This window comes from Rattus norvegicus, chromosome 7 (genome assembly GCF_036323735.1).
Source record: "Rattus norvegicus strain BN/NHsdMcwi chromosome 7, GRCr8, whole genome shotgun sequence".
Classification (NCBI taxonomy): domain Eukaryota; kingdom Metazoa; phylum Chordata; class Mammalia; order Rodentia; family Muridae; genus Rattus; species Rattus norvegicus.
In genome coordinates, this window is record NC_086025.1 from 117,372,854 (window position 1) to 117,516,077 (window position 143,224).

At 51.9% G+C, this 143,224-nt stretch overlaps 1 protein-coding gene across 5 annotated transcripts; it reads right to left on the minus strand.

Annotated features, from left to right (window-relative positions):
- Positions 1–15,356: 15,356 nt before the first annotated feature.
- Positions 15,357–118,686, minus strand: Shisal1 (shisa like 1). Of its 5 annotated transcripts, XM_039080315.2 has the most exons (6): positions 82,172–82,996; positions 57,127–57,222; positions 54,025–54,238; positions 42,915–43,232; positions 31,773–31,822; positions 15,357–19,882 (listed from the first exon to the last, which is right to left on the minus strand). In XM_039080315.2, coding segments are annotated over exons 2-5 (600 nt in total). In that variant the 5' UTR covers positions 57,194–57,222; positions 82,172–82,996; the 3' UTR covers positions 15,357–19,882; positions 31,773–31,821. The 5 variants fall into 5 exon arrangements, with proteins under 5 accessions (XP_038936243.1, XP_038936242.1, XP_038936241.1 ...); XM_039080314.2 differs by lacking the exons at positions 31,773–31,822; positions 82,172–82,996 and adding an exon at positions 118,587–118,686; XM_039080313.2 differs by lacking the exon at positions 31,773–31,822.
- Positions 118,687–143,224: the final 24,538 nt, after the last annotated feature.

Sequence of the window (143,224 nt, forward strand, 5' to 3'; positions counted from 1 at the left end):
ACTGCTCAAAGGGGACAGCTCTGGGTCAGGGCTGCATTAAGTAGGTCCTGCTCCTTCATTAGAGCCTGTGCCTTGAATCAGGCAGGCAGGACAACCCTGGTGACAGCCCAGGACAAGCAGCACTGCTGGTCTGTCTCGGGATAACGATGGCAGTATTTCTACACTGCATAGCTCACTTCTGTGGACCATGGGCAACTGCTTGAAGCATCAGATGGGGCCGTACACCTGTATACGCAAAGATTTCCATTCAGGGCTGCTTCCTTTCTGTGCATTATTCAGAACAGGTTGTATGCTATTATTACAGAGTTCTTTCTTTATTAACCTCCGTGTGCTTGGAAAGCTTTCCCTAAGCCGGAGCTCTGCATCACTCCTCAGCCCACACCAGCCTTCAGGAGCATTCGTTCCCATCACTAAGTCCCTTCCCTTCCTGCCTTGGAGACCTACTGGCCCCCTGACCTTGAATGTGTTGGTGTTCTCTTGAAGCCCGCCCTTGGCCAGGATGCACCTCCCAACCTTCCTGCTTTTCAGAGCTTAAGAGGCCCAGGCTAGCCCACGAGGTTCCCACTCAAGCCCCAGGCTGTCAGAAAAGCCCACACCTGTCTTCCAAAGGCATCAGAACCCGTTTGCCTCTCTCCACCACCACTCCACTGGCCCTTCCGCACCACTCCAAATCCTTATAAATCCCTCGTCTCCAAACCTTCCTGAGCCATCCTGCCTTATAGAAGAGTATAGCTGAAGTTCTTTACAAGGTCCTCAGAGCCCACTGCAGGGTCTCCCTGTGTCTCCTCTCACGTGACCTCCTGGACTCTCCTCCCTGCTTCATGGACCAATAGCACCCACCTTGAGATTCCCTTGACAATGTGCAAGGCACCCCCACCTCAGGACCTTTGCTCTTGACATTCCTCTTCTTGGTGGTTGTGGTGGTTTGAATATGCTTGGCCTAGGGAGAGGCACTTTTAGGAGATGTGGCTTTGCTGGAGGAGGTGTGTCTTTGTTGGAGGTCGTGTGTCACTGTCAGGGTGGGCTCCTCCTATCCACCTAAGAACAGTCTGCTCCTGGCTTCTTTTGGATGAAGATTGTACTGGCTGGTTTTGTGTGTCCACTTGACACAAGCTGGAGTTATCACAGAGAAAGGAGCCTCCCTTGAGGAAATGCCGCCATGAGAGATCCAGCTGTAAGGCATTTTCTCAATTAGTGATCAAGGATGCGAGGGCTCATTGTGGGTGGTGCCATCCCTGGGCACTCTGTGTTCTATAAGAAAGCAAGCTGAGCAAGCCAGGGGAGCAAGCCAGTAAGAAACATCCCTCCATGGCCTCTGCATCAGCTCCTGCTTCCTGACCTGCTTCAGTTCCTGTCCTGACTTCCTTTGGTGATGAACAGCAATGTGGAAGTGTGAGCTGAATCAACCCTTTCCTCCCCAACTTGCTTCTTGGTCATGACATTTGTGCAGGACTAGAAACCCTGACTGAGACAAAGATGTAGAACTCTCAACTCCTCCAGTGCCATGCTTTTCTAGACTTTGCTGTGCTTCCTGCCATGATGATAATGGACTGAAACTCTGAACCTGTAAGCCAGCCCCAAGTCAAAGTTGCCTTGGTCACGGTGTCTGTTCACCAAAGTAAAACCCAAACTAAGAGTTGCCATGCTCCAAGATACCCACTGGGCTCACACCTTCACCTGCTTTCATTTGGGCGTGGCCCTTCCCCACACTGTACTCTCTTGTCTTACTCTACTCCCAGAGTGCCCACTACCTTCCATCGCACGATATTTAATTAGTTATTGTTGCTTCCCCATCTTCTACTTTTGGAGTGGCCACTCCTTCAAGGGCATACAGTGGGCGGTCACTATATGTGTGTGAGATCTTAAGTAAACAGATGGGAGTGTATAAAAAGGTGTGTGCACAGCTGACCCCAGCTAGCATTTTATTTTATTTTTTATTTTATTTTTTTTTAAGGAGTTGTTTTTTTTTTTTTTTTTTTTTTTTTTTGGAGCTGGGGACCGAACCCAGGGCCTTGCGCTTCCTAGGTAAGCGCTCTACCACTGAGCTAAATCCCCAGCCCAGCTAGCATTTTATGACACTAGTTGTCATAGGTGTCATTGCTAATCTTCCTGACCCTCAGCATTGCCATCCACAGAAGGAGATGACAGTGTGACCAACTTCTGAGGTTAGTTATGAAGAAGCAAGGCAACGGACTATCACAGTGCCCAGTGCCGTGCTGGAAGAAAAGCCTGCATTTCCCTGTGAGAGCCACATCACCAGGATGCTGGATTCTGACGGTTATGGCTTTTAATGGTGTCAATGAAGCTAGGCAAACATGAACATGCTAACTCGTGTGGTGCTTGCTCAGGACCTTGGGAGCATCTGTCTTTCCTGGGGTGGCTCCCTCCTCACCTGTCCATCAATGAGAACATGGGTGAATCTCTCTGTTCAGCTGTGATGTAATGCTACTCACAAGCCACCCAGCCAGACTTCTAAGACTGTCACTGAAGGTTAGGGGCTGGAGACTTACCCCCAGGGAACCGAGGACTGAGGAACAAGGGCTGAAGGAAACACAGGAGACAGACATCACAGCTTTGCCAGTACCTTGATATCCAGCCTGCTGCCCGGGATGTGGGTGGGTGTGTGGATGGGTACAAATGGACGTGTGTACAGTGTATTGGCTACCTTACACATTGGGTGTTAACATACCTGACAAGAACAACTTAAGACAAGAGGAGTTCCTTTTGGCTCACAGCTCAAGGACACAGTCCACCGTGGAGGGAAGGGCATAGGGCAGAAAGATGAGGCAGCTGGTCACAGTGTGTCTGCAGTCGGGATGCAAAGAGAAATGAACACAGGTGCTCAGATCTCTTTATTACACTTGATCTTAGTCAAAGACTGTGGAGTGATCAACTTCTCCTTTTTGTTCAGTCCAGGACCCCCCAGCATAAGAGGTGGTCCCATCTACATTTAGGAAGCCTTCCCTCCTGAGTTAAATCTTCATGGAAATGTTTTATATGCACATGGCTAAGTGTGTTTCCATGTTGATTCTAAATCCAATCAGGTTGACAATGAAGATTAATCATCACAGACAAATAAATGGATAAGCAGATGGATAGATGGATGGACAGATGTGTGTAGGTGTGTAAATATCTATGTCCTTAAGTATGGATAGATAGATAGATAGATAGATAGATAGATAGATAGATAGATATGTAGGTAGGTAGTATAGTTTGAGTAAGAATGTCCCATGGGCTGGAGAGATAGCTCAGTGGTTAAGAGCACTGTCTGCTCTTTCAGAGGACCAGGGTTAAGTCCCCAGCACCCACATTGCAGCTCACAACTGTGTATAACTTCAGTTCCATGGGATCGGACATGGATACACACATAGGTAAAACACCAATGCACATAAAAATAAAAGTAAAGGAATAAAAAAAAAAAACCCTGGGAATATATTTGAATGTTCAGTCACCAGAGAGTGGCACTATTTGAGAAGGATTAGGAGGTGTGATCTTGTAGAGGAAGTGTGACCCTTGGGGTGGACTTTGAGGTTTCAAAAGCCCATACCACCAGATCCAGTCTCTCTCTCTCTCTCTCTCTCTCTCTCTCTCTCTCTCTCTCTCTCTCTCTCTCTCTGCCTATGGATCAGGATGTAGTTCTCAATTACTTTAGCACCATGTCTCCTGCATGCCACCATGCTCCCTGACATAATAATATCGAACTAACCTCTGAAACTGTAAGCAAGCCTCAAATTAAATACTTTCTCTTATAAGAGTTATAACAGGTCATAGTGCCTGTTTTAGGGTTTCATTGCTGTGAAGAGATATCATAACCAAGGCAACTCTTACAAAGGAAATATTTAATTGGGGCTGGCTTACAGGTTCAGAAGTTCAGTCCATTATCATTAGGGCGGGAAGCATGGCAGCATCCAGGCAGACATGGTGCTGGAGGGGCTGAGAGTTCCACCTCTTGATCCCAAGGCAGCCAGGAAGGGGCTCTCTCTTCCACACTGGGTGGAGCTTGAGCACTAGGAGTCCTCAAAGCTCACCTCCACAGTGATACATTTCCTCCAACAAGGCTCCACCTATTTTAACAAGGACAAAACCTCCTAATAGTGTTACTCCCTGTGGGTCAAGCAATCAAACACATGAGTCTATGGGGCCAAACCTATTCAAACCTCTGCAGTGTCTCTCACATCACTAAAACAGTGACTAAGACATAAATATATATGGTTGGATAGATGGTGAGTGGGTGAGTGAATGGATGGATGTGGATAGATGGATAGGTAGGTAGGTGGGTAGAGGGAGAGAAGGATGGATGGATGGATGGATGGTGGATGGATGGATGATCGATGAGTGTTGGATGGATGATTGGATGGGGAATGGATGATAGATGGATGATAGATGGATGGTAGATCGATGGTGGATGATGATCAGTGGGTGGTGGATGGATGGTGGATGGATGGATGGTGGATGGATGGATGGTGGATGGATGGATGGATGGATGGTGGATGGATGGATGGATGGTGGATGGATGGATGGTGGATGGATGGATGGTGGATGGATGGATGGTGGATGGATGGATGATCGATGAGTGATGGATGGATGATTGGATGGGGAATGGATGATAGATGGGTGGTAGATGGATGGCGGATGATGATCAATGGGTGGTGGTTGGCTGGTTGGATGGAGGATGGCTGAATGTAAATATGTGCAGTCTAGGGAAGGGCAAGAAAACTAGTAATTCCATCAAGAATTACTAGAAAAAAAATGACAAAGGTTTTGTCTGTAGGCTTAGCTGTGTCTACTCTCTGTCTCTGTGTGGTGGTGGACACATTTTGCCTTTCCCTCTTGAGACTATTTTTTCCCCATTACCAAAGGAGGTATTTGCACTGGATTCTCACTAATGTTCCCTCCATATCCCAGTCTCAATGAGCCCACGATTCTGTATGTGCTGAGGGCCACGGTCCTGGAGGACTGTGGTGATTTCCAGACTGCCTACCCTGGGCAGTCTTACTACTTCCTCACCCAAACATAAGTTCCGTTCTCTTCCCCATGAATCTGAACTGGTCCTGAGGCTGATGGGACCTTGTAGAAATGGTGCATCACCCCCTGTCAGGATCCAGCCATCACCATGTGAGGGAGCTCAACATAAAAAGAGACCCATGGAAGAGAGCTATAGTTCTCCATCCCATAGCTGCCGGCACTACCCACCAGCCATGGAAGGTCCTGTAGAGACTCACACCATCATACCCCCATGCCCCAGACATATCCACCACTACCAAGAGCAACAGAAGTGCAAGCATGGCTCACAGCTTTGCCACAGGCGACTGCCTGGTCTATGTCATGCTGGCTCAACAGAATTCTCCACAGCCAATACTTTAGAACCAACAGAAATTTTTGTGCTTGTAGTTCTGGCTGTTGGGAAGTCCAAGATGGAGTCTAGCATCTTTCTGCCCCCTCAAATTGAGGAAGATAAAGGGCAGGGCGTGTGGTGGCATCAGTCCAGTCCTGAAGGTACAGCTACTGTGATTTAAGCATGTTCTGGAAGCCCTCCCTTCATAGCATAGTCACACTGGGGACCAAGTTTCCCACTGAGCAATGCTGGGGGCCTTTCAAAGCAAAGTCCCAGTTTTAACTGGAATGACTAAGTGCACAGGGAGCGATTGTAAACCACTGTCCAGAGGAGGCTTTGGCTGAAAAGTGGATTTTTAAGCAACATAAATAAGCTGAATGCATCCATAGATTTTACGCAAATGCCAAATGGGTTAACATATGCATGGTTTGCTTTCTTGGCAGCCTCTTTGGTTCGGTTTTTCTGTTTTCTTTGGCTCCCACTTCTCTTTCCCACCCAGCCCATCCTTGGGCCAACCGAGCTCTGATTTATTCTTCTGAGGTTTATGGTGCCATGCACCAGTGTTCACAGATGTGTTTAGAGAGGTACCAGGGGTCACGGTGCTATAAAAACATGACCGACCGTGTGTTTTTTTGTCGTCTTAGGTCTGCTCTGCTTCGTTAATTGACGGTTCCCTGTGACGGTCCTTTCAAGTCCACTGCACGACATCCTTCCGTGCATCCCCCCTAAGTGGTTGCAAGGAATTTCAGGCCCCTCCATCCATCAGCGGTGGCCTGAGCCAGCCTGTGACGCCTGTGATGGTGGACCGTGCACGCCCCAGGGAGTTTACGAGTCGGCTATTAGAGTCAGCAAAGGTTCATAATGGAACTTCCCGTTAAACACGTGATGCTGCCATTGCCGCCCCTCCCCCGCTCCCGCAGCTCAGGGACCATCCTGAAAGAGGGGGATGGGAAGACTATTAGAGCTGGAGGTCAGAGAGAATTGAAATGAAGTAGTGCCTTCCGGTCACGACGGAACCGTTCTCTGCACGCATGAATGCACAGCAGCTGTGTTCTCCACACGCGAACCGATCAGTTAACTTTCCAACATGGAGAGAGGGAGCTCAGAGCCCCACCCTCAGCGGAGGAGTTATGGACACTCACTTGGTAGCCTCTGGGGAGGGAGAGTTGGTTTTCTTTCCGGGTGTCGCTGGACCCTGGTAGGCCAACCGTGCTCCTGTGGATCGCCGCATGCGAGAGAGAGTATATGCAGCTCAGTGGATCTTTCCTTTCTTTTAAAGAAGAGAGAGGGCATGAGGTTGAGAACATCTGAGGAGGAGGTGACGGTGGATCAGCGAGGATTTGGAGGAGGAGCAGAGAGAAAATACATAATCAACACACCCTGAACAAAATGCTCCAGGAATGAGTAACATTTTCAAAAACACATTATATCGAGAACAAGCGTAATAAGTGCTCAGGAGATCGATCGTGCCTTCTTGCCGTTGTAGGTGCTCTGGAAGTTGTTGACTGTTACCATGGAACACGACCCAGTGGTGCACGGCACATCTCTCCCAAGATGGCACTCGGGGATGACAATGTTGGCATTTCGAGCTGGCTATGAGCCGTGTGTGCCCCCATGGAGCCTGGCACGCACCGCACCTCAGGGCCAGATGGGCTGTTTGGTTGACTGTCTAGACTTGAGCGAGTCACAGAGGGAACGTTAGCAACCCAGTCAACTTCAAGGTGCGTCATGTCTGTGGTAAACTGCGTTGTGAACGGCAGGATGAAGCTGGAAAAATGTTCTGAGATCTGGAAAGTCTTACTCGACCCGGAAGGAGGTCTCTCAAGCCAAGGAGTGACTGAGGCACCTACTCACACCATCGCTTCCACTTCCACCTCACTGCAGAGTGAAAATCACACCGAGCGTTCTGGATGGAAAACCCTATTAGTTACTGACACATCCTTTACGCCTGTCCCCTGTTGATAGGACACACCACACACACACACACACACACACACACACACACACACACACACACACACACAGATTTGTTCCCATCCAACACAGAATTCCATTCTGTTCGTGCTGGACCACAGGGCATATCCTTTTTGAATATATTTTCATATTGTTTCCAGAGTCTCACTGTTGAGAGGAAAGGGCTCTATCACCCAGCTTTCCCTCCAGCAACCCCACCACCTCTTTTCATGTAGACCAGGCTAGTTTCCAACTCTAGATTGACTCTTCTTCCTCTGCCTCTCAAGCAATGAGCTACCACCCTGTGTACCTTGTTGTCCCTCTTAATAAAAGCTTAACCTAAACACAGAATACTTAGTTGATGTGACAGGGAACTCCAGTTTATGCTATAAACATGGTCTGACTTTTTATGGAACAGTCAGCTCTGAATCTCTTCTCTAGCGTACAGAACAGTCGCCCCGCTCATGGGCTTGCCTACGGAGGACTTGTAAAACTGTTCCTGGCAGTCCGGTGGGGTCCCAGCACAGCCTCATCATTGATCCCCTATCTGCTGACAGCTCCTCATGGTTGGTGCTCCCCACACCCCTCACACTTTCCTGCAGAGTCCCTTGTTCCCTTCTGTCAGTGTGTCTCTGTTCTCTGTATGTTACAAACAAGCGTTGCCCGTGGGTTTTGTGTTCCAAGACTCTGCTTGTCTTGATGTTGACTCTGTCATCTTCCATCAGGTAAAATGTGTGTGTGTGTGTGTGTGTGTGTGTGTGTGTGTGTGTATCTGTTTTTACGGTGTATGTGTGTGTGTATCTGTTTGTATGGTGTGTATGTGGTATGTGTGTGTCTGTGTGTATGTATGTTCATGTATGTGTGGTGTTTATGTGGTGTGTGTGTCTGTGTATGTATGTTCATGTGTGTGTGTATGTGTGTGAGTGTGTGTGTGTGTGTGTGTGAGACCTAGTGTTTTTTTATGACCTAGCGTTCATCATGTCTCCTGTAGCTTCAGGGCATCTAGTCATATTTCCCCACGTTCAGGAATTTTATGTCTCTGTAAGACTTCTTGTCTCACTTTCAGCCTGTCTTATCACTTTTCTGTTGCTATGATTGACCAAAGCAACTTCTAAAAGAAAGTGTTTAACTGAGCTTATGGTTCAAGAGGGTTAGAGTCTGTAAACAGTTGAGTGTTACTTCTTGTTCCACAAGTAGGAGGCAGAGGAGAGAGAGAGGGGGGGGGGGAGAGAGAGAGAGAGAGAGAGAGAGAGAGAGAGAGAGAGAGAGATCCAAGCTCCATCTAATGCTTGGCTGCCCACAAGAAGAGCAACAGAGTCAACTAACCTGGACCCTTGAGGGATCCCAGAGACTGAACCACCAACCATGTTCTAGGTACCCCGCACATATATAGCAGATGAGCAGCTTGGACTTCATATGGGTCCCCCAACAACCGGGGTTGGGGCTGTCCGCGACTCTGATGCCTGTCTGTGGAATCTGGTCCTCTAACTGGGCTGGCTTGTCTGGCCTCAGTGGGCAAGGGTGTGCCTAGTCCTGCAGTGACTTTATGTGCTGGGGTGGGTTGGTACTCAGGGGAACCTCCCCCTTCTCAGAGGGGAAAGGGGAGGGGCTGCGTGAGGAGGGGACTGGGAGGAGAGGTGCGGCCGTGGTTGGGACGTAAAGTGAATAAATAAATAAACGGGAAAAATGTATGGAGTTGACACATTGGCTACCACACTAAAGGGTCAACTGCATAACTGGATTTGAAGTCTAAGATCAAGGTGCTTGCGGGCGAGGTGCTGGGTGGGGGCTGCCCTTGGACTCTGAGGTGCCCTTGTTGCTGGCTCTTTGGGATAGCATGCCTCATGCTTATACAGTGAAAGGGACAGAGGCCAAAGGGACACGTGAGAATAGAGCCAGATGCTTCACTGAAGTCATTCATAAGGTTCCTATTTATTAGGTCTGCGCATCACAACCTCATTCCTGACAGGTCCTGCCTCTCAGTGCTGTTGAGTTGGGCCCCGTGTCCATCTGTGTGGGTCCCGGGAACTCAGGCCCACCCAGCACAGTGGTTTCGCATCAGTTGGCGGCTGTCTCACCTGCAATGGCATCTTTTTAAACGCCTATGCCGCTCTTACTTTCACCCCGAAGCGTCTTGCTGGGGGACGATGGGGTATTAGCTTCTCTCGAAAGCTCTCGCCACCCTCCGCGTCATTTAGCTCCTTCCCCCTTGGCTGTTTATCATCGTTGCTCTTTTTCTTTATTTTGTGTTTCTTTTACCAATCTATTTTTAGTCTGTGGGAGGTGTGGCTTGCGCATTAGCTTTCAACCAGCTAAACTCCAGCATCAACTTGGACACAGTCGCTGGCTCATAAGCTGTCTGTTTCTTAGTCATTCAGACGCCTCCCCACCCCCCCCACTTCTCTCCTCTCCTCTCCTCTCCTCTTTTTTTCACCTTCCCGCCCTTTGTCTTCCACTCCCCTCTCCTTTTCCTGTCCCCGATCTCATCAATACAGGCTCTGGTTGGTCTGCTGGCCAGGGTTAGTGAGTGTGGTATTTTCATTTCCGGCCTGTAGACTCATACCATGTATATCTTTTATAAATCCATGGTTTTTAAACAATATTCTCATTTATTTATTTTCTATGCATGCACACACATGTAGACATGTGCACACATGTGCATGCCATAGTATATGTGTGGAGACGTTATGGTTCAGTTACGAGTGTTTAATATGATCACTGTAGGTCTCGGGCTTAAATATTTTAATTATGTGCTCTTGTATTCTCTGTTGTTTGTTTTGAAACAGGTCGGTAACTATGTCAACTAGTCTAGCCTTGAACTCTCAGACATCCTCCCACCTCTATCTCTTGAGTGCTGGGACTAAGGGCATGTGTCATTTTGCCTTACCTACTCCTTCTGTCCTCTCTCATAGCCACTCCCTCTTCCTTCCTGTCCCCCCCATCTCCTTGATCCCAGGCAATCATTAATATGTTAACCATATGTTTGATAAACTTTAAGCATGTCATAGAAATGGAACCATATAGTATATAACTTATATATAATATACAGTATATTACAGCATATAGCCATTTGCCTCCAAACACTAATTCTCAAATCTCTCTGTATGTAAGTGGTTCATTTTTACTGCTATCTAATATCCCACAGGTAGATGTACCACAGTTTGTCTAGTCACTGGCCTGGAGAAGAAGCTCTGTTTCTAGTCCGATGCTCTTACCAGTGCAGCTGCTGTGAACAGTACAGGTTTTTGTGTGGATTTTAATTTTGAATTATTTGGAACAAATGCCTGGGGTGTGACCTCTGGCCTATGTACCAGTATTGTGTTCATTTTTCTAAAAAAAATTATTTATTAATTTTATGTACATGAGTACACTGCAGCTGTCTTCAGACACACCATTAGTGGGCATCAGATCCCATTACAGATGGTTGTGAGCCACCATATGGTTGTGGGAATTGAACTCAGGACCTCTGGAAGAGCAGTCAATGCTCTTGAGCCATCTCTCTAACCCTGATTTTTTTATTTTTAATTCTCTCTCTCTCTCTCTCTCTCTCTCTCTCTCTCTCTCTCTCTCTCTCTGTGTGTGTGTGTGTGTGTGTGTGTGTGTGTGTGTGTGTGTGTACTAGCATGTAGTACCTATGGAGGCCAGAAGAGGGCATCATATGCCTTAGGACTGGATTCATAGGTCCTGGTGAGCTGCTTAATATGGTGACCGGGAACTTGGGTCTTCTGGAAGAACAGCCAGTGGTTTTAACTACAGAGGCAGCTCCTCCCCCATCCCTGCCCTGTGTTCCTTAAAAAGAAACTGACAAAGCATTTCCAGCCTGGCTGTTTTACACCCCACTGTAGTATGAATACCACCCTCTCCTCTGCATCCCCATCAGCGTTTGCTATAATTCTTGACTTTGCTGCTCTGTTGGGTGTTCTGTGATGTTACGCTGTGGTTTCGGTTTGGATTTCTGTTTTGAGGTCTTAGGCTTCCTTGCTTCTGTGTTTAACAGAGGTGTGTGGTATTTTCATTTGGTCACTGTGATAAACACCATGACCAAAAGCAATGGTGGTTTTCAGCTTACAATTCTAGGTCACAGTCCCTCACTGAGGGAAGTCAGGACAAGAACTCTAGGGAGGAACCTGGAGCAAAAACCAGGGGGTAACTCTGCTCACTGGCTTCCTCTCTGGCTCACGGTCAGCTACAACCCAGGACCACCTGACTAGGGATGATATAACCCACAGTGGGCGGGTCCTCCTACCTTAAACACCAATCAAAGCAATTCCCCATAGACACACCCACATAGACATTCCCATTGGGAATTCTTCTACAGAGAGTCCCTCTACCCAGGTGTCTTAACTTGACAGCCAAGATTAGCATCACAAAAGTTAAGACTTAGGCTCTGAGAGTGGAAAAAAAGCAGGATTCAAACAAATGGGAAGACATCCCATGTTCATGGAGTGGAAGATGTGGGGGTGCTCCGATGGCTATGTTCTCCAGGATGATCTGTAGACATGACAGAGTTCCTCTTGGCACCCCAGATGGCTTCCCTGCATAGACCATGCGTGAGGCAGATCCTTGAGTTTCCTGGTCCCACAAGGAACTAAAACGGCTCGGATGAGACTGAATAGAACGGAGAAGGCTCAGATGTCTATGAAGCCCTACACGTCAGGACAGTGTGTTCTTGGCATTGGGGCATGTATTAGTCACTGGGATGGAATTTAGAGTTTGGATATAAACCTCACATTTATAAATAGTTCCTTTCCGACACAGGATGGTTTCTCATGGTACTGAGATAGCCACATGCAAAAGAATAAAGTTGGAACTAAGCATCACCATATGCAAAATTAGCTTAGGATGGACCAAAGGCATGTATGAAGGGGCCAGATTGTCAGACAGGGCTTGATTAAGAAGTAGTGTTTTAGACTCATGGCTAAAAGCACATCCAACAAAACTAAGATAGGTAAATGTCCTCCATCAGAATCTTTTGCCTTCTGTGCCCTTGTCTAGTTTGATTTTTCTGACCGTTTTCCTCATTTCCTTCTCTTCTCCTCTCCCTTCTCCCGCACTTCTCCTTTGAGACAGAATCTGACATATGTCAGGCTCACCTCAGACTTGCTGTGTCACTGAGGATGGTTTTGAATTTTCCATCCTCCCACCTTTGTCTCCCAAATGCTGAGATTGCAAACGATGCTTCATCGTGCCCAAGTTATGTAGTTCTGTGGCTTGAAAATGGGGATCTGTGCCTGCTAGGCATTCTACAGTCTGAGCCACATCCCCAGCCCCTAATTTGGAGGCTACAGCATCCGGATGTTTGGTTCTGAAGCGACTTTATGTGTTTGGCTACTAGGTTTTGGTCGCGTATGTGTTTGCACATGTTTTTCTCTTATCTATGACTGGTCATTTTTATTTTTCTTAACAGGAACTTTCACAGAGCAGATCTTTTTGGCATTTTTATCATGTTGGGTCTTTTGATATACAATCAAGGTATGTCTCTCTTCGGTTTAGATTGTCTTTGATTTCTTTCACTAGGTTTTTGTTTGGTTTGGCTTTGGGTGCTTAAGTCCTTCACGTTATCTTTACCTCTGCATCTAAGTATCTAATTTTGGGAGGACCTGTGACTGTTACAGCATTTTAAACTTTCCTCCTCTTATATCTGATATTTGTATGAAGAAGTCAATTGGTTTACGGCTTCACATCCAGTGTTCTGAGGCCTTTTGAACTCGTAGCTCTTGGTCTCTGTCAATTCCTCAGAATTTTCTGTCATAGGCAGGCAGGTGAATAGGTCTATTCACCCTGACTCCAGCATCCAGAACCATCCTGAGCAAAAAAGATGGAGGCAGACCTTTGGCCTTATTTCTGGAGTAATTTGGTTTTTTTTTTTTTGAGCAAATATTTTTAAGGGTAGTTTCAAGTTTGTGACACCTCCAGGCCCCACATGCATCGTGTCCCCAAATCCAACATTCCACTAGAGTCATGTCCATGGCACAGTCAGTGACCCACGTTGACAAATCATCGCTACCAGGCTTCTGGATTTTCCTGAGGGTCTGTGCACTCCTGCATGTGTATCCTGCTGGTTTGGACACAGGTGTAGAGGGCTAGGGACCCAACCCTATAGCACCACGCAGAGCAGCTTTACTGCCCTGAGGATCCCCGAGCTCCTCCTGTTTGCCCTTTCCAGAATGGCACAGAATTGGGAATCATGAACACGCATCATCTTCAGATGAGCCGCCTGCACTCAACGATATGCACTTTCAAATTGCCCTTCCCCCAGTCTTTCCTAGCTTGATAGCCTGGTATGATATTCCATTGTCTATTGACTCATTCTTCTGCTGAAGTATGCTTGTCTGCTTCCAAGTTCTGGCAATTTGGGATTGTGGTGGTCTGAATATGCTTGGCCCAGGGAATGGCACTATTAGGAGGTGTGGCCTTGTTGGAAGAAGTGTGTCACTGTGAGAGTGGGCAAGGAGACCTTCCTCCTAATGCTGTGGGAGCCAGTCTTCTCCTAGCAGCCTTCAGATGAAGAGGTAGAACTGTCAGTTTTTCCCACACCATGCCTGCCTGGACTTTGCTATGTTCCCACCTTCATGATAATGGACTGAACCTCTGAACCTGTAAGCCACCCCTAATTACATGTTGTCCTTATAAAGAGTTGCCTTGGTCATGGCGTCTGTTCACAGCAGTGAACTCTAAGACAGGGACAAAGTTGCTACATCACCTCCAAGGCTGTGTGTGGCCAGGCTGTCAGTGTCTTTGAGTAAACAGTGAGAAGCAAGACCGTGGAGAAAATATATTTGTTTAATCCCATTTATTGAAATCTGTTGCTGTTGTCACCCAGAAGCAATTGACTCAGGTTTGGGAAACTGGGGCTGGTCTGTGAGGGCTTGGGCATGTTAATTCCTGGGGAACAGCCTTTGGGGTCCATAACTATCCTGTTCCCTAGTTGGATGCCTGGCAGCCTGGGCCCATCCTGTGTTGTCTCCTCCATCATCTCCTGTACTTGGAACCCTGAGGACCAAATGTTCTCTGGGGTAGAGGGTGTGCCTGAGTGACCCAGGCAGTGCTGGCTGGTGTGTTCCTGTCTCCTTGATGAACACTAATAATCATGGTCCAATAGAGAAGATGAAGAAATCTTCCAACAGAGGGAGGAGAGGAAATAGAGGGGCAAGGTACCCCGATAGCCAGGACCTGATGGTGTGATCCAGGTGGCTGACGCCTATGTGGATTAGGAAGGATGGTCCTAACAGTCTCTTGGTCTGGTCTCTGCCTGTGGGTACCTCTCTTGAGGACCTGGTCTGCCATCCTCCTCCTCAGAAAAGCATCCAGCCTGTCCTAGAACTCAAGAACCATGAGGAAAGCCAGCATGTCTCTAGTATCCACGGTTACCATTCGGCTACCAGGAGACCAGTCCTGGCCGTCTTTCCAAGTTCAAGACCCACTAGATGCCCCAGAGAATAAACCTGTGAAGTCTCTCCTACCCTCAGCCTGCACCCAGCCTACTGTCCATTCCCCATGTCACTCAGCTGCTTTTCTGGGGCCTGAGGCTTCCAAGGCCAAGAGTGTCTGGTGTCTTCTATGTGAGGGACCAAAGGAAAGGACAATGGCTTTTCAGGAAACCAGTGCTTACTAATGAAGGCTACTCTGTCTTCTCATCTAACACACAAGGAACATATTGTGTTCACCTGAGGGAGAGCTGGTGTAGGTGGATGAGGATGTGTTCCTGTGTGAGGCCCGTGCCCTGGCCCTGGGGACTGTGGCAGAGAAGACCCATTGTCTTCTCCTGAGCTCAACTGTTCCCAGAAGGACTTCAGGACAGCCACACCCAGGCTCCCAAGCCATATCCGGCTGTCACTCCCCTGTGCACACAACTTAGCCTTCACCCACTCAGGACAGTGTCTGTCTGGCCTTGTTTTCTGCCCTTGACCTTGAAAAAACCTTGAGTTCTTCACGATGGACCACCACCCCGTGGCTGAGCCCCCAGCCCCTGGTCCTCTCCCTCCTCGACCCACGGCAACAAGTTACACTGCCTGGGTTCCCAGCGTCTGTGTTGAACATCCAATCCAGCTTCAACAGGGGGAAACAGTTGATTTGATTTCTCCTTTATTAAAACTAAGGAAGTCGTTATAAAAACCACTATATAGAAAGACAAACGCAGCAAGACAGCGCCAGTGTAACACACGCCATTATTACATCGGACTAGGAAGGGGGAGAATAGTGATACCAGTTTTTATTTTCTTTTTGGTTTTCCTGGTCATGGGCTCTGAGAGAGATGCCCGTGCCTGCTCTTCACGAGCCTGGCATTTCTAGCTTAGAGATACCTTCCCGCTCCGTCCTGTCTGCTTCCTTTGGTCCACTGACCCAGGGCGGAGAGAGCAAGTCACTTGCAGGAAGGCCTCTTGCTCTCGAGGGTGGCCGGGCTCTGGCCCTCCAGCTTTGCTGGTATTGCACTTCGCCCATATGCTCACCTGTGGATATTAAAAGGGGCATTTCCCGGTAGCTTGAGCACAGACGGCGGGGGTAATGGGAAGAGACTGGATGTGAGAAACTGAGACGCAGGCCTAAAAGCTCACACTAGTCAGATACTAGCCGTAACCAGATGGGAGGCCATGGTGGCCCTGTGTCTCTAGCTGCTGGCCCCATGCTTACTTTACAGTTGACACTAACTGCAAGGGGACTCTGTATGTTTTAGAGGGCGGTTCTAATGTGTCAAGGGTAAACAGGTTAGGGCTTTGACGTAAAGATAGGAGTGTTAACCACCGAGTGACTGACGTGTGGTTAAATCCATTCACTCATCAAACATTTCTAGCACCGACTACCTGGCTGGAGTCTGGACTGGGAACAGGGTGGAGTGGGGCAGGCAACACCACCTCCAAGGTCACTTTTGTGGGAGGAACAGAGAAATGTTCTGTCTTTATTTTGGGGAGTGGAAGTTTTCTGTTAGGCACAGAGTCAGGTCAGCAATGGTAGACCACCGGCCTGTTAGGGGACCACTGCCTGTTTTCTGATGCAGCACCTGTGTCTGCACAGGAGCGGTTTCAGGGGGGCGCCAATGACACAGCAGGGGTGTCCGGGGCTGCTCAGCAAGTGTCTGCTGAACAGAAGAGGATTTGAGCAGCATGGGGATGGTATGTGGCCCTGTGCTGATGGCCTCAGCTGTCAGTCATTCCAACCACAGCCATAAAGTGCAGGCACATTGTGCGGCTGTGGAAAGGGCAGGAAGCCATGGTGGTACCTGACACATGGTAGGCACGAAGCCTCACCCTCTAGAGGGTACAGAACACCTTTGCCCCAGGACATCACCTCTTCTCCGTCCTCTGACCAGGCAGACATAGACATACACGTGCGCGCACACACAGTGAGCTGTGTGACAGCCTCGGGGCACTGCCCCAGCAGACGGTAAACGGTGTGCTGGCTCCATGCCCTTCACACACACAGGAAATGCTCAGGAGGCCACTCGGGTTGTCACCTGTGCCCAAATGCCTGGGGACTCTCATGCTTACCTCTCAAGCAATTCCTGTTAGTGGGGACAAGCAGCCAGATTGGAAAGTTAAAACAAGCCACTAAGAAAGTGTCTGGAAGCCCAAGGATCTTCTTACAGCCTCTTGTGGAGCATGTATGTGTGAGTTCATGTGTGTGTGCATGTAAGTGTGTGTGTGTGTATATACATGTTTGAACACGTGCATGTGGTATCCATGGGTGTGTATGCATACATGGGTGACTATTTCTGTTGTCATGTATACATGTGTATGTTCAAAGGTGTTCATTACTGAACACATGTAAGTGACACTCATAGGTGTGTGTATAGACGTGCACACACGAATATGTGCATATGTATATACTGTGTGTGTGTGCATCTGCATGTGTGGACACATGAACAAGTATGTTCACATGTGTGGGTGTATGTATATGTGTGTGTGCACACATGTGTGTGTTCCTAGATATGCATGTTTGTGTGTGTGTGTGTGTGTGCACACATGTGTGTGTTCCTGGATATGCATGTTTGTGTGTGTATGTGTGTGTGCTCCTGTTTGGATTAAGGCCTGTTGCATACTGGTTACAGTCACCATCAGATGCTTGGCCACTCCCACACGGGATGAGTAAGCCATTTCCTTGGTGGGTGCAGCCAACCAGGGAGGGAGGAGTTCTGAATGGAGGTTCTAGAGCACACAGATGACAGGTGTAACACTGATCACTAGGGACATCGGGTACCCACTGGGACAAAGCCAGACAGACACAAAGACATTCCGTGACCCTCTGTGGGCACCCCGTGTCTGCAGCTTCTCTGCTTCCTGTGGCTACTTGTGGCTGCAGGCATGTACTGTCGCCTGAGGCTCATGGAAAGAGGACAGTTGCAGCTGGAGGAGACAGCAGTGGGAAGCTCGGCAGAGACAGCGCAACAACTGTTCAGGACTTTGTCTCTACTCTGTGTCCTTTTAGGACATGCTACTAATTGGCACATCTGTCACCCACAGAAACCACGGGCAGGGGACAGATTTTCATGATGGCCACCTGGGGTCCTCCAGCCCACCCGAGTGCTCACACCCACATGGACACAGCTCTTGCTTCTAGTAGCTCTGGAGTCAGCACTGGGAAAGACCCTGACCTCTAACCCCTGTTTGCCAAGGGAAGAGAGGAGGCTCAGAGAGGTTGGGTGGTGGGTGAGCCAGGGTCAACCAGCTGGGAGGGAGCAGGGTGCTCAGGGCCTGCTAAGTCAAAGGTTATGTTGTCCTCTGGGGACGGGCGTTCTCCTGTGTCCCGGACAGTGTTTAGATTCTTAGCCTCAGACACATACATGAGAGGTGCATCCCAGCAGATCCCAATCAGAAGCCTCATGGGGCCCTTCAGCTATTCCCTTAGAGGCTTCTGATGGGGACCTCCACCCCCACATAGTACCCTGCTATCTGCATAGCCATGGCCCTTCCTGTGTCTGAGGGAGGAGGCTTCACAGAGGAAGTAGCTCCAAGCCCTTTGCAAGCAGCTGTGAGAGTGTCACCCAGAGCCACCCAAAACCAGAAGTTGCCTCGACATCTGGTATGACTCCTTCCTCTCAGCACTGGGGAAACTGAGGCAGGAGGGCCTGTGATCACTTTGCTCGTGTGCTAACACAGTCTTCATCTTACGAGCCCCAGGATCCTTTCCCCTGCAGACGTTCTGCCTGGGGACAGCGCTGGCCAAGGGAGGGATGCAGCTTCAGGAAGAATGGATCACAGGGCTGAGGGCAGGAACAGTTTGGCCTCTTTCGTAGGGGGAGATGGCCATGTCTACATTGGCAATGTGACCTCTGGAGATTTACAGGGTCACTTCTGGGGGAGGGGATGTCCTTCCTTTTGTATGCCCCAGGGCAGAGACGCAGAGCTCTTTGGGCTCCCAGGCTTACTCAGAAAGCCCCATTGTAAGCGGACAGCTTCACAGAATCCTCTGCTCTGGGTTCCCATTGGACCCATCACTCTAGCCACATGGTTTCTTCCCTTCCAGATGTGGCACCCCAGGGCAAAGCCCAGCCTCCACTCACCTCTGGACCTCTCTGCCTGGCCCGGTGCACAGCAGGCATGTGGCTAGTGCGAGCTCGGGGGTGAGGCGGGGGAGGAGCTGGGCTGGAGGTGCTGTGAAAATGTTGGACACGTGCTCTAGTGACCACCCTGGGGCACCCGGGTTATGGAGCCTAATACACCCTGGGAACCCAAGGACGTAGTCTCAGGTTCCTGTCATCCTGGGGCCAAGTTATGGAGCTGACCACTTCCTGCCATATAAGTGTGGCACCCCTTCCCCCAAGCTGCACTGTTTTCAATGACATTAGCACCCTCACCTCCCAGGGGCTGTGATGTACACACCACACATCCCACCTAGGCTGCCCAAAGCCGGTTAAGATGCTTTCTCGTTACTGCTGCTATGGGAATAGATCCCGCCAGAACCGACCGTCACTGGTATGCTCCAGTCCCCACTGCCTGTGACACAGGAAGGCTGGGCCCTTTGCCGCCCGGACTCCACCAGCTCGCAGTTGCTGGCCCAAGCAAGAGGCCTGAGCCACAGACAAGGACATGGGCAAGACTCCTGAGCCACACGGCAACTTGCACTCATCGGAGAGCCTGCAGTGGCCATGGGGCTCAATTAAAAGCTAACTGACTGAACATATAGAAACACCCTGATCACACACATGTGCTCGCACACACTCAAGTTCGATATCCCGACACGGATAGGCCTAAGGGGGCCGCTATTGGAGGGAGTGGAGGTGGGGAAACGTCAGTGTTTGGACCATGGTACAGCTCACAGCCCCAAATCCCTCTGGCTGGAATCAGTCAGGGCAATTTACTGTTGGTCACCTCAGTCCACACTGAGTCTCTTCTCAGAAGCCACCAGCCCCAAAGAGAACTATTGCTTGCAGACAGGCGGCTCAGAGCCCCTTTCCTACACCCTGTCCCCGGACCCTGAGTTTGCTCCTAATCTCAGAAGTTCACGGAAGGGGGTTCTGGGCACAGGTGGTATTTCCTCTTTTGTTACCACGCCACTGCCCCGGCTCTCCCTGGTGTCTTGGTTGAAGCTGCTCTTGGAGGCTGCACCAGGTGCTCTGGTTCTAGCCTCCTCCATCCTGAGGCACAGCAAAAGGGTTTTCTGGAGAGAGTGGAAGAAAGAAGTACCAAGCGTTAGTTAGAGTGAGGAAAAAGCCAAGAACGTATGACATTTGTATGTCGGACACAAGAAAGTGTGTGCCGCTGCCTTTGCATAGGATACTAGAACTTCTGGCCCATGCAATAAGATAAGAAAAACATACGGAGGGCCAGGACTTATATAGAAAAACCCAAATCACAGTTAACTGTATACAATGTATCTGGAAGATCCAACAGAGCCAGCAGGCTGTGTATTAAAGCAGGGATTGCGGTTGTAAATATAATTCTTACTCTTTAAGCCACCAGATCAACTTATAAGGCCAATGACGTTCATCTGCCACAGCCTGCCTATATATCTTGTCTTGAAACTGTTCCAGTAGGCACCTGGTGTTGCATATAATTTTCTTCTAAAACTTACTCCTCAGCCTTCCGAAGTACTCTGACTTGGGTGAAAATATATCCCTGTGAAATGAGCTAAGGATTGTTCAAAACAAATACGGATGCCATTCTTAGCAATTAAAAATAATCCCGTTATGCCTCTTGGACTCACACCTTTGGATGGGTCTCTGTGGGGCAGATAAAGTCATGGAAAGGAACCCAAGACTTGCCAGAAGATGAGTGTGTAAGAGCGAGGAGGTAAGACAGGCCTGAAGACTGAGGGCCGAGGGCTGGGACTGCTGAACCAGGCTGCAAGCAGGACAACAAGGAGCATGGACAAACTCGTCTATGCCTGTGCCACACATCACCATGCGAAGGACAACTATTCAAGGCCAGTGAGCTGGCTCAATGGTGCTTGTTCCCAAGCCTGGTAACACACAGTGAAAGGGAAAATCAACTCTCAAAAGTGACCCTCACACATGACTTCAGTGTATATATACACTCACACACACACACACACACACACACACTCCCCCCCACACGCATACACACACACATGCACACACTCCCACACACACACAGACACACACACACAGACACCACACACATGCACACACTCACACACACACACACTCCCCCCACACGCATACACACACACATGCACACACTCCCACACACACACAGACACACACACACAGACACCACACACATACACACACATGCACACACTCCCACACACACAGACACACACACACAGACACCACACACATACACACACACATGCACACACTCACACAACACACTCCCCCCCACACGCATACACACACACATGCACACACTCCCACACACACGCATACACACACATGCACACACACACACACACACGAGTGTGCTCAACAATGAAATGAATGTAATTAAAAAAAAAAACCACCACCACCACCAACAACAAAAAAAAACAGCCACGCAGTTGCAGATCCCTGTCCTCCCAGAGACCTTTGCAGATGAGGGTAACCACATGGTGGGGGTGACTAGCACAGGGAAGTCGAAGTCTACCCGGTTACAAGAGGGCCAAGGTGATTAGAGTTCCCTTATCCTGCACTTCCAGGGCCTAGAATGGCAAGCAGGATGTGGTAGGACCCAATAAATATTAGTTAAATGCATGAATGGACCAAGCAATTTAGAGCCTCGGCAGGGGAATCATCTTTCAAGCATGAGGTCAGCAGAAAGATTTGCTTGATATAGTTTTTGAATTACTGTCCCCATGAACCCTTCTTAAATAAATCACCAGCAGACAGGCTTGGGCATGTGAGGGGGCACAGAGGAGGCCCTCGTTCTAGGAGTATGTTTGAAAAAGCCCAAGGGTTCTAACAAGAACACAAGAGAACGGGAATGAAAACAGGGAAGTGGTATAAATAACAGATCGTAGGAGGCACGAGGTGAGGAGGAGGAGGTTTAGATAAACGAGGTCTGACTCATTTAGAGTTGGGGGTCTGAAGAATTCTTCATATCAGAAGTCTGAGGACAAAGGAAAACAGTGATGGAGAGACACCAGGAGAGGAAGGCGACGTCAGCGAGTGCTGACATTGTTCATCGTGGGAAGAAAAGAAAACACCGTGTCATGAAATAAATGATTAAGCCCATCACATCCCATTATAATTATGGAGGTAACCATGGCATCCAAACACAGCTTTCCGAGTGATCAGAAGACATTTACACGGAAAATAAAACATAGAAAACCCAGGACATTTGGGGGAAATTGACAGCCCCCACCAAAGCTATAAACACAAAAAATGTATCATAAACCAGGAGGACAGAAATGGGACTGAGTGTGTTTCCTGCGGCAGTAGACATTAATGAGCCGTACTCGCTAGCTAAAAAAGACAAAGACGCTTAGTGGGGACTGCAGAGACATCTCACTTCAGACCAAGTGACTCAGAAAGGCCCACACTTCAAGCCACTGGAACCCACGCTTCAGAATGGTCAGATGGCAGGTTCTGCTCCGCTTACTCTAGCCCATTTCAGAAGAAATCATGCATGGTGATACACGGTTGCAAACAGGGAGGAACTGAGGGTCCTGGTCCGAACAGCAGACCAGGCCAAGTTGGGTTAACTGGGCAGAGCCCTGTTGAATGCTTTCCTGATGCATTGTCCCAGGGTCCATCCTCAGCACTGAATGAACTGGGCGTGGTGGGAAATTTAGGCTACATGAAACAAAATAGGGCTGTGGGGGGAGGGGGAAGCAGAGAGAATAAGAGAAGCAAGGGTAGCTGTGAAGATGGAAGTTACCATCAAAGTCCAGCACCAGTGAATCCCCGTGCACTACGTAGCACAGCCTTGGTATTTGCTCCACAGGAGCCGCTGAGAAAGAGGCAGAAAGGCCATCACTGGTACCCCCAGTTCTCCTCTCTCCATGATACATGGAGTGGCCAAAATGTACCTAAGGGAGTCCTTCCTCTCTGTCTCTCTGTCTCTGTGTCTCTCACACACATACACAAAACCCTCACACAAGTGTGTATTAAATGGAATCTACCCTTTACTCAAGTGTTGTTGAAAAAAGTGTCTGAATTTCAAAAAGCAGAATTAAAACATTATGTGGTCATAATACAACAGAATTTGAAAAAAAAAAAAACCAACAACAACACAAGTCAGGTGTAAGAGGTGTTAAGTGGCACACACTTATAATCTCAGCTTGAGGCCAGCCTTGGCTACATAGCAAGACTCAAACAAACAAACAACCAAACAGACAGACAGACAGCTGGGGCTTAGCTGGGACAATACTTGCCATACAAGCCTAAGAACCTGAGTTCAGAGCTCCAGCACCCATCTGAGAAACTAGGTGCCATGGCACGCTTTTGTAATCCCAGAACTGAGGAGACAGGCCATCCAGTCTAGCCAAAGGGGTGAGCTACAGGTTCAGTGAGATGTGCTATCTCAAAGAGTAAGGCGAAAAGCGATTAGGGAAGACGCATGGTGTTATCCCATAGCCTCTACACGCATGTGCACAAACATGTACATATATATACACGCGAACACACATGCCAGAGAAAAACGATGAAACAAAATACAGTCTACTGCCGAAAACTTTATAAACTCTTTAAAAATAACTCCTGAGTCAAAAAGTGTGAGGGGGTTGGAGAGGTGGCTCAGTGGTTAAGAGCACTGGCTGCTCTTCTAGAGATCCTGAGTTCAATTCCCAGCAACCATGTGGTGGCTCACAACCATCTGTAATGGGATGCAATGCCCTTTTCCAGTGTCTGAAGAGAGCAAGAGTGTACTCACATACATTAAATAAATAAATAATCTTTTTTTTTAAAAAGTGAGAGAGTGAAGAATAGAAATTGCAAACATCAGTCAAAAAAAAACGGGAGTTTCAAAAATGGTCAAAAGTGAAAATAGCATCTCTAAATCTGAGTGGTGTAGTCAAAGCTGCACTGAGAAGTGGTTTCATAGCCTTAGATAAGCCCTTCAGGAACAAGAAAACATAAGGAGATTGATCACCAGACTCAAACAGACAGGACAGAAAACAAACAAAACAAAAGAAATAACACTGAGGAAGTCACAGGAAGCAAAAAAGAGATTAAAACAGAAACATCAGCCCAAAGATGAAGCTCATAAGCAAACCTAGCTGTTGGTTCTTTGGAGAGCAATGAACCATGTGACCACCTGGAGATTCCAACACAGCAGAAGTGAGGAGAGACAAAGGGGACGATGATAGCTGGGAAAGGAGGGCCCTGTGTTACCTGTCCAACCCCAATCTCCAACTAGACCAACTCTCCAGAGATCTGCACACTGCTAAATCTGCTGCCCAGGTCCCTGACGGTCGACCCTCCCAGACATCTTCATCTCAGACTGTATCTCCAGTCACCTTCAGCCTCAGTGTTTTCCTAGGACTTCAAACACCACCTACATGGCACTGTTCTGGTTTCTTTTTTGATGCTGTAGTAAACACCATGACCAAGACCAACTTGGAGAAGACAAAGTTTATTCTAGCTTACAGGTTACAGTTCCTCATGGAGTGAAGCCAAGGCAGAGCTCTAGGCTTGAGGCAGAAACCAATGAAGGGATGCTATTTAGTGGCTGCTCTGGGCTCATCCCCAGCTACCTTTCTTACTTAGCCCATGGATCCCTGCCTAGGAAGGATATCACTTACAGTGGGCTGGACCCTCCTAGACCAAGATTAGAGTTAAAAATTGCTAACCACCAAGCTTGCCTAATGACTGAAAGATGCGACTAAGCCATGTACCCCATAGGCTTTGAAATAGCCAGGATGTAGGATGTACAGATAAAGCCATGAGCCAACTTTGTGGGTGACTGATGGTGATGTGCGCCAGTGTACCCTGATTATTCAGCCAGTGAGGAGGGGGAAGGGCTTGGTTTCGGGGCTGTAGAAACAGTCCTTTGCTGCCCGGATTTATGAAGTCAAAATAAACTAACCCTCTTTGCTACTCAGTCACTCGTGCTTGTTTTGAGTGGGGTCCCTTGTTCCCCACGGTGACCGCATTCCTGAAAAGAAATAACTTAGAACATGGCAGATTTATCTGGGTCCATCATGGCGGAGAAGGGCTTTGCAGATGGACCAGCTCTGGGCTGCAGTCCACAGAAGCAGGAAGCTTCTGGCTCAGATCTGGGAGGATTCAGAGGCAGACAGCCGACAGGAAGTGGAGGCCAACCCCAGTTACCCACTTCCACTGAGGCTCTGTCTGTCAAAGGAGACTCTGATGAGGTTAGCGTTTGAATGGGAGATGAGTGAAGGGGGAGGGGACTTGTCACTGAGGCCACCCGTGTCCCTTCCACAGAGACTTGGGGAGTGGACATCACCTCTACGGAACTTCTATGGTCTGGGACATTGGTCTCTTGCCTTCAGACCCAGCTGGGGCTGACACTCATCCCTTTGGTGCGTGTGATGGTTAACACTCACTGTAAACTTCATAGGCTCTTGAATGACCTAGAAGACAAAGCAATGGGCCTGTCTGTGTGGAACCTTCTGAATGAGCTTTGTTGAGATGGAAAGATCTGCCCTGAATGTGAATGGCACAATTCTATGGGTGGGGTCCTAGGTGATTTAAAAAGCAAAGGGGAGATGAACAAGAGCTATCCTCTCCCTCTTTTTTCTTACTTGCCTTTCTCGCTATGATGGAATAAACCCTTCTGCTCTCAAGTGGCGTTTGTCAGCTGTCTTGTTACAGCATTGAGCAAACAGTGCCCCTGATGGTCACGCCCTCATCTGGGACCCTGACTTGCCCTGTAGTGGTCCCTGACTTGCCGACGCCTGTCTCAGGGCCTCCTGGTCTTCATGTCATGTGATCTGTCATCATCAGTTAATGTCGTCACAGGATACACATGCCATCTCCCAGCATGCTCTGCTTATTCTCCACCAACAGTACCTGTTGGCTGCCAAGGTTAAACTATAACTCCTCCTTCCCTTGCTCAGCTCAGACTGCTGTCTGTGGCAGTTGCTGCCCTGCTACCAGCCCAGGCATTTACACCTTGGCTCTCCCTAAGCTTGGTTTGGTCACACTGAGACCCCCAGGGCCATGATGTTAGACAGCACATATAGACCACAGATTAAAGTGAGAACCAACCAATCAAGCCAGACCCAAGAGACAGTGTTCTACTTGTCCCAGCTTTATTGGAAAGCCTCCATGATATAACCTCCTCTCTGGGAAAGGAGAAATATTCAAAGAGCTTGTCAAAGGCAAAGGCATCTACAGTAGGCGATGGGTGGATCAGAATCCAGGCTGCCGGGAGAGGCCTATTTCTTTTTTTTTTTTTTTTTTTTTTTTGTTCTTTTTTTTCAGAGCTGGGGACCGAACCGAGGGCCTTGTGCTTCCTAGGTAAGCGCTCTACCACTGAGCTAAATCCCCAGCCCCGAGAGGCCTATTTCTTCACGGTTCCTCACTCACTGCACAGACCAAGTTCAGAGAGGGCACAAAGGAACACACAGCAGGGATGCTCAATTTCCGTGGCAGGTGGAAGGGTCTACACCCATGGAGCAGATGCCTGTGCCCTAATCAAGTGACGTCATTCAGCCCCTCCAGTCACCCACAGGGTGAGAAGACACCTCACAAGATCATCTGTGTAGCAACCGGAATCACAGCTGAAGGCTGTGCCAGCTCAGAGGCACTGACACCAGAGTGGCCGGGATGCTGAGGTTGCCCCAGGTCCAGGTCTGACTGTGAACTTCTTGGTCTCCATCCCAGGGGGTTAACACTGACCTGCATGGTATTGATACAGGCTGGGTGTCTCAGCACAGAGGTCTCAGCCTCCTTTTGGGTCTCCCCCCCATGGTTTCCAGGCATCTTGCTTTTATCGTGTCCTGTATCAAACACGTACATATCCCTCTAAAGTTAGACTGCTGCTTCTTCCCTCTGTTCTGGCCTCTCTAATCCCTGCAGCTCTCCACCCTCGCTCCCTTTCTGCAGGCGCCAGGCCCACCAAGTTCACTCTCAAAACATTTCAAACACACCAGGGCCATCTTCTTCAGTGTCTGGGTACCTCTGCCTCAGGGGCTCTGGGCTCTCCACTTGGACTACTGGCCTAGCCATTGATGCAGGACTCGATTTTCAACAGCCTCAGGCCCAGTATAGACCTCTCTCTCTCTTGGTCTCTCTCTCTCTCACTCTCTCATTCTCTGCTCTCTTTCTCGCTCTCTCAACCTTATTTTTTTTTTGTCTGGTTCACAGTCTATATGTATTTCTTTCTTTTAAATTCATGCTTCTCTCATATATTACATTGCAGCCTCAGTTTCCCCTCCTATCTCTCCTCCCAGCCTCTCCCTGCCCCCACCTCCACTCTCCCCCAAATCTACCCCTCCTCTGTTTTCCTTAGGAAAAGGGCAGGCTTCCCAGGGATATCAAATGAACAGAGCATGCCAAGTTACATTAAGACTAGGCACAACTACTCAGATTAACGCTGGATGAGGTGATTCAATAGGAGGAAAGGGGTTCCAAGAACAGGGAATAGAGTCAGAGACAGCCCTCTGCTCACACTGTTAGGAGTCTCACAAGAACACCAAGTTACACAACTGTAGCATATATGCAGAAGACCCAGGTCACACCCATACAGGCTCCCTGATTGTCGGTTCAGTCTCCGCAAGTCCCTACAAGCCCTGCTGAGTCGATTCTGTGGGCCCCACTCTCCTGGTGTCATCGACCCCTCTGGCTCCTATAATCCTTCCTCCTCCTCTTCTGCAGGATTCCCTGAGCTCTGACTAAGGTTTGGCTGTGGGTCTTTGTATCTGCCCCCCACCCTGCCACCCTGCCCCTCAGTTTCTGGATAAAGCCTCTGATGCTGTGCTAGGTCCTGGTCTACGGGTAAAGCAGAGTATCCGTGTACCCCTGGCTTTTAATGTGGGTGCTGAGGACAGAACACTGGCCCTCATGTTTGAATGGCAAGTGCTTTACTGAGTGAGGTCAGATAACCCCATTCCTCACCACCCGACTGCATTAATAATACCTTGTACACAGTGAAATGTTTTAAAAATCAATACATTTTGGAGGAACCTGTTCTATAATGGCTTCCTCAGTGGGTTCAGTCCTGATGTCTGAGCTGAGACCTTAGAGGCCTCGCATTGCTAGACTCTATTCTTCCAGGTTTGTGGCCTCTGCTCTGAAAGTCCCCCCACAAGTCCCAGGATACTTTCCACATGCTAGACACATCCTCTCTGCTTTCACCTGGGAAATTCCTACACGTCCATCAGGAACCCTCACTGGGTGTCCCTTACCCAAGCTTCCCTGCTTCCCACAGGCCTCAGTAGCACCTTACCCCATATCCCACATCACTGTAGAGGGGGTCTGGCCTTTACTATCAAGCAGTTCTGGGTTCAGAAATGCTATGTGACTCTGGGCAAGTAAATTACTTAATATCTTAGGGCCTCAGGCACGCACTAGTTGCCACTCCAGGCCTGCAGGACTTTTTCACAGCAGGGAGTTGACCACAGTGCCTTGGTTGGGCATTAGCCACAGCAGAGACCGTGTGTGTGTCAGGATGCCTGGCCTTGCCCTAACTTTCTGGAAGGAACTGTGGGCTGTCACGGTGGTCACATGGAGCCCAGGGTGAACAAACTTCCTGATTGGTTGCTGGCTCCTGTCTCGCAGAAGTGCCTGTTCACTATACATCCTGGAAGAACTAGGCCCTGTGCCAGCCACACTCCTTCCCTCAGGGCTGATGCCACTGACTCCCATGTGACTTTTGGAAGCCTTTCTTAACGTTGTCTTCTGTAGCTTATTTGAGCTGGTCCCGGGACCATGGGACTAAGTCACAGGTCACTGCCTCCCTCCAGGACTCTGAGCTGAGACAGAATATAAGGGCCCCAAACAGGACCAGGAGATTCTCTGCTATGTGTGACCGCATTAAAAATAGGGTTCTAGGAGACCTAGCCTGGTCCTCAGCTCAGTGGGGCCTGAGCAGGAAGTTGGTTGATGCTGGGGGATGGGTGGTTAGGGGGACAGCCAGGCTGAAGACATCCAAAAAGCCATAGCAAACCTGGTAAGAGAGACAATAGCTGCTACAGACCTCAACTCTAGATGAAGGTCCTCAGATCCCATCCCAGGACCCTGGGATTCTAGAAAATTCTGAGAAATGCAAGTTAGGGGTAGGAAGTGCTGGCACTACTGGACTAGACCTTCTCAGAGTGCTCCCCATCCAGTGCTAGGGTATGGAGCCCAGCCTGTGGTTCTAACCACTGATCGACACAGCCTCCAAGCTGCACTTGAGGCAGGCAAGGGGAGGGAGCAGGAGAGGAGAAGCTGTGCAGCTGGCAGGCAGACTAGGCCGGCATCTGCAGCCTGGTTGAAACGAGATAGAGCACCTGGCAATTTGAATAGTAATGAATGCTTCCAGAATGCCAGGCGAGTCTGGAACAATGAAAGCAAAGGAGAGATGAAAGCCTTCTGCCTAACTGCAGGTGAAGTGTGGACACGGCTCCTGGGATGACAATAGCTCATAGCCACTTAGCACCGGCTGGATACCGGGCCAGGGCAGGATCGTGACACATTTCCTGGGGTGTTCTCCCAACAACCCTATGGTCAGGACAGCTTTCAGCATGTTTTACAAGGGAGCACAAGGAAGGGATGCTGGGAGAGCTGTGGGGTGGTGGTGGTGGTGGATGCGGTCCCAGGGCAGAGTGGCAGCCTGGGCAGCAGATGTGGTCTCCACAAGTGGCAGCTCTCCAGTAGGAGGCGCTATTCGTGCAATGATGCAAAATGCATTTGGATGCCACAGGCTCTCACTGCGGCTGGATAAGGATGTTAGCAGGCCAACACCCGCCCTTAAGCTGCAGGAGAGCCAGCGCACACCCACCCTGACAGTCACACCCTGAGTAGATAGATGTGGGCAAGGCCTCTACGCAGGTCCCCTGCCCCTATCCCTGGGAACCGAGGTTCTGCCTTGCAAGTCACGTAGCTAACTGCTGGGATTCTGTTCAGGATCCTAACAAGAGGCGTGGTCAGTTGAACACACCAGGACCGCATTAGAGATGAAAGGTCTCAGAAGCAGTTAGGGGCACTGGCTGCTCTTGCAGACGACCCCAGATGTGATTCCCAGTACCTACATGGATGTTCACAATTGCCTGCAACTCCAATCCCAGGGCATCCAACTCCCTCTTCTGACCTAAACAGGAAAGAACCATGCAAGTGGTACAGCTTAGGCTAAGCATTCATACACTTAAAATTTTTAAAAAAAATTTTTTTTTAGGAAAGGAAATAGAAAACAGAGGTTGGACAGCAACTGCCGCGGGTAAGGCTATGGGCTAGTGAGCCAGTGCCTCAAGACGTCTCCTCACAGCCTCCCGAAGGAGTAGAAGTGCCGACTTGATATTAGGGTCAGACATGCTATGACTCTGAGGTCTCTCAGTTCTGGAGTCCTGGGGTTTCAGGGTCCCATGGCTCTGGTGTCCCTCTGCTCTGCCCCATACTGTAGGAGTCTGTAGCTTGTCTCTGCACCCAGCCTTCCTGCACCTCAGCTTAGTGTCCCTTCTTTGTTTTCAGAGAGGCTTGGATGGTCAGGTAGGACTGTCTTGGCCACGAGCAGTGTGGACCAGGTCCTGGCTATCTCCCAGGGCAAGCCATCGCCTCTCTGACTCCCAGCTCTTGACACCTGCTTCTACAAGCCTCCTCCCTCAGATCCGTTCAGCAGGGCTCGGCATGGATACTGTGTAAGTAGGGAGGGTCTCTGAAGGACAAGGGTGACCTTCAGAAGCCATCAGCCAGTGCCACCATCACTCAAAGGGTTCCATGTTAGCTGCCACAGTCTCCAGCTCCCAGAGCAAGGAGGCTTCCAGGTCCAAGTTCAAGCAGCAAGAGGTAGGGTAACCCATTGGTTCCAACCCAGGCTCCAGAGGGGAACAGACATGTGTGTGTGTGTGTGTGTGTGTGTGTGTGTGTGTGTGTCTGTGTGTGTGTGTCTGTGTGTGTGTGTCTGTGTGTGTGTGTCTGTGTCTGTGTGTGTCTGTGTGTCTGTGTGTGTCTGTGTGTCTGTGTGTGACAGCTGTCCAGTAGCAAGTGTTTTAGTAAGGGTCACTTGGGGTCACCCACTAGGATAGACACTGGCTGTGGCCTCAGTGCAGAAGAGACGCTCAGTGAGGGTGGTGTGCAGGGGAGTGACTCTGGCTTGCACACATCTGTGCTAGAGACATGGAGGCCTCTTGGGACCAACTTCTCCTTAGTTGTTCGACCTTGGCTATGCTTGTGACCTTTCAGAACCACAGTGCCATTAAATGGCAGGAAGAACTCCCACCTGAGAGGTTGGGAAGGTGGCATCCCTTCTCCTCACCCGGGGTCTGGATCCCTTTCTCTCCCCACTGGATCTCCCAGAGAAATGATGCTGTCAGTAGAGAGGATCCAGTTACTGTGCCTGAGGACGCTGTGCTTCTATGAAGAATTTAACGTGTGAGATGAAGGTGTGGACCAGTGGATAGAGGGCTAGCCTATCATGCATGAAGGTCCATGTTCCATGCCCAGAACATCATAAAGTGGGTATGGGAAGGCAGGAGGATCAGAAGTCCAGGGCCAGCCTGGGCTACATGGAACTCTGTTTCAAAGCAAAGAGTTTTAACATGATCCCTGTCCTTTCCAACAAAGGGAAGCTGTCTGGAAGCTGAAGGACTGTCCTTGTCCTACTGGCCAGGGAGCCTCTATGGGGTTACAGCCCAGAGGGTGGGCCAGGCGTTTCTTTGGCACAGGGTACTGGGCAGTGCAGCTTGGGAGTGGGGCTACAGGTGGGCTGTGCGCTCTGGAGGTCCCTTAGTCTAGATCTTCCTGCTATCCTCCACGAGGTTGCCTTTCTCTCTCAGCTGTGGGAGGCTCATGCCTTTTAGCACACACGTCCTGACTGTTAATTTTTAATGTCACCCTGGTCAATAATTGATGGTGCCGCTTTAACAGGAAACCTGTGTTCTACATCAGCTATCTCTCAGTGCCGCCCTTCCCTCGAAGGCCTCTGTCTGGAACTGCCCACCTTCCGCCCCACGGGAATCAAGACTCCTTCATCTCCTGCATCAAAGGCTTCAAACCACTTACCCACTCTTGTGCTATTTGCATCTCCAGCAGCCCGGGAAGGTCAGGAGGCTCTGTGGAAAGGTGGAACCGAGACATGGAGGGTTCACGGCTGCTCACAGAAAACAGCAAGGGGTGGAGAGTAGACTAGGGTGCCCGCTCCTGCCCAGGACTCTATCCTGGCCCTGTGAACTCTGATGATTCAGGTATGTCCTGTTCTCCTCCTGGGCAGGGTGCAGACCAAGTGGCTAGGGTTCTTACTGCAGTGGACGCAGGGAGAGAGGGTCTACAGAAGTATCACGCCATCAAAGAAACTTCCTCAGGGGGGCTCTGAGGGGTGAATAGGAGTTTGCTATGACTGGGGAACAGTACTAAAACTGGGATCAGTTCTATTGTGCATCCTCAGCCCTGACCTCCAGCCCAGTCTCCTGTCTATGTTTTGTGAATTATGTGGAATATATCTATGTTCCCTAAGGTGTCATCCTTGTCCCTGATTATCCACGGCTGTTTGTCTCTCTGGTCCCACTTATGTTCTTTTAAACCTGGGTGCAGACTGGGATCAGTTTCTGCAGTCTACCCTGTTAGTCATCCAGGCCCAGCACAGCCTCTCTGTCACAGTTAGCTTTAGCAGTCAACTTCACACAAACCTAGAGTTGCCTGGGAAGAGGGTCCCTCAGCTGAAGAAATGCCCAGATCAGAGCAGTCTGTGGGCATGTCCGTCGGGCATTTTCTTGATTGCTGATTGGTTGTAATTGTTGTGGGTGGGCCCAGCCCACTGTGGGCAGTGGCGTCTCTAGGCAGAGACACCTGGGCTGGGTATGAAAGCTAGCTAAACGAGCTAGGAGCGAGCCACCGAGGAACATTCTCCTGTAGTCTCCGCTTCAGCCTTCGGCCTCGAGTGGCTGCTTTGGCTTCCCTAGATGGACCCTGTGAGCCAAATAAAGTCTTTCCTCACCAAGTTGCTTCTGGTTAGTGTTTTATCCCAGCAACAGAAAACAAATTAGGACACCTTCCTACTGTCCTCTCACAGGGGCAGGATACGGAGAGAAGCTCCATCCAGGGTCAAACCCAACACGGCATATGAACACATTCACTTCCTGCATGGTACACAAGGACATACTGAGTCACATAGATCCCATAGCACACCCACATTCTGGTTCACATTCAACCATGAATCAGAGGACACACACACACACACACACACACACACACACACACACACACACAGACATACCTATACACACAAGAGAGAGAGACACACACAGACATATACACACACACAGACACAGAACATACATACAGATATACAGATACACACAGACACAGACATACATATACACACACAGAGAGAGACAGACACACACAGACATATACACACAGATAGAGTCACAGGACACACCTACAGACACACACAGACATACAGACACACACATAAAGACAGACACAGAGTACACATACAGACACACACAGATACACATAGAACACATATAGACACACATACAGACATACACACAAACACACACAAAGAAAGACAAACAACAGACACACAGAAAGACAGACACATATAGACACAGACACACAGAACACATACAGACACACATACACACAGAACGACAGATACACACACACACACACACACATACACACAGGCATACCTATACACACAGAGAGAGACACACACATACATATACACACACACAGAGACACAGAACATACATACATACATACAGATACACACAGACACAGACACAGACATACATATACACAGAGAGAGAGACACACACACAGACATATACACACAGACAGAGTCACAGGACACACCTACAGACGCACACAGACATACAGACACACAAAGACAGACACAGAGTACACATACAGACACACACAGACACACATAGAACACATACATACAAACACACACATACAGACATATACACAAACACACACAAAGAAAGACAAACACACATACACACAGACAGACACATACAGACACAGACACACAGAACACACATATACATACAGACACACGTACACATGGAATGACAGATGCACACACACGCACCACACACACACACACACACACACACACACACACACACACACCACCCACCTCCTTGTTCACTGATGCCCGATCAGCCAGAAACAAGCCGTCTTTCATGGGTGATAACCTACCCAGCTTCCCTGCCGGGCCTCCATGCCTGCTGGAGACCCGCCTGTCCTCTGGGCATCTCATTTCTCCTTTTCACATGTGACCTGTCCTGGCTCCTTAGGATACATCCCACCTTTCCTCTCCTCTCCTGAAACCCAGAGTGCCCAGTCTTCAGTAGAGACCCACCATGCCATGCCCAAGACTCTCTGGAGTCAGTTGTGCTCTCTTGCCTGCCCTGCACCCACCTCTTTTTCGGGTCTCATCCACACCAAAACAACCTTGCTTGCAGCCCCCACCTGGCCTTGGCACAGCCACTGCTGCCCTTGGTACCACCTGCCCACTGTGGTACTTGGCCTCCCCAACTCCCACCCAGAGGCTCAGATATCTCAGACTAATGGACTCCGTGCTCTTGTCTCCAGGCACCACAAAGAGCTCTGCCCCCTCCTCCTGCTGTCAGCTGGGAAACACACTATTGCCATCGACTGACTAATGGCTTTTAGGAAGACAGAGTATCAGTCCATTACATGCGTGTATCGATCGGGACCCATCTGGACTGGGGCTCTGGGAAGCAGTCCTTGGAAACACAAAAGGAGGTTACAGTAGAGGCGGGGACACAGTGATTACAAGAGGGAGACTTGGAAGTGCTTTTCTGGTCAAGTGTCAACTAGCTCTCCCTATATCCTCTAACCCCTGACTCCATCCTACGGAATAAAGTGTCTTATAGGGGAGTCAGTTCCCTCACTGTGGGAGCACTGGTCAGGAAATGCCTAGAGAGGCCACTGGGCAGCTCAGGTGAGGAGATCATGGGAAGAGGCTGGGAGCGGCAGTGGAAGCAAGGCCTGTCTCCCTGTTCAGTAGCAGGGTCCCTGTACTGGAGGAAGCTCTTGTCCCCAGAAGTCTACGTTAGTTAGATGGTCACTTGGCTGGGACATGGGTGTTGAGTAATGGACACTCACTCTGGAGGTGCAGGAGCTGTGGGCCCGGCATAGCTGTGCATCCTGCTTCTTCCCACCCAGACCCACAACACCTAACTCCAGATGCTGTCTTTCTGAACTGCAGCCAGTGGCAGCCGGCATGACTGACCCAGGCAGAGACTGAGCCAATGGCAGCAAACTCCACTCCAGGTCCCTTCTCCCGTGTGTCTGATGGAGCAGTGGCATAAGCTGTCCTCCAACTCTAGCTGGGGTAGGGCATGAGGCAGTGATCCTTCCTCCAGCTCACCGAAGTGGGAAGAGACAGGTGGGGTGGGCTTTCTTGGGGTCCTTTTCATGAGTAGATTGCTGTGGCTTAAAAGGTGATAATACGGATTCTGTCATGGATATGGAGGGATGTCCCCTCCCTTCATGGAGGGTCATACCTGGCCTTTATGAAGTGCCTCTTTGTTAATGACTCATAGGTCTGGCCTGTCTACTTACATAATTTCTGTGTTGGGACACTTTAATGGAAGTTCCGTATAGTGTGTGTGTTGTTACTTCAGTCCCCACACCAGGGTACAGGCCTGTCTGTGTGAGGGAGATCAGCTGGGAAATGGAATCCGTGTTGCTAAGTTCCTAAGCTCCCCGAATACCTGTCTGTACTCTCTCAAAGTCCCTGCTCTCTCCATGTGGCCAAGTAGAGGCTTACTCAAAAACACAGGAATCCAGACCAAAAGCCGCCCTCCCCTAGCCTGCTGGGAGGTTGCCGGCCTTTCAAACCTACCGTCTCCTGGGAACTGAGGCTGTAAGAGGTACCTGTGACCTCCCTGTTCCATTCAGGTCACTCTGGAATGGTTTTCGAAATGGCTTCCCTGCCCATCTCTAAGGTGTGTCTGCCCTTGACAGAAGGCATTGATTTTTTCCAAACAAAGCAGGCAGAGGTCAATGTGGGCCTTCTCTGAGTCAGCGGTGGCTTCTGGAGGCTCTGAGCTCTGCCTTCTTTGTCCCTTTGCTCCTAATCCTCAACACAGGGCTTGAACCCTGTAGACGACCTCCAAAAGGCACGGGTTGTCCAAGTGAGGGTCCTGTGCTGTCTGTGGAACCCTTGGCACCAGTCATGCTGGCATGGGAGCAGGCTGGGTCTGGGAAACTGGTAAAGAGGTGCCTATGATGGCCCCATCAGGGACAAAAGACCCAGCAGTACAGAACCAGCGGCCAGTCCTGCTTTCTCCTCTCTCCTGCTTCCTGTGTGGAGCTGATGAACTAACTGTCTTTCTAGAACCACAGTTGCGCTATCAGCTGCCTGTCTGGGGGTGACCCTGCAGACAAGTTACTTTTTAACATGAGCTGAAGAGACACGTTGTCCCCAGAGAGGTCACAGGCCAAGGGGCAGGTGAGGCTATTCGAAGTGACAACATTCCAGCACTGGAGTCCCAATGGCTAGTGACAAGGAAAGAGTTGGGGAGCACTGGACACCATGCCCTCAGGGGCCAAGAGCATCCCCCTAACCTGGCAGAATCCCAGCTTCCTGGGTGGGCACATGCTGCCTGCTTTTGAGGCATAAACACCACAGCTCATTATCCCTAAATGCAGAAGGGATGTCTAGGTCGGCCAGCCCATCCCGCAGATATCAAGATTGACCAGTACATACATTCCCTAACCCAGGAGCACAGTTACAATCAACACAGAATCATAATAAGAAATGTGGAGTTTTCAAGGGCTACCCTCCCCCTGTCCGTTACAGTGTATTTAAATCATCAGCCCATAGGTTTTGTTTGTGTGTTTTGTCATTTAACAAGAGGGTCCCAAATTCCCACTATCTCCTTGGCCACTCTTGGCACGGGACAGGGAATCCTGTCATATGTGGGACATGCTTTGGAAACACTGAGCTGTGCCACTCAGGGCAAGCCTGCTTTTTCCAGAAAAGCAACTTGACTGAAAGTTAATTAAACATGCATTCTGTAAACAGTGAGAGGGGGTGGAGGAGAACCCCAAGGAACCAAGGTTTGAGAAACAAATGCCGCTTTATGGAAACAGATAATTATCAATGGTCTTAGAGGCGCAGTAAAATAGACGGGAGGCTCATGGAGAGAGGAGGCAGAATGAATTAATAACAGCACCATGACGATTAAAGAGATGGTGCCCCGGAGTTGCATCATGAGCCCATCTGTAGTGCCACCAGACCCTGCCACTGTGCATGAAGCCGTCAATCAGACTGTGACCCTAGGCTCAGGCTTCTTCCTGCCCGGGAGTCTACCCTGAGGAAGTAACTCACCTCAGGGAGAGGCCAGGGACAGTGAGGTAGGTGTTGGTGAGCCCTTGTTTCCCACACCCCTGCCACTGCCACTGGTATTTGTCACAGCAAAAGAAAAAAGGAAAGTGTGAGCAGTCTTAAATGTCGCTCTGTGGGGAACTAAGTTAACGCCAGCAAGAGGGAACTTCACGACCGAGTAGATGCTAAAATGATGTTTAGAGACATTAAGGAAATTCGCATGATAATAGCCAATTTACTGTGAATAAAACTGGAACGCAGAATCCCACACAGCCTTTCTGGGAGAGCAAAAAAAGCAGGGTGTAGGGGACAGGGAAGGCAGGAAACAAAACATCAGCCAGGTGGGGCCTGGGGCCTCCCCCTCGACATCGGTTACTAATTCGATAACAGTAATGATAACAGCTCCTGTTTACCGAGATCCTGACTACACCAGGACCATCAGAATCCTCGCTAGGAGTCCATGTGGTGGTCTGGTTTATAGCCATTTCACGTATGGAAATATGGACTCCAAGAAGCTAGATGATTGGTCCCATGAGGTGGGTGTGTATGAACCCTGTACAGTTCTGAGACAGCTGTTGTCAGCCCTGCAAGTTTGCTGGAGTCTGATCAGGAGATGGGTGTGGGTGTGGGGGAAGGGATTAAATTAACTGGGAATAATCAATCATACATCCTGCAGGCTTGCGCTGCCTGGCCTCCTGTTGGGGGGAGGGGCTAGCTGGAAGACAGACAGACCAGAGGGCTGGTGAGGAGCAGGTGGTTGGCTGGTAAGGAGACTGTAAGGAGGGAGTGAGGGGTGGGTGGGTGGGTAAGTGTGTGGTTCAGTAGGTGGGTAGATATGGTAGGCCGGTGGACAGGTAGGTGGACTGGTGAGTAGGCAGGTGAGTGACTACTTCTGTTAGGACCTTGAATGCTAGGAACAACCTTGATGCTGGTATAAGAGAAAGGACTGAGACCTTAAACACAGGCCCCCTGGGCCAAGCACGTTCCAGAACAATCTGTCGGGTCTCTACAGCCTTCAGGAAGGGCCTGAGTCAGATCACTGCTGCCCCAAGCCAGAGAGAGCTATCTATGGGGTTACTTAGAACCCTAGACTTCCTGTGGTTTGGGGGACCCTGGGAGTCCCTCCAGGGATAGGTAAGGTTGGGAAGCCACACTCCAGCTAGCGACATACCTAGTGTCCCAGGTATCTCAGGAGGCAGATGTCCCAATAGGGAAGGGATTTATATTCCCAGGCCCTGGACTCAGAAGTCAGCCATCCTGAATTCTGCTGTCATTCTCCCTGGGCCTCGGTTTCTTGGATTGGACTGAGGACACTCACTGCTGGGATTCTGGGCAGAGCCAGCGGCCCTGTCACAGGAGCTGTGACGCTCTGCTGCCTCAGCCTGCTAGCCATTCTGGGGTTCGTTCACTGAGCTGACCTTCACGGCCAGCCTTCAAGACACCATCCCACAAGACACAGGCCATTCACTCTGAGTGTGCGAACCATGAGCTCTGTAGAGTCCTGTTTTCCAGGGTTCCTTTCCAGTGGGACAGACAGACAGATAAGCAGACAGACACTAAACAGGAAACCAGACACAGTGCTAGGTGTTGATGACGCATCAAAGGGACCCAAAGTGTGTGCATTGAGTTCAGTGTGGTGGTGTCAGAGTCCAGGGGAGGTGGAAGGGAGGGGTGAGGACAGTCTGTCTGGGAGGAGACTCTGGGTTTGAACCTGCTGGGAGGAAGGGAGCTAGCCCTACAGGTTACTTGGGTGAAGTGCTTTGTTAGGGAGGGAGCAGCAGCTGAGGTCCTGGGGCAGAGAGGTCGCTCGCTGTGCTGGGTGAGCAAGAGAAGAGGCTTTTGATTCCATTAGCTGTTTTTGATTCTGTTTTAAAAGGGTCACTCTACTGTGAGGCACAAAGGATAGGGACAGGAAAAAAGGCAGGAGGGAGGCTCTTGCCTCAGTGTGGGCAAGATGGAGATGACCAGCCAAGCATCCTCCTGATCTGGCTGTAGCCAGTCCACCTGCTTTCAAATGCTGACTGCTGACTTGCTGGCTGGCCCAAGGCCAGTCACCAAATCGCTATGTGCCTCAGTTTCCTTGTCTACAGACGTAAGTGGCAGAGTGTTGGGCAGGGAACCTGAAGATGGGCTGTGCAGATGTTGGAGACAACCTCTCCCGGAAGAAGGGGAGGAAACACTGAAAAATCACAAGACTCAGAGGTCCCACCAGGAAGGGACAGAACGGTGAACCTGCTTGTTGCTGGAGAGAGGAGACTGACTAGGAGGTGCCCAGAGGAGTGCAGGGAGCTCTGGGAGTCACCACACATATTGGAATGGGCTTTTTTGGTGATGCGACTCCCTGAGTCACCCATGCTTCAAGTCTGCCATCTGCACACATGTGGCCCAAGCCCACACAGGCCTCAATTCTCCTATCCATGAAGTAAGGACAATTTAACCTTTGAGACCCCAATGAAATAGTTACCAAGTCCCAGCGAAGCGTAGGGTGTGTGTATTCTCGTGCGTGTCTGTGTGTGAGCGAGTATGAGCGTGTGTGAGCCTATGTGTGTTTTTGTGTGTGTGTTTCTGTGTGTGTGTGTGTGTGTGTGTGTGTGTTTCTGTGTGAGCGTGTGTATGCATATTCCCCTACATATGTGCCGATGACTACAAGGAAAGGATGGGGTGGCCAACATGACAACTGATCTCTCTCACCTGTCACAGGACAGGTGGGATGCAGAGGCAGATACGCTGACTTTCCCTCCAGATGGCTCTGAGGGCCTGGGTTGGAGGTGACCATGCTCAGCCAGATCATGCACTGCACCTGTGCCCTGGCTGGCCTGCCGCACTGTCAGAGCATACTCACTGAGCATCTGCTATGAGCCAAAGGCAGCCCCACCATGGGCTGGAACCACCAGAAACCACAGGCAAACAAGCTTCTGGGACTATCGACAGGGGACAGGGCCTGGGGAACCTAGGAGCCTGGGTAGGTGACTGGTCTGGGGACAGTGACCACTACAATCTGCAACCAAGGAGGAGACTGGATCACTTCTGGCTGAGGAAGGCAGAGCCCTGGGGTAGGTAAGGAGAGATTCAAGGTGTGGAGGGCATAGAGGCCGCAGGGAATGGACGAATCTCAGTCATCTGAACAGAGGTGGAGTCTGAGAATCTGAACAAAAGTTCCTCTGCAAAATCCAATGAAGGCAGCACGTTTCCAGCTCGCCCAGGCCCCACTACTCCCTAACTCAGTCAGAGACATAGGGCTGGCTGAAGCTCCGTATGCCTGCCATTGAATCTGGTACCTGGTTTTGCCTTCAGCCAGGCAGCCATATTGCTTGAGAGGGAGATAGAGTAGAGAACTAAGGGGCCAGGGCTGTGCCACGGCCCCCGAGGTCTTCAGTATTGCTGCAGAAGTGGCAACTTAGGGGCCACCCAGGGCTTGTCACTTATCAGTGACCCTGCTGCTGGCTGGAGGCATAGCTTTCCTGTTTGCCCCATAGCAGGGCAGGCGTACCCGTACCCTAGAGCCTGGGCAGCCAAGACCTCCCATAGCTGCCCGGATCTCCATCTTGCAGGAGCCTTTGACCTGCCCTGCCCAGCTGATTGCGCGGCCTCGAGCCTCCCAAGGTGACATATGGCTCTGCCACCATCATGGCTCCTCAGCTGGAGGCCATGTGCCATAGAAGCCAGAGAGTCAGACAGCCAAGGATGCAGAGGTCTTCTACACAAGTCATGATGAGGAGGGGAGAAGCTATGGGCTGAGCTCAGAAAATGTCCTCCGAAGTCCTGCCTCCTGCCCCCTCTACTCTCCCTGGGGTGGCAATGGCTTTCCAACCCTTTCCCGTTGTTTCTCCTGTGGGGAGAAAAACCCTGAAGCCTCATGCAAAGTCATGGCATATGCAAGGACAGAAAGTGACTGGGAGGTGGTGTGTGAATGTGGCCAGTGGCTAGAACATTCTCAGCACACGTGGGCTTCGGAGCCATGGTTTGGATGGGTAACCAGGTGGCACGGGTACAACTTCCTGAAGAGGAAACCAGGAGGGCAGGGACGGTTGGGCTCTGCAGTGTGTGCGTCCTACATGGCCAGGCAGACACCTCTCAGACTCAAAGAAACCTCTGGCTTTTGTGCAATTCCAAGTTCTGGGCATACATCTCTCACCTCCTCTACGGCTGTATACCGAAGGTGCAGCATGGCACTTGGCATACAGTAGGTGCATAATACGTCCATGATGGTGAAAACCAGTGTGGGGGAGGGGGAACACTGAGACAGACCCAGAGCTCACAGCAGGTAACCCCGGGGCATCTGAGCAGAGGTGGGGTCTTAGTATATCTCCAGGCAGGCCAGCACTCCAGCTGTGAGTATAGACCACTAATAACCATCAATGCCTTCCTGGGCAGGTGGGGACCCCAACGGAGAGGCCTGTTCCAGCTAAAACCATGGTGCCCATAGGCACCCCACCAGGCCCTCTTGGCCAGTGGGCTCTGGATGTTCTGTGGCACAGACGTGAGATGGATACTTTGGGAAACCTCACCATCAGGCACAGTCAACAGACTGCTCACTGTCTAGCTCTCCCTGGGTCTGGGTCTTGCTTTACATCTGAATGGTGGCTCTCCACACCCTCCTCACCTCCTACCACAGGAGTCAGCCCAGGGCTCATCCAAGGAAAGACAGACAGCAGCTGTCTGCTGCATGATCGACAGGCACTTCCTCGTCCGTCTGTAAGCACAAGAGTCTGTAAGTGTGTCTGATTAATTATTCACGCCATTCATTATTGAAAAGGTCGCTACCTGGGAGCTGCTTCAGCAGTGGCTAACAAGCTCGCCTGTACCTCCCAGGAGAAGCAGCGAAGATGCACTGTGTGCCTACTATGCGCCGAGCAGTCCCAGAATAACCCAAGGAAGTTTATACCACCCTGACTTCTCATAGGCATTGGGAGGTTGAAGGATAATAGAACAAACCAGGCCCATTGTGTGTTAGCCAGCCCCCTACAGAACCCAGTGGTCACTGAGCTAGGAGGTATAGGTGGCCAGTCACCTGCAGGGTCCACTGATCACTGTGCCGAGAGATGTAGGTAGCCAGTCACGCACAGAGCCTGGTGGTCACTGTGCTGGAAGATGCAGATCGCATCTTCAAGATGACAATCTTGCAGGCTGGGTGCTGGGCTGCGACCCCCAGGGATGCTGTGTTCAGAATCTGAGTACTACAGCTACCACACAGGCCCCAGAACCTGCCCACCTATGACCCTGAGCCAAGGCCATGCCTATCTCTGTTCTTGGGTTAGCTGACCTCATGAGACACTTGCTCTGAAAGTCCTCAGTTCTGGGTAGCAATGCTGCCACACGCACCCCCGCCCCCATCGATATCATACTGGAGTAGGGCAGAGATGACAGCCGCCCAGATGAGACGGGACACGGCCATCCCCAAAGCCAAGCTTTTGATATGTCACCTCCCTTGCCAGCGTCCTTCTCTCTCCTGAGCTTCCATGGGACAGCCTGCCTGAGTCACCTCCAGGTATGTATGGCAAAGGAACAAAAGGATAGATTTAGAGTTATTTCCTGACCTCTCGCTGAAAACTCTTCTCCCCAACCACGAGAAACTTTCTTTCCGTTGACCAGACCACAAAAACTTGAAAAGCCATCCAACTTCCCCTTTCGCTTTGGCCACTAGGAAACTCAAGGGACAACCTGTCTCTTTTTTGGCTTCTCCTCTAGACATACATGTGCTGCCACACGTGAGTGGCTTCAAGTCCTCTTTGGCAAACAGTTAGGACAGCAAATAGCCCGGCCACCCGTGGTCCCAACGCGGCAGCAGTAATAGAGTCCAGTCCACCCAGGCTGCTGTTTCGAACACTCACCAGGCAGATGAGCTCTGGAAGGCCATCAGGGGTGGGCTGTGCGTGTCTCCCCGAAGTGTGTGCACGGCCTGGGGGGCTTGCGGCAGGGCACCAGGGGGAGGCTGTGGCTGTGGGGCTGGCTGTCCTGGCCGAGGGGCTCGAGCAGGGTTCCCCCACCGCCGGGGGTCCTGTTTCATCCACCGTCCCTGGATCCCCCACCGCGTCAGGTAAACCTTGCAAATATCGTAGTTCATAGCGGAATAATAGAGTAGATCCAAGACCAGCAGTGTGAGGACAAAGAAGCCGTAAATCCACACTCCCAGAAGCGCAGTGTAGTTGCTGGGGAAAGAGAAGCAGAGACTGAGCCGTACTCCCAGAAGCCCCAGGCCTGTGTGCCAGCATTCACCACAGATTGACAAGACACATAGATCAGGCACTAGGCTCCATCCCCACCTGCCCTGTCTCCCTTGCACCCCACTGTCCACTGCTCTGGGCCTGCCCTGTGCTCTAGGCTAGGCTTCCTGGGTCCTTCCTTCTGCAAGAGCTCTGACTTTTCTAAACTGGGTATTGGGGCTCCCATGACTCGGGGTCCTACCTCACCCCCCACCTCTCCTTGTATATGCTAAGCTCCCTTCTGGCTTTGTGCTTACCACAGCTGTCCCTGGGACACTCCTTCCTGGCCCCACTCCCAAGGACAGATGCCTGAGGCCTGTCATTGGTTTTGAGGAAACAGTAAACCAAGTCATGCCCCATGTGCCTCAGAGCCCCATGGCACCTCTGCCAGGGTGCAACACCTTCAGATCCTTTGCAGAATTCCCTACCCAGTTGTCCATGACTCCCGCTTCAGCTCAGAACCTGTCCTTGCTAAAGTCCTTTCCTTCTGACCACAGAGAAATCCTTTTTTTTTTTTTTTTTGGTTCTTTTTTTCAGAGCTGGGGACCGAACCCAGGGCCTTGCACTTCCTAGGTAAGCGCTCTACCACTGAGCTAAATCCCCAGCCCCCTTCTTTTTTTTTTTTTTTTTTTAAGGTAAGGCCTTATGTAGCCCAGGCTGGCCTCAAGCTTGTTATGTAAGACAAAGGTAACCTTGGATTTCTGGTTCTCGTGCCTCCACTTTCAAAGCATTGGGATGACAAGTGCTTGGTTTGTAGGCAACGGGAATGGAGCCTGGGGCTTTGTGCATACTAGGAAAACACCCTACTAGCCAAGCCAAGATGGCCACTCCATTATTCTGTGTTCCCCAACAGAGGCTGTGGTCTCCTGGCAGAGGTGGCAAGAGTCCTTAGGATTTAATACTTCAAATGTTCCCAACCCATTGCAAACTCGGCTGTCTCTTTACATGTTGCTTTGACACTGGAGCACACAACTGGCCACCCCCTGCCCAGTGCCTGTGCACAGGTCAAGCCCTCTGCTGGGTAGCCTTTCCCATGTCCCCACCTCCCTCCCCCTCTGTCCCACTGTTTGGGGTACCCTCATTTGAGACTGTTCCGATCCCCCAAGTCTTCCTGAAGCCCAGCCTCTTCTTTGGCCCCCATCACCTGGCATATCTGTGCCTGTGATACCCCCGCCCCAGGATGGGGTCTCAGTCCCCTAGGGTAGGTTGCCTCCAGGTTTGCCACCACAGGTGGGTTGCTGCCTGGAACCCGCCAGGGACTGGACCGTTTAAATAGACTGGTTTATTAACTGCTCAAGTGACACCCACTTCAGTCTGTTCCCTGCCATGGGCATCTGCTTGAGTGGGCATGGGCCAGCCAGGGTGTTGAGAAGAGGCTGCTGACCAGCCTGGGAGAGGCGAGCTGAGAACCTCCACTCCAGAAGGACCTGGAGCGCCTGCCTGCCTGCCTGCCTGCCTGCCTGCCTGAGCTAGGAACTGAGCTTGGCCTGATCGTCTGGTTCTGCTTTGCTGTGTGGTCTATGAGAAACTCAGCTCATCTCTAGGTCTTAAGTCTCTCCTCAACTTAGGATGCCCACCTCCTCATCTTCCAAGGGTGACCCCTAGTTTCAGCTGTGGTTTCTGGTGGTGAGATGGTGGCTATCCTCTGCCCAGCCTTGCCAGGGAAGAAGCAGAGCCTATAAGCCCACTTTCTTTCTCCATTCAGGAGAATGTTTCCCAGCGGGCCAATTTCTTGGACGGGAAAACTTCTCTAGGGAGTCAGGGCAGTAGGGGTTCGGGGTGGGGGGTGGGGAATGGGCTATCGGTAAGGCTCTGCCACGTTGTGCACAGAGAGTTTGGCAGCCTCAAGATGGGTGCTTAGAACTCAATACCAGTCAGTACTTGGACTCAGTACCCAGCAAATCCTAAACAAGGAAGTCTTTCCAAAGCAACCTTGTCTCTCAGCCAACTAAGACGATGCAAAGGTGTGAATGACTGACAGCCAAGTGCTGAGCCTTTTATTAATGGACTTTAGCTTTGCCTGGAAGTGTCAGGGCACTTTCCTCTAGTGTGCCCGTCAGAGGAAAAAGGCCAACATCCCTAACTCACTTATAGGCTGGAGACTCATGGGAGACAGATGTCTAGGTGGGCTCTGGTCCCAGGCATCCAGCTCTCCCCAGATTCCTCTCTTGCAGCCCCCATGGCAGGGCTGTGAAAACCAGGCTGTTCCTGATGGTTCCCATGGCAGCAGCCTGGGGGCTGAGGAGGCGGGGAGGGAGCAGGGCCGCTCTCTGCAGATGCTGTTTGGCATCCAGAGCAGGAGGGGTGGTGGCCCTGCCTGGAGCTAGAAACACTGAAACAGCGCAGGACAAGGGGCAGCAGGAGGTCCCCTCTGCTCTGCACAGTGCTCAGATGGACGGAAGCAGACCTGTGGTGCCTGAGGGGGGAACTGGACAGGGAGAGGAACCTCTGGGGGACCAAAGTCTTCTCTGAGATTCCCCAACTGCGACAGCAGTATCAGGATTTGAATTCCCCAGAGCACCTCTAAACCCAACCTAAGCAATCCCAAAGGGAACCACACAAGGCTTAGAGACCTAGCCCCATGCCCTGATGCACCCCTGCTGAGCCAACTCCCCGTCTCCTGTGCACCCAGACCCTGATGCTGGGTCACCGTGTGGTCATCAGGAAGCCTCATGTGGGTCACAACGTCACTGGGTTTCCGAGATCACCCTGTGGTCTGTTTTCATTTGTAAGACTGTAGGTAGCCTCGGGACTTCGGACTCCCCCAAGGCTGGTTGGATCATACACGTGTCAATCACACCCGTGTGGTACTGACACAGTGAGAACTGGGAATGGGAGGGATGCAGGCGCCATGGTACCGACCAGCGCTGGCCAGATGTTACAGTTGTGTGATTGGCACACCAATGAAGAACGAGGGACACATGTGCTCTGGGCTCAGAGTGAGGACCCCATTTTACAGATGGGCCCCCTATGAGCAGCCATTGCTCACAGTGACCACGCCATTCCTGTTGCGCAGAATTGGAAACTGAGGCTTGTCTCCCCAAGACTGTGGGAAATGAATTCTGAAGAGCTGCATGTGGGTCCCAGTGGCTCCCAGTGGCTTGGCCCACACCTCTGTTGTAAGGCTGACAGGGCTGCTCCCACAGTATGTTCTGTGATTCCCCCTTTATGAATGAAGGCTGCAGAGGACTGTCACAATTCCCACTCGGCCAACCCAACTCATCAGGGTGGGACGGCTTCAGCCATGGTCTTCCTGCTCTAACTGACAGGCTGGACCAATGTTCCCATGACTTTTGGGTGTTGGGGATGGGGGCAAGGATTTCCATTCCAGGCCAGGAGTTTGAAGCCAGGTCCCTACAACCTCAGAGAGTGCTGAATCCTGGGAAATCCCAGGGTTAAATCTAAAACGGACACCAGAAAGGGAGCCCCGAGATTCTTTCGTTATAACCCTGGCTCCACCTGTATTAGGAATTAAAAACAAGTCCTGTCCCCTCTCATCTGAGCATTCTGTCTGAGAAAAGGTTCCATGTGTGTGGGGCTTGCATCTGGACAGTATCCCCACCTGTCTGTTTATTCTCAATTCTGCAGAAGGCCCTGCCTACAGGGACCATGCCCTGTGTGTGGCACATGGGGCACCAGGACCACAGACCTCTCCACAACAGCTTGCAGCCCCCAGCCCATGCTCTCCAAGGCCTGCCAGCTGCAAGGATTTGTGTCTTTAATTTTTAAAATGCCATTTAAAGTATGCAATCTGGAAATTAACTGCACCCAGATGCCAGGCCACGGCCACGCGTGCGTGGAGGGCAAAGATAAAAGGCAGATGTTGTGGCAGGGCTTCTGAGACCGGCCAGCCTCAGACAGTGGCAGGCGCCGCCGTGTGCAGGTCTGGGTGAGTCAGCTTCCTCGGGGTTTCCAGAGCGATAACAGAACCTTCCCACTGGAGGACTTGCAATGTGTCTGTGGAGCAGAACGGCCGGTCAGCTAAAGGCTGCAGTTGCCTGGCCTGACCTGGGATATAAATCCCTGCCCCCACCCAGAAGTCAGGAGAGTAGTGGTCCGGCCCATCAGTCAGAGCAGGGAGACCCTGGCTGCAGAAGTCCTGTCCTGCTGGTTGGCTTGGGCAGGTGGAAACAGGAACAGCCCTGTGCAGACTTCACCCGTAAAGTGGGAACACAGAACATATTGTGGGAGTTGCCCTGGTCAGCCTCACCATGGAGACCTGGCTTTAGCAGGTGGGAGCCATTGGGACCTAAATTCAGCTCTTCAAAATCCACTTTCCATTAATCTTAGGAAGATGAACCTCGGTTTCAGCCTTAAAGTAGGAGTTAAGTACACATCCTACTCTGGGGTGTAACTGAGGCTTTGCAAACTGGCATGAGGTCCAGAAAAGAGAAGAGACCTTGAAGGCAGGGGGGCAGGGGCTACAGTTCAGCTTGTAGAGGTTTTTGTTTGTTTTTTGCTTTGTTTCCTGGTGCACGAAGCCCTGGGTTTTATCCACAGTACTACATAAAAGGTGCACGGTGACACGTGCCTCTAATCTCAGCTTTTGGAAGGTAGAGGCAGGAAGATTAGGTCTTCTAGGTCATCCTTGGCTTCATAGAGAGTTGGTAGCTAGCCTGAGCTACACGGGGCTCTGTCTCAGTCAAAACAAAATAGAGAAGAAATCAATGAGGGAAAGCTCCTGTGAAGCAAAGAGGAAGCCGGGTGTGGTGGTGCACACCTATGATCACAGAGGAAGCCGGGTGTGGTGGTGCACACCTGTGATCCCAGCACTTGGGAGACTGAGGAACAAGGACCTCAAGTTCATGGCTAGCCTGAGCTACAGAATCTAAACAATCACAAATAAAAATCACCAAGGATGCCTCAATAGGTCTAGGCGCAGTCAAGCATGGTACCTTGACTAAGGTCACATGTCCAGGAAGAGGTTGGCTGGGGCAGTCATGGGTGGCACAAATCTTGTGTTTAGTAACCTGGGAGGCAGAGCTCACTCGTATAAAAAAATCTCCCTTTCCTTGCCAGGGGGATGTCCCAGTGGGGTCAGCCGCTGTCTCCTCTGGCCCTGCTGCTATAGGCTTAACTAAAGGGCAGGACCACAGGGTCAGGAGGTAGGATGATGCTGCACACAGAGCCAGTTTGACCCAGTGGCCCACCCGGACTCTGTCCCTGAACAAACACACAGATGCCTCTCTTCAGGGCTGGGGCGCACCTGGGTATAATGGGGACGGCACTGGCCAGAGCCACGTGAGCAGAGTGTGTGTGACTTTACTCTTGCAGCTTGACCACCATGTCAGCCTGGGCCACGACATTCCATGTGCAGAGCTACGAGTGTCCCATGTGGATGTCACCGCAGTACAGCTGGGTCCAGGCGACAATTGGATAGGTATTGCTATGGCCTTGTGAGCTGTGTGGTTTCAGACATACTTCCACACTCTCTGGTTCTCAGGCCTGTCTATTGGACTTGCTCACATGTAATGGCTCTGTATGGATTGCAGAGAAGTCATTTATAGGGTTAGGGGAAGGGGTGTTCAGGCAAGAAGCTATGATAATTCTAGAAGGTCCTCTCAAGAACGATACTGTGTAAGGAGATTTTACACCTGACGAGCCTCGGCAAGACTGTGACTCAGTGATTCCCATTCTATTCTGGTTAGCCTGGGTCAGAGTTCAAAACTGGAGGCCATGGGAGAGGTCACATGGGGTCACGAGGGTACTGGGACTCAGACTGATAACACCACACTTCAGAAGCTTCACTATGACCAATGAGAAAGGAGGGCTTTGGCAGAGACCAGGAAGAAGAGGCCTTGACAGGCCTGTTTGGCCCAGGAGTGCCAACTGCTTCATTTTCGTGGAGACCCATCTCCATACCTGCAGGCCCCTTTTCCCTAGACATATCCTAGCATCTGCCCCTGAGGAGGGAGGGAGGGAGGGGGAGAGAGAGAGAAAGAGAGAGAGAGAGAGAGAGAGAGAGAGAGAGAGAGAGAGAGAGAGAGAAACAGACACAGGCACCCACACACAGAGAACATGCATTCAGGCATGAGAGACACACAGAGAGAGAAACACAGACAGACAGACAGACAGACAGACAGAGACAGAGAGACAGAGAGAGAGCTGATTGCTTTCTCCTGCAGCTCTGAGCAAAGGCCTCCCCTGACTTGACAGGGGCAAGGCCTGCCTGAGAGGGGTGCAGGGTGTCTGGCTGGCCCTCATTTGGCCCCTGGCTGCCGGCTTGGCTGGAAGCAGGCATCTTGCTGCGGTGGTGGAATTGGCAAAGCAGCCTCCTTTCGTTCAGTGGCTTGCTTTTCTGCCAGGCAGACAGAATCGCCACACAACACTCTGTTCATCCAAAAAACACAAATAAATAAGACCAGGTCACCAGCCCACCTCCAGCTGACTCACTGCGGGGGGGGGGGGGAGGAGGAGGAGGAGGAGGAGGAGGAGGAGGAGGAGGAGGAGGAGACTGCACTCTGAACAGGGCCCCCTGGGGGGGTCACAACTGGCTTCAGACAAGGCTCAGCTTCCTGGACCTGTGGCTGGAATGACAGAACAAGCGTGTCTGTGTCCCTAGCCTCAATTCTTGTCAACCTGCTGGGGTCTAGGACAAGAGATCTCATCAACATGTTTTTGGTCCCTCTCCTCTTTTCTCTCAGAAAGTCTGAGGCTGATGGAGACTCAGGGTGGCTGTCCTATGGTATGGCAAAGGCACTAAAAGGTAATGCATCCACGAGTGGTCTCCACATTGTGAGTCTACCTTAAAGTAACTTTCTTTGGCCATGTGTCAGGCTGCCATCTCAGAGATTCACCTCGTGGCCCCCCTCTGTAACTGAGTCCACCTGGAAGTCAACCCCTGCTACAGGTCCCCAGGCCTGGGTCCTCTCCACAAAGTCCCTGAACCTGGAAACAGGACTGACGGCTCCCACTGCCCCTCTGTTGGGCTTGATTCCCTTCCAAGCCACATTCTGGTTTTTATGGACTGATTAGGTCCCCAGGGTCCTCATCCCAATAACTCGCTCTATGATACAAATGAAGCTTAGACCTTTCAGGAGAGAATTCCCATCCCAACCAACTGGGTGTTCCTGCTTCTGGCTGGGAAGACTAGCCCCTGGCTGAGAAACGCTGCCCCTGGCTGGGAGGCCCCGCCCCTGCTTGGGAAGCTCCGCCCCTGGCTGGGAGGCCCCGCCCCTGACTGGAAAGCCCCATCCCTTGCTGGGAGGCGCTGACCTTGTCTTAGAAGCCCTGTCCCATCTGGGAGTCCAGGCCTAACAGTCACATCTATATCCCCTCTTCCTCTTGAAGGAGTCTGCGCAGAGTTACCCATCCTCACCTGTGCCTACTCCCCTTCTAGGTCGGCTGCCTCGGCTCCCTTGGAAAGGGTGCTGCTGGTTTGGTGGTGATGAGCAGGGGCCAGCTGCCTCACCTCACATCCCCATCTCTGAAGAGGGAGTATCAGGAAGATGGCTAGACACTTAAAGGAGGATGCCCTACGTCAGCAGGCCCCACATCTGTCAAGGGACACTGGTGTCAGCAGCGCGCATATGGGATACCCCTGTGACCGGCACAGAGATTTCACAGTGCCTTGCCCCGGGAGTGCTTCTGAAAGCCAATGATTAAAAACTCAAGCGAAGCTTCGGAGCATCACAGTTCCCACTCCCTCTGGGGGAAGGCCCTTGGTATTGGCAGCCAGCGGCAACAGCCAGGCCCCTGTGCCTGCTTTGTGGGAAACCCTGTGGGAGCAGATTATAGAAACCTGTGGGCTTCTAAGGGAGGCTCCCAGTGCCCAGGTGCCAGACCTCGAGGAAGTCTAGTTGTGGGGCCCAGCCTCTGCCTGGCTTTCACAGGGCACCTGTAGCACCAACCCCAGTCCCGGCACTACCCTTCCCCCTCGTGGAGATAGCCCGTGGTCTTACAAAAGGCTTAGGTCAGATTCCAGGCTTGGTTCCAGACCCTGCTGTGACGGACGGGCTTGCTGAGCCACTTCACACACAGGATTATTCAGAGGCCCAAGCAGATGGCAGGATATTCAGGGGAAGCACCGTGCAACTGAGAAAGGAGCTCTCAGGAGCTGGCCATGGTGGGAGGAGGAGAGGTTTGGATGATAGTCAGAGTCTGTATCTCCTGCCCACCCAAAGGAAAGAGGCACCTTCTCCCGAGCGAGCAGAGCCTGGTAGCAAAGCCTCGAGCTCCAGAGGCAGACAGAGCTGGAGGCTCAGCTCCTCAGTCCTGTTGCTCCCAGCACCACCACGAATCATATCAACAGTAACTCCATAAGACCCCCCATTCAGTCCATTGCTCCTACCATGGGAAACCTTTCAACCCCCAGGGAAAGACTTGAAGCTTCCCATAATGCCGAGGATAATAAGAGTGCCTGACTGTTGGCCTGTTTTAGAGACACTAGCCTATGCATCTGGAAAGGAAAACAAAACAAATAAAAGCATACAAAATCAAGAACAAAAAGCCAGTTGGTGGTGGGGCATGCCTTTAAGCTCAGCACTGGGGAGGCAGGGGCATGTGGATCTCTGAGCTCAAGGTCAGCCTGGCCTACAGAGAGAGTTCCAGAAACGCTGTCTGTAAAAACCAAACCAACCAAACAAACAAACATTAAAAAAAAAAAAAAAAAAAAAAAAAAAAAAAAAAAAACGGGGCTGGGGATTTAGCTCAGTGGTAGAGCGCTTACCTAGGAAGCGCAAGGCCCTGGGTTTGGTCCCCAGCTCCGAAAAAAAGAACCAAAAACAAAACAAACAAACAAAAAAAACCCAGAAAAACAGAAACTGTGAAAGTAAGACTGGCATCAGGACTCAAGAGGCGGTACGCAAGTTCGCAAGTTCAAGGCCACCCTGTGAGCTCCTGCTTGATAAGCAAGGAAGAGGGGTGCAGGGTTATTTTTTCCAAGTGGCATAACTGGAAACAGGAGAGAATTGATGGACAAAGTGTTACAAAAACTGAGGACCGAATTCATGACTAAAGATTCCTAATTTTTGAACATCCATAGCCAGGAGGGTAAGAAGAAAAGAGGCTATTTCTGACAGCAACGTGAAAAGAACAAGCTAGAAACAAACGCAGACGTCACCCACGTCTTCCCTACATAGAGAACCAAAAGCATTACAAAAGAAAATCTGAAGGGCAGAGGATAGCTCAGGGATGGGACAGTTGCCTAGAAACTTTGAATCAATGGGTAAACAGGCTGTGTGTTCTTGAGTGGAAACAGTCAATGCCGAAGACTGAAACAGAAACAATATCGCAAGAAGTTGTTTCTTCCGTGAAGCTAAGGGCAGTGGAGGATACTAATAGGACTTTTTCAGTTTGTTCTGTCGGGGCCTGCAGAGCAGGAGAACCATATAAGCAAATTCTAAAACCCAGGGTCTAAAGAGCCCAGGACGATTAAACCACAGAGACATGAAGTCAGACTAGACGTCAGCAGTTCACACAGTTGTAACACTAGCATAGAACATGGAGCAGCAAAGGCCACAGAGCTGTGACACTCTGCCCTGGGGCTCACATGTGGCACGTTATGACACAGGGTGAGTTTGAATGTCACACCAGTAGACAGAGAGAAGGCAGGCGGTTCAACAGGAGCATGGGGCTTTGTTAGTCTTTGGAAGAGGAATGACACCCACAGGCTCGACTGCTTAGACACTTGGCTTCCAGCTGGTGGCGCTGTTGGGGGAAGGCTGTGAAACCATTAGGACAGGGAGCCTTGCTGGAAGAAGTGAGTCACCAGGGGCTGGCCTTGAGTCTGTATAACCTGGACCCAGTTCCTCTTCACTCCCTGCTTCCCAGGTACAAGGTGGCCAACCAGCTTCCTTCTCTTTCTGCCAGACTTCCCTGCCTCCTGCCATGTTGACTCTGCCATGATGAACTGTGTTCCCAGGAACCTTGAGCCAAATAAGTCCTTTCTCCCTTAGATTGTTCTAGTCAGGGCATCTTACCACAATGATGGGAAAAGAAACTAAGATACTCTCTGTATAAAAAGATAATAAAACCCAGTTCTTGATGGAATATTTACATTAGAATAAGTCTGACCCAAACAACAGATAAGAGACTGGGAAGCTATATTTGAAACTTGAAAGAGAAGACAGGAGAACTTTTTGATGCTCTTAGAAGGAAAAGCTTTTCTCAAAAGGGCAAACATCAGACACCACAAAAAATAAATGGATATCCTGAGATCACACGACTGCTGAGCATGCATAAAAAGCACTTCAAAGTGAAGGGAGTGCTGGAAAATATTTGTATCATGTTTCCTTCATATATAAAGATTTCTTGTTAAAAAATAAGAAAAACACCAAAAATGTAGTAGGAAAAGAAATTGACAGAACCACATCAACAGCCAGCATACAAGAAACACAATGACATGCCCTGCCCTTGCCTCTAACACACCAAAGGATGGTCAACTCTGTTCAAATAGAAGTGAGTGCCGCTTTGACTCGCCATGCCCTGAGCAGTACAGCCTCTGCTCCTGTGCCAACAAATTTCTCATGGAGACCTGATCTCCATGTGTTTTCATTACCTCTGAAGGATCAGTCTCGGCATCAATGCTAGTACCAATATTACTGAGTGAAAGTCGTCAAACAGTTCTGAGGGATTCCAAGCTTCACAGACATGACACCACTCAACCTCTCCAGCAGGCTCGTCTAGGTGGGTACCCTATGCCCATTTCTCAGCCTCCTTGCATGTGTTATCTGGAGCATCCCCAGGGTAGGGGTGGGCAGTGGTCAGAGCAGTTGGGAGGTGGGGATTTGGTACTCACTTGTGCATGTAGCCTTCGGGGCCGGCTGTGAGGTTTGCCTGCATGACCGCCTGGAACTCCGTCTCGTTGCAGCAGTATTTGAAGACCGTGTTGTTATGGTGACAGCAAAGGACGAAGGTTTTGTTGTCCGAGAGCCGGGGGCAGTGGAAACCAAAGTGGTAGCGGCCTTTGTGGTCCGTGTAAGGCTCACAGACCCGGAAATGTGCGGACAGGACTGGAATACAGAGACACCAGGTTTGCCAGGGTCCTCTTGGCAGCTCACAGGTACTGAGCAGAAAGGACTGGGCCACCTGCTCCAGGGTCCTACTGGCCCCTCCTTTCCTGGGAATCCTTCATGGTTCAGAGAGAACCTCACTTCGGCCCCAAAGCTTCCTGGACCTCTGATCCCCACCTCTGACACAGCAACAGCCCCAATAGCCCAGACTGAATGCTCCTTGAAGCTCATCTGTAGGGCCACCTCCAGCATCTCAGCCTATAGTGACTAGGGACCTATTCGGTGTCCTCACTGAATCCACATGGTCACCCTAGCAGGATTCTGCTGTCACTTTGAAGGTGGAGAAACTGAGCCTGAGGAGCCTAAAGGACCCAGAGGAGCTGGTCGGTGGTGATGACACAGGACTCAAGCCAGCTCCTGCAAACACACCCCCACACCCCCAAACCACCACACCCCCAAACTCCCACACCCCCCACCTCCCCTCCCCATCCCCTACCCCACCCCCTGGCAGGTTCACTGGGGGTGAGACCACAAAGGAGTGTCCGACTTGGGGTCCACCTCTACTGAAAGTCATAACTCCGTTATAGAAGCTGTTGTCCTAGACCTGAGCAGCTCATACTGTGAGAGGGCTGTGCTGGCTCCTGATCCTCTCTCCCTGGCCCACAGGATGAGGCCCCTATTCAGCTTTCTCTGCCGCAAAGCAGGATGAGCCGATAGTGATAAACAGGACGGAATTCGAACAAAGCAACAATGGGAAAGCAGAGCGGGCTGTCTCTGGCTTAATTAGTATCTTCATAAAGGGCTCGCTGTATCTAATTTGTATCACTGAAAAGGGGCTTCTTGGCACAGGCAAATGGCAGGCACAAAGGCCCTGGCTTCTTAGAGCTCCCACAAGAAGCTGAGAGGTTATTAGATTGCAGCCCACACAGCACCACCACAGGGGACCCCAGCGGGCCAGCTGGCAGGGGGTGGACACCCTGAGAGCTGGTGCTTAGGCTGACTCCAAAGGCCCTTCCCCGAAGGGCAGTTCCTCCTTCTGTGGACACAGTGGAGAGGTAGTGACTCTCTAGCCTCCAGTCCATCCCTGATCTTGAGAAGAGCCAATCCAGGGACACGGAGACCACTTGGTGTGGTGCCCCAGGGAGATGTGGCATGGAGTCCTATCTACTCCCACCAAACAGAAGAGATAGGGAGGCTCAGAGCCTTGGCCCACCAAGCATGCTAGTCAGAATGGAAGCTCTTTGACCCTACAAGAGCACAGAGCTCTAGGGTAGGGAACATGGGACATGATCTATTCTGGTAAGCCCATGCCCCAGGGCTTGTGCTGGGGACCATTGCCCCAAAGCAACAGCACATGGTGAGATTATCAGTAAGAAGCAGAGGACAGCAGTCATGTCCCATGACTCTTGGGTGACTTGAAGCCCCGTCCTGGCTCTGTGTGCTCAGCATGGGCACCTGGGAATGCCAGACACACCTAGGGTGCTAGTAGAAAGACCAACCTAGCTCTGGGACTGGCCTCTTGACTGTGAGTCACAGCATATAGCAGGGGGCTGTCAGGCTTTGGCAGGGGCAATTGCAAACATAGGAGTGAGACTGGAAGGTCCTGCCCAGGACCTAGTTCACAACCCCATAGCTATCCCTGAATGCTCCGGCCTTAGTCATTAGCCAGTGACCAGGAGACCCTGCTGCTTCCCCAGGGTCAGAAGAGCCCTGGGCTGGGGAACCTCCACCTTTCCTCTCTCTGCTTTGGAGAAGGATCAGAGCCCCTGTGGTGGAGCTCGAAACACCAGTGGGGGCAGCTTCACTGCCTCCAGCTCTCGTGAATTCCAGCACTTATGTGAAGCATGGTGAACCCCAGCTCTAGTGGCCCAGGCCGAGTCAATTCTTATTTAGCCTTGTGAGCACCACCCACATGCCTCCTCTGAGTCCCTGTCCCCAGTGGCAATAAAAAGTGACTGAGTCCTTACACCCAGAATAATGAGAACCAAGGGCCCTCTACCACATGGGGAAGAGCTGGGAAGACACAACATATAGTTGTCAGGCCCTCCTACATGGGAAAGAGCTAGGGTGGAGAGAACCAGGGTCCCCATCACATGGGAAGAGCTGGGGAGGTGGTGGCCCCAGACACCGGCCTCAGCTTGGCTGCTACTCTGCTCTCCTGGGAGTCCTATCACAATCTCCTCCAAGCTACATCCCAAGCAAAGGGTGAGGGAAGGAAGCCACCAGTCCCAAGCAATGGCTTGGCCATGGTGTGGGGAGGGTCAGAGAGGAGAGACAGAGCCATACACAACAGACAGAGAGACACGGGATTGAGGAGGAGATCTGAGGCGTATGGAAGAGATATATGAAAGAAACAGAGAGGCAGGTAAGAGAGATGCATGGAGAAGTGGGAAAATATACAAAGTAACAGAACCATATAGAGATGGAGGAGTGAGACAGACAGACAGTGCCACAATAGCCTTTGTGAAGAGCCAGGCTCTGCCTCGGTCCTGGCTGGCTGCTGGGCTGTCTCTTGTCTTGGCTCAGCTCTAGTTTGGAGGCACGGAGGATCTGGTTTCTGAGTCCAAGCTTGCATACAGTGCCAGCCCAGGTACCTGGAGGGTGTGGCTCCAGTGCCGGGGTCTGAATCCTGGCCCCTCTGCTAGCTGTGATCTCCAGGCTCAGTTTTGGCTTGCAGAACTAGAGGAGCAAATGTGAGTGGCAGGTTCCTGGCAGCCCCACTCCCCCGCAGCATCCAACGATCAGATCGGCTCATCTCGGGGCTGGGAAACTTCATCCGGAGACTGAAGTACCCTTGTCCTGTTGACATGCAGAGCCCCAGCAGCAGCCCTACCCTGGAAGGGAGCCCCCACTCTCCCTCAAGCCCCTGAGCCCCACAGAAGTTTTACCTGCAGGAAACAACAGGGAGAATACCGCGAGCACGTTCCGGGACCGCTGGCCACAACTGGTCATCATCCGGCTGGCATTGACCCGTCCGGCGCTGCCTGTGTAAGACAGAGACACTCGGCAACTGTCTCCTCGCACTTGCTTTGTTACCCGCAGAGGAGGGACAGCAGACAGACAGCAGACAGCAGGAGCTTGCGGGAGCCTGGGCGGGCGAATGGAGAATAAAAAACACCTCCATCCAATTTCCTCTCTGGAATGAGTGACCTTCCCCCAGCAGCCCCGTCACCTTTGCTTTTCACAGCAAAATGAGACTTAATCAAAGGACGCCGATGGCTCAGGTGGTGAAATCACCAACCATCCATCCAAAGTGTCCAGGAGGAGGGGGATGATAAGTCCTCTACCTCTGCCATCTCAGGGCTAGGGACCCTGCCTCCCTGCTCTGTCTCTAAGGGTGACTTCCATTTACTTTCCTGCAAGTACACACTGGCCTGGCTACCTTTCTAGGCACCAGGGACACAGCAGCCAACAAAAGAGGAAGCAAACAGTGGGGGAAAGAAACCTTTCCCGATGGTGTGCGCCCCAGAGCAGAAGCCACAGCCCTCACAGGTGAGCATTCACAGGACAGCACAGCGCTGGGAGAGTTGGACCGCAGCAGAGGCTCCACAGTGTACTCACAGCCCCATAACCACGGCTTTTGCTTATAGCAGCTAAAATAACGGAAGCCTCCACAGACAAGAAGGGGCAAACAAAACACATGTGTGCACACAGTGAAATACTACTCAGCCTTAAAAAGGAAGGCAATGAGCTGGCGGTGTAGCTCGGTGGTAGAGTGCTTGGCTGGCACGAGAAAGGTCCTGGGTTCGATTCTCAGTACTGCATAAACAACAGGAAAGGGGGCTCTCAAACAATCTACCCTACAGAAGAATTCGCCAGCCAATGTGCTTGTGGAAATACGACAGACCCAGAAATATAAACACGAGTGATCTAACTCACAGTCACGCGGGGAAAGTGCCCAGAATAGTCACATCTGTAGAAAAAGGGGCCCAGAACGTGATGACCACAGCCTACATGATGTGTAGGTAGGAGACCTTGTGACTCTCCCCAGCTTGGCTGTATTATGCACTTCCCCCAGTCCCTGCCATCTTCAGGGCAGACCACAGCCCCTTTACTTGGTTCTGGTGTCTCTACAGCGCAGATCAGCCTCCCGAGGACAGTCTGGGACAATGCCCAAGTGCACTGCCAATAAAGCAGTTCAGCCAAGCAACAGAGAAGCACCCCTCTCTCAGCTCACACTGTCCCAGACCCTATCTCAGCCTTCTGCAATGAACTTGGAGCCAGCTTGCCCTCAGGTACTGTCTACCTGGTCACCAAGGGAGCACTGTAACTCTGCTTCCATCAGAGATCCGGGGTTGGCTAATGGCCACTGGGATGATCCAGAGTTGACAACTAGTTCTAGGCCAGGCATATATGTGATGAGCCCCATATATATCCCAGTAGCCTGAACTTTGAGGTATGTGTGTATATAAGTGTGTGTGTGTGTGTGTGTGTGTGTGTGTGTGTGTGTGTGTGTATCCAAGTAGTCTAATCCTTGAGGTATGTGTGTGTGTGTGTGTGAGTGTGTGTGTGTGTGTATGGGAGATGTGGGTGTGTGTGTGCATGTGTATGGGGGTATGTGTATCTCTAGGGACAGGTGCTGACCTTGGGCAGTTTAATTTGTCCAAGGGAGAGGACAAACTTGACTATCATACAAATGTCACCAAAGCTCAGCACTGAGTCCTGTTGGTGGCATGGCTCCTCCAGCCCTGGGGAGGACTCCTCTACCCCTGGGGAGGACTCCTCTGGCCTTGGGGAGGGCTCCTCCAGCCCTGGGGAGGACTGCTCTGTACACTACTGCCTTTCCATTTCCTCTGGAGCCCTAAGCTGCTTAATTGCTCGGTGCTTGGCCTCCCGCCCCTGGCCCTCCTGGGAGGAAGAACAGAGATTAAGGCTTTTGAGAACATTTAGGAAAGGATTTCCATGTGGAAACCCACAGGGTCAGCTCTGAAAAATGCACTGTGAGGAAAAAGCGCCTCTGAGATGCCCACACCCCTCAGGGCTCCTTTCACTATAGACTCAGGCAGGGAAGCTGAGGCCTCCAGAGGCTACCTGGGTCTCCAAATGCCCAGCCTCTTCTCCCAGCCTGAGAGGCCTTGAAAGGCAGGGCTGCCCCACTTCTGTCTGTACGGAGCAGGGGGTTGGAGGAAGCTGAATCTAAGAGCTGCTAGGCTTGAGCATGAGGCATCCGCCTCAGCCCTCTGGTCAGTTTCCAGTCCCTGCAAAGACCCAGTATACTGGCCGATGTTGAGACTGTCCTTCTCGCTGTGGCGAATCCAGGCTCTGCTATCTTGCGATCACAGAAGTACAGCCCCCTCCGGGAGGTTCTGCCCTTACTTTAACTTGCCACTGAACCTACACCCATGAGACCCCATCTCTTCCTGACACCGACTACTCCCCTGCTAGGCTCTCCTCCCTCTGCTGGCCACTGAGACAGGAGGCAAAATGGACTTAGAGCACATTCTACCTCCCATAGTGAGACAGTCCCCCCGGCTTGTGAGACATTCTGTGGAGTGCACGCCGCCGGCTTCCCCTGAGACATACACTCGTGTATCCCAGTACTTTGAGAATAGACTAGACCCTGGGTTTGGCGCTGAGCACAATGAGGTGGAAGTCACTGTCCAAGGGGTGGGGCTGGGGGGTTCCTGGTGTCTGAAGCTGGACTTTAGAAGGCTCCTTCCTGGGTTCCTCTGTCAGGCCAGAAGGGTCTTAGGTTAGGGCCTGACTGCAGGGCCCAGGCATGAGGGTTTAGCTTAGGCTTCCCAGGCCCTGTGGGAATCCTGGCCTTACAGGATCCCAGCCTTGGTCCTCAGGCATCTCTGGGAGAGGCATGATGCCAGTCTCAGGGCCAACTGTATGCACTTCAGCCTGTGGCCCAGCAGGTCTTGCCCACAGTCACTGACCCTGTGGCTGAGTCTGTGACCCAGCCTTCAAAGATCTCAATGGTTTTCAGCACCATGGTTCAACTGAGTGCTCAACCCTCATCTGGGTCTGCCTCCGAGAAGTCCACCAGGATTGTCACCCTGGCTGAGAGGGAGCATCTCAGTTAGATGTCCTGATCTGGGACATGCAGAAGTTGACACCTGCTAGATTTCACTCCACTGGAGAGGAACAGGGACTGAAAGAGGTCTGTCCTGCCTTTGAGGACTATGACACCTCTACAGGCGGCTGTCTTATGCTGGCTGGGTCTTCACAGAACATGCTCTACTCTATGCACAACTCTGTTACCTTGGTTAATGTCCACTAACCCAATACCCACAGACCAGTTCGTCAGAGAGGAAGCAAAGGCTCAGAGAGGTAGACTGAACTGCCCAATCTCACACAGCCACTCAGTCCTGAGACAGGAGGCAAAGAGCATTGTACCTCCAAGTGCCAAAACAATGCGGAGGCTCATGAGGCCTCCCAGGGAGCGCAAGAGGTCGGCTTATCTGAGATTTCTCCCTGTGTGTTCCAGCACTTTGAAAAAAAGCAGTCAACTGCCCAAGATGGCAGCTCTGTCACCAACAGTAAGACCTGAGTATCTGAGAGTGACTGAGGTTTGACGGGGTCCAGGACCATGGTCAGCACGTACCACCACGGCCCACCCTCTCTGTGGGTCAGCTGGGGACTGCTGCTCTAAGAGTTCAGGGTTATTTTTAAACACTGATTTTGGCGAGGCTGGGAGGGGAAAAAGAAGGGCATGTGAAGAGAAACAGACCTTGGTGAGACAGATGAGACCCCATCGCCAAGAACGGATCTGTTTTCCCCGTCAGCAGGACAAGGGCGCACTGAGCAAGGGACAGCAGGACAGCGGGACAGGGGGAAGATACTGGAGGGCCTCATCAATAACCTGGACACTCAGCAACTTCTGTAGCTCCCTGCTGCCTGTCTCTAGTCCTGATGCCAGCCGCTGGGCAGAAGCCAGGTACCCCGTTGGTCTAGAGGGTGAGGGTCAGCCAGACTTGTGGGTAGAGTCCTCAAGGCCAGTCACTCTGCCTTGTCACCGCTTGTAACCACATCTCTGGTGACTGGGAGAGCTTCCTTCAGTCCTCTGTGCCCTAGAGCAAAGGTAGAAACTGTGCAGACTCTCAGGATCACTGTGCTGTCTCTAGACTCTTCCCATAGCATCAGGCCCTCACACGTGGCTGTGGGCCACTATTCTTGCCTTTAACTCTCTGCATGACTGCCACCCACCAACACAGCTCCCAGGAAGCCACAGTCCCCATTCCACAGAGCACACCAGGCCACTCGCCCACTTGAGAAATCAAAGCCTTGCTCCATACTGGGGCCTTGGCTCTACCTAACCACCCATACCACCTGCTGCATAGATTTTTCCCCTCAACCTTTATAGTTGCTACCTCCCAACCCCAGGCCACCCTCTCTACCCTGCAGCCAGGGATAGAGGCTCAAGGTGAGGGGGGAGCCCACTTGCAGCTTTCTTTCCTGATTCTCACCCCTCAAGAGTTCTCCCCCAAATGGTGCCCACCCTAACTGTCCAAATGTTAAGTCTGGGCGGGGGCTGTGCTGCTCATGGGGGTTTGTGTCCTGTCTTGAGAGTGAGGTGAGGGCTCAGGGGCTTGCTTCTTGGCAGATAGTAGCCACAAGGACAAGTCACCAGTCAACTCCAGTCCCCAAAGCACACAAAGAAGCCAAGAGCCGTGGGGAGGATGGACTGCTCTGCTTTCTGTGTTCCAAGTGGCCTCAGGGATGTCCAGAGTCTTGCCTGTGTCCCAGCCTGCCATGCCCAGGCATTCTCTTCTGAACCATCTGGGACATCCATATCAGATCTGCCTATGTCAGCGTCATCTTGCCGCTGAAGCAGCGATGGTATCCTACAAACACCTGATGAGCTGCCACAGGGAGTTAAGCAAACCTGACAGACAAGGCCCCATGGCTCTGACAAAGGCCCTGGGAAGGACAGGCATTAAAGCTGTCACGTGATGAGCTAGTGACTAAACTTGGGCCGTACTAATGGTGGTAGTGACATTAGCGTTCATATAAATAATTCCACCAGGCCAAGGTCCTCCAAGGTCTCCAAGGTCTCCCTGTGGACAACAGCGCTATGACCAGACATAAACAGGGGAACAGAGGAACCGCAAATGGAGACCACAGGCGGCAGCTGACAGAACCTATCTGTGTTAGGACAGAGCTCAGCATCTTCCCCCTCTCACCTTGGCTCACCATCCTTGTCTGTGCCAAAGCCTGTGCAGATGTGGAGGGAAATAATAGGCCAGGAGAAAAGCGTCAAGCCTGGGTCTGTATGCCAGAGTCGGGATGTGAGGCTGCAGGGCCAGCTGATGGGGTCAGGCCCACGTGCACTCAGACACACACATCATGGAAACACATATACCCTAACGTCTGCTTGGCAGCTATACAACCCAAGAAACATGCACTCGTGCACGCACCCGCCCACACACAACCCAGAGGTGTGTGTATGTATGCCCCACGCCCAATAACCAGCTCACAGCCTGTGTATATGCGTTGTCACCAGTGGCTGTTGTCACTCAAATTCCCAGCAGTCAGCCTGATGTCAGGTGCATGAGCTTTGGTTTTTAGGACAACACGTACCTGGAACTTGGGACATGTCCCTGGGTGTTTGAGGGCAGATCAAAGCGTGCAGTGCACCTCTGATCTGTTTTGGTTAGTAGGAAGAAAAACAGTGCGTTGCCTCACAGTGTTAGTATGGATGGAGGAAGGCGGCAGGAGAGGGGCACCTCCCACCTGCCACCAGGACACGTGGTCTGCAGTGGGAGGGGCAGGCCAGCCCTTTATACCCCGTCGCTGTGGGTGCCAGCTCGGTTCATCCGGTTGAGATCAGTTTGCTTTGGCTCTTTGTCTTGTAGTTCGTAGTGGGCATCTTACAAGTCCATGATAAGCTGACTGAGGTCATCCTCTCTTTCCCCAACCCCAGACAGGATTTCTCTGTGTGGACCTGGCTGTCCTGGGCTGGCCTCTGTCTCTGCCTCTTCCTCTGCCTCTGCCCTCTGCCCTCTGCCCTCTGCCCTCTGTCCTCTGTCCTCTGTCCTCTGTCCTCTGCCCTCTTCCTTTTGCTTCTGTCTCTGCCCTCTGCCTCTGCCCTCTACCCTTTGCTTCTACCTCTGCCCTCTGCCCTCTGCCCTTTCCTTTTGCCCTCTGCCCTTTGCCTCTGCCCTCTGCCCTTTGCCTTTGCTCTCTGCCCTTTGCCTCTGACTCTGCCCTCTGTCCTCTACCACTGCCTTCTGCCTTTGCCCTCTGCCTTCTGCCCTCTGCCTCTGCCCTCTGCCCTCTGCCTCTGCCCTCTGCCCTCTGCCTCCCAAGTGCTGGGATTAAGGGTGTGCACCATCATCCGGCCCAATCTCCTTTTATGAAATCCATGAGTCGGAGCTCAGAGAGGCCTAGGGATGTGCCAGAGCTGAAGGGTGGTGCACCATAAAAGCTCATCTCAGGCTGTTCAGCCCCAACTACGGAGGGACTCACACTGGATTCGGGGTGTGGGCTTCTGTGCATCAGCACAGATACTCTGGCACTGAGCTAGCTAGGTAAGGTAATGCAAGCTGCTTCACCGGTCTGTTTCCTGGTGACTGGACCCATGCCACCCACCTTGAGGACCACAGTGAGGCTAGACAGAAGGGCTATAGCTAGCAGGGCAGCCACAGCTCTGAGCTCATGGGTGGAGCAGCTCCCAAAGGCAACAATTAGGTCCTGAGAGGTTCCTTGCCCTTTAAGAAACATGTGTGACAACCATGTCTGATGCCACTCCAGCTCTCCTCCCCAGCGCTGCTCAGCCTTTCCTCAACCTCCATCCACGTTGGCAGTCTCCCAGATCCTTAACACCACCTATATATTTTGCACACAGTAGGCACTAAACATCCCCCACCCCCTGCCTCTGCAGAGTAGGAACCTGCTGACATTCTGCCTGGACGTTGGCAAAGCTTTAGAAACTTCTAGATAGGAAAAAGGAAACTTCTAGAGAGGTCAAACAGAGGTGTGGTGAGAATGGCTAGCTCCTTCTGCCAAGCCACTTGGCTTGGAGTGATGGGGTAGGCATAGGGCCCAGAGTCCCACTATGTGTGAAGCCATCTTCTCCAGGAGCCTCTGTCAGGTGAGAGAGAGGAGAAGGCTCTGAACACTTGAGTCTAATGGGAAGAACGCAGCTTTACTGCCTCTGGTCTCGCTAGGCCCTCCCTTCCAGAGATGAAGTTATCCCCATTTAAGGCTCCCTCCCTTCGGCGACTGCTCCCCACCTCACAGCCAACCAGGCTCTAGAGGGTGCAAGTTCTGAGCCCAACCAGGACTTCCCCTTCCAGAGGCTCCCCATGCTCCACCCATCATCGGTTCTGTGTGTGTTGCTTGCTAGATGGGAAGTCAGGTCCCCCCTGCCATCCCACTGCATAGGAGAGGAAACTAAGGCCGGAGGGAAGTAGGCAGCATAGTGACAGCTAACTGTGGCTTTCCAGGCCTGCTGAAGGCTCCTGGTGCCCTTCTCTTTGGGGCCACCACCAGCTCCCCACTGTGCATCAGTATCCTTCTGCTGCATGTAAAAGAAGATTCTGGCTGAGATGACCCTTGGCCTTTTCAGTATGGCCAGCTTCTGCCTTAGGCCTCCCAGCAATCCGCTATTTAGAGAAGGGGGACCAGCATCCAGAACCCCAGGCTCTCGGGAAGAGGTGTGACTGGAGGGATGTCCCTTATGGAGATAGACAGGGGGAAAGTGGGCACACCCACTGCCTATTGGAGCGTGGTCTGGTTTCTCTCTCAAGACCTCCTCAGTGTCAGGGGCTTCACCGGGGAGAGGAACTAAGGTCCTGAGTCTGTTCCCCCTCTCTCTTTTTTCTTTCTTTCTTTTTTTTTTTTTCGGAGCTGGGGACCGAACCCAGGGCCTTGTGCTTGCTAGGCAAGCGCTCTACTGCTGAGCTAAATCCCCAACCCCTGTTCCCTCTCATAATGGGGCAGCCCACCCATCCTAAGGGATATAAGAAGGACTAAAGAGGAGATGAGGTGATGTTGACTGACATTCATTCATTAATCCACTCCTTCACACACGTGTGAGACGATCCTGGGACCCACAGACCTGCAGGGAGCTAAACAGGAATCTTGACTGCAGAGGGGTGTCCAGACTGGTCTAGGTCGAAAGCCCTAGAAGCTGAGGTCTGGTAGGTAAGCAGGCCAGAATCAGACCAAAGGAAACTGAGTCTGTATGCTAAGGTACGCTGCTGAGGTCCTGAGGCAGGAGGTGGGTATGGCCCACTGCCCCCTGGGGACATGATTGGCTCCCATTGTGTTCTGCCTGGCAACCCTGCCTGGCCTGCTGATTGGGCACAGAGGGATAGAAAGCCATCCCTGGGCACTGGGTAGGGAGGGGACATGGAACAGTGCATTTGTCTAAAGCCAGTTGTCACCAGGGTCAGGGCTCTTAAAGGTGATCAACCTTTCAGAAATTGAAGATGTGAGAAGCCTGTGTCAGAACTTGATTCCCTCATCCCCAACCCCTATCCCTGCCATCACCATGTTGGGCTGGTCCACAAAGCATTCAACTTACCCCACCTCAGACCTGTAGCTTTCAGCACACACCAGGCCCTGGTCTCTCACCTAGCTCTCTTCCCAGCCACGCTCCATGCCAGGTTCTTGCCATTAGGGCGTTGAGGCAGAGAGAGGGTGTAGAGCTCAAAGTCACAAAGCAAGGTGTGGCAGAGCCAGGACAGGGGCTGTCTATGCTCCCCTACAGGGCTGAACATCCAGACTCACACTAATGACGCCAACTGTCATTACCTTCTTCTGGAAACTTCCATAAGACTTTCCCTTTTTGCAGAGTTCTGTAAGGCAGGGGCCAGAAACAACTGCATATACCGGCTGTGATCCCCCTGCAGCTGCTGGTCTCTCTCCTGGCTCTCCAGTCACCATTGGCTCTAAACCCCAACCAAGGCGAGTGACTGGGTCAGACCTCGTAAAGGCAAAAGAGGCTTCCAGTCTGCCAGCCTGCCACCCACCCTCCTTCCATGTGCTGGAAGGACTCTGCCTGCTCCAAGGGATGCAGAGGCTAGGAACATGTCACCGGTGACCCCTTACCATACTCTACATAGGCCAGACTCTGGGCTTGCTGTCCCACAGGGCCCTATCCATCCCCAGTGAGAATCAGTTCTCAAATGAGCAGTCCTGTGCAGTGTCCCAGCTATGTTGAGGTTCTGAGACCTTATAGCTGAGGTTCTGAGGCCTTATAGCTGGGGCTCAGCACAATATGAACCCCCTGAATTGTGGCTTAGAGGAGACAGATAGGTGTTAGGATGTCATTATGTGGACCTCTCCTATACCAACACTGCCCTGAGGCATGCAGGAGAAAAGTAAACTTCAGCATCAGCCATAAGCACAGATGTCTCCGAAGCCCAGAGAGATGCCAGGGACCCTAGGTAGTCAGCCATCACTGGTAGACTCTATATTGGCTTGGCCCCTCCCTGTCCTGATTCCATAATGACTGTCATCTCTCACCCTCCAGCCCATTTCCCAGGGTAGTGTCCATGTCCTGTTGGTTCATGGAGCATTCAAGTCACCCCTGTGTCAGGCCTGCAGTTCTAGCACACACCAAGCTCTGGTCTGTCACCTAGCTCTCTCTTCCCTTCTTCTCTAGACCCTTGCTATTAGGACATTGAGGCACAGAGAGTGTCAGCGCAAGCCCAAAGTCACACAGCAAGGGGTGGAAGAGCTAGGACATGGGCAGACCTGAGGGGCTTGTGTATGTCCTCTCTGCAGGGAGAGCCACCCTTCCCTGCTCTTTGAGATACTTCTAGCTGGGCACAACCCTGGTTCCTTGCATCCCAGTTTTCACGTCAACCCTGTTCCTGTCTGCCCCTCCTCACAACATCTCCCACATTAGGTCTGTGTGGCTCAGCCCCCCTGCCTGCCCTGGGCTGGCATTCCTACAGCAGCCTGCACTGCAGCTTCTGGGTGGCATTAAGAGCCAGGCCATAAAGGAGGCCAGCTCCCTCGCTCCCGCCCTCGGCCCCTGGAATCCACCCTCCCGAGCAAGGCCAGAGATAAACCTTTTTTTTATCCATTTTGGCAGACAGCACACATGGGTCTCTGTGCCCTTATCGAGCCATAATCCAGATGGACTGTGGCAGCCCAGAGGGCTGGGTGCCATGTAGGGCAGCCATGGGACAACTTTATGGTAGGGGCTGGCGGGTTACATCATCCTTAAGGCTAGGGGTGCTGTGCTGATCCTCAGGGTACAAGCAGGGGCACAGGGTGTGGGGGGAGTGGATGTACCCAGTTAGCTTGTGACAAAGCTGAGACCCAAACCTAAGCGGCTGACAAGGAGCAGGAAGGGCTCTGAGCTTGGAGTCTGAACACAGGTTTTAGTCTCAGCTCTGACACTTCTTAGCTATGCTGCCCTGGGTGAGTCCCTTTCCTTTTCTGAACTTGGGCCACCCGGCTGCTTTTGTCACTGTCTTTTGAGGACCATGATGGTACAAAGTTGATATCTCATTAATTAGCTGCTGCTGCTGCTGCTGCTTCTTCTTCTTCTTCTTCTTCTTCTTCTTCTTCTTCTTCTTCTTCTTCTTCTTCTTCTTCTTCTTCTTCCTCCTCCTCCTCTCCCTCCTCCTCCTCTTCCTCCTCCTCCTCTCCCTCCTCCTCCTCCTCCTCTCCCTCCTCCTCCTCCTCTTCCTCCTCCTCCTCCTCTTCCTCCTCCTCCTCCTCTTCCTCCTTCTCCTCCTCTTCCTCTTCTTCCTCCTCTTCCTCTTCTTCCCCCTCTACAGATTCAGAGCCACAGAGAAACCAGGGGAGCAAAGAGCCCCAGGAGGAGCCTGTCAGTGAGGCTCACTGTATCACATCCTGGGTCCTTCCCCCTCTACCCACCCAGAGGCCAGGTATGGCTAACACCCTTCTTGGCTGAGCAGAGGCTCCACTGGTCCAGGGGCACCAGGTTCTAGAATGGCCTCCCAGTGGCACCATTTATAAGAAAGAGACCTGGAAATTGGCTAAAGGCAAAAAAAGACCAAACTATGTCTCAAGAGGGTCAAATGCAGGTGCTTCCTCAGAGCAAAGAATGGTCACACTCAACATCCCAGGCCAGCCCAGCCGTGCAAAGCCAATGGAGATGCTTAAGCTCCAAAAACTGGGTTCAGATCGACACTCTTTCCCAAGGCTGAAGAGAGCTCTGAAATACATAGCTACCTGGTGTCTCAAAATACACTGCCTGTGACAAGCAAGGCCCATAGGGGAGAATGGGACTCTGTGGAACACACGGCAGCTGGCGGTGGCCCTGGTGAAGACAGGAATATTTGCTGTCACTGACCAACAACACATGGGTAATCATCAAAGCCACCACACAGATTTAGGTAGGAAAGAGCTAGAAGCCAGGGCAGCAACAGATCAAATTCCACGGTCTAGGTCCCTCAAATAAAATACAGAGCAATAGAGAAAATCCCTACATAAGAACCAAAACGGGGGGGGGGTTGGGGAGACGGCTCAGTGGGCAAAGTGCTTTGTCACGCACATGAGCACAGGGACCTCATTTTGGATCCCCAGCACTTGTGTAAGATTTTAGCCAAGTACTGCAGCGGGTGCCTCTCATCCCGATGCTGAGGAGGGAGAGATGGGGAGACCCCTGGAGCTCAGCAGACAGCGCAGGTGAATTGGTGAGCACCAGGCTCAGTTAGCAAGTGATATTCCCAACGCCGCCCCCAGTCTCAAATCGTAAGATGGGAAAGCAATGGAGAAAAATACCAATGTTGAACTCTGGCCTACACAGTTATACACACATGCACACACATACGCATGCATGCACACAGATACTCATGCTTAATATAAATGATTGTGCCTCCTCAGGCAGGCACACAGGACACTGGATCCTCTTCCCTGAGGTCATGCTTCCTGGGGACTGAGCTCAGACGTCCTTATCCCAAGAAGGACTTGTTTCCTAGTGATCTCCTTCAAGGGAGCCCCAGAACCCTCTCCTTTGGTAGACTCTTTGGTCAGAGACTCCATGTCTGGGTTTCCTCATCTATCACTCAGGGTCAACAGTAACAAATGTCTTCGTATCTCAGTGCTTTGGTCTAAAATGGGGGATTCCGCTCTCAGAGCCGAGGTCACCTCTTATGCGGCCCCACTGAATGCCCAAGGAATTCCTGGCCTCTGGGAAGCTCACTCCTTCCTCTGTAATGGGGCAAGGGAAGTGTGCCAGAGATGCCATAGCTTACCAGCTTGGCACCTTGGGCAAACGAGGAGCCTCTCGCAGTCTCTGTGTTCCCATCTGTCTAATGGGATGGTGCTCGGGATCTACAGTTTAATGTCCATGCATTGAGGTTTTTTTTTCTCTTGCTTGGCCCTATTGGGAGGTGGTAGTCAGTTAAGAGGTAAGGCCTAGTGAGTCTTTCAGTCACTGGGGACATGTGTGAAAGGGCTGCTGAGACCCCAGCCTTTCTTCTTACTGTCTTTCACTCCAGCCAGAAGGTAAGGAATTTCCTCTATCATACATTACTACCATGATGCTCTGCCTTACCAGAGGCCCAAAGCAAAAAACACCACTGACCATGGGCTGATGGTCCAAAAGGATGAGCCCAAACAATCTTTCCTTGTTTTAAGATGATTGTCTCAGATCTTTTGTTACAGTATGGACAGCAGATCCCAGACATGGCTGATCATAGTACCTGGAGTATGGCTATTACAGATAAATGGGGGATGGGTTAGGAAGGCAACATCACTACTCCTAGACCTCTAGGTCCAAAACTTATGGTCTAATCAGAGGCTGGGCCACTTCTTGTAGGGGGTTGGTCACCAGATCTCTGTTAGTGTTGTCGTCAAGAAGTGGCCATAGACAGAGTTTGTGAAAGGCAGATGCTGTGTTCAATAAAGTTTTATTGACACAAACCATCAGCCCAAGTTCCTAAGCTTCTGGCCCAGCAAGCCTTCCTGGGAACTGGTTGGAAGTGTAGACTCAGGGTTGTCCCATTCTGCCTGAGAACCTGGCTACTTGCTAGCAGTTCCCAGTGACACAGCTCCAGGGTCTGCAGGGTTAATCTGTCCTAGGCTGGAGTACCCTTGGGGGAACCACACTGAATGCAGGTGGAGACATGGAGGGAGTGTGGGGAGGGGCAAAATGCCAACTACAACAAACCAAGTCACCAAGGCCTCTAATTGACAGTGGCTGCTGTTCCGACCAGAGGCTTGTCATCTGTGATAAAGTGAAGTTGCCTCTAGGCCAATCAACTTCAAATTTATGCAAATAGGACCGCCGCAGAGCTGCAGAGCCCCTCTCTCGAATAGTTGCAGTCTGTCTCTTAGCTGGCCTGGAGGACTGTGGCCACTCACACATCTGCCCCCAACCTGGTCGATGGCTGGAATTAATGAGTCCCCACTTACGCTCCCCAAAATTGGCACCAAAACAGCCACCATGACACAGGCAAGACTTGAATGCTCCTCTCAAAGGTGGCAGTGGCTCCAGGAATGATCTATGACATGGCCACAGGCCTCAGTGGATCAGGCCTACCTGTTCTCATTAACTGTCATTCAGGCTGGCTTCTCAGAGGCATGGCTGGGCATGGAGAGGACCAGGCACTTCTAAAGAATGCAAGAAGTGGCACTCAATCCCCTTGGTGAGCACGTGAAAGCTCTTACCAGCCCAGATCTGAGAAGGCAACAGTCTCTCTCTCTCTCTCTCTCTCTCTCTCTCTCTGCTGGCTTGCAACCTTGCAGTCCCTGAAACCACAAATGCATCAAAGCTCCCAAAAGAATTCCTCATCAGTCCAACCCCCAAACTCCTCTATCTCAGAATGCTACCTCCCTGACCTGCTTTTCACCCGAGGATGAGCTACTGAGCTGAGGAGAGTAGGGGTTTCAGAGTAGATAAAGGGCACCTTCATGCATGCCCCCAAAAGAAACACCAGTTAAGACACAAGTGTCCTGTTTGAGCCTACCATGTGGGGTCCTTGTGCCTCCTTAGCCAGGCATGGAGTCACTGAGAACTTCCCTCAGGACCAGACCAAACCTCTGATTGTCTCACCTCGAGGTAGGAGACACCCAGCTCCTAAGGGCTTTCTTCTCCGGCCTGTGCTTCCTCTTAGGTCAGATTCCAGCACTGCTATCCCATGGTTCCTTCTTCTGCCCCCTCACATCAGCTACAACCTCTTCCTTCACTGTCTCCTGAATCACAATGGAGCAAGAGCATCCCTCTGAGGGCACTGGGCCTGCCCCATCCACCACTGCCCAAGATGCCAAGAAGGGATACCAGAAGGGCCACTCAACAACCCACACAGCTTTGGAGGCTCTCGCCTTGAGGAGAGCTCACCTTGGGGGGAATACTTGGGGAGTTTATTTACAGGGTGGGTGGGAACTCACTTTAGGGAAACATCTTAGAGGGCCACGCCTGTTAGATTTTCATCAACCTCACAGAAGCTAGAGCTGTCTGGGAACATGAGCAGAAAGAAGGCTTCCATCAGGTTGGCCTGTGGGCGTGTCTGGGGTGAATTTTCTGGAATGATGACCGATGGGGGAGGCCCCAGCTCACAGTGTGCAGCACCTCCCCTGGGCAGGTGATCTTGAGTTCCTGCCCTGCCCTTCCTCAGTGATGGAGTGTGTGAGCCAAAAAAATAAAAAATAAAAAAATAAAAGCATTTCTTCTTTATGTTGTTGGTTTAGCTCCATGTTTTTATCACAGCAATAGGAAGCAATCTAAGATAGACGGTCACCTTGGAGGCTCACTCTGGGTGGGGACCTGGGGGGCGTGGCAGAGCCCACCACGCACACTCAGAGTGGAAACATGTCCCCCTGGCCCACCGTAGGAAGGTTACCCTTTCCCAACCAGAACGTGTCTGGTTATGGAGAGGAAATTGCCATGTCTTGTGGCCTCAGTTGATGTTTGGGAAAACAAAAAGCATTTTGGAGGTCTAATTAGCACTGCTTTGGGGGTTGGGGCTGTGGGCTCGGAACTTCCTTCCACCAGGGAGGTAACATCAGAGGTTTTTGTGAAAGAGCTTGGTCTGCAAAAACCCGAGGAGGAGAATCAGCAATGGGAGGGGGTCTGAGGTGGGGAGCATGCTCGCAGAGGGTGGCCACAGTCACAGCCACCGAGGACAAAGTGGGGGGGGGGAGGCTCCTGCACTCATGACAGTCTTTAAGTAGGGTGCCAGTTCTAGCCTGTTGGGGGAGGCTCTAGGGTGAATTGTGACCTCAGAGTTGTCCTTCTCCCTGCCAAGCCTCTGTGTGTGCTCAAGGAAAGCAAGGAGTAGTCAGGGCCACTCGTGAGCTTCAGAGGAGGCCACAGGCCTGATCTGAGTCACGGCCACTTTCAGGACCCTGTGGCGGATCACAAGTGGCAGACGGGATCTGGAGCCACATCTTAGGCTTCTGGGCACCTGGTGTCTACACTGTCTCCAGCAAGTCCAGACCCCATCCATGTGACTCCTGAGTGGCTCAGGGTGGGGACTCAGATACTTGGGGCCCAAGGGCTTCCTGTGCTCTGACATCAATCCTAGTGTCTTCTGGGAAAACATCTCCTTGTCCCAGAGACTAGAATTCATAGAGTCAGGCAGAGGTTTAACTGCTTCCAGTGGAACTAGTGAACAGTGGAACCAGGAGGGACAGACTGCCCTGAGCATCTACTGTGTGCCCAGATCCACAAACTTTGACCCCTTAAATATTTGAAAATAGGGCCCTGTTCTCAGTTTTCAGGAGAGAAAGCTAAGTCCAGAAAGACAGCCCTGCTGGCCTAAGATCACACAGCTGCTGAGCTCAGCTGAGCTCCTGGGACTTAGACCTAAGCTTGTCTGATCTCCGCGGTCCACAATCTTCCTGAGTCTTGGCTCTTGGCTTTGGTCTTTAGGAGGAAAAGTGGGGTTTAGAGGAGATTAACTTAGTCCCCGTGTTCCAAAATCAACCAGCTTTGGTCACCAGGAGTCCCCCTCCTACCCCTTCAACCAAAGAAAGAGTAGGAACAGATGAACCACTAGTGTTCCCATTGCTCAGAGGTGCCTGTAGACACCTCAGACACCAGCTCCTCACAGCCTTTGAGACCCCTTGGCGGGGGACAGGGGGCACTCAGGCCACCAGGGAAGTGTCACCTTTCTGGTTCTTTATTCAATCACTTTAATTAGCTTGTGGTTCAGATCCCAGCTAATAAAGAGTGGGATACCCCACATGCCCAGGAAAAGGTAGTAATAGTCACGGAGGCTCTAAACCTTCATGGCTTACCTCCTGGCCCCAGAGATGAGGCACTAGAGAGTCACCATTCAGATTAGAACCATTTACAGAACAGTTACTACATATATGCCCCAGCCTAGGGCCCGGGGAAACTTGCCAGACTAGTCTTAGGGGTCATGTGCCATCCTGAAGCCCTGCTGTGCAGGGCCTTGGGTCAGCAGAGGGGCAGGGAAAGTGCTTTTTCTGGGAGCTACCCCAACTAGGTGCCTGGGGAACACAAGGCCCACGGCTGTCTCTGTGGCCTGCCAGTGTTGACTTCCCGAGGCTGAAGCAGGCTGATGTCACTGAGAGCCCCTAGGTGTCCAGCTGGAAGTGGGAGTGGAGGAGGCGGCTGTGGGCAGGGAGGGCATGAGTGGGCTACGGGGAGGGGAAGAGGCCTGGCTAGCCTTGGCCAGGTTACAAATAAACTCCAGCCCAGCCGCTTCCCAGCCGTGCCGGAGGGAGAGAAAATAGCTTTCACACTGTATTTGCTGATTTTTTTTTTTCACTCTGCCGCTTCTAAATCGATCCCGAACAGATTGTCCGATTGTTTGGATTTCAGGAGAGAAGTCGCACGCCTTTGGCTGGTCTCTCTCCTGGTGACATTCTCCCCCTCCTCTTTTATCCAGGGTTTAGAAGGACACCCAAGGCTGCCTGGGCTCATCCTGGGATCTGGGACCTGGGACCTGGGACCTGGGTCCTGCAGGTGACAGGTGAGGGGCCAGCTCCAGAAGGGAAAGTTCTGCATTCCACAGAGGCACACTTCCCTAGGGGTCCATAATGACACAATGTCCCTGGTGGGCTATCTCTGTTGCTCTAGTAAAGATGGGACCCTCCAGGCCTGGGGCCATGGAGCCATGCCCTCCAACTCCCTTGTCCAGGAGAGTACTGTAGGTGTGGGGCTGAGACACAGACACAAAGGACCATAACAACTCAGTGATCCCAATGCCCATAGCAGGCAGGGTAGCTACATACCCTCTTACGGACTAACAAGACTGCATTACACAGAGGACTGGGTCACCTGACCTCCTAGGGTGGGTTGATTAGTACTGTCTGCTCTGGGCACAACAGTGGGTGGTAGGGGCATGCACGTCATTCTAAGTCTCCAGGGTGAAAGTAGAGCTCTGTGCTGCATGGCGGGGGTAGGAGTTCTGGGGTCTCTACCTCCATTCAGCTTCCCATGGATGCTCAGGGATAGCCAGGTCACAGTGTAGAGAGTGTCTCCAACTCATTCCTCAAAGCTTTACTGCTGTTCCATTTGCCTCTCTAGCCTAAACAGCACCTGGGTTGCAACTTCTTCCAGGCAGGCCTTCTTGATGCACCCCCAACTCCAGCTAGACAGAGTTGCTCCATATCTGTTGGGCCCAACATTTGTGAGTTTTCTCACAAAGCAGTCACATCCCAGGACAGAGAAGGTAACTGTCTCATCTGCACCAGAGCCTCTGACTCCATTGGGCAAGCCCTAGAGGTCAGTCAGATCAGAAGAACTCCTGACACATGGGCAACTGGCCCTCCCCATCTTGCTGTCCTGTGCCACCTCTAGCTTTTGAACCAGGCTTCAGTGTTCCAGCCTTTCCTCATTTGTCACGCACCCCCAGAAAAACCAGAAACCCCCAGAGCAGGGTTCCATGCCTCTCGTTCAGGCCCGTCCTTCCCCTGAGCTGGTTACCCTGTCTTGCTGTCCCAGGCATTTAGATAGCAGGAGGTAATGAACGGATCCTGTGCCTTCGGCAATCTGATGTGGACCCACTTTACAGAGAAGAAAACTGAGGTAGAGAGGTGAAAGAGCACTGAGTGAGGCCAGCATTTAGAGGGCTGGGCCCAGGGCAGAGACCATTCTCTTTTCCTCGCTAGCTGACCAAGGCATTCTCCTGCAGGTGGGAGAGGGAAACTGGCTGGGCTCTGTGACTCCTGCTTTAGAAAGCCCCTCTGTTGGGACCTGCTGTTTGCAGAGTGGCAGAGTATCACTGTGGTCAGGAAGGGGCTCTCCCAACCCTCAGGGCCCCAGGGTAGCTAGCTAGGTTGTCCAGGCCTGTGGATGCCTTTCAGTATCCCTGGTTTCTGCTATCCCTTCTCTGTTCTGTCCCCTGGGCTCTTGAAAAGAGCTGGCATGGAGGGCTGTGTGGCCCTCACGGCTGTGCCATGACAATCCTCAGCCTCCCCTGCCCCCATCTCTGCAACTCTGAGCCCAGGCTCCTCCTCTGATTTTGTTCCCCTGCAGGCGGCAGGTGCCCTTCGAACATGCTGTTTCTGCTCCCAGGGCTCTGAGCAAAGACAGCACAACGTGGCCTCTTGCATGATGGGGAGAAAAGAGTCAGAGCCATTCCAAGGCAATGGGTAGGAAGGAAGTTCAAGCTGAGTACGGCTCTGCCCTGTTGCAGGACCAAACTCTGGGATACCAAAGGGACCTGGCCCTAAGCTGGACCACCAACTCAGTGAACAAATCATGATGGGGAGAGAGACAGGAGGGTGTCGCCTCTCTGCACTAGCCGTTTGAAGTTTCCCTGGGCTGCCCTGACATGAAGCTATAGTGCTTTTCCTGCCATCATTCATTCATTCACCCACTCATTCATTCATCCACCCATTCACTTGGCCATCCCTGTCTCCCTTCAGTCAGAGCAAACCTGTCCAACCTGCTGGGTCTATGTAGGAGCAGGCTTCTCCACCCAGAATAGAGAAGGCTAGTCCTGCCCTACCTTCTGTGGTATTCATGTCATCCTATGAATGTACACTGAGCATTTACTATAGACCAGACTCACCTAAATCCCACACGAACCCCAAGAAAAGGAAACTGAGGGCCAGAGAGAGTCAGAGGTGGGGTGGGACAGAGGAGCCATCGATGGAACTGGTGGGCTACTCAGAATGCCTCAGTCCCTGCCTCCACCCTCTCTGCCTGCCTGTGACAGTTGTCACCATGCTTATCCAGGTCCACCAGACTTTGAAGACACTGGAGCTCAGAAGAAAGCACCAGGCCCCTGGCTGGCTGGCAGGGGTGGGGCTGGAACAGAGTCCCAGTCTGTCACTGCCTCTTCTGCTGGGCAGTTGCCACTGTGCTGGGACAGGCATGATACTGAGCTTCAGTATCCTTCCATGACATTCCAGTTACTATTGTGGATACCCCTGCTGCAGGGGTCCAGGCACCATGGGGTTGCTTCTTTCGGGCCTCCTCAACGTCGAGGCTTGCATCACAGAGTGGGGCTTCTGAAAGCTGTGGCTGGGCCCTGAAGGCAAAAACCAATGCATTCTAAACAGTCACCCATTTTTCAGGGGGAGGAAACTGAGGCCACGGGGCCATATAACTTACCCAAGGTCCCCCAGTGAGCAGCATGCAGAAGAGACACTTGTCCAGAATGGAGCCCAGTACAGCCTCTGTGACTCCCAGGACTCGTTGCCTTGGTGACAGGCCCCAGCACAGCAGCTGGGCTCAGTCCCAAAAGGACTCCAATTCCAGGCAGTTACACCCAGTAATGTCACATCCCAGACCTGCTCCCAGAAGCCTGAACCATCTAAACACCACAGTGGAACAAACAAGGTGACGGGGGTGTGTGTGTGTGCGTGTGTGTGTGTGTGTGTGTGTGTGTGTGTGTGTGTGTGTGTGTGTGTGGCGGGGGGTGGGGGAAAGGCTTCCTGCTGTGCTCACGGGGGCCAGCGAGGATGCTAGCCTGTCTGCAGATTCACAAAGGCTCCATCAGCCTGTTTCCAGGTGTGTAGAGAGTGGGACTCAGGCAGCCTTCGGGCCCCACATCCTGAAGCCCCAGGCCCTGCTACAGCCCAGGAGGAAGGGCTCCAGAACCAGTGTAAGCTCTGCGCAGTACACAGTGTGCTCACAACAGCCTGTAGGCTGCCCCCCAACCCTTACAGAGCCCACTCCATCCAGGGTCAAGCCAGATCTGGCTCTAACTGGCCACCTTCCTTCCTGATTTCAGGATTCAGCTCTCCTTAGAGAATCGGAGATCTGCTTGGGGCTCTCTGAGGGTGGCAGGTGACAATGAGCAAAAAGGTCTGGGAAACAGACACATGTCAGGCTAGATTGTGACAAAGGAATGTATTCAAGCCTGAAGATGTCACTTTGGAACCAGGTCTCTGTGGGACTTACAGCATTCCTTCTAGAAATGTCCTTCCTCTCCTCTGCCAGGCATCACTCCTGCACACCCTTCAAGATGCCAGCTTTTCCAGTAGCCCTCCCGGCCCCCCTCAGGTACCTCTGTTCTCCTGTCTCCAGTCTACGCAGCACAGCAGGGCAAGTGGGTCAAATTCCCTCTGCCGCTCCTCCGAGCCTGGCTCTGAGCGAGCAGCTTGCAAGGTGCTCTGGGAGCTGGGAGTGAATGGACGCTAACTATGCTTGTTCTCAGCTGGATTCCAGCTGCAGGTTTCCCACAAGCCTCTGTGAAGCAGTCCCCATCGCCGCCGCCACCACCACCACCACCACCACCACCACCACCACCACCACCACCACCACCGAAGCACGCCTGGTAGTGTGGACAAGATGCTGGAAGGAATCTGCCTTTAATTTGTGCTGATGTCTAAGAAAATGTCATTTTATCCTGAGCCCCTTGTTCGTCCAGGATCTTCAAGACCTGGTGCAGGAGTCGAACTTTCCCAGCCCCATAGGGCTCTCAGCCAGGGCAGCTACGTTCCCTCCTCCAGCCTTGCCTCTGCCTGCTCCTAAGAGGCTGCCAGGCAGGGATAAACAGATTAGGGAGCTGGCTTTTAAGAGACCACGATCGGTCTTGTTTTCCATGGAAGTGTGAACAACAAAAATAATTTTTTTTTCTCTCCCAGGCTCATAGAACTGAATTCACTGTTAAACAGGTATCATTTGAAATGTGTGAGGACTATTTCTCTATTCTCCAAGGTGTGTGCACCCATGTCTGCTGAGGTCAGCTGTGCAGAGAGCTGTGGGGTGTTCAGCGCCCCCCACCCCTGCCAGGAAGGCAAGAGCAGGGTGCTGGGCATGTGGTGACCTGTGTACCCTATTCATCGAGACTTACTTGAAAATACAGATGGATGAGGGTTCCCATGGACAGAAAAGGGATTCCAGAGGTGACTCTCAAGAGTTGGCCTGGGGGGGGCGGGTGTCGTGTAGAGAAAGTTCATACTTTATGAAGCATCTGTACCCCTCCCCCAGCCTCTGAGTGACACCCACCACCTCCGGCTAGATAACCTTGGCCCTCAAGGACCTCCTGGGGACATTTTCTGTCCGGTCAGACTTCCAGTGTCCACCTCTACCTACCTCCAATATAGGCTATGGAGAGCAGGGTTCATACACTTCAACTGTCAGTGTGTTCAACACTTCCCCGGGCAGGTGTCTCCAACCTGCCAGGGACAGGCTAAATCAAGACACCCAGACAAGGTCACTGAATATGCTCAAAGGAAGGGAGTGGGCTGAGGGGTGTGTCTATGGAGGTGACAGCAGGACCAGGGCAGCTGGGACAGCCAGGGTCCAGTTAGAGATGGTCTGTTCTTCAGACAGCCCATGCTAAATGAGGTCCTGGCCCTGTTTCTAGATAGAGCTTCTCAGGGGTAAGTCTGAGCAGACCCAAGGTTCCTGCCACCATCCCAAGGGAGTATCATCTAAAAACGGCCCCAGCAAGGGGCCCCTGGAATAGGATAATTTTGCTGGAAGGAGGGAAGGGCGAAATGGAGGAGAAAGAGACAGGGCTTCATCCACCAGGTCTATGACCAGCACCTACAGGGCAGGAGGCACACAAAGCACCAAGGAGGTGTGACCCAGAACAGGCAGGACGACCTCCTCACTCACCCCTACCGCTGGGCTTCTAGAACCCACTGTACAGGACAAGGGCTGAGAAACGAGGCTCCACTGTGCTTGGGGATTGCCATAGCAATAAAGGATGAATTAGCAGAGGTAGAGTACGGGAAGATACTATCTTCCCCTCGAGCACAACAAGAACCATATTCTGAGACCATCCTGAGGAAAGCCAAGAGGACAATACTGGCGAGAAGACGCCTCCCGACCCCCACACCCCCAGTGGTCACACGGCATCTGTAGAGCCCACTCCTTTCTCTCCCAGAGGGTCAAAGGCCGAGTTCCAGGCACTGTGGCCTGGTCCTCAGTAGCAGGGTGCACGCTGAGCTCTCATTAGAGGCTCTCCCACGACGGCTCCTCCATTGGTACAGAAGGACCAGCGAATGTACCCCTGGGGCCTCGTGTGAGAGTCCATGAGACTCCCGGCACAAGGCTAGGCTTTGCTCTGAACAATGGTCCTGTGTGCTGCTGCTGGCCAGCCTCAAGGAATCCCATTGCTGCAGGCACAGCTTAGAGTCTGTGTCAGCTAAGTCCCTTCCTGCAGCTGCCGGCAGCTGACACAGCCAGGCCTAGAGTCCACCTGCCACCTACCCCCAGAAGCCAGGCCCCAGGCAGCAGGCAGCAGGAGTGGGGCCAGCCAAGGCTACATTTGTTCTAGACGGGCACATTCTTTCCTGTGGGCACCTCTCCTCCGTGCTCCCCAGTGTGAGCTTTGGGAGCTACGAAGCTTCTTCTCACTGACCACCCCCCTATGCCCTATCTCCAACCCTAGACTTAAGATAGGGTTGTCGGTTGCTAGGGCCCTCCTGTGCCACCTCCTCCACCCTCCCAACCCTGTAGTGTAGCCTCCTGGCCCTGCCTGGCCAAGGTGGGGCTGTCCCCTCCTCACTGTCTGCAACTTTGCTTCAGAGAGTTTATCTCCCTTCTAACTGACCCACAACTCTCGCAACCTTACCCTCTCCCGTGTGCCCACCTCTTGTGCCCCACCGTCAGGTGGCTCAGCGGGGTCTCTCCTCAGCCTGCTTCCTCCAGCACTAAGGCCCAGGCACTGCACGGGGCCACTAAAGAAGGGCAGGGTGGGAGCAGTGGATGGACAGATGGATGACAGGTGACGGGGGAGTGGCCTTCAGCTGCTTTCCTTTTGGACAGGTCCCAACTGCTTTCTTTTCCCTAGCCTCCATAAAAGGCTGAGCAAGCAGAAATGCTCCCAACCCCAACCATGCCCCTCCTTCCTGCCCAGTTGCCCCAACAATCTCCAGGCGGGATGGCTCAGGACAGCAGGATGTCTGCTCCCAGAAGCATTTCCTCCCCTTACTGCCAGTCCACCAGTTTTGAACCCACCCTGGCAGAAACCTGAGTCAGCACAGGAACCCAGAGTGACTGTGAGGGTAACGTTCCCACCCCCTCAACCCCCACACCACCTCCACCCACCCTGGCCGGCCAGCAGTGGTGGCTCCTGCCCCCCTTTTGACTCTGAAGCAGGAGGATCGTGGTGAATTTGAAGCTATGCTGAGCTACATCACGAGTTCTAGGCCATCCTGTGTTACAATGTGAAACCAGGTTTCAACAAAACAAAAAAACTAAACTAAAACACAATTTAAAAAGAAATCCTGATCCGATGCTTTTGGCTTGACTTGAGCCTGAAGGCTCAGAGGCTGCTGGGTAACAGAACTTTCTAGCCAGCTCTGTTTCAGATTCTTCTGTCACCAGGACAGGCCTGGCCCTGTGTAGAGAAAGAAAGAGCTGCCTAGGGAGGTCTCAGCATTAGGGGAAAACCTAGGTTCTGGGCAGCCCTGAGCAGCATAAGTTGATACCAGGGGCCAAAGTCTGGTTTCAGAGTCTGGTTCCAAAGACCATTTCCAATCAGCCCCCTCAGCGCTCAGTGGGTAGACAATCTCAAAGGTTCCCAGACACCTTTGGGCAGTAGGAATCAAGCAAGAGAACAAAGGAACAGAGAGGCTAAGTTCTGGGTTGGCCGGCTCTGGGTGGAACCCAACTTGCAGTCACAGAGTCACAAAGTGTCAGTGGCCAAGGCATCTTTAGACAGCATCTGGAGAAACGGGTCCAGAGACCTGCCTGGGGTCACACAGCCCACAGCGACTTCACCGGACTTGCTTTCTCGCTGTGCCCTGGGTTACAGCAGCCTCTGCTCATGGGAACTTACTCCCCTTCCTATCTTAGAGGTGAGGAGACCGGTTCAGAGGAGTTGAGAGCCGGGCTCAAGGTCACACAGCCTCAAGAGAGGTCCCTCTAGTTTCCCACGCAAAGCACTTTTCTCTTCCTATGCCAGGCTGGGGTTCCCTGACAGGAGCACCCACTAAATCGAGGGCACCAGAAAACACAGAAAAGTCGTGGGGGGGTGTAGGATGCTTACATGTAAATACTCTCGGGACAAATTATGTAACTCCGGTTCCCGGTCTCTCCATGGCCCCAGGGGTCTGACTGGGGCAGTAAGCACCCACTTCAGGACCCACCCGGGGACCCTAGCCTGGTGGACCCCGTCAAGAACCAGACTCTGCTTGGCCCATCAGGCAGTCGGCGCTGCTCCTTCCAAGGAGAACAGTTGGAGGCGCCAGGATGCGCTGCCCCCCTTTCCTTTCTTTTTTCTCCCTCCGGCTGGATAAGAAATACTAATACTAATAATGATAATAATAATTAGAATAAATAGAACCCGAAGACGCTGGGGTCTCGTTGCTATGACAACAGCTGGCGCTAATGAGCTTTTCGGAGGCCGCCGCCGGGCTACCCAGCCCCGGGCGCGGGATCACTATGGATCCGGCCCTGGGAGGCGGCAGCAGATGAGCCTTGGGGTTCCCGATGTCGCCGAACGGAACCCAGGGCAGCCAAGCGGCTCCCAGCGCGGCTCCGGCGCCCTGCCCCACGCGCACTCGCTCCCCAGCCGTCCGCTCTCCGCGGCCACTCCCGCCCAGCACCGCTACTGTTCCCCGCTGTCGCCCGATCCTGGCGACCATCACCTCGCCCCACTCCGGCTCCCCCGACGCCGTCCCGCCCGCGCTCCGCAGCACTGCGTGGACCCCGCAGCCCCGCGCCCCGCTCACCTCGTGCTCGCGCCGGTCGCTCCTCGCTATGCAGCCGGGAGCCGGCGCCCGCGGGAGCCGCCTGCAGGGGCGCGGGGCTGCCCACGCGCGCCGCCGCAACAGTTGTCCGCCAGGCTGCGGGCGCGTGGGGCTCCGGGGCTCCGGTCGCGCTCCGCCCGCTGCGCCCCACGCGCGTCCCGCGCCGCGTTCAGCTCAGCCGCCGCGCCCTCTGCTGCCCCGCGCCGGCCTGCTGCGCTTCTCTCTCTCTCTCTCTCTCTCTCTCTCTCTCTCTCTCTCTCTCTCTCTCTCTCTCTCTCCCTCACTCTCCCTTTCTCTCTATTTCTCTCTCTCTCTTCCCCCTCCCCGCGCGTCCCAGTCGCTTCTCTTCTCCACCTGTCTTTGCTCCGCCTTTGTTTTTTCTCCATCCCTCTCATCAGCCTTTCTCCTCACCCTCCGTTTTCTTTTCTCCCATCCTTCACTTTCTTCCTAGCATTTTACTCCCCCCATTCCGTTTCCCCCCACCTCACTCTCCGGTTTCTTCCTTCTCCCTTCCCTCCTCCCCACTTCCCAACCTCCACCAGAGGGTTCTCCTCAACGCCCCTCCAATCTCCCCATCTCTTTTCCATCTCTCCCCAGCTTGATACCTCTTTCGAAAGACTCCCGACACCAGCAATTGCCTGCAGGGTTGTAGCCTCTCCTTCCAGGTGGACAGATCCCTGCCCCATGCAGCCAGCGACATTCTGTCCCACCCACCCTGGGCACCTCCCCAGCCCCTGGCTGGGAGATCTATTCTGCCAGCCACCCTGAGCCAGGCAGTCAAGGGCAGGGGCAGACTTGGTCTGTGATTCATTGAGGGAAGACTTGCTTCCCCAGTCTCCTAGACCTGGGTCTACACCCTCACCCCGTGCGTCATTCTCCCCAGCACACCCCAAGTTCTGACTTCACTCCCTTTTCATTGCTGACCTGCAGGGCAAGGAGGTACTGTTCTCCACCCTCAAGTGTTCGAGCCTGTATTCCCCACTGCCTGGATAACCTCGGAAAGTTCTGTGGGAGCTTGTGGTGACCCTGCATTCCTCCCAGGGGACAGCCAGGATGGAGCTTCTTGGCTGTTCACAGAAGGAGAATACCCTTGAGCATCTGGAAAGGCAGACCCCCAAGATCCACCCCTCCAGGCTCCACTGTTGCCGCCCACACTTCGGGGTCGGTCACCTTTGACTTTTGAGACCTCAGTGGAACCTCAAGGGAAACTGAGCTGAGCCCTTGACACTCTGAACTTACTTCTTGCCATGGCACTGAGTGGTTCCTCTGGACTCTGCTGACAGACTGCCAGGCTCAGAGACGTTGAGAAAGCACCTCAGAGGCACACAGCTGACAAGGAGCAGAATCAAAACCCAAGCATCTCTGTCTCCCTCACAGGTGCCTCGCTGACATGGAAGGATTCTTCTGGAACAGACTGTCTCCCTCCTTCATGGCAGGCTCTAGACCTCCATGGGATGCTGGAACCTGCCTGGCTCTTTGCTGCTTTCAAGGGTAAGGGTCTCAGGGAGGCGCCAGCTGGGGAGAACCAGTGCTTTCTCCACCAAAGCACTGGGCCTTGGTTCCCACTCACAGCGTCCAGGCCCTGGTTCCCTTCATGGACAGAGCCTGAACTGACCTACTGGACACCCTGAGACCGGGCTGCCAATGGCCAGGGCACCAAAACGGTCAGGATAGGTAAGGCCAGGCTCTGGAGAGGGCCACAGGGAGGCAGAGTCTGCTTGGTAACTGGGGGAGGGCAAGAAGTGTGGTGTGTGTGTGTGTGTGTGTGTGTGTGTGAGAGAGAGAGAGAGAGAGAGAGAGAGAGAGAGAGATCTGCATATGTGCTATATGACATGATGTGGAGTGTTTGCGTATGTGGTATGATGGGGGTGTTAGGTGACATGGGACATGTGTATGGCATATGTGATGTGTGTAGGGAGCCAAATGTAGCCTGCTTTGTATGTGTGTGTTGTGGCTGTGGGTAGCATGTTTTCTGCGTGTACATGTGTGCTGGGTGAATGTCATGGTGCAGATCAACGTATCTGAGGGGATGTGTCAACAGATATTCAGACGCAAGGGATAGGTGGGATGTATGGGCGTTTCACTTTGCCTGGCACTCCCATGCGACCTCCATCTATGGCGTGTCTGTATGTGTTCCCACATGTGAGGCAGGCTGTCTTGGTGAGAGGGATCTGTGTATGGTGCCTTCTGCATGGAGGTGTCCCCTCCCTCCCTTCAACACTGTCGCTAAGCAGTCTTATGTTAAGTAGGAGTAGGTACCTGAGGACTTGGTGGCTAGTGACCACTAATGCCCTGCTTCTGGCCAGCCCAAGTCCATGGGACACAGCCCAAGCTCCTGTCTCCTCCCTTGACTACTTTCTCTGCAGCCAGTCTGTGCCAGCCACACTGAGGCCAGCATGGGCACATTAGGTCCCTCACACCTCCCTGCCCACGTACTTTCTCTATAGGTACAGGGCCCGATTCTGCCCATACCCCATTGCTCAGGTGTCCCTACCCTGAACAAAATCCCATAGCCTCCTTGAGCCTCAGTTTCCTCGTGTGTAAAGTAGGATGACCACCAGGACCAACAAGAAGATTCATGACATCACATCAGCCCCGTTAGGCCAACAAGCAAATTCTGGCTTTGTGGGTCCTTGGTCCTGCCAATGCCCTCTTGTCCTCTAGGGGGAAGGAGGCCTTGTCTTTTGCCTGGCCCCACCCCACTTCCCTTTTTTGTTGCCTTTGCATCCCAATACCCTGTGGTTGCTTTAGCAATGTCCACACACTAGGAAGCCTAACAATACACTGCCCTGGACTAAGGTGTGTCTGAGGCCATATTTCCTTGAGGGCTCAAGGAGCGGGCCCTTGCTACACCTTCAGTCCAGCTGACCCCAGTATTCTTCAGTGGTGCCCGTATTCTGTAGCCTGTACCAGGGGACACCCCAACAATCCCTATTAACTTCCTATCTCAGTGTCTTAAACTCAACCCCACTCAAAGCTATTTCTTCTTCCTTCCTTCCTTCCTTCCCTCCTCTCTCTCTCTCTCTCTCTTTCTTTCTTTCTTTCTTTCTTTCTTTCTTTCTTTCTCTCTTTGTTACTATTTTAGATAGGATCTTAAGAAGCCCAGGCTGGGCTCAGACTCCCAAGGTTGACCTTGAATTTCTCGATCCTCCTTGCCTCCACTCCCCAAGAGCTAGGATTATAGGCCTGCACCACCATGCACGGTTTATGTATTGTTGGGGATGGAATCTAAATATGTATGCCATGCACACACTCTACCAACTGAGACCCCCCCCCCAGCCTGCATTTCCCTTCTTTTTATTACATGCTATTTGTTTATTACACACACACACACACACACACACACACACACACACGCCATGGTGCACACGTGGAGGTCAAAGGACAACTTTGAGCAGTCACTTCTCTCCTACCATTATATGGGTCCCAGGGATTAAACTCGGATCTGTCAGGCTTGGCAGGAAGGCCTTTACGTACTGAGCCATCTTGCCAGCCCTTAAGGGACCACCCCCTCCCCAACAGGCTCAGGAATGAGGCTGAGATGTCAAGGGGAAAGGGGAGTATTTCTCAGTTTCCTTCCCCATTGCATGTGCAGAGACAGGCTGCCAGAGCTGGGAGGACCAGATGAGGCAGGCAGCCCAGGGGTCACCTATGGAGCCATCAAAACTGTCTTTGCTGAGTCCCCTCCCCCACCCGGAGGCGAGCTGGGAGGTGGGCTCGTTTTTTCTTCCCAGCTGACCAAGCAGCTGCTCTCACCCCATCTCAGCACCTGCCGTGGGGAGTCCTGCTCTGCACCCCAGCACCACCCTCATCCTCCGGCCTTATTTACTACATCTCAGCCTTCGGGAGGCCTGCTCCCCCGCAAAAGCAACTGCTCACCGGGCAGGCGAGCGGCAGGCGGGCCGGCCTAGCGATGACTCATGCTCTCTCGGTGGAGTGCAGCCTTTTCAAAGGGCTGGCTGGGGAGGGAGCTAAATTTAAAGCCAGGCTTCCCGAGAAGATCACCTGCCACGTCAAGATCGCTGCCGTTTAATTAGAAGTTGGGGGCATAAGGCTTCCCACCCTGCTCTCTCTGGAATCCTCCTGGGGGGAAAAGCTGAGGGGGAGGCACAGCCCCAGGGGGCAAGAGCCAGCTGGCTCCCCAGCTGTGACAAGTCCCTCCCAGACTTCCTTCAGGGAGTGGCCCCCACCTTCCAGGGACCTTCAGTCTCTTCCTTCCTCCTCTTCAAAGGTTCTGACACGGGGTCCCAGTTCCCCAGTGTGCATGCAGTACAAGTAAGGCAAGGCTCAAGAGGTCTAGAGGTCCCGTTCCCTCAAGAAAGGATAAGGCCACATCGGGCCTTGGCTCTGTCTTCAGACAAGTGCTGGACCAGGGGACTTTCCATAGGACTTTCTGATCTTTTCATGGAGGGGGTGGGGGTGCCTGTTGCCTTGTTTATCCACACAGGGTGAGAGACCTTTGCTATAACAAGTGTTTGGAGAAACCCTGGAAGGCTTCCTGGTGGGAGGCAGAGACCCTGAGGTGAAAGGTACCAGATAAAGCCTCTGAGGCCCTTCTACTTTGGTCAGCTGCACGTATGTTTCCCAATCTCCCTCCGGAGCCACACAGATCTCAGCACAGCCCATGCTCCCCTGTGCTGTAGGAGCAGGGCTGCCAAAGCCAGTCTGCCCAGAGGCTTGGAAAGTCAGTTCTGGCATCAGCTCTGCACCGATGGATGACTCGAGGGAAGCATGCGTTCCCTCACTGCACTTATCCAGGAGGTACACACAACTGACTGACCAGGTCAGGCAGGGTGCAGATGCCACAGCCATCTTGGGGACTTGGGAGCTCAGACTTAGAGAACTGGCCCCGGGGTCCAGCAAACTTCCCAAACCACGTGTCCTAAGGGATGGCCAAAGACCTGGTTGTCTATACTAGGACTCCATGGAGATGCCCTGTTCTCTTTTTTCTCCTTGTCTGCTCCCTTCTGGCTGCAGCTGTAACAACCATTTTCCATGCTAGTCCTGGAGGAGATGAGGCAGGACAGCCGCCAGTCCTCACAGCTAAGCCTAACCAGGTCCAAGATGGAGCCAGAATCTTCCTCCTGCTGCTGACCCGGGACTGTGTGGCAAGGAAGGAGGGAGGGAGCAGATCTTACTTAGGATGTTGATCTGTTGCCTGCGGGATGAGGAAGCTATGGGGTTTGAAGACTCTACCCTATGAACCCTTAGAAACAGAGGCTATCCCCAATGTCCCAGTGTGGTAGGGGCTGGCTATGAGATTGACAGGTTCTCCAGGCAAGAAGGGGAGGGGCTTCGGACACTCTGGTACTTGGCAGGGAGACAGGTCCCTGATTCCACCTAAGGTTACCACTCTGAAATCCTGTGTGGCCTGAGCGGAGGGACCCCAGAGCCCAATTGGATATCTTCCCACTCACCACAAGGCCACAAAGGGATGCTGGTGGTATGCTAAGTGTAACTTTCAAACCAGCATACTCAAGAAAGGCTCATGACTGTGGCTTCTACAGAGAGCCTGCCTGATAGTTCACCTCTCCTGCGACAATGAGTCAGGACCAGCACAGATCTGACCTGCCTATCCCCTTGCTTTGCAGACCTGTGGTCTAGCCTGCTGAGTGGAGTGGGCCCTGGTCTGGTGTTTATCCTGGGAAGCTAAAGGCCTGGACCTGACAGTTCAGACACACTAGCAAGGGCCCTCAGGCTCCCAGGTTACTGTGGTAACTAAGTCAGGCCCCGCTATATGGGACATAAAGCTACCAAGGGGTATCTGCCTCTAGGGTCAAGGGACAGGCCACCCACTTCATTGCCCCAAACTGAAAAACAAGAGCCCCTAGGGGTTAGTGTGATGCCTCAGTTTCCCCATCCGTGCCATCGCTGGTAGTCCCCTCACTGATAGCTCCCCATCCCCCAATACCCAGAAATTGCCAGGTTCCATTCTCAGGATAGAAAGCACATCAATTTGTTACAAGCCCAGGGGAGGTGTTACAGCCTGTCTTCACGAATAACTTCCCAGGTGACAAGCTGACAATAGGGGCAAGCCAAGGTGTGGGATTCCATTCAGGCTTTGGGGGCACTCTGAACCCTGGGCCTGAGCCACAGCTCACCCTGTGCCAACTAGGGTCTCCCAAAGCCCCGCCTCTCACTGCTTATTCCCAACAGGAAATTGCTGACAGAGGGGAGGCCAGCCCGGGCCTCGGGGATATCGGTTTGTATCAGCAGTGGTAACCTCCCTCATTCAGTCCACGTGGGTTTGGATTCTCCCCAGCTGATGGCTCTCACAGTGCGTCTTATCTTCCCACAGAACCAGCACAGACCCAAAGCGGAGACCACAACAATGAATAGGGTGTTCATCAGCTCGCTCAACAGAGAGCCCTAGCCACAGGCCTGACTTCCACCCAGCCCTGACTCTCCTCGGCAGACCCAGAATCCCTGTGCTAGCATAAGGCTAACCATTGCCCTGGCACAAGCAGAAACCTTCTCAGATCACCAAGTGTCCTTGACAAGTACAGGAACCAGGGTCAGGGACAACCTGGTGCTTAAACTGTGAGAAGGGGGCTCAGAGAAATGGTGTAACAGGTCCTAGCCCACACAGCTCAGATGCAAAGCAAGAGAGGCAATCTGAGGATTCCCAATGGCCTGCCACATCCCTTCTAGGGGTGGGGGCTCTGTCCTGGAAGATTAGACTGAGGGACCTTGTTCTACAAGCCAGTTGTCCATTCTGTAAGGGCTGAGCAAGGCGTTACCAACCAGAACAGGGATCTCAGCTTGACTGTGTGGCCTCAGCACACAGACAAGATGACAATCTGCCTCTCAGACCTATTTGTTGGGGCAGGAAATTTCCCTCTAGGGTTAGGTGAGAGAGTGGGCTCAATGGCATGTCTGTTTAACTGAAGGGCGATATGTTTCCCTCAGTACCACTCAGATCTTCCCCCCCACATCTTCACAACTGTCATGGAAGTCACTTCTGAGTTTCTGTTAGAGAACAGAACAAGCCCAGGGAGGTTAAGAGCACAGAGCAACACAGTTGGGACCGCCACTCCCACTTCAGTCTCCTACCCTTGGCAGAATAGAAGGCCCTTGAATGGGATCATGTCTGTCTCTGCCTTCCAGACCTCAGTTTCCCAGCTTGTTCCATGCATACCTGCCAGCCAACAGTGCAAGGTTCTGGCAAGCTCACCTTTGATAGCTTACAGACAGTTCTGCCCAGCATGGGGAATGAAGGATACAGGCCGTCCAGGGTTCCGTGGCACATGCTCTGGGGTCCCACAGGGTTCCAAGCCCCTTTAACATGCTAAACTATTGGCTAGGCCTCCCCAGACACCTTTATCACTGAAAAATCGTGTTAACACACAGCCCAGGGAGTGCATGGCCTAGGGAGCAAAGGGCTTGAAATCTATTCTGGAGAGACTCCTGGGAGAGAGCCAGTCAAGGGCTGGGCAGCAGGGCAGAGTCACGGTCCAGGCCAACTGACCACTGGCCAGCCACAGTGGCTCACATATGTGAAGATTCTAAACTTACAGAAGGCCTGATCGGGTGTGAAGTGGGAGGCTGAGGGAGAATGTGTCATGACCAAGGGTTAGGGACACGTACAGGTCATGTCAGAGGGTTTTCCTAGCTGACCCGCTCAGCTGACCTAGTTCAGCCTTAGTTCCTTTGGAACAGGAGAACAAAAGAAAATGCAAATGTTCAGAACCTGGGTCCTAGAGCCTTGCCCAGACCTTGTCCCCGCACAGGTTTCCTCATGAATCTCACCAAGAACAAGATATTAGTTATGCATACAAAGAATAGGGAGGACCAAGAAGGTTAACTATCTTTGAAGGTCTCACAGCTGGTAATCGGAAGATGGCATCTGTGTTGTATTAAATCACACCAGCATCCTTCCTGTACAGAAAAGGGAAGCCCTACCTTGGAGGCCTAGAGGTGCCCTTACCTAGCCCTCCCCACCCAACCTTTGCAAGGGGCCCGAGCTATGCAGACAGACTCATTCATGGTTGGTTCCCAGTCTCCTTTGACTACCAAAGTCCAGGCTACAGAAGGCAGATTGACTTCAGCCCCAAAGCACTATGGGAGCATCTTGGAACCACCTGCCAAGATGGAACCCAGAGTCACAGCCCACTAGTGGATGAGGAAGCTGAGGAGGAGCGCTTGGGGATTTGCCCCCAGGCTGCCCAGATTTGAGGTGCCACACATCCTTCACATTCCTTCCAGATGTAACAGCTACAAAGCAAGCCCAGGCCTCTGGGTCTGCCACTTACCAGGAACATGCCACTTGGGACCAGTTGCTTCCTCCTCAGGAAGCTCATCTGGGAAGCAGACTCATCGTTGCTTCTTCTTCCCAGAGACCCTGGGGTGTGGCTGTATCTACCGGGCCTTGGCAAGATGCAGGGATGCTGCCAGCTCTCACCATCCCCAGCCCTCTAGAGGTGCATGCCCAGAGCTTGTCACTTCGCTTGCATCAGCATCAGGTGGAGGGTTCCCACCTATGCGTTGGCATTACCTCCAGTGACAATATGGTCATGTGTCACTTGATGACAGGGATGCTACTAAGAACAAGGGCACTAGGGGACATGTCACAGTGCAAATGTCCCACAGGGAACCTGTTGCTTCTGGGGTCATGGTGAGCAAACCAACATTAGGGTGACTCAAGCATCAGGTACAAATGATGGCATCAAGAGATGATGTCCCCACAGGAAGGGCGAGGCTATCGCTAGCCCCCATCGACTTTTCCTTGGTGAGCAGAGAGTGCACAATCCGGAAGAACAATGTCAAGTCAGGAAGCGCTAGTTACACAGCCACTCAGAGCCACCACCCAGTGCCTGGAACCCAGCTACACACTGGCCACATGTTCTCTACTCCCAGAAACACAGATTCACGTGGACCTTGCTACCTACAGTGTCACTAGATGACAGGAGCTTTTCTACTTCCGTAATCCTATGCGGTGGATGCTGCCACTGGACAAACTGTCTTCATTTTATTTGTGACCATAGCTGAAGCTGCTGTTTGGGCCACACATTGGGTACCACTCAAGCAGGAGCCAAATGTCACCTGCACTACTATGAGGTGACCTCCATCATCGCCACCCCCTTCTCACAAACAAGCCATGGCTGAGACGAAGTGTGCTTTGGGCCATAGCCCGGCACCCTTTCTTGTTGCTGTGACCAGCGTCCAACAATAGCAACTTAAGGAAGGGTTTGGTTTGGCTCACGGTTTGAGGGTCCAGTCCATCAAGGTAAGGGATGTGAGGCAGTGCTCGTTCTGTTCCCGTGGGAAGTTGAGAGAGGGAAATGCTGCCGTTCAGCCTGCCCTCTCCCTTCGGCCCAGAACCCCAGCCCAGGGAATGGTGCTGCTCACATTGGAGATGGGACCCCTTCCCTCTTCAGTGAAACCTCTCTGGAAACACTCCCAGAGACAAACTCAGGGGTGCGTCTCCATGGTGATTCTAAATCCAGTCAAGTTGACAGTGGAGATGAGCTGTTGCAGCTCCGCCCCTCGCAAACTTGACACAGACGCATCACTGTGAACTCAGCATCCTTCCCTGCCCCATAGAATCCCCCTTCTACCTCAAAATGGAAGATGCAGTTTGTCCATCTCTGAGAGTCCCCATAGCCTTTACAAGTTTAAAACACTGCTCTAAAGCGCAAAGTTTCTTCTGAGACCCAGGCAATCTCCTACCCATGAACCCTTATAAAAACAAAACAAAACAAGTTACATATTTCTAATAGAGTTATAGAATGAATGTCCTCCCTCCAAAAGGGAGGAACGGGAACACAGCAAGGAAGACCAGCCGCAAGCAAGTCTGGGCCCCAGTGAGCCACACCATATCTGGCATCTGGGACTCAGGATGAAATTATCTGCATGCCGACACCCTTGGGCCATCCCTGCCCCTCAAGCTCTGTTACCTAAGCACTTCTGACCTCTCTGCTGGGTCAGCTTCACTCTCTGCCTGTTCCTTTCCTCCATGGATGGCCCATGGTCCTAGCATCTCCAATATCCAGGGATCTTCATGGCAATTTTGGCCTCATCTTCACAGCTTCCCGCAATGGCCTCTCAGGCTCTAACTCTGACCCTAACTGGTTTTCTGGAATCTCCTTGGAAGTTGTTGCAACGTCTTTACTTTTGTATCTCTCATGCCTGTAAAAGCATCTGGGCCATGCCGTCAGCTGGAGATGTAGGCTAGCCCCTTTCGTCTCTCATCTTCAAGGCTGACTCTGGAGTAGGGATCCCTGTGGGGGCCACCCCAGCTCAGGCTCCCTCCTTCAAATCAATCTGCATTTCTACTGGAGCCTTTAATGGGTGGAGCCTTGAACTCAGGGCTTCTTTACCCACAGTCCTGGAGTCCCAGTGGAGACAGGAGCTGCTTTCTCTGAGCCTTCTTGTCTGCACTGTGAGTTCTCTCTTTTTCCCCTCTTTGCCAAATTGTAGGTTTGCCCATTCTTTCTCATGCACGTGTTGCTTTCTATTACTATAGGTCTGGATAGAAGCATTGAGCAATTACCACGCCAAGCCCTGGCACTCCACCATCTGGAAGTTTCCCCACCTAACGAATACACTTTTACTTTTGAGTCCAGTCTGGTCCAAGTTCTCAGGATGCAGGCAGAATGAAACTGGATTCTTTGCCTAATATATGGATTCTAGCGCAATTCCTGAAACTGCATGATCTAGCCTCAGCTTACAGCTCTCTCTAGGGCTGCTTAGCCTATAGCTCCTAACTGCTCCACACCCTCCCACGAATCAGTCCCCAAACTCTGAAAACCACATGCTCAGGGCTCAGGTTTATCAAAGCCCTACTTCTTAGCATCAATTTTCTATTTTAGGCACTTTCCTTGTGGCCTAAATACTTGAAAGGAGTCAGGTGGAGGAAGGGAGGGAGGGAAAGAGAGAGAGGGAGAACCTCATGGTTTAAGAAAGGACAGACTCTGTGATGGTGGGAAAGGCAGCAGGGGTGTGGGACAGTGGGTCACATGGTATCTGCAGTCCATCCATCCATCCATCTATCCATCATCCATCCATCCATCCATCCATCCATCCAGGTACTCAAGCCTGCAAGATGGTGCCTCCCACATCCAGGGTGGGCCTTCTCAGTGAAACCTCTGGGAAACCCTCACAGACACACCCAGGGCTGTGCTTCTGTGTCTTTCTCATTCAATCAACTTGACAATGAAGATTAACTCTCATAGCTGTAGAGCCAAGACCCTCCTGTCCCTATGAGAGACAACCTCAGCCAGTGTAGGGTCTCTGCAACAGAGCCTGGCATAGCAGGAGAGATAGCAGAAGCAATAGGAAAGGCAGGGGAGGGGTAGGATGCCCAGGACCTTTCCAATGTGTGTCAGAAAGGCTGAGGAGCCTCCCCAAGGTCCCTTCCCAAAAACGAGTTGGAACTCAAGGCAAGAGGTTTGTGCAGTGGCCCAGGGTTGGTCTGAGAATGACAGGAGGGACACACCCTTGCCACCTCAGACATGCTCCCCATCACCAGTATGTTGGTCTAACTGAGCAAAGATCTCTGGCTTCCAGCTCTCATCTTTCAGCTACCACTTCCATATGCCCCCCCCACCTTGATACCCACAGGTGCCACTTGACCCTCTTGACCCTGTGGTAGTTGACAAGTCTTATCCCAGCCTCATTCTCTGGCCATCACTCTCCTGCTCACAACTCTTTGTTGGCTCCCTACTGCCCTCAGTTAAGGCCTACAGTGTACCTGCTATTCTACAACCAGAAGGGATTCCCCCTAACCTGTAGATGGGTCCTACAGGCCACAGAACCCAGAACTATGTTCTTTACTAAGCATCTTCTCAAGCCCTTGTTAGTCTTGGGTCGCTGTGACCATTTGATTCCTGTGAACTTCGTTCAGGGCTCCTGCATCCCTTAGGCCTTCTGCCTGTCCCACCACTAAGCATGGTGTCTGTCTATGTTTACATGCCACCACCAGAAGTTCTCTGAGGACTCAGTGCCCCAGTGTTGCTGGTGCCACAGCCTGTGTGTGTTAGGCTGCAGGGTGTCCCTGGAAGCCCTAGCTCAGTGACCTTCCCAGGGGGGAGAGCATGTGGCAACACTCAAAGCTCCCAGGCTGTCCTGTTCAGTCCAACCATTGTGCAAATTGATGCTGGTGGTTTGTTTGCAAGCACATTGCTGCTGGCCTCACACCTTTGTTCTCTCCCTTTGAATGTATCCCTCAAGTTTAATTACTTCTTCCCACACCCCAAAAGCTAAGACTCTTCCCCTCAGCAGATAATGACATGTGAAGTCGTCTTCTTCTTCTTCTTCTTCTTCTTCTTCTTCTTCTTCTTCTTCTTCTTCTTCTTCTTCTTCTTCTTCTCCTCCTCCTCCTCCTCCTCCTCCTCCTCCTCCTCCTCCTTCTTCCTCCTCCTTCTCTTCCTCCTCCTCCTCCTCTCCCTCCTCCTCTCCCTCCTCCTCCTTTTCTTCTTCTTTTTGTAAAAGTGCTGTAATGAACTTCACACCATGTTAGGATTCTCTCTTCAGCCTTCTGGCCTCCCCACAGGTGGACTGGGGGAATCCAGCAAGGGTGTCAGTGTATCGTGTTGTTGTTTAAAATCCACGAACAGGATCACTGCCTCCAGATCTCTGCAGTGTCACTAGAAAGATAACAAAAGAACTGGAATGGAGTTCCTGCAAGTCACTGGGTCTGCTCAGGGGACAACGGAAACTCAAAACTTTCCCCCTCCAGGGGGCCTTCCAGCCCTGGCAGTCCACTCGGTGTGGCTTTCTACTTGCAGCTTCCTTCTGTCCTTAAAGCAGTTAGACCTGGCTTCTCTGTCTACACTGAGAGGCCTCACTGTGGATTTAGATTTCCATGTCTGTACATCTGTGGAAATGATGGCAGGTGGGTATCCAGAAGGTGATATGTATGAGTAGGGGACTGCAGGAGTGAGTAAATGATAATTAAGAAGATGGATATGTAGATAAATGGATGAGTAGATGGGTGGGTAGATAAAAGTGTGTGTGTGTGTGTGTGTGTGTGTGTGTGTGTGTGTGTGTGTGTAGGTGGATGGATAGATGGATGGAAAGTTGAGTGAATAGATAGATGGATGAATGGATAAATGGATGATGGATGGACAGAAAGGTGGATGGATGAATGAATGGTGGATGGATGAAAAGTTGGGTGGGTGGGTGGATGGGTGAATGGAAAGGTGGGTGGATGGATGGGTAGAACATTGAATGGATGGATGGTAGATGAATGGATGGACGGAAGGTGAAGTGGAAACTTAAGGGTTCTTTGGAAAGTTGGTTTGATGTTTTGCTGGGGCAAACACGTGAAGGAAAGTTTAGCTGGAGTGGACACAGGTGAAAGGTTAAGGTAGGCTTGTAAAGAAACATTTAGCTGAAGCAGACACAAGAGAGAGATTGTTCTGCTAAAGCAAACACATGAAAGGACTCATGATGAAGGATTCTTGGCTAACAATACACATGTATTGGACCGCCTTACATTGTGTAGTTGAGCTCCATTTGTTAAGACTCCATAGAGAGAAACGCACCAACAAACTTCTGGTGGTGTGATGCAGTTTCTTGCCACTTGGGATGATTGGCAGAGTGATTGATCAGTGATCAGTGACTGATCAGCTGAGACAGATGCACATGTTGAGGCAAGATCTGTGGAGGATACATGATGTCTGGAGAGAGTATAAATAGGACTTGATGGACAGCGAAGGAGGCTGAGCAAGACTTGCTTATACAGCCAGCTGTGCAATGCTTGTTGGTCTTGTGTCTTCACTGATCTTTGATTTGCTGAGAGAGTCACAGTCAAGAGCTTTTCCTGGAGTCCCTCCTGGTCCTTCCTGTTGATGTGTGGTCTAGCTGTCTCTGCTAGGTCATGCCACTGCTGTTGCTAACCTGACTCTACCAAACAGGACTACTGGTGTATCTGTGAAGTGTTCTCAAGTGGACTGAGCTGTCACTGCTGACCTGTGAACTGAACTGCAGGATTTCGAGACAACACAGACAGGAGTTGCTCCAAAGAACCATTTCTAAATAGGTCCACAGCCCCACCCCCTGTATCCTTTTCTTTCCCACTACCTCTGGTGGCGGGTGGGTTAAAAGGGAGGTTAAAGTGTTTAAGAACCATTATTAAATGTAGACTTTGAAAAGATTAAAGTTACGGGAAGGTGGATGTATGGATGGATGGATGGATGGATGGAAAGGTAGGTGGGTAGATGGATGAGTGGGTAGATGGATTGGTAGATAAGTGGTTGTGTTGGTGGTGGGTGGGTGGATGGGCTGGTGAGTGGGTGGCTGAGCCTTTCTACTTGCACTTCGAAGAGCTCTGAGTGTCTATACCCCCAACTTAAGCCCCTCCAACTTTTGATGGATTTTGTTACCACCCTCCCCATCTGCTTTTTACATCCCCCCACCCGACCACAGCAGCTAAAGAAGCCTTGCCAACCAACTTCATTTTATTGCCTCTCTGCCCCAAGCCACACCCTGTTTTGCCCCTTACACATATCTAGCAGGTGTAACTTCCAGCAGACTGGACCACTCTCTAGCCATGCCAGAGCCCGGGGCTCTCCATCTCCTAGCATAGCCACCATGACCATCTAAAAGTCGACACAACTTCTCTTCCATCCAGGGCCTATGGCCAGCACCTGGTGTTGACCTTAGCTTCTCCTGTAGCTTAAAATCCTGCTCCAGCCACACAGGAGGGTGGGGGTAATGCCGCCTTGTGCTGTGTCGTGTGGACTAAACAAAAGAGGCAGCAGTCTATGTTTTTATTATGAGTATCACAGTACTGGGACCCAAAGCCAGGTCCCGCACATGCTAAGAAAGTGCTCCACTGTGAGCCACAACCCCAGCCTTGTGTTTACCTTTCATTTAGAGACAGGCCATCACTAAATTCCTCAGATTGTCCTTCCGCTCACTGTGTATCCCAGGATGACCTGAAACTTGCCTGTCTCTGTCTTAACCATTCTCTTGAGTAGCTGACTTATAGGTCTGTACCATGCATCATTCACATTGGGCTGTGATAGGACTGCCTTCCCCACCAAATTGTGGACTTCTGGGAAACAAGACCCATGCTTCCCTTCTTCCCCAGGGGCATGGTTACATCTGATAAGTATTTGTAAGATGCCTAGAGGATGGGTATCCCAGTAAGTATGAACTATCCCAAGACATGGTCTAGGTCATGATACCTATTGAAGAACAGCAACCAAAAGGTAGGATCATGGATCACGTCTAAACCACGGCAAATGGGACAAGGCACAGGGCCTAGTGGGCCCCACTCTCACCTGGCTGTTCACCTTGCTAAGCCTTGAGCATCCTGCCTTCTGGAGCAGAGCAAACCCACTGACCAAGTCTTCCATCAGAGTATCCCAACCAGATTCAACTGCCTCCCAAGAATAGAAGGTGACATTGTTCTAGCTTGAGGATCTAAAGCTGACCTGGGACACAGCAGTCCCATTACCCACCCCTGCTGTGTGTTGTATCCCCCCACAGTGTGAACAGCTGCTGCTGGAGGCTCTGGGCACATGGCTAAGCCCTGCTAGCTGTTGAGAGACAGGAGAGGCCACCTTCAAATGTGCTGAGCCAGCACCTGGCTGTTTAGTCCTATTTCCAGTCTCTGTAGGATAAGGACATCCTTTTGCCACTTATGAAGGAGTGACCTTAAGCCTGTGGCCCAGAAGAATCTGGCCTTGCCTGGCTTCAGGGTGTGACTCCCTACCACCTTGATTCTACTCCCACTGAGTGACCTAAGGATCGAAGCTCCCACTCAGCCCCCATGCAGACCTGCAGCTAGATGTCCAACCTTGTTAGCAGCATGCTTAGCCTTGACCTCCCAGAACTACTTGCAGAAACAGGAAGGGGTACTAGCTGAGTGCTTCCCCAAGCCCTAGGCTTGGAGCAAAACTAAGGTCTGACAGACCTGGACCTGGTGACTTTGGAGGAGTCCTGAGGAGTCTCTCTCAGACTTCAGTCCTGCATCAAATGGGGGTGTAAGTGTACATGTCATATGGTAGGAGTGGACGCCTCCTGCTGCCTCATGGGACAGCTGCTTTGGTGATGATGGAGAATGGAAAGAGGCCCTTGCTCATTGGGTCTGAGAGCAGGGGAACCCTGGGGATGTTCCAGAACAAGAGCCCCCACTCCTGATACGATGCTTCCCACTCGTAGAGGCTAGCAAATATCCTCTGGGTCTCTGCTTGGGGACATCACAGCACAGGTGCACATGTGTGGGTCAGGGACTGTCCTAGGATTTCATGTATGCCCATGAGCAACAAATTCAGACAAGATAGGCACCCCCGACCCCTGCCCTTCCCACCTCAGTCCCTGATAGAGCTCTGGGCAGTGAGTGACATAGGTTTGCCCTTCAGAAGAGTCTGGACAAAACAGAGAAAACATCAGCAGCCTAAATGAAAGCAGGAAGAGTTCTTTCTTCATGCTGGCCTAAGGAGTAATACCCTCACTGTAACTCTGCCCATTATGCCTTTTCTGATGCACGAACTGGCCCTGTTAGATCAACCTGCAACAGAAACACCCCAGAGGCTTCTGGGAATGAGGAGGCCCAGGGATGCTGATGGTGGAAACATGGAGGTGAAGTGGAAACTTCCGGTTTCTTTGGAAAGTCAGTTGTGTCAGAGGGTGCTTTGCTGAGGCAAACACGTAAAGAGGTGTTGTCCTGAAGCAGACACAGGTGAAAGGATGTTTTGCTAAAGCAAGCAGGTGAAAGGACTTGTGATGAAAGATTGTTTGATAATGACAAGCACATATCGGTCCACTTTACATTGTGTAGCTGAGCTCCATTTGTCTTGACTCCATAGACAGAAATGCACCAAAAAACTTCTGGTGCTGTTCTGATGGCTTCTTGCTACTTCCATGGCTGTTTGGCAGCGTAGGGTCAGCTGAGACAAACTCGTGGAGTTTTGCGAAGACAGACTCATGTGGTGAGGCAAGACCTGTGGAGGACACATGATGTTTGGAGGGAGGATAAATAGGACTCGACGGACAGTGACAGAGGGTTGCTGGGGTAGCTAGCTTTGCAAAGCTTCGTTGGTCAGTCTTTGCTGATCTTCACTTCATCGAGAGAAGCACAGCAGAGAACTTCCCCTGGCATCCCTGTTGGTCTTGTTCACTCCTGTCAACTTGTGCCAATTTGGCAGAGGCCCGGCTGTTTCTGCTCGGTTGTGCCACTGCTGCTGAATGGTGTTTGCTATCTGAACACCACTGAACTGGACCGCTGGTGTATTCGTGAAGTGTTTGCGAGTGGATCGAGCTGCCACTGATGACCTGTGAACTGAACTGATTTCCTGACAACGCAGATGGGATTCGCTCCAAAGAACAATTTCTAACCAGGTCCACTTCCCCCATATCCTAATACCACCAGAGGTATTTCCACTACCTCTGGTGGGTGGTGGGCTAGAAGGGAGGTTAAAGCATTTAAGAGCTGTTATTAAAAGTAGGGTTTGAAAAATCTAAAGCCTCCAAGGAGGAGCCCACAGGTGGGCTACCTAGAAGTCCACGTTGATGATGGCAGGTCACAGCCAGCAGAGGTCTCGGGGTAAGGGACTTCTGCATCCAACTGTTTCTAGCTGTCCACTGGGCAGATTGGGGGATCCAAGGAAAGGGTATTAGAGTGATGGTATACCTGGCTACTCAGCCCCCCATGTTCCCTGTGTGGCACCAAACCAGCCCACAGGCCCCCTCTTTCCAAAACTGTTCCAACTTAGGGCTAAGTGGATTGGCCAAGATGCCAGCGTGTCATCGGGACCCCGGTGCAGCTCACCCACCCCGGTATGTCTTCCCATCTGTCCCTTTCCTGTTGTCATCAGTCACTTAGCCCAGTGGCCTCCTCCCAGTCCCTAGGCAACTTGTTTCATCCTTGTTACAAACTCACCCTTTGATCTAGGTTTGATCTTCAGAGGGGGTAGGCACTGGTGAGTCTGTGCGTGCCTCCCATAAGCCTTAGGGACAAGCCGGCAGATGAATAGATCCGCCCTCAGGGAGCACTTTGAGGGTAGTAATTGCCTGGGGCTCTGGAACCTGGGTGGAGCCCGGGGCAGGTGGCTCTCACTCAGGCACTGAAATTTTCTCTTTTCATTCATCAGTGCTAGTGAATCTAAACACGGAGTTGGGATGCCTGGTGTAATTAAGGTGAGGCCAGAGGACACAAGGGAAGCCTGTGGATTCCTTTGTGGTTTCTCTAAGGGGGGGGGCGGGAATCTGATTCCCACACAGCTGTGGGCTTTGTTTCTTTATTTCTGGGACTTTCTTCAGCTCTCTGCCCACGGGTGACATGGTGTTATTACATAAAGTGATCTCAATAATGAAACTCAAGAGACTCGGTTCTTGCTGGTGTAGGCCAGGCTCAGCGTGTACAGACTACAGCAGCTTGGGGTAGAGTAGGACCCAGGATTGGGATTTGAAGCTTCTCCTGACACCGGGGGCAGGGAGTAGAAGGGGTTGGACTCTGGAGAAACCTGGGCTGGGCTGGGACATGGTCACCTGTAGTCAGCTCTGTGGGCCTTCAGCTAAGCCTTCTGCTGCCTCAGGAACTTTGCACTAATTGCTCTCCCCCTCTCGGGAGAGCGTCTATGACATCAGCCTTCTTACTCTCTCCCTTCTCAGCCATCATCCCCTCCCTGTTCTCATCCCTACTTACACACTTACTGAGAGTGAGCGACTAGATTCCAGAGCTCTTTGGGAGATGTGGAAGTGGTGGCAGAAGGACTTAGGAGTGAGGACTGCTCCCCTAGTTTCTGGTTTGAGAGAGTGGGGTGTAAGTGAAGGCATTTGTGAATGCATTCCAAGACAGCATTTGTCTGGCAAGCTCAGGTTTCCCATGTGTCCCAGTGGCCTCAGTGACTCATGGTCTCACCTGGGCTATAGCAAGATACACATAGCAATCGACTAACTGTAACAGGGCCCCAGACCTTAGCACAACTGACTCCATGATGTTAGCACCATACAGGCTGTAAATCTCAGCACGTGGAGCACTTCCTGCCAGCGCTAAAGCAGACCTAATCCATCAAAGTCCGTAGTTCTGGGAAAGTGTCTACGTGCACGAGCCTTGATATTTGGCTCCTGTAGTTCTGCTTCTGGCTAACTGCGTGTGGTTCCTTCATTCCAACACCATTTTAAAGAAGACCAGGAGCAGCGCCGGTTTCCTGCAACACTTGCATGCTGCTGCCTGGAGTTAAACTTGTCTCCAGATTCACATGCAGAGGCCAAGCCCTGGCCTTCAGAATGCATCTTTGCATAGAAGGAAGTTCCTGTGCTGTAGCTGATGGAGAGGAGAGCATCCCAGCTACTCCCTTACCCAGTCAGACTCAGGACCTCCCAATGAGCTCAGTTTGGACACAGGAGCAGGTGTGCTAAGAAAACCACGCACACATGTGAAGAGAGGGTTGTGTGTCTACAGGACCGGGAGGGTAAGGGGAGGTACTGATGAAGCCTCTAGAAGGCTGCTTTCTCCGTGTCACTCAAAAGGAACTTTATTTGCCCTCACTTTATCATCAATTGTGGGTGTTGTGCTGCATACCCCTCTGCCTGTGGTACCCATGAAGACAGCCTCAGGAAGCTAATGGTGGCGCCATGCTGAACTGGGCTGTACCCAGTCATCAACTTTCTCCCTTACTCTGTCCGGGAGGCTCTCCGTGCACTTCCGACATGTGTGGGGAGCCCAGGTAGCCTGAGTGGGTGTATAAAGAACAGACAAGGCTCCAGTAAATGTTCTGTTGACAGTGATGTCAACAACCAAATGCATCAGACCCATGCGAGTGGCAAAGCCTTCTCCCTGGGGTCAGGCTCAGAGGGATGGAAAAGCCTTCCTCTGATCCAAGTGCAAATGTTGACTGTGCGTGAAAGCTAGCAAGCAGCTAAGGAGAAGGCTAGGAGCATTCTAGGTGATGGCACCCTGAGACTCCTCACCCCACCCCACCCCCAGAGACCTCCTACAGAGCCCCTCCCCCATGCTGTACATAATAGACGTGCTGGGGTTCCCAGAGTTGTATTCATACTACTGTCAGAGTACACACGACCTACTGGGCAGCAGCTTTTCTGCACATGTGTCTGTGTGTCTGTCCTTTCTCCATGTCCTACCTCCCCAGTGGGGTCAAGTCTAAGCCATGTAGGACACAGAAACATCAGTATTTTTACTATCCCAATGCCAGCTCATCGACACCAGCCTCTGAGGAGGGTGGCATGTCCAAAAGCAGCTCAGATGATCAGGGCTCTGAGGATGTGACTTCAGGGGCTTTGAAGGTCCGGAGGAACCAGATACGGTCTAAGAAAAGCCAGGCTATTCAAGGAAGTGCCACAGAACAGGCAGTCTTGAATGTTGTGCAACAGATAAAAAACAAACAAACAAAAAAAAACAAAAAACAAACAAACAAAACCGGAGCCCCCAAGTTGCCTGTACCTCTGGGAAAGGCCCAGAGAACACACACTGGTTGAGCCTCAGTATCCCTAGGCTCTCCCCTTAAAGTCAACCCACACAAGGATAGTTACTAGTTACCCATGAGACACTTCAGTCAGCACGGAGCTGTGTGTATCTGAGGATAAGGAAAGCCTCCCGGACCAGCTGCTGAACATTCCCTAACAAAGCACAGAGCTGGTCTGGAGGAAGACCTGTGCCCAGTTCTGCTGCTGCCGCCACCGCTGCCAACAGCCTCCCGCTCTGATGAACAAGGCTGGCCACCCACCGGTCCTTTTGTTGGCTGAAAGGGAAGGCTAAATGGGGAAGCTGGCAGATGTGGCCAGCTCTAAGAGATGCCACCTGGGATTTTGCTTTCCCTATTGAAGACAGAATCCCCCAGCGACACACAGTCTCTCTTTGCTGGCAGGTTTAAGGCTTTGTGTAAACAGGAGCTAGAGGAAGAAAAAGAAACAAACTTGCCACGGCCCGATGCTGGCCAGGCTCTGGTCTGTGGACTCTGCGTGTGGTTCCTTCATTCCAACACCATTTTAAAGAAGACCAGGAGCAGTCGCTGAGTCCACTCAAGAGGGTCCACAGCCTGGGTGTGGATTGAGTGTGTGCCCCCATGAAACTAAGGTGTCCAGAGGTTGGTCTTTAGATGACTGTGTAAGATGTGAGGGGACCTTAAAGAGGCGGGGCCTAGTGGGAGGGTGTTAGGTCGGAAGGATTAGGGAGCATGTCCTTATACATCCTTACCCCATTAAGGTCATTTTTTATGGGATCTCTCAAGCCACACTGGTTTGTTTCATCGCTCTCCTTGTACACATACACACACACCATCTCTCTCATAACCTTTACTAGACATAACCTTATGCCGGTTGGACTTTCAGCCTCCAAAAGAGTAACCTAAATAAACCTTTGCACTTTTCTTTGTAAAACAACCTGCCTCGAGGATTTTACTATAGTAACAGAAAACAGATTAAGACAGGGTGCTAGGGGGGGGTAAAGATACCCCCTCTGAATCAGGCCCCAGATAAACCTAATCATGGACCAGTTTCAGGGACTTTTAATGAAATGTTCAGGCTGCTGGGGACTCAGGGTTTGTCTAAGGAAGAGAAATTGCACCCAGTGCTGGTTAAAGTAAAAAGGATCAGGGGTTCAAGGCCAGCCTCCGGGACACAGCGAGTGGACCAGGATTGAGTTGGGAATGAGATGCTGCCAAGTTGTCCTTCAAGGAATTCCTCTGAGTGGCGCATGGCTCAGATGGCAAGGTTGGGAAACAAGGAAGCTGACTGAAAATGGGTATCCCTGGAGCCAGTCTGGTAAGTAGGGCTCTGAGTGGCTGGGAGCAGCCTCCTGGAGAGCTCAAGGTAGCTGCTGGAGCTTGGGTCAGGGGCGGGGCAGGATGCTTAACCAGAGATCTGATCGAGTGTGACCAGCCAAGACCTCTACAAACTTGGCAAGGCTCAGCTGTATCCTAGATATGGTGAGGGGGAAAATGGGTGTCCGAGACCAGGAGAAGGATGATTAGGGTCACACTGGGGCCTCCATGGGTCCTGACAAAGCTGAGGTTTCCAGTCATGGTCATGAGAGGAGCAGGAGCGGGGATGATGGCTTAGCCAGGCTAAGTTGACAAGCGGACGGCAGTATAGCCTGAGGGTTGAGTGTGATGCCACCCAGTTTCCTGTGGCATCAGAGGGGAGACCGTCTCCTACAGCTGAGAGCACTTCTCAGGTGGTTGGGGGTGGGGTGGGGCAATCACCCCCAGGCTGCCATGTCTCATATCCTGCTATCAGAATGCAGATTTTGGTTAGGGAGCAATGTGCCTGGTCCTATAGAGAGGAGCCAGGACAAGTGATCTGTCTGGGGGTGGGCATGACCCCCACCTGCTATCTCAGGTTCTCTAGGAAGGTCAAACATCAAAAGTCCTTGTGGCTACAGAGGCCCATCCATCTCTGCCATGTCTAGGCAGGGAACACAACCCTGACCCAGGTCCAATTCCGCATCCTGGGAACAGATAACAGGGCACCTCCTTCCTGGGAATTGTCCTGAGGATTACATGGCCTTAGCCTGGCCCAGATAGTGACTTCACGACACTGAAGAATTAGCTTACCTCACAGGCTCATGTTGGGCAAGCCTGGCTGATATATTAAGCCCCTCTTCTGTGGGGCTGTGCAGTGGTTTGTGCAAAGGAGCAGGGGAAGCTGGTGGTGACGTCATTTGACACTTTCTTTTAGATGCCATTCTCTCTTTGTTCCCATCCATCTTCCCTTGGTAGGATGACGCTCAGTAGCTACTAGACTATGATAGTTCTGTGGAGGACGAGACGGAGCAAGCGCAGGAAGATGGCTGCCCAAGTTCCCTATGAAGGAAACTGGGCTTTAGGACCCAAGAGGGGCTTCCCTGTTCCCAGCGAGGGGCTGATATGGGCTGAGAGAGACCAGGAAGGAAGGTGCTGTGATTTGCAAACTAGGGGAAGATCGCTTCTCGGCCTTTTGCCTAAGATCAAGTGCAAACTAGGGGAAGGTATGAGAACTGGCCTCCACCAGAATATACTCCAATTACCCTCCAAATGTTACAGTCCCCTGACAAAACTCTGCTTTGTCCCTTTCTGGGGCAGAGCCTGGGCTATTGAGTTGACCCTCTGACACAGGATTTTGACAGCCCACATGGGTGGCTATGAGTACCTCGTGCACACAAAAGAGACTCTGTCATTTGTCCCCTGCTGGTCCTCTTCTGCCCGGTAGCTCGGGGTTTTGCAAATTGACTGTTCACAGAGCAGGTCCACCACATGCAATTCAATCTGGGGAGAAAATCCTCAGTGGGAGGCCAGGCACACATTCTTCACCACCTCAGCTTCGTGCCCTGCAGTGGATTTGGGCTGGTGACAGCTGGCGGGACCTGGGGACCAAAGTGGAGGAATTCAGGGCTGGGGCAGGAAGGCGTGTCCTTCCAGCCAAGATGTGTCCCTGATGCATATTTCTGGTGGTGTGTCAAGTGGCTCCATCTGACTGGTGAGGAAGGGGCAGAGAGAACATCTGGGGGCCAGATTTCCATGGGGAAGGCACCATCTTCTCGGTGACTCAGAGCTTTGGGAAGAGCTGTTACGGGACCAGACTAGACTCTGACTCTGGCTCCCTGGCATCCTTGGTGTTCAGTGTGGCCAGCCAACTTGCCACATGGAGGACTGTGTGCACCTCCTGAGGCCGGAAACCAGCATCGTGTCACTGAAAGATTCAGCCAACAGATTCCAGGCAGAGCTGATGCTGAGAGAAGTAATGCCCGGTTTCGCCTCCTCCTACCTGCAACCTGTACATCTCTGTCATGGCCCCTGCAGGTGGCTTGGGAAACTGGCGCTTGGTAGAAAGATGACTGTCTCTGGGTCTGGTCGTGCTTCAGTGTCCGATGAGATGGCCGGCCCGATGGTGCAGTTATGGGTCTTACTGGGAGACACTGTGGGGACCTCTGTAATTGGTGCTCCATAATTAAGCTCTAGAATCCCAATAAATCCTGTGGCTAGGGACACACTGTGTGCCTCCCTCAATGAGATTCAGCCCCTAGCTCCTGAGCTAGGATGATGTTAGGGACAGGGTCTTAGGGAAGAGATGAGTCAAAAAGAGGTAGTTAAATAGATCGGGTCTTTATAGGAAGGGATCAGGACACCAACCAACACAACCTTATGAGAACAGGGATGAGGTGGTCTCTACAGTAAGGAATGGGGCTCCTGGCCATGCCTCAATGTTGAAGTTGGGGCCTGCAGAGGAAGGCAGTAGAATCTGTCTGTCATTTAACCATGCATGCAGGCTCGGGTGTTTGTGGTGGTGGCAGATAACCAAATCCCATAATAGTGAAGAACGGAGAACGGTCTGACCATCAGAGCCTCTGGCGGTCACCATGGATCTCACTGGCATCAGTCAGGTCCCCTTCACTCCTTGAGATTCCAGGATGGGATGCCCCTGAGCAGTGGAAGCCTGGGGTCCGCTCCCAGCAATGCAAAACCAAGAAGTAGCCTGAGGCGTGGGGCTCACAGTGACATCATCCTGCTCACAGAACTGCTGGGGAAATGGGATACATGGATACAGTTTGGCCCAGCTTGAACCTGAAGGATCTAAAGCCGCATCTGGGGGTGAGAGGGTACTTACTGCATGGACCCCCAGGTGACCGCTGGTCCCCAACACACACTTTATCTTATGAGCTTTGTTTATGATCACTTGAGGATGGTAGATACTTTTTAATCCGCCTTTACTCTCCAGGCTGAAAAATACACCCCGGACCAGGCAGCCGTTAGTCCCAGTACTGGGGTTAATTCACAGACCCAGGGGAACAGATTTAATCCAGGCACAGGCGAAGCAGTGTGAACCTCACAGTAGCATCCTGGGTGTAGAGTGTGGTGGGATTTTTTTTTTGCAGGGGGGAGGGGGAAGCTTTCCTTCTCAAATACCACCATAACAGACGGAACAAGAGTGTTCAATAGATTGTCTCCAGGAGACCACTCCCATCCAGGCCCACACTGTGTTTTGTCTCCCAGTATCGTGGGCATCGTGAAGGCAGGATCGGTGACTCTCTCCATCCCGTGTCCCTGCCCCCTACCCAAGACTCCATGGCAGAAAGCAATAGGGACGTAAACAGTGGGCAAATGCCCTACTATGTGCTAACAATACCCTACTATGTGCTTACTCATATTTAGCATACAGGCCCATTGTACAGATTCACAGATGGAGTCCAGGGGGAATCACTCAAAACAGCCAGAACTTGTGTGTATGGACCCGGCATTTTCAGGTTCTCAGTCCCTGCCTGCTGAGTGACTGAGTATATGGCTGTGATCCTGAGGAGCTCCAGGCCCTGTGCAAGTCCCTGAACCTCACCTGCTAATTGGGCCTCTGTGTGTCCCCACCAGAGCCTCCTCAGGGCACTGTAGGGGAAATCTGACAGGAATTGGTGATACATGGACAAGATGTCCAGTTGTATGAGTGACAGACTTTGAAGCAGAGAGAATGGTGGCCATGAAATTCTACCTGTGACTTGGGAGCTAGGAACACAGTGTGTAAATCACAAAAACAGACTTAGACTTCCAAACAGGATGGCTTTCAGCTCCTTTTGTCCCTCTGCAGTCCCAGAGTTAGCTTGATGGAGCTCCAATGGGACCATATACAAATTAGCAAGCCAAGTGCCCTGAGGGCCAGTCGGGGTCACTTCCAAGCTATGAGGTCATGGTGACCATACTAAGTCCTTCTGCCCAGGACAGCCCCGGACCTGATGGCTTCCAGCTCTCTGGAAGGAAAGAGCTCTCCCCCTAGATCTGGGATGCTGGCAAGTGAAGGAGAGCTATGAATGAGAGAGATTCCATTCGGCTGATGATGTGGCCTGGATGGTACCCAGAGCCTTTCCAGGGCATTCCGAGAATTCCGCCCTGGCACTCAGTCTGACAAGGATGGAGTTGGGGCTGGAACAGCTGGCTCTGAGCTGACCCAAAGAAGATACCAGAAAAAGGCCATAGCCCTGACCCAAACCTCCCATTTCACAGATGTAAAGATAAAGACCTCAGGCCTGCCTCCTGTCCATCATCCCCATCCACCTGGACTCCATCTCCTGATATTGGGGACCCACTTAGCACTGAGAACAGGAACTCTGGGTGTTGGGGAAAGGTCCTTTAAGGTCAGCATAGGAAGTCAAAGCTGAAGGACCATAGCAGAGGCAAGGATGCTCTCAGGATAACACATCCCCAGCCCAGGCTACCTGGGCCACACTAGGGCTGGTCCCCTTTCCCAAGGAACTTCAGCTTGCATACACAGGCTGAAGCATTCAGTTGTCCAGGTCCTGTTCAGGAAAGTTTCTTTGCCCTAAGACCGTGTGTGGCAGTGTGACCATCTCTCGGCACCACGGGAAGGACACAGTGTGACCAGGCAAGCTAGGTTGGGGAGTTTAAGTTCATCCAGAGAAGACACCCTGTATGACTGGCCCTTCCAAGTTCTCTGCCTGCTGTGGCTCTGGCAAAAGCTACAGCCGTGGCTACCTGGGATGGTCAGCAGTGGCCATGGGCTACGATAGGGGTTGGGCTCAGCCTCCTGTCCAGCTAAACCATGGTGAGGCTAGAGGAAGGGTCTGGCTGTGTTTGTCCACATCTGAAGCAAGTTCTGGGAGCCATGCAGGAGGGTGGGGACAGCAAACTACTCAAGAGCTAGACACATGCCCTGGTGGCCAGGAACTATGCTGTGCTAGAAACCATTAGACAAAGGGACTCTGTCCAGTATTTAACTGATGTGGATTTGGAAAAAGCCAGCAGATCCTGGATAAGAGGGACATTGGCCACCAGGGGCCAGTAGAGAAGGTCAGCAAAGAAAAAAGGGTAGAAGAGAAGCAAGTCACGCCCAGTTCTTGTTGCTCCTTGAGCCCATGATGAGGGTTCCAGGAAAAGATGGTCCCTGGGAGTGAGAGGACTGGCAGAGAGTCTGGGATATCGAAGTTCATCTATGCTGGCCCTCACCCCCCGTAGGCTGCTATGAGGAAGGTGACTAGGTTGAAGTGGAAACTTAAGGGTTCTCTGGAAAGTCAGTTGTGTCGGACGGTGTTTTGCTAAAGCAGACTTGCGAAGGAACGTTTCACTGGAGCAGACACAGGAGAAAGGATGTTCTGCTAAAGCAAGCACGTGAAAGGACACATGGTGAAGGATTCTTTGCTAACAACACACATGTTTCGGCCCACCTTACATTGCGTAGCTGAGCTCCGTTTGTCAGGACTCCATAGAGAGAGAAACGCACCAAAAACTTCAGGTGGCGTGCTGCTGCTTTTTGCTGCTCCTGCAGACTTGGGATGATTGGCAGAGTGATGTCAGCTGAGACAGACTCACGGGCTGAGGCAAGACACATCATGAGGCGAGACCAGTGGAGGACACGTGATGTTTGGAGGGAGGATAAATAGGACTCACCGGACTGTGAGGGGGGCTTGTTGGTAGAGCCAGCTACACAGGGCTTCTTGTTCTTGCACCTGTATTCATCTTCGCTTTGTTATGAGAGGTACGGCGGAGAACTTCTCCTGGTATCCCTAGTAGTCCAGATCCCCCCAGTGACTTGGCTGAGGCCTGGCTGTCCCTGCTAGGTCATGTCACCGCTGCTGCCATCCCAACCCTACTGAACTTGGGCTGCTGGTGTGTGTGAGAAGGATTTCTGAGCGGACTGAGCTGCCACTGCCGACCCGCATCCTTTCTTTCCCACTACCTCTGGTGGGGGGTGGGCCAGAAGGGAGGTTAAAGCATTGAAGAACCCTCATTAAAAGCAGACTTTGAAAAGAATTAAAGTTACACTAGGTTGTGGGGCAGAGCCCTTTGAGGATTGGGTCTCCCAGCATAAGAAGAGAGAGCAGGGGCATGAGCTGGTGACCTGTGAGCTGGCAGTGTGTCCTCCTGCCTATGGTAGCTACCCACTGCCACAGCCTGGAGCACAGAGGGGCTATGTCAGTCAGGTATGGGGAGTGGGAGAGACAGTCCCCAGAAAGGCAGCCAAGATGGAGCTAGCCCTCATCCCAGGAGACCCAGAGCCCACATTAATCATGGGGCTGGCCCTCAGGGTCAGCTGTAGTTGGCAGTGCCATCCCAGCATAGAGCAATTCTTTCTTCCTCGCCACCTGAGTGCCCCACACTTCCTGAAGCTGCGCCTTTATGAAGGGCTTTTCCATCTGTGCCAGGGACATTGAAAAGAGGCTCTGGTCTTCAAAAGCTTTCTGAAGCAAATACATCTTTTTATGACATGAATGACAGTTTGAAGAAGCCAAATCTGGGCTGCAGCTCTGATCTATCCTTGAGTTCCTCACACAAGGGAGGGGATGGCTATTCGCACGTGCTCGCACGCACACATGCATGTATGTACATCCATGCATACATGCACAATATGCTCAAATGTGCACACATGCACACAGACACACATATGCTCAAAACCACACTCATTAATGCATACACATGCCTGTGCACACACACCTATATACAACCTATGCTCACAGACATGCACATACATTGACATGCACACAGAAACACATGTACCTACATGTGCACAAAGACATGTTCACATGTAGATACCTACACACTTAGTAACCCTTATCTAAGTCACATGGTCACCACTAGTACTACACTGCCTAGGAACTGAAGCACAGTATCAGGAGAACAGTGCATAGTGACCTGCACCAGCCCGAGCCCTAGCGCTGAGACCCAGAAGGTGGTCAGGGACAAGCTGGTTGGTAGAAGGGCTGGGCTTGGAGAAGCCTGTGCAAAGGCCCTGAGGCAGGATCTTGGGATGTAACTGAAACAGGAAAAGATCCAGGATGGCTCAAAACAAGACAGGGAGGGCTTTATGAATTCCACTGAAAGGTTTGGTTTTTCCTGAGAGACAGGAGTCCTTGAAGATTTCTTGTGAAGATGTCACCAAGCTCCTGGGCTCTCTATTGACATCACCCTGGTATCTGGAAGCATTTGGGGCCTTTCTCCAGAAGCATCCAAACCAGATGCCATGGGCAGCACTAACGAAGTGTTGAGGCTTGAACATCTGAAACCAGTTTCCTGCTTGAGAGAGGGAATGAACTGCAGCGGTCCCTGGCAAGGCCAACTGTGAGTATAGATCCTGCAAGGTAGCCCCGGGGAAAGTGACCTGGCTCTGATTCTGAGGGAATTGACTGGAGCTGGGACCCCAGCATGGGACCCTATGGGGAAGGTGTGACAGTTCCTTGGTGGTTACATGTGACAGCACCCTTCCTCTGGTTCACTTGTGAATAACAACCAGGCTCTCGTATGAGGTGACCAGTGTTCCAAGAGCATCTGGGAACTCAGCGTGTGAGGGTGCTTGGTGTTCCCATTTCCTGTCTGTTGCTGTGGCAAACACTATAGCCAAGACTACTCAAAGGAGGTTCATGCTTTGGCTTTGATTCCCAAGCCACAGACCATCATTGAAGGAAGTCCAAGCAGGTGCCCAAGGCAGTTCTGCTTGCTAGCTACACAGCACTACCTCCAACCAATGGACTCACTTCATAGCCAAAGTAGTGTGGCAGGAACCACAGAGGAGCTGCTGGCTAGGTTTCTTACACAGCGCAGAACCACCTGCCTAGGGAATGTTGCTACCAATAGTTGGCTGTGCCCTCCTGCATCAATTAGCAGTTGAGACAATCCCCCACAGTCACGCCCATAAGCCAGTCTGATCTGGACACTATCTCAACTCTGACTTCCATTTCAGTGACTCTAGGTTGCTTTATACTGACAGTTAAAGCCCACTGAGAACTTGGAAACAGGCTCCTGGCAGATGGTATTCAACCAAATGAGGTTGTGCTGGACTGGGAGTCCTATATCCATGACGGAGACACACAGCTAATGAGGGGACAGGCAGAGACTGGAGCAACACAGGGACATTGCAGCTGCTAGGGTCTAAAAGGAATAGGAAAACTTCTCCTGGGTCCTTTGGAAGGGACCAACTCTGCTGAGACCTTGATCTTGATTTCTGTGTCCAACACCATGTAACTTTCAACTTGTCATTTCTAGCCTCAGATTTGAGGTCATCTGTGCCCACAGCTCTAGACAGTGACTATAGATGCCAACTCCAGATGACTGGGGCCACAGCATGTGAGCTCCCACCCACCTCAGGGAACCCACAATCTTATGCCTTTTCTACTAGAAATGTCTCACCAAGAGATGGTGATCATGTGACCTGCTTAGCCAACCAGAGCTTGGCCTGGAGGCAAAGACACAGGCGCTTTGGGCTCTTGGAGGAGATGACACCATCAGTGAGCAGTGTCCAAAAGGCATTCAGGGGCCCCGATAGCCAGACCTGCCTAGGTCCTACACCACTAGGAGCCACCGCTTGGTTCCTGTTCCTTTCCTGCCTGGGAGTTAGGATTCCTAAGTGTGTTGGGGCTGGAGAGGTGAATCAGTGGTTTAAATCGCTGACTACTCTTGCAGAGGTTCAATCCCCAGCACCTGCATGGTGGCTTGCAACTATCTGTAACTCCAGTTCCAAGGTATCTGATGCCCTCTTAGACCTGCCACGGCAGCAAACATACACACAGTACACAGACATGCACGCAGTACACAGACATTACACATGAAATAAACTCCTTTTAAAGAGATAAAGATACAACTTCTTAAAAAAGATGTATTCATTATATTTATATGAGTACACTGTAGCTGTCTTCAGACACACCAGAAGAGGGCATCTGATCCCATTAGAGATGGTTGTGAGCCCCCATGTGGTCTCTGGGAATTGAACTCAGGACCTCTGGAAGAACAGTCAGTGCTCTTAATCGCTGAGCTCAGATACAACTTATTTTAAAGGCTAAAAACAGTTGGTTTTGTCTGTAAGCCCCTGATGCTGCCCTTACCTGGACTTTGTCCACTCACGATAGATACAGGGGTCTGTATGTGACCCGTTTAGTGTACCATTGCCACCACCAGAGGGGACTGAGGGGACCCACCCAGGGTGTGCATTCCATCAGGGTGTGCATTTGTTGGCCAGATCCAGTCCCTGATGATGGCTGCCCCCTTCTCTTGTTGCCTCTAACCTGCCTCCTTCCTTCCATACCATTTAGGAACAGAATTTTTGAGTATGAATAGTGTGAGGATTGGGGGTGCCATGGAGATGGAACAAAGATGGGGTAGGATAGAATGGGGATGGGACGAGGGTAGGTGGGATGAGATGGAGGTGATGGAGGTGATGGAGATGAAGGAGGTGATTGAGATGATGGTGATGGAGATGATGGAGGTGATGGAGATGATGGAGATGATGGAATTGATGAGGGTGATGGAGATGATGGTGACGGAGATGATGGAGGTGATTGAGATGATGGAGGTGATGGAGATGATGGAGGTGATGGAGATCATGGAGGTGATGGAGGTGATGGAGGTGATGGAGATGATGGAAGTGATGGAGATGATGGTGATGGAGATGATGGAGGTGATGGAGATGATGGAGGTGATGGAGATGGAGATGATGGTGATGGAGATGATGGAGGTGATGGAGATGATGGAGGTGATGGAGATGATGGTGATGGAGATGATGGAGGTGATGAAGGTGATGGAGGTGATGGTGATGATGGAGATGATGGAGGTGATGGATGTGATGGAGATGATGGAGGTGATGGAGATGATGGAGGTGATGGAGATGATGGAAGTGATGGAATTGATGAGGGTGATGGAGATGTTGGTGATGGAGATGATGGTGGTGATGAAGGTGATGGAGGTGATGGTGATGATGGTGATGATGGAGGTGATGGATGTGATGGAGATGATGGAGGTGATGGAGATGATGGAGGTGATGGAGATGATGGAAGTGATGGAATTGATGAGGGTGATGGAGATGATGGAGGTGATGGAGATGATGAAGGTGATGGAGGTGATGGAGATGATGGTGATGGAGATGATGGAGGTGATGGAGATGATGAAGGTGATGGAGGTGATGGAGATGATGGTGATGATGGAGATGATGGAGGTGATGGTGATGATGGAGATGATGGAGATGATGGAGATGATGGAGATGATGGAGGTGATGGAGGTGATGGAGATATGATGGGGGCCGAGCAAGGCTTCCCAGAGAAGACAACATCCAAGCTCTGAGGGATGAACAGGAGTCCATCATCAAGACCTGGAGGTGGTTAGGAAGTAGGTAGGAGCTTGGCTGTGGATCAAGAATCTTCTGTAACTTTAGATGAATCAACCATCCTGGGTCTAACCTTACATCTCAGCCCATGTGGCCTCAGATATCCATTCTTCTGCTCCCACTTATAAACCCACCACAGGTCCTCAGAAAGTCTCCCTATGATACCCGTGAGTGCGTTCTGGTGAGGGAGTCTTCAGTGGGTGGCTTTGTATACCCCTCTCCCTCCAGCCATGTGGACCCTGTGCCACTCCTGCCTGTGTCCTTTGCACATCTCTTCTGCCGGGCCCACTCCACAGGTGGCTATAGTCCCTTCTACACATGTAACACGGGAGTGATGGCTGCCTTTTAGCTTTCTCAAGCTGCTGCGAACACAGGCTCCTCTCAGTCTCTCCAGCCTGAGTGCCTGGAGGCTGGGGGCAGCCCGGAATCAAGGGAGTAGCAGAATAATAGGCTTGGGACTCCGTGGCCCAGTTAGAGCTGGGTTAGGTGTGCCAGCTGCCTGGGGGACAGATGGTGTGGGATCTGGGGATCATCCAGCCTTACTGTGCCAACTCGATCCTCGGTAGGGTGCAGAGCAGGGGCTTCCAGGAGCCTTGGGTTTCACCATGGCTCAGTGTTCATCAAATCCCTGTACCTTTGAGCACTTCATTCCCTTATAGTGACTGAGTCTGGCTCATTGTTTGGGGCTTGTTGGGTGGGGGTTGGGGGATTAAACCAAGCTCTCTCCAGCGGGCAAGGAGACAGACAAGGGCACACATCGTGGGCACATGGAATGGTTGAAGGTGTGTAGGAGCTCTGCTAAGCCAGGGTGGATACTGGACATAAACCTTTATCTCAAAGGGATAGAGGACATACTTTCTCTATGAGCCCCTTCTTTTCATGATGTGAATCCCCAGAGACAGAGTTGCCCCCTCTCTTTCTCCCTTTCCCTCCGCCCTTCCCCCTCCTTCCCTCTCACCAGTAGACAAAATTTTAAAATGTAAACTTCTTACAGTAGCATCAGAAACACAGAACACCCAAGAATGCATTTGAAGAAACCAGAAGCATCAGAAAGTGACCAAGAAAACAAAGTAAGGTTTCATAATGACAGAGACGCCCACCTGGGAGAGGACTGGGCCTGTGGCCATCCCCATCCCACCCATGGTGACCTATGCATGCGACGTTCTCCCCATCCCAGCAGGCTTTGGAGTATGCATTTATAAATCAATAAATGGCTCCTAAAAGGTGCAGAGAAGCAAAGTATCCTGTCATATTCAAAACAGCAGAGTTGATTGTCACAGTGCTGGATCTGAGACTTCCTAGTGAGTCCTGCAAGCCTAGCTTCCGACATGAAAGACCAGGTGAGGGAGGCACTTAGGGGGAACAGAGACAGCAACCGGTAAGGTCAGGTAAAGGGAGGGTGACAAGGACATCTGCCATTTGGGACATCAGGACACACTTTGTAAACTCATGCATGAGCATTCTGAGTCATCTGTAGTACCTCTTGTTATCCCATTTCATAGATAAGTAAACTGAGTTCAGAGAGTGAAAATCATTCGCCTTAGGTCAGCCAAGATTGGGATTTTCACAGATCTAATGCAATAGTCTAGGCCTAGACCAGAGAGGAATGTCAGGAGTGATCAGGGAACAGTCACACAGAGGGGCCAGCATCCTTCCTTAGAGGCGGGACCCTCTTGAGAGATAGGTATGGCGTGCCCGGGTTATCTGCACTCTTTTCCTCCTGTCAGAATGTTGTGGGCTCCTGTGGCTGCTGTAGCTGGGTGGCACATAGCCCAGGTGGCTCCTGACTACACCTCCTAGGTCTGGGAGGGACGTGAGCTGTGAGAAGCCAAGACGGAGGAGGAGGGGGGGAGGGGGAGGAGGAGGAGGAAATGGAGAAAAGGAAGAAGAAAAAGAAGGGGGCAGGGAGGGGGATGAGGAGGAAGAACAAGAAGAGGATGGGGGAGGGGGAGGAAGAAGGGGAAGAGGAAAGAAAGGAGGAAGAGGAGGAGGAGGAGGAGGAGGAGGAGGAGGAGGAAGAATCCAGAGTTCAAAGACTGGGCTCTCAAGTTCATATATGGAGGAGGAGAAGGAGGAGGAGGTGGAAGAGGAGGGGGAGGAGGAGGAGGAGGAGGAGGAGGAGGAGGAGGAGGAGGAGGAGGAAGAGGAAGAGGAAGAGGAAGAAGAATCCAGAGTTCAAAGACTGGGCTCTCAAGTTCATATATGGACGAGGAGGAAGGAGAAAGGAGGAGGAGGTGGAGGAAGGAGGAAGGAGAAAGAGGAGGAGGAAGAAGAAGAGGAGGAGGAGGAAGAGGAGGAAGAGGAAGAGGAGGAACCACCTTGGAGCTGGTGAGCAAAGCAAGAATGGCTCCTTTGCTGTGCAACTGAGCTCAGCCCCAGCTGGGGTAGTCAGTCAGTCCTACCCTGATCACCAAGACAAGCCCTGCCTGTTCCCCAAGCAAGAAGAGCAGTGCCATGGATTTACCTAGAACAGCCCCAGTACCTGCAGCTCCTGCCAGTGTATTTACTGCTCTTCTCCTTGGTGCTGTTACTGTAGGATTTGTCCCAAGAAATGGTGCAAAGGACTAGACTGAGCTGCCAGGCTCGTAACTCCACATACAGAGTCATCTGACCAGGTGTCCCCAGGTACCCGTATCCTTACCCTCATGGACATGGTGAGAAGGACCCTGGAAGGAGGAGTCCACAGGAGACTGGAACTGTGAGGAATGTGTCGCCCATGCCATCAAAGGCTCTGGGATCAGGAGAGGAGCAAAAGATGGAAAAGAGGTGGAGATGGGAAAGGTCTGGCCAGATGTAATGCCTTCCCCATTCCTACATGGTCAGACCACCGGGGTTACCAGGATAGCGGGGATTGGCAGTGAGCATTCCATTAATTAGGGTGCACGAGCACAGACTGACTGTGTGGGAAGGGTTCCCGGGCCAGCATTGCCTCTGATTTTCTACTTACACACGGGATGGTACGAAATAGGGGCCCCCTCCCAGTTTATGGCGTTGCTGTGAATTCAGAGTACACCCTCATTTGCAAAGCTGAGGCAGGCTGCTGGTGTGCAAGGAGGCTGGCTGGGACCACTGTCCCGTGCTTGTGGCTCTAAATAGATGGCTGTTCGCCCTGCTGCCTGGCTCCTAGAGACGGGTGGGGGAAGGCGGCTCCATTCGGCCCTCAGAGCATTCGTCTTGATCCCAGATCTCAATTAGCGTTGCTAGACCGCGGGGCGGCTTTATGGAGTGGAAAAAATCCATTAAGGATTTTAAGGCAAAACTCAGGACATAATCACCTCATTGCCAGGGCTTCCACATGGGCCGCCGTCCCCGCCAGCTCTCAGGAGGCCCTCGGCCTCCACCCACCTGGTTCAGGTGTGGGCTGTGCCTTGGGGACTAAATGAGCCAGGCCCCTAGTAGCAGACCCCACAGCCTGGGCCACACTCACAAGGGCAATGTGCCTTTGGACCTGTTCCCTGCACAGCAGTTCAGCCAGCCACCTCCCCTCCCGTGACAGATGCAGCCTGGGACAGCTCAGACCTGACACTGTCTTTCCCTTGCCTGATGGCCTGGCTGGGACACTGCTGTAGCCAGGTCCCCTCTGCTAGATGCCAGTTCTGCCAACTACTAGTGACCTCCTAGCCTCTCTGGTCCTCCATACTCCTGCCCGTGTCATGGTAGAGGAGGAGAGGAGCCGCCCAGAGGGGGTTGCTAAGGAAATGGGTAAGGTGACAGTACAGTGGATGGCATGGCGAGAGGCCTCCTCTGCCTCTCTGCCTCCACCTTTCTCATGCATGAATTGTGTCTTTGCCAAGACTGTTCTATATCGCAGGCCTGGCTGCTGTGCAGGCTCAGTCAGTCTCTGCCTCCAGGAAGCCCTCCCTCGTTACCTAGAGCAGCCTGGCCGTATGGAGCACACAGGAAGGATGGGGGTGATTGATTTTGAATGACCAGTCTTTTATAAGGCAAGGCCCGGGTTGAGACACCCCCATCACAGAAGGTTTCCCAGGGATTCCAGAAGCTTCTGACATAGCCCCGGGTCTAGCCAAGCCTTCCCTCCCTCTGTCCCTTTGCTGTGTCCACACCCATATACCTCCTCCATCTTTTATTCAAGTGAGCCCTCCTGCCCTGGCTTTCCATCTAGGCGTATAGAGTTCAAGTCCACCTACTACAGGAAGCTTCCAGTTCTCAACATATTAAAACGGGACCTGCGCGCGCGCACGCACACACACACACACACACACACACACACACACACCCCACGCATGTGCTGCTGGCCCCAGACATGGGCGCTTTGCTCTGAGAGCAGCAATCAATGCTAAAGACTGAACCAGAGGAGTCTTCCACAGCTCATCCAGACAACCCAATTAATGTCCCCAGGCTGTCTCAGCAGATCCGAGCTTACTCAGGAGCACACAGTAGGAGTACAAGGTGAACTCACCCAGGTCAGCCTTGTCTCCTTCCACACTCAGGCCCTTCCTCTAGCCCCCACTGCCCACGGTGCTGAATCCCAGGAGCCACGGCTCACTGTGCGAGGCTGAGTGGGGAGAGGAACTCGCAGGGCCCTGGAGAGGGCTGAAGAGCACTTGCCTGGAATTAATGGGGGGAAGCAGAGAGCTTCTCCCTAATTGCCCTCGTTTTTTTCAGTGTTTACAAGCCCTGATTTCCCTTGGCTCCAGGCTGCCTGTCTGTGGGGCCAAGAATGCAAAACCTCCAGGTTCTTTTGAGACCCTGGGCTTGAAAGCTCTCCCGTGTGCTGCAGGCAGAAGGATGAGAACAGTCTGTCTTGAAGAGAGCCTGCGGTGCTTCCCAGGACCTTCTGGGCCCCGGGAAGCTTGAGGAAGAGCTAGGCATCCCAGTAGCTTTGTCCTGGCTTGAGGTGTGGAGTGGGGGTGGGGAGACAGGACTATGGGAAGGTCCTCACACTGGGTCCCTGTACCTCCTCTGCTAACAGCCAGACGACTGTGACTCTAAGGAGGAGGTGTAACTCAGAGGCAGTGTGTGCGGATCTGTCTTTAACACGGTACCATCCCAACCTGTGCCATCCCAACAAACAAACACACTCCGGCCCTGATCTACTTTCTCCAGTCTGAGCCCCACTCCAGCAGAAGGTGCTGTTTAACCCCCTTCGTTTGTAGTTAGTTCAAGACACAGCAAAAGGAAAACAATCCACCATCAAATCCCTCTGGAAAGAAGATGCCTGGAGCTTGGGGTGGGCCTCACTGGCCGCTGGCAGACCCTGAGGTACTCGTATCCCCAGGGCCAAGAGCCAAGGAACCGTTAGAGATGCTGGCAGAGCCCCAGGCAGCGAGGGAAGACATCCCTGGCTCATTTTGCCCTAATCCCTACGGTAGGTGGTTTTAGAGGCTTGGGAGCTGAAAGGAAAGCAGGGACCATGAAGCTCTCCTCTGCCTCCTGCTTGAGTGTTGCTGAAGATAGGTGGTCTCTGACACCAGATGCTCTGATGGCAATGGGATGCTTTGGGTTGCCACTGGAGATATGGCTGTCTGAGCGGAGAAGATGCAGGGAGGTGGGCCGAACCCAGAACTCTGCAGAGCCAAGGCCTGGCAGCTATTCCCTGCTTCTTTTCCCTCCCACTTTAACCTCACGTGGCATCTCCTGAAGTCTTGTGTCTATTGTCACCAGGCGTTCCTGGAGGGCAGGGACCTACTGGCGCCCATTTGTCTCCTGTCCTGTGCAAAGCAACGTCCACCATAAGCCAGGCCCTGCAGGAGTTGTGAGTCAGGGGTCTCTCTCTCTCTCTCTCTCTCTCTCTCTCTCTCTCTCTTTCTCTCTCGAGGGGTGCTCAGACCTGGATGGTGCTGATGGGGAGGTGTAAGTATCAGTGGGGGACACTGAGCAAAGCAGCTGTGGGCATGCTGGGGAGACACGAGCAGCCGATGGGGTGTGCAGAAATGGTGCTGGCGATGCAGTATGAAGGGAGAAGCAGGGACTTCCGGTGGAAATGGAGGCAGTGTTGAAAACATCTAGGGGCTGAGTCAGGGAGGAAAGGGGATGTTCCAGATGTCAGGTCAGTGGGGTGTGAAAGGTGGACTGCAGAGGTAGAGGGAGATGGCAGGGTACAGGCACACATCCTTGGCCCTCAAAGAAGTTGAGATTTTGGTGTGTGGATAGCAGGGAGATAAGAAAAAGACTCTAGGGAGAGGGGCCCAGGCAGCCTGATGTCTTGAGAAACTGGTACCAGCCTCCCCCCAGAAGTCTGGATACTGTTACTAGAAGTGCCTGGCCAGCCGTATCGAAAGGAGGGGTTCCGGGAAGGGGTAGGTCCTGGGCAGGAGGTCCAATCAGGCCTGGTTCCTTCCTGGGCTGCTTGCCGAATCTCCCTGACAAGTTGTCTAAAACCATTCTTGATTAAAAACAGAACACCGAGTGACAGAATTCAAATGGCCAGTCAGCCCATCTCTTCGCAGGATTAGCTGCTGGGAACTAATGATTTTTATTAATGCCATCGGTTGTCACAAGTCTGATTACAATGCCCACAGCCTACAGTCTCTCCTGAGGGCTGAAGACACATTAATCACATCAGATGATTACTTCTGAATGCTGATGGGCTGAGCTCAGAGCCCACAGCCAAAGGCAGAGACTAGCAGGATAGCTGGATGCCTTCTTCGAGGCTCTGATGGTGATGGATGGATGAATACCAATCCGGCCACAGTGAGCTGCCTCTCCTTCTTGGGATCTGGACTCATTTCTCCTTTTGGACCCACACTACCGCTCCTGCTGGAGAGAATATTGTGTTCTCTGGTGTGTAAGAGTTGTGGTTTCAGAGAGGTCGTGTGGCTTCCTAATGGTCACACAGCATGCTGGTGCTCAGTTGTAAAAGTCTGGAAACCATGGGTGTGGTGGTTTGAATATACTTGGCCCACAAGGAGTGGCATATTAGGAGGTGTGGCCTTGTTGGAGTGGGTGTGGCCTTGTTAGAGGAAGTGTGTCATTGTTGGGGTGGGTTTTAAGACCCTCCTCCTAGCCCCCTGGATGCTAATCCTCTCCGGGTAGCCTTCGGATGAAGATGTAGAACTTTCAGCTCCTTCTCAGGACCAGGTCTGCCTTGATGATAATGGACTGAACCTCTGAACCTGTGAGCCAGTCCAATTAAACGCTGTCCTTTATAAGAGTTGCCTTGGGGGGGTTGGGGATTTAGCTCAGCGGTAGAGCACTTGCCTAGCAAGCGCAAGGCCCTGGGTTCGATCCCCAGCTCCGAAAAAAAGAAAAAAGAAAAAGAAAAGAAAAAAAAAGAGTTGCCTTGGGGGGTTGGGGATTTAGCTCAGTGGTAGAGTGCTTGCCTAGCAAGCGCAAGGCCCTGGGTTCGATCCCCAGCTCCGAAAAAAAGAAAAAAGAAAAAGAAAAAAAAAAGAGTTGCCTTGGTCATGGTGCCTGTTCACAGCAAATAAAAACAAAACTAAGACATCGGGTCACCCTTCATCTTCCTCCGGGGTGATGCAGTGAGAATTTTGGTTTCTTAAAAGACGCGGTTATGTGAGTATTTTTTTTTTCTTTGCTTTAATCCCAGGTGTGGGATATGGGGCCGCTTCAGATTGTCCACAGGCACCAACTGTGATTGTCTCGTGTTCTAGGAGGGCTGTGACTTTTGTCAGCTGCAGATAGCTTATGTTTGGCGCGCTGAGGACTCTTGAGAGGATATAAATGTGACCGCCCCAAGAGGGCCTGTTGGTGGCGACTCCCTGCTGCTGGCACTGCTGCTGCTGCTGGGTTTTCTGTTGCTGGATTATCGGATTGCTGGATTGCCGGCTGGAGATCTTCTGGTGATGAAGGTTGGACTTGCCTCATGGAACTCAACGCCCCTGATCAGCAGGAAGTGGTCTAAAGAGGTCCACGCCCCCTTTCCCCTCTAACCTTTCTCTCCTACCTAGTGTTGGGGGTTGGAAGGGATTGGAGTGGATAAGGGTTAGAAGGGTGGTAGATAATAGAGCCCAATAAAGCAGCCCCACAAAAGTACACCAACAGGCTGATTCTCAGGGAAGCAGAATAGGGAAAATGGGGCACAGAAAGGAAGGCAGGAGGAAGTGACTGGCATCTTCTGCATTCTCCACCTAAGGGGACCACACACGAGTCCTAGGTGCTGGCTGATGTCACATGATGACACCGATCTCATGCCCATCTCCCCTGTACACTGTGTGGTTTTAAACTGTGAATGTTAAGTGACACTTTGAGTCCCTCCTGGTACCTCATTCTGACCCATGAGCCTCAGAGCAAGGCCGTAAGCAGTGTCCTTATACAGTCTCTGCTTCAGTTCCTGCACTGAGCGCCTGCCCTCGCTTCCATGGTGGGCCTTAACCTGTGAGCTGCTCCCAAGTTGCTTTTGGTTGTGGTGGTTATCACAACAACAGAAGGCAAACTAGGACAGGCTGGTAGCAGCCTGAGGGACTCAAGGAACTGAGGCAGGGGCATTGCTGCTTGGTGGGCCAGACACAAGGTAGGCAGAGGCTCAGAGAGGAGAGGTGTCAGAGTGGAGTGAATACAACGGATGTCCCAGGCTCAGATCAACTGGACACTGGACCCTGGACAGGTAGAGTCCAGTCTTTTTTTTTTTTTCTTTTTTTCTTTTTTTTTTTTTTTTTTTTTTGAGCTGGGAACCGAACCCAGGGCCTTGCGCTTGCTAGTCAAACGCTCTACCACTGAGCTAAATCCCCAACCCTAGAGTCCAGTCTTAACCAGAGGTACTATTGAAGGGGGCTGAGAAGGTCGAAGTTGGGAACAGCCCCGATGTCACCAGCTGTTGTCTGATGGGGGACACAGAGACAGGAGGATGACAGAACCAGGCATGACAGAATCAGGCAGGCTTAGGTGGCCTAGGTTTGAAATCATGGAGTCAATTAGACTCTGTAAGAAAAAAAAAAAACACCATGAAGTGGGGGAAGGGCAGGAGACAGAGGAGGCTCAGGCCACGGAGAAAGCCACACTACAGAGCAGGGGACCCAGGTGTGCTGTGGAGTTGGCAAGATGTGTGGGAGTGTGTTGTTAAAGGTATAAAGAGGGCAGACAGGATTCAAAGCCCAAACTGAGAACAGCCTTCAGCTGAGGGGAGGGAGCCCGGGGGAGGATGGGAGCAGGTGGGGGAGGCTGGCACACTCTGTGAGATCTGCGTGTGTAATCCACGTGGCCAGGCTCGTGTTTGTGGGTAACTTTTTTTTTTAAATTAAAAAAGGAGGGGAGTTGAGAAGCTAGGAAGATGTAGCCAGGGCCCCCCTTCCAGAAAAATCAAGTCACTAAGGCTAACTCCATGAGGGGAGAAGACACAGTTAACACTGTGACCTTGAGACACACTGCTGTGACCTTGAAGCATATGCAAAGAGTTAATCCATCCAGGAAGGCAGGACTGTAAAGGGTGTGGGAGTGCTGATTGGTGAATCTTGGAGAGGTGGGAGCTGTGAGGTCCAAAGGAGCTGTGAGGGTGCGGGGGACTGCTACCTGGGGCAAATAGGGAGACAAGGCAGGAGAAGGCTCTGGCCTGGGGTTGGAAGGCATCCTTGAATTGGGGGCTGTTTGGTGACAAGCCTGCCACCACATGTAACTCATGGCTGTGTCTGACAGTCACTGTGGGCAGAAGCTCTCTGTGTCATGCCCACACCAAACATAGGACACGGCGACTTCCTGACTCTTTGAGGTGGGTACAGATGTGCCCACTGTGTGGATACGAAGCTCATAACCAGAGTCGGAGGACATGCAGATGTAGGGCTTGAACCCAGATAGCTAGTCTACTGGCTTTCCCTGGGCAGCCCTTGTTGCTTCCACTAAGGGCCAAGGCTGCCTCTTGCAGTCCCCACCTGCAGGCAGGTTACAAAGGCAGAGATAGAAGTCCAGCCCACCAAGCACCAAAGCAGTGGCACCAGCTGGGTGCAGGACTCTCCAGGAAACAACATTTATTTCAAATTATAAATACAGCAGCAGAATTGTAAATCAAAACAGCAGCAGAAGTCTTGGGCCTGTGGAGACCCCCAGAGCACAGAGTTAGAAGGCAGCAACCAGTCCTACTTCCTGACCAATTCCCCAGATCTCAGCTTTAGTGTCCCCAGCTCCCTGAGCTGGAGCACTCCTTGTCCCCACTTACATAATGATATAGCTCTTTCTCGTGCTGTCCCTCTGCTTCTCGGGTGTCCAGCTCCTGTCTCCAGACCCTATACATGAAGGAACAAGACCCAGGCCTTGCCCTGAAGGAACCCGAGGAGAGAGTGCCCAGACCTAGACCTTGAACAAGAAGACATTGGAGTCACACAGGAGGACTACTAGAAGGCAGTGGCTTCTGGTGTCTGTGTACACTATGACAATGAGTCTAGACATAATTTTTGCAAGGTCAGGCCAAAATGGAAGGTAATATTGTAAAAGCCTCCAGTGTTCAGGCTGCACCACAGATCGTGGGAAAGTGTCCCAGAATGACCCCTGAGGTCTAGTTCCTCTTGGTTTCAGGTTTAAACCCTCTTCGAGAGGGGGTGGTGTCCAATACCAGATCCAGTTGCCTGGTCCTGAGCTCTCTCTCCTGGAGTACAGGGGTTCTAAGTCCCATTTCCAGGATACAGATTAGTGAGGCTCATGATACATTGGGATGAACTGTCTGGGGAGAGACTGAGTGTGCGAAAGCTGATTGGAGGTGCTGGGGTACTGAAGGGAGTACAGTCAAAGCTAAGGCCTTGACTCTCAGGAACACAGCAGGGCAGGGCAGAAGCCAGGAGGAGCTGCAGAGGTGAGAAAGCGCCAGGATGTGGGAGGGCCTTCATGGTGAGAGGGTGAGGGCAGCTGATGGACCAGAAAGGCAGGCTACAGAGCATGGGCTGTACCAGAGTGAAAGGCCAAGGAGGAACTACACAGTTCTGTTCTGCTCAATGTTGGGTTAGGTGAAGGGGGAGGTTTTTCACCGCTGAAATGGATGAACCTTATGGACATTATAGATGTGGTACTTTTGGGTCACAGATCACACAAAGCCATACAGCCAAGGAAAATTCATTCAGAACACACCCTCCTGCCTCCTGAACGATACCTCCTGGGACAAACCACAGAGCTTCACATAGAGACCAACACAAAGCCTGTCCGATGTCCTGGCCACACATGCTCATCAACACATATGGGTTCTAGCAACTTCCTTTGCTGTCCATGTAGCACTGCCGACAGCAAAGCATCCGGCTCTGTTATCCCATGAGATCAGAGCAGCAGCCTGGAAGGTACAGCTTATTCTGTTTCCCAAAGGAGAGGCCGGACCCGCCCAGGTACACAAGGGGCTGGACTTACCTGTGCCTGTCACCTCGCTGGCCTTGCATTTAGCAGCTGCTTACTAAGAGGTGTCACCACCAACTTCCGTTGGCCTTTCAGACCTTGCCATCCATCCCGGCGGTGGAGGACACAGGCCAGGGCCAGCATTTTGCAGCCCCTGTTCTGTTTCCCTACAATGCTAGCATTCTAGGCATTTGGTACCACTCCCAGCTTCTACAACTCTGATCACAGGCCCAAGAAGATTCTGGAGCCTCGGTCACTGTTACCAAGGTCACAGGGCACCAAATAGGAGATGAGTCCATTCACACATCAGCACCCTGCTATGAGAGGTGAGATTTGACAGCAGGTTGAAACTAGCCCCTTTGGGTCCCCGTGGCCCTGCTCACCCTCAGAGTTGTAACCTCAGACCTGTAACATCAAGTGTCTTGACAGTGCTCAGAATCCTCAGTGAAGTGGCTGTTCTGAGGAGCAGAGGAGAACCAGGAGGCGCAGTGACCCTAATTGCTTCCAGGCTTTCATTGTGTGTGGTGTTCTCTCCGTACATCTACGGTGCTAATTGGCAGGCGAGCGGAGTTTGCCAGAAGCAGCTCTTCCCTCTAAGTGACTGATCTCAAGGAGATCAGAAAGCTGGGAGCCACCCTCTGAAGACATTCTGAGCAGGCTTGGTGGCAGGACCATGAGGTGCTGGGGTTTTGCTGCAGGATGACTGCATGGGACTCTGGCACAGAGGTGGCAAAGGGACTTGTGACTTGGGGCTACCAGCCGAGGAGTAGGAGGCTTGACTGTGAGGTAAGTTGCCCAGGTCAAGGGGAATTGGGTCCTGACTCTAAAGTGACAGGGCATGGTGCAGGTTAATAGCCTCTGGGCATAGGAATTTCTGATTCTTTGCTATGTAACCTAACCCCAAGGAATCACCAGCCCCATGTCCACATCTGCACCGGTCCCAATCAAGGAAATGGCAAATGGCAGGAGTGGCCATAGAAGATACTGTCCTTGGGTTCATGTTCTCAAAGGACCAGAGAAGAGAGCCCAAATTCTCCCTACCCAGAACCCCTCATGTTCTTCCCAGACCCTGCAGATAAAGATGTATTCATACACAATGCATACATACACACATACATACACATATGCACATATACATATGCATGCACACACATACATATTAAATACACATGCACATACATACTTATGTACACACATACACACATGCTGCATACATAACACATGCATGCATGATACATGCATACATGCACACATATGCATACATGCATGCACATATACATATACATGCACATACACATATGCACATATACATATGCATGCACACATACATATTAAATACACATGCACATACATACTTATGTACACACATACACACATGCTGCATACATAACACATGCATGCATGATACATGCATACATGCACACATATGCATACATGCATTCACACATGCATGTATACATACTATCCACTTCTAGCAACAATCTCAGGTCCTCTTGCACATCTAAGGCTCCTTTGCATATCATTTGAATACCACCTCAGTCCCCCTCAATGGGTTTCTGGCTTTCTCTCTATTTCACTGACTACCAACTACCATGGAGAATAGCCACAGTGAAGAAGGCTCCAGGATGGACCCAGCTCTCCCTTTTCTCTTGGTTCAATCCTGTTACCCACAGCTCACCCCCAAATTCTGTATCTCAGAGATCCAGGAACCAGCTGTCCTCAGGACCGTGCCTGGACAGATCCCTGCCTAGGAGATAGTGCATGGTCAGAGCTCCTATGCTGTGGACATTGTGCGACTGGGGTTTATGGAAGCTCAGGCTACGCTCTCACATGCTACAGGCCCAGTCAGCCTCTGCCCCTGCCCTCCGGTAACAGTTAAATGGAGACTAAACATTTACTAGAAATACAGGTGCCCTTGAAACGAGGAGAATAACAGGGGCCAAGGGACAGGCAAGAAAGTCCAAGGGACAACAGTATCCAGGTATAGGTTGTTCTTTCTGGGTCTGCACAACGCATGTCTGGGTCCCTTTAGCTACTACCACCAGTGAAGTGGCCAGCAAGGTCCTGTCCACCTTGGTCCTCATCAGGGGAAAGGACTGGTGGAGCATTCTGTAAGGAAGCAGCTAGGAAAGAAACCAGCCAGTAGGATCCCCATGCTGGACAGTCACCTGGGTCTGAGACCCTGCCAATCATTCTGCTCCAGTGTAGCAGGGCAGGGCTCCACAGGACAGAGGAGAGGGGAGGTCTGTGCTGCTGAGGCTGAGCTAAGAGTGTCTGAAAAGGGTGATGAGGCTAGGCATTGTGTATCTCTGACCCTCATCACGAGCACCACCATCCCCCATGACAGGGAGAGACCCGGGGCAGGACCTTTGGATCCAACAGGGCGGGTTGCAGCATTAAGAACCTGCAGCTGAGGAGGATTAGCCTCTCAGGGAGGGATGGAGGACGACTCAATTAGCTCAGGCCGAGTGGCTTTTATAGCACATTTGTGAGACAGGAGAAGAGAAAATGCCCCACTCATCCACATTTCAAATCAAGAAGGGAAAACATGCCCTGCATTTGAATTGCTGAAGAGGCCAATTGGGAAGAGAGAGGGAAGAGGAGGAGCGGTCAGCAGCGGGGAGAGGCAGGTGGAGGAGAGGAAAGGCAGGCAACCCACACAGGGGCCATCTGCAGCCGTCTTCAGGAGCTCAGAGGTACATCAAGAGGACCCCAGGTGACCCATCTGCCCACACAAGCCTGGTAATGGCTCCTGTCACCTACCCTGTCCCCTTGGCATAGTACAGGGGGTGTGTCCAGGGCAAGGCTCAGGAAAAGCTGAGAAGGAAAGAAGGAGACTCAGGAAGGAAGGCCCTGACCTTTGTCCCCTCCAGTTGTCTGTTGCCCCAAAGTCAGATGCCTTTCCTGGAAGAGATAGGCTCAGCCAAGAGTTGTCATACTGTCTCTAACCAAGAGTTCAGTGGGTGATACCGACATGAAGAAGCTGGCCCCACAGCATCCCACAAGCAAGACATTCACTTAGAAGAGACTCTCGGTCTCCTCGCACTGCAGTCTACCGGACCCAAAGTCAAGGTCTGTCCACCCAACCAAGGCCCTGAGACTGGCCTTCCACCACAGTTGTGAGAGAGGGGTCTTATTGCCCAGGACTAGGGAAGGTTTCCTGAGGGCCAAAGAAAACACTTGGTTGTTGAGACAAGATCTCATGTAGCCCGGGCTAGCCTTAGATTTACTTTGTAGCTGAGGATGACCTTGAACTCCTCCTGTCTCTACCTCCGGAGTGCTGGGATCATGCCCAAGGCTTCCTGCATACTGGCTGATCCACAACTCCTGTTCTGTTCACTTTGAGGAGAGAGAGAGGGAGAGAGAGAGGGGGGGGGGGAGAAGAGGCAGAGGAGGAGGAAGAAGAGGAGGAGGAGGGAGGAGGGAGACAGAGACAGAGACATGTGCTGGGCACTGCTGCAGTAAGGACACTAAGAGGAAGAGTGGCCACTAAGTTTTATGGTGACAAATGGTGATCTTGGGCTTGACTCTGGAGCCCCTCACTTCCTGAGCACACAGTTGCTGCAGATGTGAAGTGACTGAGTTCCTGTCCCTTCTACCCCTGTGCCCACAAGGGACACCCTATGTATCCTCCCCTACCACCAGCCTCATGCCCCCTGGACTTGTTCCTTACAACTTCACTCCCAGAGCCTCTGCCTCTTAGTTCTCTCTGCCCTCTTAAAGGATGGTCCCAAGCAGAGAGCATCAGTCCATTCCACAGATGGATAAACAGAGGCTCAAGGGGGCTATAGATATGCCATGGAAACATTCTCAACAGTCTTAAGGCCCCTGGACTCCTACCTCCTGGGTCTCACCAGAAGGCTTGTGTGAGGAGGAGGCACCTCACACAAATGCCGTTGTCTCGGCTTTATGTCCAGTGTCTGCACTCTGCCCAAAGCCTCACGGTCTTGGGGGACCAGGGAATATTTAGCCAGGAAAAATAGCTCCAGTTTCCTCAGTCATCTGCATAGGCTGGCATTAAACACCTTCGCCGACGAAGGACATGGATTCCTTACGTTGTAGGTGAATGTAAAGCTGTGCTAGCGAGTGACCTTTAAACCACAGGCCTCTCTTTACTCAGCCACTGGCCAGCCCTCCAGAGCCCAGCCACTACCTCCAAGGCTGCACTGGAATGAATGGTTTAAGAGGGTCCTGGCACTGAATCCGGGGCTGGAGCCAGAGGGCTCACAGGAGTTCTGAGGGAGCAAGATGGGTGAGAGATACGACATCCGATAAGGCCCCTCGTCTGTGTCCACACTGAGGAGAGAAAGGCTTACTCAGCATGAGGCAACAAGACAACCAGAGTACAGCTAGCCTTCCAGCCCATCCCAGCCCCTGTTCCTGCCTGCTGGGACCCAGGCATTTCGTCACTTGGGGACCTGCCTGGGAAGACCTTTCTACCTTCTCCAAGGTCTTCAGAGGCTTGCCAGTCTCCACTGCTCGTCTTGGACATTGTGTACCAGGGGTTGAGGGAGGGATGTTTCCACCAGTTGGTGACTCCCAACTTGACTTTGCTCATTGCCACAGTAAGGAAGGGAATGACTATTTGGGTCACAGTCCATTTGGGTCCATCATGCTGGTGAAGGCATGGCAGCAAGCGTCTGAGGCAGCTGGTCACACCACATCCATAGTCAGAACCAGAGAGAGGTAAACATGGTGCTCTGCCGTCCAGGATCCCAGCCCACCACATGACACAGTCTTGTTTAGATGGGTCTTCTCTCCTTGGTTAACATAATCTAGAAACTTCCTCACAGGCACGTCCAGGCTTGTCGGTCTCCTAGGTGACTCTAGATCTCAGTAAGTTGTGGATATTAACCACCACATTTGCTGACCTCTGCACCCACTCTTTAGGATACCTCTGTGAAGATAATGTGCAGAAAAGGTTCCCTTGAAGGGTCAGGGCCAAGGTGTGCTGCTAAGAGAGCACCTCACGCAATAGATCTGATGCAAGAGGTTTGTTGGGGGGAAGGGGAAGAGTGAAAGGCCATCTTGGAGTAGGGACATGAGGGATACAGACAGGGAGACAAAACGAACCAGAGAGATCTGTGGTATCAGGGACCTTTCAAAGAGGGAATGTGTTGTTGGGCGACTTGATGCGCCTGGCGGAGGTGGGTGGGCCTCTCCGTTTTTATTCATGAGAAGGTGGAGTCACAGAGGGACCAGGGGCTTTGTCAGATTCACAGAGCAAAGGTCCACTGGCTGAAGGAGTGAGCCCATGGTGGAAATTTAAGTGAGCTGATAATCGCCTGGTCTTAGTCACAAACATCACATACAAAGATTGGACATTGTGTGGGAGCTTGGAGTCGGGGTAGGTGGCCTGGGACAGTCAGAGGCAGGGCCTTTGATGTGCAGAACCAGCCAGAGAAGAGAGAGCAGGGGTCAACCCTCAGATGAGGGTGAGCAGGCAGCAAGAGAGGTGTGGGTGGGGCATAGACATCTCAGGTACTTCTAGCAGGAGCCATGCGCCTAGCTCTCTCCTCAGTTCCAGCCCCAATTCCAGCATTGCCTGCCTGCCATCTCTCAAATGACCAATGGAATGCCTCCCTCCCAGGCCCAGGCCCCTTACAGCCACATCCCTGGACCAAACACTCCGGAAAAGCCCCTACACCATCCTTTCTACCCCACCAGCCTGACTGGACCCAGCTGTGGAAATTGCCAGCTCTTCCATAACAAGGAAAACCAATCACAGCTTGTTTCTCCCTCTGAGTTCCACGGAGTATCATCCCAGGCCCCTCAGGCCTGCCCACAGCACCCACACCCGCACCCACGGAGCCCGTCAGCACTAATGGTCTCATCATTGGGGGAAGATGCTGTGTGTCCAGGGACAAGGCACAGAAAGCCAGAGAGGCAGAAAGCCCAAGCTGACAGTCCTTCGGAGCTCCCAATGCATGATGGGTCATATATGCTTTTACACCAGTCCCCTCGGGCTTGGCTCAGCACCCAGTGCAGATCTTGCTAAAACAGGCTCCTCCTGATGAGCCTTGAAAGTCACTAGAGTCAGAAAACTGGAGACCGGGTCCCAGAACAGCCTCTATCACTTTAGGGATCGGTAGCTGTCCCCCAACAGAGCGGATCCTCTGCTGAACTTGCCCCACTAACCCCACAGAACGGAGGAACCACCCTTCTTCTCCCCAAGTCCCGGGCTTCTTGCCCCTCAGTAGAGCATCCCTTATGAAACTGTAGTGTCACCTTAGTAACACATCTGCAGAAGGGGACAGGACTATAACGCTGGGTAGTAGCCAGGAGTTGTGAAAGACAGAAAGGACATTAAGCAGACACTGGCCCCCGCCCCAGGAGCTGGATCCTTACACTTGGCTTCCCAACTAAAGCAGGATAGATGTAAGAACCAGTGGAAGCCACCCCTGTCTCCCACTGAGTTCCTTTCATCCCAGGGCCACAGCAACCGCTTCCTCTCCTCGGGGGATCAATGCCAGACTCCTTACCTGTATAAGATGGTGGTCGTTGTCCAGCAGAAATGAAAGGCTGCCTCTCTAAGCTATCCAGGCAGTCCAGGGCCAGGCCACCCTCACAAGGCATGCACATCTCATGCTGGGGCACACATGTGCAGGTGCTTGTGGGGGTGTTCAAACCCCAGGTCAGATATTCCTAGAGGTCACTGGCCATCAGCCCACCCAAGGGGCCACTTCCCCAGAGCAGGACTCTGCAGCCAGGAGGGGCCACTGTCATCTGCGTAAGTGTCAGGCACTGTGCTCTGACTCCAGCTATGCTGGCCGCTGGCTGACTGAGGCTGGGTTTATTTTTAGAGCCCGGCCCTTCCCCAGACGCCAGGATCCCAGCTGAGATTTCCAGCCACTCAAACTAGCCCATTATGGGCAGAGCTGTCCCTGATTTGGGAATGTTCTAGAAGGAAGAAGAGACCTTAGAAGATTTGGTCCCAGGCATCCTCGTGTAAAAACTGAGGGCTGGACCTGAGTCCCAAGGTTCTTAGGGTTCTTGATAGGGGTTCTTCTGCTAAGTAGCAAAGGAAAGCCTGGGTGAACAGAGGTAGGGTGCTCCCTTCCAGGGACCGCTTCAGTTTCTTCAGTATTCCTCAAAGGTGAAGCAGACCAGACCCACCTGTCTGAAGCAGGTCTGAGTTAGGACCACCAGCAATTCCTATTCCGTACTTTCCCCACATGGGGTCACACAGGGGCTCCCTCACAGTCCCTCTTGCACCCATCACAGAAAGTGCTGGACCCTCTTTAGTAAATGTTTCCCCTCCGCTGCACTAACTTCAGTCTCCTCCTATCCTATCCTACGATCGCTCCAGAAAGGCACACATCTGACCAATGGAATCCAAGGTCTGGAAGGACAAGGAACTTGTCCGGAGAGCCCCACCAAATGATGGCAGCGTGGGGCTCCCAATAAGAGAAACTTGCTAGTCTTTGCAAAGTGAACTCAGCAAACCCTGGCCTCACTGCAGTAGCAAAGTGTACTGGTTGCAGGTGCTTGAATCTGAGCTGAGGAAGCAGGATCTTTATGGCCTGCCCACCATCCTCCTGGGCAGGTGTTGCTCCAGAGTTTAGGAAGTCTCTTGTCTTCCTTTCCTACCTGGAGGATGCACCACTGCCTCTGTACTTTGAGACTAACATATGTTTTTAGAGCCCTAGAGGACTGGAGTCAGAAATTCTTGACCCCTGCCCTCCCGCTACCCACCTCTTGAGGAAAGAGGCTGATTGACCAGATGCTGTAGTGGGGGCAGCTGGGGATACAGGCAGAGATCCCCTCCCAGCACAGAGATAGATGTCAGCCCATTCCAGCCTTGGAACAGGAAATGGGGAGCCCCTTCACCCTCCCCCAGTTCCTCAACTACCTTGTGCATTCCAGGATGGCTCCCCAGGCTCAGCCAAAGGACTATTCCTGGCCTGTCGTCGAGAGATGCCTGGGGAGGTAGCGACCTATCCTTCTCCCTCTCACTCTGGAGGAGCCAGGAGGAGCAGAGCATGGCCCACCCAGCCTGCCCTGCAGGAGTTGCTGCCCTGACTCGACTCACACTGCTCTCCACAAGGCAAGAGCACAGCCTCAAAGGGCCCCAAAGACCTGTAATTCTTGTTCAAGGGCAGGTCCTCCCAGGTGAGGGGGCACGTAATGATGGGCTCCCCCATGATGTCACGCCGCAGGGCCATTTCAAATTGTTTTCTAAAAGTTATTTAATATCCTGGGGAATGTGGCGAGGAAGCAAAGTAGATTACAGGCTGTAAATATAGAATGATTTCAATTTTGTCTAAGGCGTGTATTTATAGTTGGATACGGGGAAGGGATGAGTGCCTGGTGGGAGTGCTGCACCAGGATACTTTCCTTTTCCCGTTAAGTTTCCTGTGTTTCCCTTATTTTACACCCCGAGGAGGGCTTGTTCAAGGATTCATAAAGGGACACCAGACACATTTAAAGGGGTCTTCTCTGGACTGCCGTCCTTACGTCACCATCCCGTCCCTAGTCTCTCGATGCAGAGGACTCTGTCAGGAGCTCTTGCTGGTGCTGGACAGGAATGGTAGCCATGGCAACCACAGTGACCTCTGACCTCTAGAAGACTTAGTTCCCAGGGTCAGCTCCTGAGGCTTCTGCCTCTGACCCCAGGATACAGGCACAATCTTCCCTGACCCAGTGACCTCGACCTCAGGAAAGTGAAGGCCAGACCTCGCTGTAGCTGTCGGAGAAGGGGTAGCCTTGGGAAACCCCTGGAGACAAACAGGAGGGCCGGGCACTTGGAACCAGGGTCTTCAGGGGAACGATTTGGTGCTGTCACACTGAATGTGTGCTGTGAGGAAACCAGTGTCTCTGAGGCCACTCAGATTGGCTCTAGAGGGAGGTGGGTGGGGCAGTGCCTTGACGGACAGACATCCAAAGATGGCTTTGAACAAGGAAAGGCAGGGCCAGCCATGGCAAATAGGAGCTGGCTCTGGAGACATGAGGGCCTGACAAAGTGTGACCCAGGCAGGTAACTGTCCTCTCTGACCTCGGTTTCCCTATCTGTTCAGGGAGGGGTTATCTCTGAGGCCATGTGCAGCTGACTGCATGAGGCAGACTAGGGCTTCAATGACAGGTGTGCACACCAGGCCTGGCAGGAAGTTAGACATTAGGGGGAGGGCTGTGTACTTGCCTGCTTGGCACCAGTCATTCACCTGCCCGGGCACCTCTTTTGTGCAGCAATTCAGGGTGCTGGGGACAGGGTGGGCTGGTGTTATGAGTGCTCTTAGCACGTGCTTGCCTTTTTCCACAGAGTCAGAATGTTTTCAATAACATTTCACATGGTGCGGTGTTTTCAATGGGAGCAAGGTGGCTAATGTTCCCACTCTTGACAGTGAAGAGAGTTCAGGCTGTTGCTTCGAGCTTAAATACTAACAAGGCAAGGTGTTCTAAAGAGACCTGAGAGGCCAATGTTGAGAAACGGACGGGATGCAAGAGTCTCGATCCCGATGACAAATCATACTGAGCGGGGAAACGCTGCAGCTCCGGAGTCAGGGTTAAGTACAGGACCAGGTCCAGACAGGCAGACAGGACGGATGGACAGCAGGTCCTGGTGATGAAAATGGACAAGTTGACTGTTCGAGGGGGCCATATGACCAGTGGGAACAGAGCCGAGCTGAAGCCCCAGGGTAGTCAGGAGTTCTCTGCCTTCCAGTCCCTTGACACAACCAGTGGGTGGTCAGGGGACAGGTTGGTGGGGACATTGCCACTGCAATGTCTACCTGTCCATGGGGTCTAGGTGAGAGCTTTTCCTTGGCCTAGCATGTCTGATAAGTTCTTGGGTCTGTTTGTAATGAGATAATGGGGAAGCCGGCAGGAAGCTTCACATCCCATGATTTATTTAACGTTAGTTAACATGGCACGAGTCAGGTACTGCTCAGGGTCATACTTCAGGGGCTGCTTGTAGGTACAGCGCTGGTAACTTTTCAACTCTCCGTGAAGCTGCAAGGAGGCGTGGCCTGAGCTCTGCAGGCCCTGGGTGCTGGCTTTTCCGGAGTCCTGCCTGGGTTCTTACTCTCCCCAGTGGAGTGGCCTGACCATGCTGTACTTCTCTTTGTGTGTGTTGGTGGGACCCCCATACTGCCTACCGTACTGCACGGTCCCTATCTCCACCCAGCTCTAGTCGTCATGTGCTTCCTGGAGACCCCGTGTCCTCTGGGCTGGGAGGTGACACGGTGACCAATGGTAACGTCCATGTTGTGTGTTCCGCTGAGCACATCTCAGACTCATTCATCTTTCTTTTTTAAAAAAATTATTTATTTTGGGATTTGTTTTGTTTTGTTTTTCAAGACAGGCTCTCTCTATACAATCCTGCTGTCCCGGAAGTCGCTCTGTACACCAGGCTGGCCTTGAACTCAACATTTATTTATTTTTAACAGTGACAAATTGGCAGTCTAAAAGAGATTTATTTCTTTATATTTTATGTGTATGGGTGTTTTGCTTAATGCATGGTTATACACCATGTATGTGCCTGCTGTCCTCAGAGGTCAGGAGAGGCATTGGATCCCCTGGAATAGGAGTCCCAGGCAGTTGTGGGTGCTGGGAACCGAACCCAGTTGCTCTGGAGGAGCCACCAGCCTCTTCTCCTCTGAGCCGTCTCTCCAGACCCAGCTCTTGCTTTTGTACAGTGCTTTTGGTGACTGTCTAATTCCAGCCTGTCAGAATCTTGTTCTTCATTTCAAGTCTCTCTGCATGCCATGCCGAGGTGTTTTCATCGCATTGTTTCTGCTGAGAAGTCTCCCACACGCACGCTCACTGTGCTTCCCTGCATGCCGTGTAACTGGCCTTCTCCTGCTGCCTCCTCCTCTCCCTCCTCCTCCTCCCCCTCCTCCTCTTTGTCCTCCTCCTCTCCCTCCTCCTCCTCCTCTTCCTCCTCCTCTTCCTCCTCCTCTTCTTCGTCCTCCTCCTCTCCCTCCTCTTCCTCCTCCCCCTCTTCCTCCTCTTCCTCCTCCTCTTCTTTGTCCTCCTCCTCCCCCTCCTCCTCTTTGTCCTCCTCCTCTCCCTCCTCTCCCTCCTCTTCCTCCTCCTCTTCTCTGTCCTCCTCCTCTCCCTCCTCTTCCTCCTCCCCCTCCTCCTCCCCCTCCTCCTCCTCCTCCTCCTTCTCCTCTTCCTCCTCCTCCTGTTCTTCCTTTTCCTTCTTTTTCTTCTGATGTGACTTACTCTCTCTGGCTTCTTTTTCTTCTCCTATTTTTAAAAAACAGATTTATTCATTTTTATTTTTTGTGCATGGATGTTTTGCACATACAAGTGTATGTTCACCATGTATTTGGTCAGAAGAAGGTAATGAAATGCTCCAGAGTCATAGATGGTTGTGAGCTGCCATGTGAGTGCTGGGAATCAAATCTGGCGCTCGAAGTACTGTGCCATCTCTCCAGCTCCTCAGGCGCCATTTTCACATTCAGTTTTGACAGCTTCAATATGACACGATGTGTGTGTGTGTGTGTGTGTGTGTATGTGTGTGTATGTATGTGTGTATGTATTGTGTATGTATGTATGTGTGGATGTATGTGTATGTGTGTACATGTATGTATATATGTGTGCATGCATGTGTGTATGTGTGTATATGTATATGTGTATGTATGTGTGTATATATGTGTGTATGCATGTGTGTATGTGTGTGTGCATGTGTATTGTGTGTATGTATGTGTGTATGTGTGTGTTAGTGTATGTATGTGTGTATGTGTGTGCATGTATGTTTGTGTGTATGTGTATGTGAGTGTGTGTGTGTGTGTGTGTGTGTGTGTGTGTGTGTGTGTATCCAGCTTGGTTTTACAGACTCATCAGTGGTTTGTATTCCCCACCCCCTTAATCAAATTAGTGTTAAGTCTTAATTCTTTAAGAGTTTTCTTCTGCAATCTAAAGTCTTTACCAACTACACAGATTATCTGATTTTGTTTTTTCATCTCTCTCTCTCTCTCTCTCTCTCTGAAATAAATAGATAATAAATAAATAAATAAATAAATAAATAAATAAATAAATACCCTTGTAGACAACACCTGAGGTTGACTACATTCCTGGCATGATTGTGCACATGTGTGGAGGCCAGGGGCCAGCCTCAGAAGCTGTCTCCGGGTGCCATTCATTTCTGTGCATGTATTTACACGAGACAGGATACCTTGCTGCCTCGGGACTCAGTGATGTAGTTAGGCTGGCTGGCAAGGGAAGCCCAAAGGTGCTCAGCAAGCACGTTACCCACCGAAGCCCTCGCCCTATCCAGGTCTCTGCCTTTCAGTGTTTCTTTCTGGCAGTTTTGCACTTGCAGGCTTTTCATGGAACCGACGTGGAGTTCTTGTGCACCTCAGGCTGCCTCTCCTCGGTCATTCATCTTGTCACATGGGGAATGGCTCACCGTGAGTGGACATATATTCTACATGATTGTCAACCAGCGCAGACACTTTATGCAGGTTTCCTAGCCTTCACTGCCTCAGGATCCTGCCAGGAGGTCACTTTACAGTTTCTTGTCCTCCCCTCCCCCATGGTTTCTAAGTGTCTCCGACGTTGTTTCTGATGCCCTTATGGTGTTAAGGCTTAGTGTGCAGAGATTTTCTAGACCGCTCTTTAACTGAGGACAGTTTTTCTTAAGGTTAAACTGAGGGTACAGGTTTGGAGGAGGGGGACCATGAGGGTGAGGTGACCACATACCATCAATGGGGCATTTCTCGGTTGCTGCAGGCTATGTGACCTGATCACGTAACTGATAAAGCAGATGTCAGTCCTCACCCACCCCACCTCCCCAGCTCCAAAAGTTCCCTCCTCTCATCTGTTCAGCCTGTAGTCTTTGAGGGCAAGCCATCCATCGAGTCCCTCACCCACTTCTGGAGGGAAGATCTCCCCAGACCCTTTGAGTGTGGAGCAGCTCTGTGGTTATCTTGGAGATCCTCAGCCGGGGAAATCTGAATTCTCTCCTCATTTACTTGTGGCTTGTGTAGTGTGGGTACATGGGCACTTGCCTCATGCTTGCCTCACACACGTGGGCATCAGTGCTTTACCTTATAGCTCACACTAGTCTACCATCCTTGGCAGCTCTTTCATTGGCTTGTGTGTCCAGCATCTTACCTCCTGACACACAGATGTTCTGGGCTCACATTGTCTTTCCTGTCTCAGTCCTGGAATTGCCCAAGGCACCCTGAAAAGATAGCAGGCAAAGCTAAGGAATGTGGGTGCGTGTGTGTGCTTGCGCATGAATGTACAAGTGTGTGTGTGTGTGTGTGTGTGTGTGTGTGTGCAAGTACATATGAATGGGCTGCATGTGTGCACACGCATTAGTAGAAGCCAGAGGTCAACATTAGGTGTGCTTCATCACTGTCTACCTTACTTCTTGAGACAAAGACTCTCGCTGATCCCGGTGCTCGCTGATTGGGCGGCGAGTTCCAGGGATCTTCCTGTCTCTATCTCCACAGCACTAGGATTATAGATGTACACGATCACACTGGTTTGTAGCATGAGTTCCGGTAATCCCAACTCAGATCGTCATGCTAGCTGGGCAGGCGATTTACCCACGAGGCCTCCTCCCCAACCCCCATCATCTTCTACTGACTGTCACCATAGCACAGGGAACAAAGTCTCCTGTCCTTCGCCTCTTCCATCTCACCCCTCCTCCACCCGGTCTCTGAGCAAAGACCACCTGGTTAACACCCTGTCCCTGTCCTGTCCGCAGCATGCCTTACTCTAGTAAGCATGCTAGCTCAGCCTCCTGTACCAGCAGCAATGAGGTGAGCATGCCTGGTGCCTCACACACTTCCTCCTGACAGCTCGCCCCTCTTTATGGCCCAATGCTACTCGGCCGTAAGGACTTGCTACCGTTTAGCCATCCCCCTACCAGCCAGGGTCTGACAACTGTAAATAATGGCTCTATAAATAGCCACTGCAGGGGTTTTTGTATGGGCACGAGCTCTCCAGTCGGTTAGGTAGATACCAGGAGAGCGGTTGCTGGATTGTCAAGCATGCCAGCATCCGGCTTTGAAGGAAACTGTCAAGCTGAGTCTCTGAGCGGCCAGGCCAGCTTCCATTCTCCCCAGGCAGGGACAGAGTCTAGAGTTTCTCTGCTCTACATTCTCACTGGAGCCCAAGTCCCAAATCAGGGTGATGTTTCCTCACTCTTCTTCTACAAGTTTTAAATTTCCCCATTTCTCATTTTTGGTTCCCGATCTGCCCCTCCCCGACTCCTTTTCCTTTGTACGTCTGAACATATTGCATCTGTGGTATGCAGGTGGCACCTACTGCTATTGCCAATAGGCAGGTGGCGCCTACCGTTGTAACACCGTTGGTGCAAAGGCTGTTCTCCGCCTTGTTCACTTCTTGCGTTTTCCCTCTTCATTCTTAGGTTCAGGTGACTTCTAGTGACATTTCCCCTGTCATTTCTGGTCTGTTGCAGGCCCACCCCGGGAAGCCATCATTGTACTTATACATTTTCTCACATGTACGTTTTTAAATGGGTTCCTTTTTGTGGGGTAACGGTTGATTGATGAGATGTCTCAGAGGGTTAAAAAGCCTGCTCGATCTCTGAGACTCACACAGTGGAAGGCAAGAGCTGACTTCTGCAAGTCCCCACACGTTCTCTGGTACACACACACACACACACACACGTAGATTGTAAAAGAAGCCATCTAGACAGCCGACCAGACCACTAAGGTATGTGGCATTCCCACAAGGAACAGCCCGATAACCCAATTTTCAGAGTGTGTTCCCATCGGTAAGCACAGCATACCGTATCCCGATGGGTTTCTCCCCGCTGCTTAGCTTTGCCTTACATACTTACAATTTCACTTTCCTTGACAGAGCTGTGGCGAGCCCTCCTGCACCCCTTTGCCATCTGCTGCGCCGTGCCTTCCGTCAGCACCCCGCCCCCTCGCACACACATTCTCATTCATTCTTTTCCCTTGCAACAGAACCAAGTAGACGCACCATCCTGGTGGAGCCAAGTCTATCGGAAGCCTCCATCGCACTCCCACGCCTGGGCCCAGAACGGAGAAAGCGTAGCAGGAAGTCCCTGAAACACAGGATGTGAAGAGCAGGAAGCAGGCCTCACACTGGGGGGCTGGGTTCCAAGCCTCAAGGTAGCAGCCACATGGGCCCTGAGTCCCTAAGGCACATGGCCTGGTGCCCTTGGAGACTGAGGGAGTTGAGAGCTGGTGGATCTGGCGTGTTCAATACATGCTAGGCTCTTGGCAAGAACAGGGCGTCACAGCAGGGCTTTAAAACTGTGTTGACTGGCTGGGCTAGATGGCTTGGCAGGTAAATGAACTTTTCCTACAAGACTGATGCCCTGGCTTTGATTCCCCAGAACCCAGACAAAGGTGGAAGGGGAAAACCAACTTCACAAAGTTATCCTCCGACCTCCATGCGTGTGCCAAGACAAGCGTCCCCTCCACACACATTATTCCTGAATTCGGACTCAAACCAAGAATCTTAAACTTTGCCTGCTGCTAACATCTGTCCTCACCAGGACCACACGCCTGAGTCGGCATTGTATCTTTCAGAGCAGTGGGAGTTTCTGAGTCCCCACCATTAAGGGACAGAACCGTACCTGACACCCTTGTGTCCCCAGGTGGAGAAGCAGAGTTGCCCAGGAGCCATTGCCTCTGTTCTGCCAGACCCTCCCATATTCCCTGGGCCAGCTGGCACCAGGGCTGAAGGTCCACGAGACGGCTCACGTGTGGCTGCTGGAGCTGCTCGCCTGGCAGGCTTAATGAGCTATTTGTAAATTCAGTGGCAAGTGGTGGTCAGAGTCTTTCCAACGGGCAATTCTGCGGTCATTGGTGTTTGTTTTCCTCTCTTCCCAGAGGAAATGGGAAGTGTTAATAGTTGCTGAGTCTCATTTCAGTGTAAGGCCTCGGGAGATGAGTGACCCCCTGTATCACAGCTCGCCCTCTTCTGTGGCCCCAGCCAGGCAGAGGTGAGGCCTGTACACTTGGGCAGGCAGTGCCAACCACAGAACACTCAGAAAGTAGACCAGCGCTTCATGGAAGCCAAATGTGTCTCCTGAAACCAGATTCTAGAATGTTCTAAAGGGTTGGCACAGGCGTAATGACTACCTCCAGGGCCCTTCTCCTGGAGGAGTTGGAGGGAGTAGATAAGACGTAGGATGGGAGACTGTGGGCCCTAGATCCAATTCTGCCTATGACACACAAAGCCATTTGCTCTGTGAAACTTGATTTCTCCTCGCTGGGATATGGGAGTGGGAGTGCGGGGATGGGAGGAGCCGCAGGGAGGGCACTTTCGCTTTTGCTACCCAAGGGGGCCAGTTCTGCCGTCCCCCCCCACTTACCTAGGTTACTTCCCTAAACGGGTGCCATGCTCAACATCTTCTCCACTCTCCTCCCAACGGTTCTTGTGCAGGATGACTTTTATCGGGTGTGCAATATTCTTTTGCACACACCTGCTTGATGCTGTTCTTAGCAAATGTTTCTATCCAGTGACGTAGGCTGCTTTCAATGCCCCATTTAGACCGAACTGCCTTATTCTGCACCTATGAACACATCGCTGGATGATTCTTCAACGCACAACCCCCTAGGGGAATTTCCGGAAAGAAATAATCAGAGTTGTCAAAGCTTATCTCTGGTGTTTCTATTGATTTTACAGTTAGGAGCTATTACCCCTGCTTTGCAGATGCCAAGTGGTTTCTCTCCGAAAAGACTCCCTGCACACCCTTGCCCTCAGCCCACACTACCGGTCTCCAGGCTTCCCTCTAGCCCAAGACATTCCAACCCTGAGAGGTTCCCTGGGCTCTGCAATGCACATTCTGAGGCTGTAGTGTGGGGTGGGGTGCGAGGGCTCCCTTCACTATCAGGATTTGCATGTGTTTATTCTGGTCCATGAGCAGCATTCAGGCAATTGTTTTTCCCCTCCCCCTGCGGTACCTGGCCCCTCTCTATCTCCCTCTGGAGCTTTCTCTCCAGCTGATCAGCTGACCCTCCACTCACCAGGCTGTGAATTAATTACTCACAGTATCTGTCAAAGAACTCAGAAAAAAAAAAAAAGATTTTTAGAAAAGAAAGCCGTTTTTTTCTCTCGCCTAGTGGCTTTTGTTGGTGGGGGCAAGAGATAGATGGCCATGAATTACATCAGAGCTATTCTGGGATATGGGGGCAGGGCAAGAGTCCCAGTTCCACTCTTTGAGCCAGCATTGGATTTCTGGGTACCAGGGCTGATGCCGTGATGTCACCCCATCAGGAACAAGAGCATCACCCTGAGCTGTGCAGGATCTGATTGCCGAGTTACCTCAGTACGGAGGGCTGCCCTCAGGGAACAGGATACTCCTGATCCCTAAACAGTAGCCAGAACAATCTTTTCATTAAGGAACTAGGGGCCCTCAAGAAGAAAGAGAATATTCTACATTACAGAAGGACCGATGGCGGCCTGGGCTTTGTCCCCTTCACCAGGTGACCCTCAGTTTATAGGGGAGACATCATCTTAAGTCGGTTTCCCTGGAAACAGATCTCATCACAGAAAGCAATGGTTGCGGAGGCCTCTCCATAGACACTTGCACTTGGCTGGTCAGTGGGGGTGGACTCTCCATAGATGCTTCCCGTAGGTTATGTGCTAGCCTCATCCCAAACCTCGACGCCTGAGAACCTGACTTCTTTGGAAAGGGGGTCTCTGCCATTGTAAGTTACACATCTCAAACTGAGGTTACTTGGCAACTGGGAAGAGCTATGAATGCAAGGACACGTATTCTTATAAAAGAGGAGGCAACAGGGACAAGACAGCTACATGATGACATATGGCAAAGTCTGAGATTTGAATTATGGGGCCACAAGCCAAGAGCTCTGGAGCCATAGGGAGCTAAGAAGGCAGGAGGGCCCTGATACGAGGGAGCATGCTTAG

Excerpts from the sequence above, each read along its gene's own strand:
- Shisal1 (XM_039080314.2), bottom strand. The coding sequence starts at position 57,193 with ATGATGACCAGTTGTGGCCAGCGGTCCCGGAACGTGCTCGCGGTATTC. Across the intron at positions 54,239-57,126 it reads CTCCCTGTTGTTTCCTGCAG|TCCTGTCCGCACATTTCCGG; the intron begins GTAAAACTTCTG and ends TCTGTATTCCAG. Across the intron at positions 43,233-54,024 it reads CCCGAAGGCTACATGCACAA|CAACTACACTGCGCTTCTGG; the intron begins GTGAGTACCAAA and ends CTCTTTCCCCAG.